This window comes from Pipra filicauda, unplaced genomic scaffold, assembly GCF_003945595.2.
Source record: "Pipra filicauda isolate LSUMZ 115617 unplaced genomic scaffold, ASM394559v2 scaffold147_size4022426_pilon, whole genome shotgun sequence".
NCBI classification, from domain to species: Eukaryota; Metazoa; Chordata; class Aves; order Passeriformes; family Pipridae; genus Pipra; species Pipra filicauda.
In genome coordinates, this window is record NW_024103962.1 from 89,680 (window position 1) to 233,516 (window position 143,837).

Genomic DNA, 143,837 nt, shown 5'->3' on the forward strand with positions numbered 1-143,837 from the left:
CAATCCTCTAACTACTGAGGCCAGAGGCAAATCCCCATAAATTATAAAGGACCTGTGATCTTGGTTTCCTGCAGGTGCCTAAAGCTGTGGTGGCAATCCTGCCTTTGCTTGGATAGCAATGAGAATAGATTAACTAGAGAAGGTTTCAGGAAAAGAAAGCCTCTCTCTACCAGGACAATTAACCAGTTGTTTCTTCTTTCCTGCATGCTGGTTTTAGCTGTAGAATCAGCCCATTGCAGGTTTTGTCTGGAACCAGCAGCAGTGGTTGGGATGTTTGCAGCTCTGCCCCAGCCACAGCCATGGGCTGCTAAAGGAAGCAGAGAGATGGGATGCCTGGGATGGGAGGGGGCTTGAAGGACATGGATGCAACATTAGTCCCCCTGCTCACAGAACAATTTGTCAGATAATTAAAATCATAATTTGGGATATATTCTGTATAGCCCATAAATTCTTATGAATGAAATTGCTTTAGTCAGCACTGCAGCACGTTAGCATTAAATTACCATGGTGCATAATCCAGAAGGTAAAACCTCTAAATCTTTTGAAAGGTTTGTTCTTCTGACTAGTAATTTAACAATCTTGTAAGAAGCTGAGATATAAGAGCTTTCTGGCAGAGAAATAGAGAAGAGGCAATGAAAAAAGTGTCATGTACTCCTCTGAATCAATTGTAGTGTCTAAATTACATTTCTAATGAATTATGAAAGGTGAGATGATTTCTCTCATTTCCCTTTAAGTTAACCTGGGATCAGACACTGTGATTAAATCTGTACAGAGCCCTGCTTCCTTATATGTCTTTTTTTGTGAGATATCCAGGTTTTTTTGGCAGGATAAAAGATATATAGAATCAGGATTTTAATGTACTGCATGTGCGCTGTTGCATTTGTTTTCCATGTCTTGTTTATGGAGATGACTAAATGATTATCAGTATTTGATGAGCATCTTTGTTTCAGTGCTCTATTTCAGTGCTCTATTTGGGTTTCTCACTGTTTTTGCAAATCATAATCTAAAAGCTTGACACAAAGCCCAAAGAAATAAATAAGCATATATCTTTAGCCTTGAATGACTGAAGAACTAGACAACATGCTAACTCAGTACAGGGTCTAGGTCAGGTAGCTGTTAGTTTTGCTTTTCCTATGCTGATATTTTTCCTCAGGGAATTCTGTAAATGTTGCCTAGAAACACCTGTGCCTCAGAAACATCTGAAGAACAGCAAAATAGCCATAGAATCAGGCACGTGAAAAAGCCCATCTGTTCCCACCAAACTGAATCTGAGGAGACAATTCCCATAAATATATTTGTACTAATCAAAATGCTGTTTGACCATTTTTCTCCTCAAAGCTTTTTAACTACGGCTTACATCGCCCACAAATTTACTAGTCAGCCTTAAAAATTTAATAAGTGCAGCGCATTAATATAATATTCTGCTCATTCCTGAATTGGTATAAGTAAAGGTTTTAATTACTAAAATTATGCAGTTACAAAAATAATTTAATGAAATTATTCTTCCCATTTGCATTACGGACTGCCTGTATTCAGGCATTATGAGGTGTGGTAAATTGCACTGAACTGTGGTAGAATAATTCTTGGTGCTGTAACTCTACCTGAAGACTGAACACCTTTATGGTTTCAGTTCCCAGCAAAATCAAACCACGGGGAAGTGTGCTGAGTATATGGTAAGGAGGGTTAAACACAACGTATGGCTTTTGAAATCACTGTCCTTTGAGTTTTACTGATGGACCTATGATCTTGGCATAGGTAAAGTTACTTCACTGTCATAATCTAAAAGTAATTGGTCTCTGCTTTCAGTGAAGTCCTTCATGTAACATCTTTTGCCATTGCTGGTGCAGAACGCGTGCCTTGCAGATGAAGGTTTCTGGATGATGCCTTAATTAATGTGCATCCTCTCTAATCTGAAATGATGTCTGTTTATTTCAAAACTAATTACTTCATTATGCTTTCCACTGCTAAAAAATCTTTGGTGCCTGAATGAGACTGCAGACTCTTTGGGGCAAAGACCACATATAATGAGATAATGTTATGTTTGGTAAATAATGTATTAGGAAGAAGGCTTGTGAATAAAATATATGCTGAAGTTTTGTAACTCAGTTTTGGCTATAAGTGTAATTTTAAAATTTATCCTGCATTTGCAGTGATAGACAATCCTTTTCCTCAGATTTATAAATAAATCATCAGCTGGAATATAACCTGCTACCCAAATAGTTAGTAGGGTATGTTAGAATGTTAGAAAAATAATTTCTGACCTGACTATGATGGACCTAACAGAACTCCTGGATTCAAATCAGTTGCAACAAAATTTCACATATACAATCTCCCTTTTCTTCATGAGCTTTGTTTATGAAAAGAACTGCAATATTCTCTGAGATTATTCCAAAGGCATTTTTTTCCTAGAAGTTACAGGAGTAACTTCCTAATCTAGAACATTCACCCTATACCAAATCTAGTCTGGACCCTTCTGTTACAAGTAAAGCTGAGTGGTCAACCATGGAGTAGTAATCACTGCTTACTAGTATTCAAAATAGGCAAAAAGAAATCAGACTTTTATAAATTTTTAGTGTTTCAGAAGAACTGGTTTCCCACAGATGAAGAAAAAACGGTGAGACTGATAGTGAGAAAAATAGAACAGAAGGAGCAAATGTGATGAAGAACTGTGAACTCTTTCAAGAAGAGCTCATTAAATAGCCAAAAAGCTGTTATCGCAGTGCCAAGAAAGATGACAGTATTGCCTGATAGGCCAGCCAGACTCTGTGAAAAAAAAGAAAGCAGCAATTAGGAATAAGCAGTGATGTACAATCAATAAATAAAGGTAACATATAATAATCAATTATAGATGAGAATTTGTGAAGTGTGGGAATGGAGAGGCAACAAAAAGACATGACAGCGAACTCTTTCAGTTCCTTTCTGGCTGGGCACAAAGCAGTTTGGGCTTTTTATCAGGGACTTTGTAGGGAGCTACCACTTGGCAGGACAGTGGTAGCTCCCTACAAAGTCAGCATGGGGGCTGGTGACCGTCATCATCCAGCATGGAGTAACCCCTTTGAAAAAGGTTATGGGCTACTACGAGCTTCTCAGCATTGAAAGCAAGCCTGAAGTTTGTTGCTCTGAAGAAGAGAAGGAACCATGTCTCCAGAGAGGACTGTCCATTTCTTCCTGCCCTTTCCTCTCAGGACAGAGCGAAGCCTTTTCTACTGTGTCGCAGACTTCTCCCTCCCTTACACAGGAGCTCAGCAGAGCCAAGCTGGTGGCAGTGGCTGGCAAGGGTGGGGACTCAGAAGCCCCCATCTCCTTGCTGCTCATGAAGGAGGAACAAGCTCAGCCAAGGCCATCTCTGCCCAGCAGTGCTTTTCCTTCACTGCTGCAACACTGGTGAGCACAGTGGTGGCTTGAACAGGTCCATATCACATGGACCATCAGCTCAGGCAGCTGGGACTAGGCAGCCTGGTATGTCTCTGTCATATAATAGAGTCATAGAATGGGTTGGGATGAAAGAGACCTTAAAGATCACCTAGATCATCTAGGGGTCAGCCTCTCCTGCTGAGCTTCCCCTGTGCCAGGTGGCCCTGGAGCTGCTCAAACAGCTCCTTATTAACACTCCTAGTGTGCGAAATGCGAAGATCTCGGTCAGCTGAGCTTACCTTAAAGAACCTTGTGAAGTGGTTCAGATGTGCTATTGAAGTATTTTCATGAGAAAAAGTACTCCAGATGCAGGTAAGGGGAAGCCCAAATGAAAAAAACTCAGAAATCATTATCTGGGAGCTGAAGTTGACAAATGCAATTTGGATAGTTGGAGATCTTATTTTCACATGGAAAATAACTGTTTGAACCAACCACCACAAGAAAACTGTATGCCCTTCTGAAAACTTAGGTTTAACCAAACACTAATATGCTTCAGAATATACTGGGGCAACTGAGAGAAGTGTAGAGGTCAGGGACACATTAAAGGTCTGATCAGACGAAGATCTAACTAGCATCAGGTTTTGAAAGCATGTCATCTGAAGCCCTTGCCATTTCACCACCATACGTGGTCCCATCCATGTATATAATACCTGATGCTTTATGCACCAAAAAGGTATTGGCATTGCTATACTAGAAAAATTATGTTTCAGTTTGTGTTCTACACTCTAAATAAAAAAATCACCTGATATAAATAGTATAACCTTAACACCTACTTACAAAGAAGGACAAAGCTTTATATGGCACTATGCTTAATAAAAGGGGATATTTAACATTATGACAATTAACCTGTTGATGAAGACTAGACCTGGCTGGATTCAGTTTTCACTAGCAAGCACGAAGAATTAGATGACTCCCATAGGGATGTAAATACCTGAAAGTCATCTCACGCAGAAAAAAAAAGAACTCCTTCCTTGGTGAAGACAAGCAGGGCTTCAACCCTTGTTCTGGGGAGCTGTTGTCCCTGGAGGGTGCAGTAGACCTTGCACAGAAAAGGCAGGAACACGAAGAAAATGGGAAGGCAGCATCATTTAGGAGACCTTTCAAATCCATGCTGTTGCCACATGCACCATCATTGGCAGTCTGCTGCCCTCTCCTTCTCCAGGCTATAGAGTTTGCTCTCACTACCATGTCTTCTGTTCCCAGATTATCACAGAGTAACTCACCTCAATTCCAGCAATGCCCTTTTTTCTCATCCCCTTTTCCTGCCTTCAATTGCTCTCAAACCACAGCTTTCCCCCTTTGGACCAGAGAGGGGCGGGACAGTCACTGAAGATACATACCTTCAGGGCTGGCATGGGCGTCTCCTGGCCTTCTTACACACCTGCTTTAAGAGCTGCTGATGTTATTTTTTAATTCAGGTTTTTGCTTGTTTGTTTGGGTTTTGTTTTGTTTTGTTTTGAGATTTTTTTTGCTAAAGGAGGAGAGCTAATCGAACCTCATCTAGTTTAGTCTTCAATTCAAGCTAATCCTGTTGTTGCTAGGAATTTCAGGATGGCAACAGAATGCAGGAATGGTGATCATGTTTTAGACAGCTTTAGATTTGTTATTATCTCACCCGGAAAGAGCTGACGGATATTTAACTACAAAAATGCAGCACCAAAAAGGAAGAAAATAATCACCTGCAGGGAGAAACCTGAACAAACCCGAACTGTTGCCTACACTGAGAGCCAGATGAACAGCTGATACAATTGGCACAACTCAGTGGTAATGTGGCTATAGCTGAAGAGAGCTATTTTTGTGTCTATGTGAAAAAGGTGCAGAAAATAAACATGGAAATTAAAGATGAGAGCAGCTCAAATCCAAATCTCTTTTTCTTCAAAGTCTGCTAGTATCGAGTGCTGTCTAGTAGACTTCTCTTTCTGGTCCCTTTTTTCTGGCTGCACTAAATTACACTATATGGGTGCTGTTTCACACTGTGGACTTTTCAAAAAGTTTGGCAGCTTAATACTGTGGTTTTTAGTATGTGCATCAGAACAGATGCCAAAGAAAGTTACAAAAATTCTAGTGTAACTGTGATACAACTATCCTCTTGCAACTTTTCCATGGTTTTGCTACAAAATGAAGTTAACACAAATTGCTGTATGCCTATCAAGAAACATAAAAATGTGAAGATATGGAATATATAAGGTGAATGTAAATTAATTCTTACCAAATTGTGTTATGAAGTTAAGGTTTTGCATAGCATTTAGTTAGGATTCAATATAACAAATCTCAACAACTTAGAAAGTCATTATGCAGTGCTATAAAATGGTGACATTTTAACTTTTTCTGTTATTCTACGTTTAGGATTGTAAAGGTATGGGTATTTGCACTGGAAGCGTTCTCAACCAGCTGCTCTATTTTTGTCATAGCCTTTCAAAGAATATGTTTGAACACATCTGCTTCAGCTCTCTCATTTTCCTCTCTCATGGGGACTCTACCGCGATTCCTTATTCTTCTTTCCTTGTGTCCTGAAGGAATATATAAAGCTGCTCTTCATGTAAGGAAAAGGTAGTGCACAATTTTTGCTTTTCTACATGGGTTAGTTAAATGCTTCTAGGCAAACACACTTTGTCTGCATAAACTCTGCAGAGATGTGAGATGCAAGAGCCTGAATCCAAGGGCCAGGGAAGCTGATTTCCTCTGCACCTGAGTAGAAAGCTCAGCTGTTTGGTTTGGACAAAGGAAGGCACATCTCTTCTGGTTTGAAAGAGATCCTTCTCATCAGAAGCATTATGACAGCTCACACATTTCTGTGAATCCAGTACACAGAGGTACAACCCTATCTAGGCAAGCACAGGACCCCTGCTGCCGAGGCTGAGCCCACATCTGAAACACCCCAAACTCCTTGGAATTTTTGCTAAGAAATTGTGAAGTGCCTTTGAGTTAAACTGCAGCTGAGCAGGGGTCTTCAGGTTGCAATTTTGAATGTAGGTACTTTTTGGGGGAGCTGAGTTCAAGGGCCTTGCTCGTAGCTGTAAGTTCAGGCAGTGGTAGGAAGGAATTTGTGTCTTGCTGTCCCTGTGCGGTTCCCTGTGCCACCCCAAAGGCACAGTGGCAGTCAGATGTGTGTCTCCTCGGTCTGCTCTTGGCTGCCTCGGCAGACTGATGAAAAGGGCCAGAAAGCGGAATTTGGGAACTTTTCCAGTGGGTAAATGGATGGGGCTGAGCACCTTAATTTAAACAGACCAGTGAATAATGAACTTGTGAGCTGGAGGTGAAAGACACTGGGGTCCTCTTATGGAGAACTTCAGGTATCATAATGCAAAGAAAATGAACTGTGCCAAGTGTGCTGTGGACATAGAAAAATTCATCATGAGTTTATACTTAAGGATGATGAATACAATTCAGGCTCAGAATGGTGTTGCAAATCAAACACTACACATTGCATTTTGTATGTGCTAGCCTCTTCTTCACTGGGGAGATGAAATGAAAAGCAGTCATAAACAATTTAAATTGTTTCATGTCCTGGTATTGTTTCATTCTACATTCTTCTGCAGAAAATTACTGTCTACTGGAAAGCAAGGGCCAAATGTAGTCATAAGACTACTGACAAGTTTAATTTGGCTATTATCAGAAAAGTACAAAAATCTCCATGTGTTCAGCTGAAGAATAGGCCTCCCAGTAAGTGTGATTTAGTCAGTTCTCCAATTAGCAAGGTATCATTTTTTTCTGTAATGTCCTCTAAACTATGTTGATGGAAATAAAAATAAAGCATAGTTTTCTGTTAACTAAAACTTTTCAACAGTTATATAGGTCAGTAGGAAACAAAAAAGTAGTTCAAACGTCACCCTCTCGATGCTGCCAGTTTTTCTAATGAAATGTAATTAGCACTAATTGGTAAAACTATACTGATGGCTGGTTATTAATGTTTGTGTATTGGTCCCAGATGTGAGTTTACAGCTGTCAGTACTAATGGCTCAGAGAAGGAAAAAGAATTCTTCTTTCATATTCCTGTCATTTTCTTCAGAGTGCTCCCTGCTCCTTTCAAACAAGAGTGATTATATTCAGGGAAGGGAAAGCTTCTTCTTAAATCCTGACTTTGTGAGAAACTGAATGCCTTCAACTCTCCTTTGAATTTGGTAGGAATTGAAAGGACCCAGCACTACTCAGCATCTGCAGAATCAGGCCTCAACAATTTTAGGGCTGCTTTTCTTGAGCCATCATAATTGTTAGTGGTTCAGAATTCATCAAAATAATTATCCTCCTAATTGCTTACCTGTTCTTGAAAGCACACTTATGAGGAAAGCCTCTCTTCTAAGCAATCACCTAAAAGTATTCTGTTTAGAATAATTGCTTTCCTGCAATCCCTGCAATTACTGAGTGTCCAGCAATCACTCTCTTCAGGATGAGGTAGATGAGCAGGCCTTTTTAGACATGGATGAAGTGAAATGATGAAATCAAGGTTTTCAATACAGATCTACCCAGAGAGGTGTGTGGAGGGGTAGTCTCTTCCAGAATCAAGCAAAGGCAAAGTCACAGTGAAGAGGAGGGTCTCCAGGAGTACCCTGCTAGAGACTCACTTGGAAATAGAGCACAGTTGGAAATAGATTGGAAAACACTCAGGAAGTCATTCATTCCTGAATATTAACAGTAAGACATCACCATTCTTACATAGTTTAGTAATATATGTCTCCCCAGGTCACTCATGGACACCTTATTTTTGTGAAATCTCAGTTCATTAGTATTTCTAAGTTGAAAGAGAAATACAGCATTCTCCAGGTATGAACAAATTGACTGAATGTCTTATCTGTTATATTGGGAATTCAACAAATGAGTTTTTATTTGAAAATGCTTGACAACTTGAGCTTGTTAAGAATACAATAATACAACATATGTTAGGTTATTATCTTCCATAAGGACAAGGTCATTATCAAATCTTAGCCCTCAACAGTTTTGTGCCTTCGAAGGCATTCAGAACTCCCTTTAGCAACTCCCTGCATTTTGTTAGATGATGCTTGAGTTATTTTTATTAATTTTACATGCAGAATTGTGTTTACAAAACGACACCTGTGAGCCTGAGGTAACAGTTCTTCCCTGTGGCCAATGAAACAGGAAGCTGGTCTGTGGTCAGAATATGTACTTACAGTCTGGAATGAGGTTTTGCAGCCGAATCTCAATGCCAGTCATTGCCACTTTATATTTTAAAATAATTAATTGTAGACTTCTGTGTTAAGCTGTTCTTTTCCCCATGGACTGACCACCCCTTTACTCATTCAACTGCCACTAATATTCCCTGGTGTCTTTTTATTTTACAGTCTGACAGTGCCACAAATAAATTCTCTCACTATCCTCAGCTAGAATCCTGGCTGCTTCCTTTTCACCCTTTCTGGAATCTAATTTAAGGATGAAACTTACCTACCCAACAGCCACACAATTCCTTCTGACCTTGTTTTTGGGCAGGTAAAATATGGAGAAGGAATCTCTTAATGCGATAAATAAAAACCGTAAGACTTAATCACACGAAGATGCAGCACCCAATATTTTGAGTTACATTTTGGCCAGCAAATTAAAGATGCCCACGACCACTCATGCACTGAGGCCAACCAGAGTGTTAGGTAGCCCAAGATAATGCTGTGATTACAATTTAACAATACAGAGAGAAGAGAATTGGTGTCCTGGAACTGTTTAATGTACTTAAGTAGATGTAGCTTCAGTGTCTATAGTGTCTGCACACTCACTATAGCAAAGAGATACAGGTTTGAGCTCCTTCAGACCAGGGAAGTTGGTTTCCCAGCTCCTGGATGAGAGCTTTAACTGTTGTGATGCCCAGCAATAGTGGGCAGAACCACATTGCTCTGACCTAGTTTACACAGTTTGCTCTGTGGAAAGCCCAGGCTGGTTGGCATCAAGGAGTGCTCTGAATGTGCAGGTCACACAAAGCCCCACGTGTGTCTCCTGATCCCAGTCAGTCTCAGGCTCTTGAGCTGCTGAGCATGGGGCACTGCTGGGATAATGCAATAGTGAGTGTCCAAAGGTGTCAGTAAGAAGAGATGAACTGAATGAATTTGGGTATATCCCAGGCAAAGAAATAGGTGTTTCAGTTATGGGAGGAGAGCAGAGTCGTATTGCAAATTTGGACTTAAAACCTCCTTTCCAGCTGACTCTTACCACACTGTCCAAGTTTTGGCTGGGATAGATTTGATTTTCTTCTTAGTGGCTGGTAAAGTGCTGTGTTTTAGGTTCAGTATGAGAATAATGTTGATAATACACTGATGTTTTGGTTGTTGCTAAGCACTGCTTATTCTAAATCAAGGACTTTCCATTTTCCCATGCTCTGCCAGCAAGGAGATGCACAAGAAGCCATGAGGGAGCACAGCCAGGACAGCTGTCCTGAAGTGGCCGAAGGGATATTCCATACCATGGAGAGTCATGCTTAATACACACACTTGGGGGAGTTGGCTGGGAGCTGCCGATCACTGCTGGGCATTGGTCAGAGGGTGGTGAGCAACTGTGTTGTGCATCACTTGTTTATCCTGGGGTTTATTTCTCTCTCTCTCTTTCTCTTTCCATTGTTTTCATTTTAATTATTATTATTATTAGTAGTAGTATTCTTATTATATTTTACTTTATTTTGATTACTAAACTGTTCTTATCTCAATTATTAAACTGTTCTGATCTAAACCCATGAGCTTCTTTTTTTTTCCAGTTCTCCTGCCCTTTCTGCTAGGGGATGGTGGAGGACTGAGCAAGCTCATTCATTTCCTAGCTCTTTTTTGAAGTGAATGAATTTGTTCCCTTTGAAACAGTACCTGTTGGCAGTTCTGGAAATAATTTAGTCCAACACCTTCCCAATGAGCAGTGTGAATGAGCAGGTTTGGTTCCTCCTGTCCTCTTTTTGCCCTGGTTTTGTGTCCTTAGGCATCCTCGAGCACCTTCACATGCCACGGCAGCAGCTGTGCAACACAGGTTTACACAGCAAGAGCACTGCTCAGACTGGCGATGGCAGGGACTCTCACGGTGCCTTGGATGCTTTGAAAGACACTTCCTACACCTTCACAGAGAGAGAAAATTATTATATTGTATTAAGGACTTGGGGCCAAAGGCTGTGTAGGGTGGGCGTGGTCTTCTTGTTCCCTAGTCCTGAGCAGAGTCAATGTTGCTGCTCTTGTCACTTGGCTTGGAGTGAAGGGCCACTTTTTGAGTTGGATGCATTTAAAAGAATTTTTCAATCCAGCCTTTTATTCAGTATGGATCTCAGAATAAGATAATCAAATAAATGAGTGCACGTGGGAAGATAAAAATAAGAGAATGAAATGGATGAGCGTGTATGGCAAGATAAAAATAAAATCCTGCAACTACAAATACACACACAATTGTTTAATCGTGATGGTGATTAAAAAACCCCAGGAGAAGATAAGCTGTAAACCCACAGAGAGGCATAATCTAGCTGGGATGCCCACCCTACACTTGCTAGAAGCATCCAGGAGCCGGCTGTGTGCACCAGCTGGAGGGGAGCTGAAGCCCTCTCCCTCCAAAGACAGCAAAGCTGGCCAGAAACGCCTCTCACCACATGGCAGCATCCACAACCTGCCGGGAGGAAGCAGAGATCTCCCCCCACTACCAGCACCACCTCGATGTTCATGTGCCCAAACAACAGGAACCTGTGTCTGGTGGGTGCAGATGAATGCTGGCACTTTCCATCTTCATTCTGGGGGTGGCTGCTAACAAGAGGCATTTTTAGCTGCAGCAGCAGCACAGGGAGATGGAGACAGCTCCTCGAGTATGTGTGGAGCAAAGAAAGGTCACATCATCTCTCTGACTTGTTTCTAGCCTGTCTGTGCCAGCACCAGTGAGGGTTTATCCCCACAGGAGGCAATTCAGGGTTAGTCCCTAAAGGTTTGAGGCACGTCTGTAAAATTATTTAAAATACATAGTGGAGGGGCAACCAAGTATAGGAAGGCACAAAAATCACGACATCTGTGACTGTGAAACACTGGGGCTGAACATCGGGGGACAAATCCTCCTATATTTTACAGTCTGTGCTAGGTAATGGCAGCTCAGAGCTTCAAGTCCAGCCTGCTGATCACTGCTCTGGCCCCACTTCACCTCAGGAGGGTGTGCTAAAATTGATTACAGATGTCAGTTTTGGTGACAGAGCTCTTGTAGCCCTTCAGGCAATCTACCCCTTCCAGAAATGAAGTCCAAGCCAAAGCAAAGCAGTTCCTTTCCCTCTGCCTCTCTGAGGTCAGGGTTGCCTCAGGCTTCATCCTCCTCCACCTCTTGCTGTTCCTCACTCAATTTAGGCTTTCCTGGGCTGCAGAAGCCCTTCCCTGCTCTTGGCTGACAGGGATGCCTGTCAAACTCCTTCAGTCGTGGGGGGCCATCCACCCCAGCCCCTTAAGCCACTGCCACCATCTTGCATCCTACGTACATGTGCTGCTCAGCAAGAGGTGAATTTTTACAGTTCATTAAGATTTTGAAGAAGAGCTGCTGCACAAGGAAACCTTGATTTCCTGGTACTGTTCAGAGTGGTGGTACTCTCACTCACATGGGGTGGCTGACGGGCGCCTGGTGCACTTAGTTGTCCTTCCTCAGGCTCAATGGTGTCAGAAGCAGAGATGCACACATGTGGGGATAGGAGTAAATGGCAGAAACAAGGGTTAAGTAGCACCTATCAACGCTGACAGACACAAGACATTATTTCATTTGTCTCTTCCTCCTTGGAAGACCAGTATGTATCTGGGTGCCCCCATCAACATAGAAGACAGATATTGCATCCAGCTCTTTGCATTTTAATTGATGCAGAGGAGGAATAGCGCTAGCTTGCGGGGGACATTGTCTTTTGCTATTTTGATTTTAAAAATTAAAGCCATCAAACCATTATTATTACAGATAATAGGAATTTCTGCATTATTGCTCTGTCCTGCCACTCGTAATAGTCAATGGCTTATTACCTCTAAAGAACATCTCTATCATATAACTGTGCCTGTGTTGTATTTGCATGGCTTAAGAGAGCTATTACTAACCTGAACTCCCTCTCTGGGCTGGGCGGGGAGGTGAACACTCACCTGGTCAGGAAATTATTCTTGGCTGAAAAGGCTCTATAGTTTCCAAATTTTCCTGTTTAAAAGGAGCAGCTAAGGTATCTCAGAGATAATGCATGCTCTTAGCTGAAAATTGGCCGTGTACTTTTCCTTTCTTAACAGAATACCTGTATTTCACTATGAGATGCCCATTTTCTCCAGGGGAGATAAAGAACTACGCTTCTTACACTGGTCTTTGAACTGATGCATGATTTGAGCTAAAATCCCTCTTGAAGAACGTTAAGTTTTAAGTTGGAGAAGACAGCATCAGGTAGCTGAGACACTTGAAAGGAACTTCAACTTCACCACTGTTGCCTATTGACTTCAAAGCATCAGCTATTTCCACATGCTGTTAGTAGACCCCACATACCCTTGGTCTGCGTTTGCATGGAGCCTCGGTATGTTTCATTACAAATATGTACTCTCTCGTCCCTTGTTTTCTTCCCCTCGCTGTGACCCAGGAGTGTGCCACACACCTTAATCTGCTTCACCAGCACCATCTCTGCAGCCTCTTTGGCTATAGGGCGCCCCCTGCTACCTCTGAGCAAGGGAAGACCTGCAATGCCCAGATGAGGGCAGAGGGGCAATATCCCTAACAGCAACCTGTGAATGTCACCAGGAGCTGTACCACAGCTGTTGAAGCCACGAGACAGTGCCTCTGATTCAGTGATTAGTTGCAGTGAATTTCACAGATTGACTAAATCCAGCTGGGTGCTGCTTCCCAACAGCAAATTGCTTCAGCCGGCAGGCCCAGGCGTCCTGCCTTTCTCCAATGGCAGCTGATGGGTGAGAGTACTCTGGAATACACCTTCCCACTCCCAAAAACTGTTAATGATGTGGCACTGGCACCAACGCTTGTAAACTGTGTCTCATCTCTACAGTTATGCCGACGTGACGAAGCGTAAGGGCATCCTAAAGATGCTCCCTCAGAGCTGCCCACCACGAAACCCCCTTTTGAGGTGCAAACGACCAGAAAGCACCAGGAGCGAAGCCTTAACTTCGCCTTCCTCCGCCCTTGGAAGCGTTCGGGCGCCCCGCGGAGCTGGGCAGCGAGTCCCCCTCCATCCCGGGCTCCCCGCCCGGCAGCCCCGGGGTGCCGCCCGGCGGGACAGCGCTCCGTGCCGGGCGCGGCGGGGCGCCGCAGCCCTGCCCGCGGCTGCCATGCGTGTTTGCCGCGGCGGGGCTGCCCGCGGTCCCGCAGCGCACGGCTCCCCGCGGCGGCGCTCGGCTGCGCGGCCGGCCGGGCGGGCGGGCCGGGCAGGTGCGCGCTGCGGCTCCCGCTGCCCCCCTCGCAGGTAGGGCCGGCCGTGCCCGCGTGTGCCGGTGTGCGCGCCCCTGGGTGTGCGTGTGTCTCTCTGTGTGTGCGTGTGCGCTCCGCCCGGCCCCGGCAGGCTGCCGAGCCGCAGCGGCGCAGGCGGCGGCAGCAGCCGCGGAGGTACCGCCGGCTCTGGCGGGGGGGCCCCCGCAGGTAGCGGCGGCGGCGGCGGGGAACGGGGTGGGGGAGACCCGGTCGAGGGAGCTGCGGGGCCGGAGGGCGGCGGGGCGGACGGGTGCGTGTCCCGGGGCTGGCGGGGGGCGGTGCGGGGGCAGCCGCGCCGCGGGCGGCGGGGGCGACCCGCGGAGCCCCGGGCAGCGGCGAGGCGGAGCGGCTCTCTCGTTGCAGGTGGCGGCGAACCGGATGCCTTTGGCGGGCAGAAGATGTGTCATGGGAAGCAGGCGAGCGGCGGCGGTGCCCTCCCGGCGGCGCGGCGGCGGGCGCTGGCCGCGGCGCTGTGGCTGCAGCTGGCGCTGAACCTCGGCCCGGGGCCGGCGGCGGGCGGTGAGTGAGTGCGGGGCCCCGGCCCCCTCCTCCGCCCGGACCCCGGCCCGAGACACCCCCTCCCCGGCCGCCCCCGCAGCCCCGACCCCGGGGGGAGCGGGGAAAGTTGCCCCCCAGCTCACCCGGAGCGGAGCGCGGCGCCGCTCCCCTCCGCGCCCCCAGCTCCCCTTCGGCACCCAGTGGGGGGACCCCCGGGAGGAGGGAGCCTCACCCCGGCCCCGGCTAGGGCGCACTGGCGCGATGTAAGTACAGCTTGGTTTTGAAACAGTGTAATTTTTTGAATTAGGAAAAAAACCCCACCAAACAACCCCCCCCCCCCCCCAAAAGCCTTGCCCCGCCGCGGTCCGGCCAGACATCTCTTGAATGACTCTTAGTGCGAAATCCCTATGCAGCTAGGGAAAGCAGAAATCTGGGGAGGAAGCAGGCGGCTCGGGTCTGCAAATGCAACGTCCTTCAGCGCTCTCTTGGTGGAGGAGCGACCCAGCCTCATTTGGCCTTTTTAATTTTAATTACCTTTTTACACTATCATTTAAATTATTGAGCCTGTGAGATATTTTCAGCAGGTAATTTTAATTACAAAATTGTTTTAAATTGATTCCATAATTAGACTTGGATTACTGGAAAAGTCTTAAAGTAAACTGCTTTGCTGCAAAATGAACTTAGCTGTGATAATGAGAGCAGCTTCACATTTCTACTCCGGTGTGTTATTATATATTTGTGTTGGGGGAATAAGCCATTTTATGATTGAATCACATCGCTAATGGCAGACGGAGCCCAGTATAAAAATTGCCTGGGGTTCCTCTCATGCCAAAGACTTATGCCAAAATTTTCTAACTTGAATGCCTAAGCCCCAGCAGCTCCAATCCAGATGTGTTTTCAGTCACTGAATATGGACTTACAGAAATACAGCTGAAGAGGACTTCAAAAGGTCATCTTGTCCATCCTCCTCCTGATGTGATTCAGTCCTAGTTTTCTCTCTGGAGATGATAATGCCATTTTCCAATAGAAATCCTGTGACTGCAAATGTGATTCCAGCTAAAGAAGCTTTTAAACTGTTGCAGTCACTATGAATCTCTATTTAGAAATCAATGGCTTTTTAAAATTATTATTTATTTTGTTTTATTACCCTTGGTTTCCTGGCTCGTGTTTCAATGTGGTGATGCCATCCTGCCTGTCCTGTGCCTTTCTCGAGACTGGAGTTGTGTGTGCTCCTGTCCTTCTCTTAACCTCCTTCTTAGGGCTCCATTCATAAAAATGAAACTGTTCCAAAGCCCCCTCCTCCCTGAGGCTCTGTATATCCTGCAGTTTGATTGTCGACATTTATTTAGCCGATTAGTGCAAGTGGTTCTTCAAAATATGGTTTGTATCTTCCTTGAATGGAATAGTTTTCATCACAGCCTGCAATAGATTCTTGCGTGCTGTTGATCATTATTAACACCACTGCCTTTCACCTTGGTAGTGTAACTAATTCTGTATCAAATTTCATTTGTAAGGTATTTTAGGACCTTTCAATAATTTATTTTTCTTTGGTGCGGAGTCTAAAAAAAGGCAATACACTGAATGACTGTGCATGGGTAAAATCACCAGCAAAAAATATTCATTGCTGTTATTATTATTGCTATTATTTTCCAGTGTGGTCATGCTCGGAAACTGGGCACTATATAAATACCGGCAAATATACAGTTCTTTCATGTGGTAGAATATACAGTGTTGGGTTTTTTTCACCCTGAGTCATTTGAGTGGTAAAAATAATGAGCTTTGTAATTAGAACAGTGGACCGTGAATTAGCATCCCTCCTATTTTAGGCTCTGTTGTATCTCTGAGCGAGCTTACTGTGCTTACACATCTTGCTGTGCTTGCTGTGAAAGCTCAGCTTTTGGCTCCACAGCCTGTGACCCAGAGTTTGGGAACTTGTAAGCAGCTGTTGACATCGATCAAAGTTGTGATTTCCTGGGACCTTTGAAAATTTTGTTTCTGTAGGACTCTCATTTTATGGATTTGCGTATCCAGACAGAAGGCACATGGCATTACTGACTGCTTTGGAAAATGTAGTCCCAATCTCTTTCTATCTTCTCATTATCTGTTAAATAAGGATAATCATACTTCTCTCAGAGATTTGAAAAGAGCTTTGATGACATTTAATAAAAATACTATGGAGGTGGAAAGAATTTGTTTCAAAAGCTTTAGAAAAACAGCAGTGACAATATGCTGAAATAGAAACTATTTCACATATTAAAACATGAAAATGAATAGTTTAGGGTTATTTTTTCTATAAAGCAATCCACAGCTTATATTTTGGTTCCCATTTATATCTTCCTCCCTTCCTTACCTGATACCAGGATTTGCCTCCTGTAATAATCCTGTCATGACTTGTGTGACTCCGTCTATTTTATATCTGACTAAGCTCTATTGATTGTCACGTTCTACCATTTCACCCCAAATCAATACTATTTATAAGTCTTTTTTCTTGTCAATAACCCTACAGAGAATAACTCTGTTTATTACACTTTGACTTTCTCAAAAGTGGATCTAGCGAAAAAATTTGCTGTAGAAGTGAACTCAAGTGAACAAACCTTTCGGCTATCAATATACCTCCCTGATGTATTTAACTCTGCTGATACCAAGGATAAAGTGTATCTCTCATCCTTCAGCTTGTGGCTTTCATCTAATCATTTTTGTTTACAGAATCATAGAATCATTTAGGATAGAAAAAACCTTTAAGATCATGGAGTCCAACCATTAACCCAGCACTGTGAAGCCCACCATTAAACCAGGGCCCCAAATGCCACATCTATGTGTCTTTTAAATATCTATGGGGATGGTGACTCAACCACCTCTCTGGACAGCCTGTTCCAGTGCTTGACAACCCTTTTGGTGAAGAAAAGTTTTCTAATACCCATTCTAAACCTGTTCTGGCGCAACTTGAGGCCATTTCCTTTTGTCCTATCACTTGTTACCTGGGAGAGGAGACTGTCCATCACCTCCCTACAACCTCCTTCCAGGTTGTAGAGAAGCATAAGGTCCCCCTTGAGCCTCCTTTCTCCAGGTTAAACAACCTCAGCTCCCTCAGCCGCTCCTCATAAGATCTGTACTCCAGAACCTTCACCAGCTCCGTTGTCCTTCTCTGGTCACACTTTTGTGCCTCCAGGTCCTTCTTGTAGGGAGGGGCAAAAGAAGAAAGTGAGGAAGTAGGAGCAGGGTTGAAAGGCTAGTATGAGGAAAAATGAAATGCGTAGTGGACAAAGCTGATGACAAGTTACTTTGGAGTTTTAAAGCATTGTACAGATTTCACTGTGAAACCTGTAGTATGGACATAGTAGCTGTAACAATATATTTTCACATATATTTCAAATTCCTGGAAATACATTAAAATTGTGTAGAGGACAGGGAAATCTAAAAAGAGAGTGAGAAAAAAGTTCAGTAAGCTTCTGGTTTTGAGGCTTGTCATGTGGTCTTAGAATTTTATCGTTGTATCAAGACATCTCCTGGGTATGTATCTGCTTTGTTGTCCTAGGTCAGTTGGGTGAACTCTGTTCTTCTGCAGTGTCTTCTGGATAGCCCCATGGGGAGTCTCAGGGCTCTGGTCATGCATCTCTGTAGGCTTGGATGGGGCCATGGGCTGTCACCTTCTCTTGCCTCTTGCCCTCAGCTTTCTGGCTATCTTTTGTGTTCTGTTTAATCTATTTGATCTTCTGCACAAATGCAGACTCCAGTTCCTCCAAAGACTGGATGGCTCCAACTTCTCTGGACTTTTCCTAGGTCTGTAGATTGCTGGTCATTCAGACCATGAGCTTGCTCTCATGGAACCACTTCCCTGTGGAATGTGCTACCCAGAAGCCTCACCAGCACTGAACAGACCTGAGGAATGTGTCTTAGAGCCTCTGCTCCTGTTCAGACATCCTGAGTACCTTTACTGTCATTATATGATGCTGCTGGGTTATATTCAGCTTTGAATTCCCTGCAACTCCTAGGCTGTTACCTGACCAGATGTTCCTGTCCCATGATACTGCTTTTTTTTTTTTTTTTTTTTGGCATTGCAGTCAATTTGCTGTGTTTTCTCAGTTGCATGTTCTGCAGGCAACATCCCTGCACTTTGGTGGTTGCTTTGAAGCTGTGAAGTACTGTACATCATGCATGATGGTAAGGAAATCTGGCATGTTGTGAAGCCTTGGAACATACTGAATGTTAGTGATACCACAAGGAATAGTGGTAGAGTTTTTTTTCTAGACCAAAGCTGAATTTTACTGCTCTGTGAGTGTATTGCATTTGATTGAAATCTTGGTTATGCCTTGGTTATAGTATCTAACTACTGACTTTGGATGTACTGGCCACCAAAAACACATCCCTCAGGTTTCTAAGAATGGTGGACTTGTTTCCCTGGGGTGATACAAGTTTTTGTGTGTGCTGATGATGGAGGCCTACCATAGGGCTTAGTTTTTGATAACTTGCAGTTGTTTTTAGCAAGAGAAGCCAGTCGAAGATTCACCCTAACTGCTTTGCATGTGCTTCTGGGATTGTAAAGAAGGTTTTGTGAAAACTCAGAATGTTTTCTGATATCATCTCACTAGGTCTGTAGTTAATGTATTTTACTCACTCCCTCTCAGTGCGTCTGCTTCGCTTGTCAAGCAGAATAGACATTTCAGCCTTGAGTTCCCTGTACATTTGATGAAGTCATCAGTTATTTTGCAGGATTGTTTTTGAGCCTCAGTTTATTGGAGAAGTTTAGTGCTTTGGAGGGAACAGATTTTTCCCACCATGACAGGATATTATTCTCAGTCCCAAATATGCCTCATGCAACCTCCATTCCCCTCTCTGCAAGCTTAAGCTGGCAGTTCAGTACCATTTTGTAGCCATTCTTATTGCAAGCAGCAAGGTCAGCAACATAGTAGGGTGGGAGCTCATCATTTGTCTTAGTGGCACATCCTTCTGCCTACGGCCTTGAGAGGGGTGGGCATATTTGATAGATTAATCTTAAATCAGTTTCTTAGCACCCTGCAAGAAGGCGGTTTATCACTGATGTACTGTGGCATTTGGAGGCTGAGGTTAACTTTGCTTCTCTGTTTGTTCCCTTACTCCCAGGATTGCAATAGAGTATCTTTGATCTCTATATTAGGGATGATTACAACTTTAGAAGAATTAATTAATTATGCTTTGCTTGATTTTCTCCTCTGTAAAGTAGATAAGGGATGTATTTTGTGGGCATGTTATCAAGTAGTTTGAGAACCTCCCGAAGAAAATGTTATAGGAATAAGAAATAGGAATTTTAACAAAATACAAACTGAAGTTTACCAAAGTAGAAGGTTCTTCAGCATTTATGATTTTTGTTGTTGCCATACATGTGGTTTAATAATTAAATATTCTTACCAGAATTAGGAAGATGTTATCTTTTTTTGACTTTCACAGATTATTAGAGATTTTTTTTACATCTTTGAACATGTACTCTGTTTTTTTCCAAAAATTGTCTAACTCTGATTGGGATTCATTTGTTTTTATACCAAAATACACATTATTAAAAGTAGAAAACCTTGCACTTGTGCTGTGCATTTCTGTAAGGTTTTAGGCATGAAAAGGACAATAAAGTGTGGCCTGAATTCTTATTTGCTCTATGTCAGTGCAAGTGTGAATGAAGACTGGGCTACACTTAGTGGTGAACATTGCTTAGTCAGAAAATAAGCTCGAGGGATAAAGTGGTGTAGTGTGTACGATTTGATTCAGTAAGTGGAAAAATTTGCTTTGGTAACATATTAAGGGCACTGAAAGTACAATTATCTTACGAAATTCAGCAATTTAACTGTGAAACCGACATCTCCTCACTTGGTTTTACATCTTTTCAGCTGCTTTCTTGGATATGGCGTTATGAAACCAATTACAGGCTGTACATCTACTAGATTTCACAGTGGTGTGGTTTATAACAGCAGTTTTTGATATCCATGCTTACTTTCTGACTGTCTTATCCCATTGCTTCTGTCAACACTGAGTTTGGCCACCTGCTTTTCAGAGGGGTCTCCCGATGGCTTTTCCTGAACAGCGGGTCTGCTGGTGGGATTTATCCGAATTGGGGTATTTCTTTCTCCACGTACTGTAAATAGTGGGAGTGGTTGTGGGTGCCATCTGTGCACCCTGAGATCCTGTGGGGCGGATGTGTTGGATATGTTTCCACGTTTGTGACCCTTGAATCTTTTAAACTAAGTAGTGTCCATCCTGAGTTGCAATTCTGCTTTTTGTTAAGGGATGGCACCAAGCTTTTGTTATCCACGGAGGTTCCAGAATTTATCAGGAACATTTATGTATTAATTGATGTTGTCAGTATGAACAACTTTAGCAAGTAGTATATGGGGCTTTTCTGCAAGCATCCCTACTTACTTTTGATAAGCGTACCTCATTAAACCCATAATTTGACAAATATTCTTGCTTGTGTTAGCTTAAGAGTAACAATAGGGATAAAAATATTATTTTTTTTTCATATAGGTCTTCTCATCCATAGAATTCAAAGCATTTTATAAAGGAATGTAAGTTTTGTTATATCCCTTTGTAGATGGGGAAATGACTGTAGCAAGATTAAATGTCTTGAAGGCATGTTTCATGTAAGAAACAGATGTTGCCATAGACAGGGAAGAGATCCTTTGGATCTTCATTCAGTACTTTCTTCTGTAAATAGAACTTAGGGAAATTCCTAATCCACATTTTTATGGTATGGCCTTTATAATAGGATTCTTTGTCTGTGACTGTCTTCTAACTGAGATGAGCAGCTGATTTCCTATTCACATAAATTGCTACTTAAGCAAATCACAGAGGGAGTTTTTCCAATGTGGTTTGTTTGCTTGACTCCTTTATGTCTGAGATAGCACATGGCATTTTTCCAGACACCGAAAACATCTTCTGAATAACAACAATGAAAAGAGTTAATGTTATAAGTTAGGGTAGAGCCCTGAAAAATGTTGTTGTGCATGTTTCTCATGGTGGAAAGCGCATATTAACAGGACTGGTATTTCTGCCTTGTTCAATCATCTGGCTCATGATTGTAGTTTACATGAAAGGGCAACTGTAGAGAAGTATTGCATGTGATTTTAAATTAATTCTAATGTACTTGAACAGTTAGAGGGGAAATGAGCATTACAGATCAGGCAGCTCTTTGTAGACTGTGGCATGAGTACCACTGCCTGATACTGCCCATTCCACTTTAGAAATCAGTGGATGTATAATGTGCTCCCATAAAAAGATGAGTTCAGCTTACAAATGTTTGCTCATGAAAACATAAGGTGTAATGTAGAGGAGCATGAAGGACAGAAGGATGAAACAGGTATAGTACCTAGTCCCTTGATGCTTACTGCACATGGCAAAGCAGGACTAAGGGTGCAGCAGAGTTTCTTTCTGTAAAGCCAAATTCTGCAACTAGTAAAAATTTACAAAATATGGGGGGGAAAAAAGTCATGAAACTGAAAAGAGGAAACAGGGCTTGCAATAGACTGAGGAAGAAAATAGGTTATGTTACTAAGGGTTAGATTATGTAGAGGTTGGGTTATCAAGGGTATCATGAGGTACTATCCTAAAAATAAACTCTTGTACACTGCAGAAATAAAAATGGGGCATGGCACACACATGAATCAGAGGAATCATTGTATCACTGGACTCCCATTCCAGAGACCGAGAGAATATGCTAAAAAGAAGAGGTTGTCTTTGAAAATGCAAGACCTTCAGATCTTCTTTTTTGGTACTGCAGAAAGGCAGCAGCACTCGTAGTTGTTTATCTGTCAGGAGACTGGAGAACACCATACAGATTCAAGAGAAAAACTGCCATACGTGCTGGGAGGGAGGAGAAGATGCTCAGAAAAAGAAGCCTGTAAACATAGGGCCTTGTTCTCACTTCTGTCATTAGCACCAGTGAGTGTGTACACTAAAAAACCTATAGAAAAGAAATTTCATTTCCATCTTTCAGGATGTGGAAAAAAGACTTGAGAGCAGAGTCACAGAAATAGGACTGAAAAAGACCTCAGAAGCACCTGCAGTTCATCCTCCTGCCCAGCACACAGGACCCACACACAAACCTCAGGGATGCTGTAATTCGCGGCTTTATGTTGGAAACTCCACAATCTATCCCAGTGCTTCACTCTCCTAACCTTTAAAAAGGTTTTTCTCAAGTCTAATTTGAGTAATCTTTGCTGTAACAGGACTGTGAGGATTTATGTCTCTAGTGTGGGATTCCCAAGTGTTACTTCCTTCACCACGCTGTCAGTGCAAATCCACCAGTGCTGTGTCTTTAACCATCCTGACTGCTGCCATCACTTCACTGGGTCAGGCTGGAAGAATCCAGACTGCTCCAGTCCAGCAAAGTGTCTTTGAAAAGTTAGGTATTAATTAACAGTCTGGAAGCTAAGGTTTAGCTGTAACTGCCCAATGTTCCTATGTTTCTACCAGCACAGGAGGAGCTATTGTGATTCTCGATGGTGGAACTTCCCTTGTTCTAGTTTAGTTAAGGTCACAGCTAAGTTTGTATTTAACAGGCAATGAGATGCCTTACCAGCAGCTATCAAAAAGGTCAGCTTTGCCTGGCTAGTTTAGAAGGGCTTGCAAGGATTTTCCAAAGTCACACTTGGAAAGGATCAGGAATAAATCTCAGAGCCCTCTTATAAAAGATGCTTATTTACACAGTCTGTTCTCCTTGGGGATATTAGACCAACTCTTTGTACTTGATCATGATGTAAACAGTATGGTTATTGCCACAGTAAATTGCACCCAAGTGAATTTGTGTTTTATTTCTGTAGACTGAGTGAAGTTGTATATACTGAATAGCCCTGTGGTAATAGATTAGATCCACATAAAAGCTGGTCAATAGCTTAAGACTTCCATGTGTGTTTGCAAATAAACAATTTTAACTGGAATTTTAGAAGCAGCTACTTAACAGCTGACCCCCCTAGTGCCTGAGTTCCCATTCCCAGTAAAATGGTTGCTAATTGTGGGAATCCAGAAAGATTGTGTCATTCAGAAGTCTGGTGTGGCATGGGAAGAGTGTGAGGGGAGGAGTTGCTTGATTAGGCTAAAATGGAAGTTAAAGAGATTTAGAGCAACATTAAGAGCTGAATTAGCTGGAGGTCTGCAGTGGTGTGGGGAGTGAAGTCAACAGGACTACTTGTTTGGGTAAATCTTTTAGCTGAAAGAACTTCTTTTTTGTATTTGTAATACTCTGTGTAAAACAACCGTGCTATTCCTGTGTTTGTGTAAGAATGGTTTGTATTCTGAAAGCCATGGGTACTTATGAGACAGACTCATTTTTTTGTATCTCTCCACTTTGTTGACAGTTTTAGGGATATTTTGTACACATCGTATTACTCAGAGAAAACACAAATGATCCACTTAGAACTGCAAATAAATAATAAATAATCTGGTCTCCTGTAAATTGGACTTATAAAATAGCTTGATTGCAATTACCAGCTTTGCAGTAATCTTGAAGGAATTAAGATAAAATGGTGTTATCATGAGCAATAGTAAAAATGAGAATACACACACATTTGTCTTGATCTAGTGAAGTGTAGAACATTCTTCTCTCCTCTGAAGGGAGGTCATGGCCCCCAAAAATGTACAGTCATAGCTCTGAGGGAGCACCACACTGCTGTGACCACAATACTAGATTGTGCTCTATCACTCCTTAGGTTCAGAGATAATCAATCTGGGCAGTTCTTCTCACTGCTGTTTTATACAAACACATACTCTCTTCTCTGCACTCCTTTGTTCTTTTCTCCGAGACCTGAGGTTCTTCTGTGGGTCCAGGGAAGAAGTATGGAGGATACAGCCTCTCTTTTCATTAAACGTGTTTCCAGGTTAATACATATTATTTCCTGGTTAATACCCGGAGTCACATGGGTGAGCTGGAGGGTATGACATGGTTGTGACAGCACAGTACCCACATTTTAAAACTCTCCCTCTCTCTCAACTATGTGATTCATGTACCAGAAAGTGGGGTTGTTGTTTCAGACTTTGCCCCCTTCTCTTTTTGACTAGTGACACTCAGAAGTGTTTGCCCAGATGGAAGAATCCACCTCTCCAGTCTAGCAGAGTCATTCCCTGCCGATAGCCTGTGTGTCATCTGTCACTGCTGCCTTTATCCAGTGTGTCTGTCTTAGAGACCAGCACAAGAAAGGTACAGTCTAGGAGTGATTTTGTCAAGACTAGGCTGGTCTGTAGAGGCTATTTTAGTCCAAAGGGAAAATCCCAGTGAAAATATTCACCAGACAAACTTTATGAATGATTGCACAATGTATGTAGATGAAGCCCAACCCTATTTAACCTATGATCTCTTGGAAATTAGATCATGATGGGACACACCACTGAACTGTGACTGTAAAAGGTGACAGTGGAACAAATTGCAGGAAAGGGCATATGGGCTAGCAAGGGCAGCTGGTTATAAAGGAGGGATGAAGGAGGGGTACATCTGTCTTTTATGCAGCAATGCACGAATGCACTTAAGCATGCCCTTGTTAATCTTACGGGTAGGTGGATTTGATAGATAGATATATAGACAGATAGATAGATAGATAGATGCATATATGCTGCATAAGAGTAAGAAACTTAAATAAACCCCAACAACTCAGCAATGAAATGGCAAAAAAAAAATAGTACTCTCATTGGCAGTCATTCCAAGGTTCTTATGCTTGCTCTTAACATTTACAAGGTTGCTTTTTACACTGAAAAATGGATGAGCGTTGCTTCTAATGCTTCTGTTTAGGTGCAAGAATGATATTGGATTCGTGTGAGGGATGGAGAGCAGAATAGTGTTGGGTATATTTAGATTCTATTTCATTTTTATTTCATATACAGTAACATTACAGAGAAGGACTTCATTCCTCATTTCAAAGAGAAATCCATCAGATAAATTACATTCACTGTGGGGAGAGGAATTTTGTCAAAACCAGGATGAAAGATGCCTTTCTGCAGTAGCCTTGATGTGCTAGGAGGTATGTTTCCTCAATGTTACTGATAGATGTATTTTTTAACTCTGGGTTCTGCGTGTGGCAGGGTTTTCTTGGTTCTTCTAAGAGGCTGTCTGAGAAACCTCGTACATAGAGCAGGTAGATCTACGCAGCTCAGAAAGGATGTTGGCCAGGCCAAGGTTACAGGGATCTAATTTGATAAAGCAGACTGAAAAAAAATACTATTTAAAACTTTTTTTTTGAATGCTAGCGTTATTAGAATATTAATAAATACAAGGGGGCACTCATTTAATGTGGCTCAGGATTATGTCAGCTAGAGATTTTGATGCAGTGCATTAGTATCACAGGTAAATGATTCATGACATTTGCCATCCTGACCTGTTGATTTAAAGATGTGATTTAAAAATGCAGACTTTCAGAGAAAATAGTTATAAATCTGATCTGATTTTTTATATATTTTATAAATCTGATCAGATACTTATTTTTTTCCAAGGCAACAATATAACCGCTCCCAGATGCAACTGTGTATCCATCATAGCATTTGCTGTTTATGATCCCTTTATGCCATACTTAATCTCAGTTTAATTCTTTGGTTGCTTTATTGGAGAGTAAAAAGTCCTTTGGTAGTATAGATATACATACATTGTTATAAAAAATACTTTTCATATGCTGGTGTTTTCTGTCCTTGCAGTCAAGTGATTCTGTTATCATAAAATCTCTTCTGAAGTACAAAACCAAGGCAGTACAGGGATCTGCAGCAGTGTTTCAGGAGCCAATGAGACTGGCAGCTTACTGTGAATGTTAACACGATACTGCTGTTTGTTAGCTTGGAAATACCATTTGCTGTTTTTTCCCTGGTCTGAACGTCTTCGGAAATAGGATGATGTAGGGATTTTCCTATTCATCAGCTTTCTGTTTTTCCTGTGAATTTCCTTTCTCACTCTAGGGCAGTCATCCAGGCCATGGGTACTCTGGTCACCAGCAGCACTGCCAAATCTCCTACAAGAGCAAATCTGGATCCTCTGTATTATCTCTTACACTTGACCTTGTGAATGAAGGACATAGGGGTGAGAGGAGTTTGTATGAGAAGAAGGGATTTGGTCTCATGAAACAGTTCTAAAACAATGCCCTACCTCCGTTTACCTGCAGGGATGAAGAAAATCTCCCATTTCTAGAACAGTAGATGATGCTGGTCCTTCTGGTTGGATGTCAAGCCTCTCAGCATCTGAAGACCACTCCTTCTTTGTCCCTTATATCCTTGTCAGTCCATACTTCTCCTCTCACCAGTTTTCAGAAGTACTTACCTGAAAATAAAACAAACAGGTCAACTAGTGCATTTTCTGGGTGATTCTCTGGGAAGCTACAAGGCACTTAGAAAATGTTTAATATATCTCTTTTTGTAATTTGGCTCCTGTTCAGCCTTCTTCAGGTCATCTGGTCTCTCTGTCTAGATCATCTAACTTTTAAAAAATTTCTTCACAAACACTTTATAGCCATTTGCCTTGATCTGAAATACAAAATAAGAGACAGGAAAAAAAAGACGGATGTACTAGATAGGGGAAAGGGGGATTGAGGGATGTACTATTCAGAGGTTTATATAAAGCTTCCCTTTTTGTAGTAGTTGTAATGGTAATTTCAGTCTTGACTCTCTTATTGAACTTGACTGTATTCATTTTGTTTGTTCCTGGGCTATCTTTTGAAATCAAGTTTTGAAACCAAGCGCTGTTTGTTACCCAGTTCCTGAGTGTTCCTTACTATCATTTCATGATCTGCGGTAGGAAGGGAATGATTCTGTACATCTAAGCCTCATGACCTGAATTTGTAAAGCTGAATAGCAACACTGCTACTGGCATGACTCACTATTATTTTTAGCTCTGAAGGAGAGACAGTGGAGCAAAGGTTTGTCTTTCCATACCAGCTGAATCTTTTGTTGAACAATTTGATATTGCTGAGAGGCTTAACGTTCATGTTTCTGTTTTTAACCAGACTTCTGCAAGATCATAGCATCATAGAATCATACAATCATAGAATCATAGAATCAGCTGGGTTGGAAAGGACCTCTGAGATCATCATGTCCAACCCTTGATCCACTACCACCATGGTTACTAGACCATGGCACTAAGTGCCACATTCAGTCTTATCTTAAAAACCTCCAGGGACGGAGAATCCACCCTTCCCTGGGCAGCCCATTCTAATGCCTGATTACCCTCTCTGTAAAGAATTTTTTCCTAATATCCAACCTAAACCTCCCCGGCAGAGCTTAAGACCATACCCTCTTGTCCTACTGCTGGTTGCCTGGGAGAAGAGACCAACCCCCACCTGGCTACAACCTCCTTTCAGGGAGTTGTAGAGAGTGATGAGGTCTTCCCTGAACCTCCTCTTTTCCAGGCTGAACAACCCCAGCTCCCTCAACTTCTCCTCATAGGACTTGTGCTCAAGTCCCTTCACCAGCCTCATTGCTCTTCTCTGGACCTGCTCCAGCACCTCAATATCCTTCCTGTACTGAGGGGCCCAGAACTGACACAGTACTCGAGGTGTGGCCTCACCAGCACTGAGTACAGGGGAAGAATCACTTCCCTGGACCTGTTGGCCATGCTGTTCCTGATCCAGGCCAGGCTGCCATTGGCCTTCTTGGCCACCTGGGCACACTGCTGGCTCATGTTCAGCTTCCTGTCAATCCAAACTCCCAGGTCCCTTTCTGCCATGCATCTGTTTGGTTTCTACTCATAATAGACTTGCTCCTTGAGAGAATGACTCTCTGCTCTTCTGGTACAGTACAGATCCTTGCATAGGACGTAGACTTTGCAACTGTTGCTTGAAACAACCAAAGTGGAAAATGTGACTGATTTAACTGAAACGGCAACACAGAAGTCTATGGATTGGGTTTGTCCTATTCAAAGCTTTTCCTTTCAGAATGTTAATTATTTTATGTTTAAAGAAAAATTTGCAGAAGTGAGACATTTGGTGGTAATGATATAATAAAGGAAAGATCACATTTTCTTGTGGGATAACTGCTCCATATTCAACTTGGAAAAGTACAATGATTTCTGAAAGTTTTTGCTCCTAATCCTATAGAGTGCTGTAAAGCCTACCAGGCTGCATGGCCTCTGCATTTCTGCCAGGGTTACCTGGGAAATAACTGGTCATTACAATCCTCTGTTGCACCCAAGCAGTTCCAGTTTCTAACATTGAATTTTGAAGTAAAGGTGACTGGTGGTACTGTCAGATTTGAAGAAAAAAACATGTTTACACCTTAAAAAAGCAGTTAATTGACTTCGGAGTTTAAGAACTGCTTAAGCACTGAAATAAACTTGAAGTCCATAAACCTACAGTGAAACAAAGGCCCCGAGCTACTGTGAAGTTACAGGGCAGCCCACAGAGGTGCTACAGCCTTTGGGACACTTGCTAAGAGTATGACCAATGCAAAAACCTACATTCTGATTATGTGGGGTTTAGGTCCTAGACCATAGCTCAAAATGGTGATGCAGTGTACTTGATAATGAGATTACTGTTTTTATGTTAAGTTGAAGAAAAAAAAATATATTTTTAATCACAGTGGGAAACTACACATAACGAAACCTTTTAATGGAAAAAAACCCCCAGGATTTACATCTAATTTGAATTATTTCTTAAGAGGGACATATGATGGTGAATGTCAACTGAGTGATGCTAGTATGTACTCTGTAATGAAGCCTTGTTCTGCTATGTATGGAAGACTTATCTGAGCCAAAAAGGGAAGTAAGGGCAGAGAGTAAGGAATACGGGGGAAGAATGTGCCTTGCATTATCAGAGGATTGCAAATTCAGATAAAGTAAGACACAGACGTTTTGTCAAAGAAGTCGGGTATGTAAGTTTAAAGCTTGCTCTAGGCAGTTTAACTTAGCCAGCACTTCCAACAGCTGATAACCTAAAGTGACACTGACCTTGGCAGACTTACAAGGGTAAGCTTTGCACGGGGATGAATTATTTCTTGATCAGTTGCTCAAGTATATGAGACACAGTCCAGCATTCCTTCAGTATTGATTATGGGTGGTTGTTTTATCCCAGAACAAACATACTGATTGCAGATGGTAGAGGTAGAATCAGTCTCTCTGCGTATTTGAGCTCTTCTTTATCCATTTTATGATATCCTGGGGCACAGTGACGCTACTGAGCTTGTGCTATGCTTCTTTCTCTTCTTGCTTTCTTGACTCATTCTTTTTTAAAACTGTAATGCAGGGAATAGGAAATACTGGGTTTATTCAGTAAATACATGTACAATCAGGATTTTTGGCCAAGCTGTCTTTTTTCTGGCCTTGTTCCCTTAATGTCCAGGGGATGCTTCATGACCTTGGCATGGGGACACACAACTACAATCGCACAGGTAGTTTTCAAGTATCATAAGTGGCTGCTTTGAGGTTGTCAATGTTTAGAGACACAGTGGAGGCAATTTAGCTACAACGTCACTATTTTTAATCCATCCTCTGTGTACTGAATCACTGTACCTCTTGCTAAATCTGTCAGGGTCTGTGGGTGGTAAATGCTGCTAGGATGTAAATCCTTTTTCTTGTGAGAAGCTACCCAGACTCAGGAAATAAAGTGCCATGGTGGGAACAGAGCTTGGCTGTACCCTTCCTGTGCTCATTGTAGTGATTTCTATTAGTGAAATTGGGCAGCTCCAGAGTCATAACATGATTCAAGCCCTTTCCTGGAAGGTCATAATTTGTGGCCCAGCAGACAAAGCTTGTTGGTTTCTTGGATTAACTGAATGCTGTCAATGCCAGAAGTCCCACAGATAATCTCATTTTAAACTTAATAAATCAAAATGCCTGTGATTAAAAAAGAAAAACACAACAAAAAACAGCCCTTAAAGTGTTATCTGATACCTATGGGAAAGTGACAGCTGAAGTGTCCCTTCTAGGTCTTCTGTTGAGTGACTTGTTGGGTTCATAGATACTTTTGCACATGCTACTTTGCCCATCTGTTCTCCCTGCTTCCTCAGATCCCCTGAGCAGGCAGAGAAGCAAAACTCAGATGACTTCTCTTCTCTCTGCTCTTCAGAGAAAAGAAATAGTGTCAACTACAGTGCACTGTTTGGATGCAAAAAAACCTTGAGATGCAAGGTAAAAAAACCCAGATAGTATCCCTGACATGCGTAAGGCTGGTTACAGAAAGGTTTCCAGTCACCTTGGCACCTTGGTTTTAGCAGTGGTCATTGAGTTACAGACCTCTTGGCTAATGTTTTTGGAAAACTGTGTTTTTTGTTTGCTTGTTCCCCTGTTAGACATTTAAATAAAGGATGTAATACTGTGGTAAGAAATGGCTTAATTTATATAATTTTCTCTAACAGCATGGCCTTTAAGTCAATAACATGTTGTAAGACTCAAACTCTTTGTGAGCTAAATCTCTGTTGACAGCACATGATTGATTCAATTTTACAGATGGGACAGATTTCCGTGTTGTGTCTCAACCTGTCTTTTGATTACTTGCACACAGGCCTAGCCACTGACAAACCAAAAATGTTAATATGGATGAATGCTCACACATATGCCATACACATATGTGAACACCCACTCCTTTATGCATTGCTTCAGGAAAAAATATACTTGTACACAGTAATCCTGCTCTTTATACACGAGTAATATGGAATGCAAAGTTATGCAGCCAGAAATAGGAGCAGGGGTTTGAAACGTCAACTTGTAAAAGAATCGAAAATGCATATTGAGTGGTTGTATATTCAAGACAGCTGAGTACGACAGGGATTTGTACTTGGTCATCGATCCTTCTTCCTTTAGGTTAGCTCTGAATCTGAAGCTGGTTTCACCTGAAAACCTTCTCTTACCGTACTCTTATGGGATACCTGTCTGTGTCATAGCCCTAGGCCACTTGACACTAATTCATAATAATTGCTGTCACTGTTGAAGGAAAAGCCGGTACTGAATCAGCAAAGAGAGTGAATTGTTCTCCTGTCCCTGGAAATTTTACATTTAGCAGCCAGTTTTCACACAAGGCTGCTGCTGTGGCCTCCTCTGTGGATTTTCTGAATGCCTGGTTCAGTGAAGACCACAGGAGTTCTGCTCTGGATTGCATCAGGAATAAAATGTCACAATTAGGTTGAGGAATTCATTTTTCAAATTTGAATGGAACAGTTTCTTACCATGGAATCATAGAATATCCTGAGTTTTAAGGGATCCACAAGATCATGGAAGTCCAGCTCCTGGCCCTGCACAGAACCACCCCATGGATGATCCATTTAAGATCATACTTCTAGAGATACTTTATAGACATTGAAGGCATTTAAAAATATAAAATTTAACTCAATTTTCAATTATCTTTAATCTTAATGACAATTTAGAAGTTGATTTCTGTTCAGTAGACTTCAGTTGTAGAAGGATAATGCCTGCAAAACAAACATGTTCTGCCCTACCTGATCCTGTAACTTGTAAAACTGAGCAGGGGAGACCCTGGGTCTCTCTGAAGGCTAGATTATGTCTCCGGTTTATTTGGACAACTGATGGCTTGCATTTCGTTTAGGTTCTAGAGTTTGTCCTCTAAGCATTTATTTTCCCATTTAATGAAAAATCTTTGCCCGGGGCTGAGCCCTGATACATGAGGTGGCATTTCAAGATCAAATGTTAATAATATAAAAAAACCCCACTGGACACCACTGATTTAATTGAAGGACTTCATTTTCAGACATGATTTACCCCAAATTTCTAGTAAAAGTCCATGAAAGTTGCAGTTTTGCATTATCTTTTGAATCAGTATCCTGACCTAAGACACCTTAATCATATGGCACCATTAGTGAGGAATAAATTCTGGCCACTGTACTGAAATCTCTTTAAAATGTGACCATCTGCCCAGTGTTCTGCAAAGGCAGGAAATATTAATTCCAGAGTATTCTGACAGCTCTGGATTTATAACACAGCTGAATCTCACCCAATATGTTAACAAAATTGAAGCTGATGTATATTGAGAACTGCACAACTCAATAGGGCTTTGCTTTCTGAACTGTTTTACCCTTGTATAAGTGTATTAGACAAAAGGAGTATATTTTGAAATTAGACATTCAGTACAAATTTGCATGAAAATGGTACTGTTGGTACAGGATTTATTATGAACTGTTATATAAATAATCTGCTTTTAAACAGACTCTAAATACTTATTTATGCAATATAGCAGTTCAAAAGTTAGTATGTATTTTAAGACTGACTGTGTTCAGCATCTTTGCTTTGTACAGCAGAACATTTTTCACTTAACAACATATTTAAAAAAACAAAGCAAATACCAAGAGACATACTGTGCACACACACTAGATTTAAATATAAAGTTTCAAGTCACATAATGAGTCAGCTACAACCAGGAAACTATTAAATCTGACAGTTTTTTAGTAAATGTTCTCCTATTCCTAGACTTTACAAGGTTATTTGTCAATAGATAATGCTGTATATGCTACAAGTTGAATGAACTAAGCTGAAACGTTTTCTAAATGGATACATTTTAAGCATTAGAACTACACATCAGAGCTACAGTCTGATCCCCTTAGCCAAGCCCTTGAGAGGACTCATCTTCAGCTGCACTGTTCAGCTCTGCTTACTTTGTCTGCAGAACTGCTCACAGACTTGGGTGCTTGCTAAACAAGGGCAGTGCCTATATTGTCTTGCTCTTTTAACAGCAGTGGCTCTTAATTTTGTCCTTCTGTTTTTGAGTCCAGCGCCTGACTCAGAACTGAGAACCTCTGCCACACTCTGGGTGAGGTCACGTATCCCTTGCTACCACAGATGACTGTGTCATATCAGTGGATTCACCTCTTGTTAGACCATTATTGAATCTTGCTCCAAACATCAAGTTTAACAGTAAAATTGCAGGTTTTTAATAGGTAGTGGGACAATCTTGACGTTGCTCCAGGCTTGGGTTTGTGAGATTTTTATGCAATATACTTCTGTAATGGAGCAGAATATTGTATTCTACCTACTCATTCTCAGGTTCTTCATGTAAATATATACTCAAGTGTTTGCTGGAGGCAGTGATTTCTTAAATCAAACAAGTCGTATTTATTTAAGCACGGATCTTCTATCCACTCTGCTGGTGCAGGTGACAGTTCCTAAGACTGATTGTTCAGGATGAACACCTCTCCCTTATTCAAAACCTACGTGAGTATGTCTTCTGTATGTGCAGGAAAGCACTTCTGCCATTCTGAAATGGTCACCTCTCTTGCTCACAGATATTGTCCCTGCTCTGGCAGGGACATGTGAGTTCTTCAGGGACTGTTTGTGCCTACAGGTACCCTTAGGATCAGTAGCCATAGGGTTGGATTTGTCTTGTTCTGAAGTTTGTATGACCACATCGAAAAGCTGCTGTTGGAAGTAAAGGGGTGCCTGTTCCATAGTCTACCTCAAATGGGCTGACCCACTGCATTTTGCACTTGTCATGCAGGAGCAGCTGAGATGTCCCTGTGCAATTCAGTTCACTGGGACACAGTGGTGAGAATCCCTCCCATATCCTGCCTGCAGGAAGAGTGTGTTTCAAGGGTGGAAAGCTGTGGCTTTATATTTGAAATCTGGAGGAATAAATAGCTGAAGTAATTGTTACCAAATTGTGTTTATATTCTGTTTTGAAATTAATATATGGGTTTTTTCAGTGATGTGTTAGCTGTGCCAAGTGGAAAGATTCCTTAGGCAAAAGATCTGACTGTTTAGAAATTGTAATGGTACAGAATAGATATAACATCTAGAAGATTATAGTTTCATCCTTTGGGCATGTCCCTGTGTAGGCTGAAGAAATTAGTGAAGCTGGTTTCCCACCTCAGTTTTCCTAATGCCTTGTATATGTTTTATATAACATTTTAGTTTTATAAGGAATCATTCACATGTGGTTTCTGGTTGTTCTGTTTCTGAATCTGGAAAGTTCTACCTTGTATAACAGGTCTGGAGTTGGTGAGATTAAAGATTTAAATTGTGAAATATGTTAAATAAAGCACATTTTTCTTTACAATCATCCTTAAAACTGAAGACTCAATATATTCTTTGTTTTGAGTGCTTCTTGAAGATTAACCCTTTCTAAATCACCATCTTCTAAATCTCCTGGAAGGAGGATGTGATCACTTGTAGCTTACTGTCTCTCCTTATACTAGGTACAGTCCTTTGAGATGCAATGAGGCCATTGGTAATCAATCCTGCATTCATTTTCCAACAAAAGAATTGATCTGACTGATATTCAGTAGAATTTTGCATTGAGAGAGAACTGCAAAAATAATGCGAACCGTGCACTTTGACTTTCACATTTTTAACCTCAGTTTGCTCTTGTGCATCTCTCTAATATGTAAAGATGTCCAATGCTACAACTTTCTGTGAAAAGAAAGGTCAGGAAAGCAATCACTGACCATATGTATTCCCCCTTTCCTCTGCAGTGCATTAATCAAGAGCGCAACACAGCTGAATTTTTTACCGATGCTTTTCCCATTTTATCTTATTGAGAAAATTCCTATAGAAAACACTAGATTGTGACATGAGCCTTTTGTTTCATTATGGTAATAGTAAGTTTTGAGAACACAATCATATTCCATTCATGATATCTCAGCAGAAGAGGTGGAATTCTGACACCCTTTGTTGTAGGTGCAGGTCTTGTCTTTGGCATCTTGGTCCTGGGAACACTGAGGGACTGCAGCTGCTGGGGCCGTAAAGGGGTAGTTGTGGGAGAGGGTGGAACCTTCACACTTCTTGATTTGGAAGATCAATTTGATTTTGGCTCCTGAAACAAACCTGTCATACTGGATCATTGGGAATGTGTTGCTCTTTCCCTGAGTTATAAACTCTGTAGCTTCCTTGTCTGTCTCTATGTTTAGTGTGAAAGAGTAGTTGAGCCAGAAGATGAGAAAGGTGTAGCGTGCTTTGGCTGTGACTTCAAGTCATGGAAGAAGCCTTTAACAGTGGAAGATTGGTTGTGTTTCATAGGAGGCATAAAAAACTCGTGGTGTTCGCTGGTATTTATCTTTTCTCATTGTACAAGACAGAACTGAATCTTATCAAACTACACCAGGCAGATGTTTTCAAAGCAGAAGACTAGCTGTCTGTTCTGGTCCTATGTGGATGTCTGAGAGGAATGTTTTAAGTCAGGGTAGCTGGAAGCTGAGCACTCCACTTTAGGTCTCATGTTTGACTCATCAACACTTCACAGTCAGCTGTAACAAATTCCACTGTCTGGTCTAGTCTAAAGTATTTTTTTTTTTTCCTTTCTATTTGTGAATCTACATCCAAGTCTGGTGTTATGTTATGCAGGCATGCATTTTAAAGGGGAGTTCATTTTCAGATACTTATAAATCCTATTAGTCAATCTGGGGCTGACCAGATGGAAAGCAGCTCTGTGGTGAGGGAGCTTGGGTTCTGATGGATGACAAGCTTGACCATGAGCCAGCAGTGAGCCCTTGCAGCCAACAGCATCCTGGACTGCATTAGGAAGAGAGAGACATTGGGGCACATTTCATGTGAGGAGAGGCTGAGATTACTGAGACTGTTCAGCCTGGGGGAGAGAAGGCTCAGGGAAGGTCTTATTGATGTATAAAAATAACCTGAATGGAGAGGAAAGAAGACAGAACCAGACTTTCAGGGGTACCCAGTGGCAGCACAAGAGGTAATGGGCACAGACTGAAACACAGGAGGTTTCCTCTGAACATCAAGAAACAGTTTTTCACTGTGAGGGTGACCAAGCATTGGTTGCCCAAAGAGGTGGTGGAGTCTCCATGTGTGGAGATATTCAAAACCTGATTGGACATGGTCCTGGGCAGCCTGCTCTAGCTGTTCCTGTTTGAGCTGAGGCATTGGACTAGATCAGAAGGTCCCTTCCAATGTCAACAGTCCTGTTATTCTGTGATAGACCACAAATATACACATCAGAAGAAGCCTCCCAGTCAGAGTTGCCTATCAGCCCTGTCAAGGACACGGGAAGTGTGTGACACACAATCTATTATACAGACATTGTGTAGTGATGGAATGACTGAATGTGATAGCACAGGTCATGTCCAAAGTATGTGGACTTACGTTAGTTAGGTGCAAGGCTGAGGTGTATACATAACATAAAGAAGCAGATGGAGATCTGAGTCCTGCTGTTTGAAAATTTAAGTGTATCCAACAAGATTTGTCCACACATGTGTCCACACATGTGGACAATTTTTGCTCATGTTCAAGAGTCTAAGTGATTCCAGCCTGGAAATATGGCCTAAGAAATATTTAATTTCGGCCACATGCAATCTACCCTTCCTCCCCTTTCTTTCCTATCCCTTCTAGCCTTAGTCCAGCATGGATGTAGTACTTGGTTAAGGGAAACAATTTAACAACCCTTTCAATACAGAGTTAAAGATCTAAAGTGCAATGTAAGTAAAGGGAATGACAGCAAATAAAAAAAACAACTATAAAGACATTAGACATGGTAGCACTTCTGTGGTTTGCTATTACTGTTACCATCGTTGTTATTGCTATTATGACTGACGTGGTTGTTTTTAATGTAGTCTGGCTACCATACTCAGCCGAAATTAGGAAGTCTGTTGCATTGGTGTCTTGATGAACACACAACATGACCGTCTGCTGCCTTGGCGCAAGTAGGACCGAACTGCTAAGGCACAGCTCGTATTCTTCAGTGTCCTTGTCTTGCTGCTTTCGTGATGGGAACAGATGGCATAGCAGGAGTGTTCCCAGCTTGGTTAAAACAAGATGCAGAAGGTCAAATGAACTGGCTTTTATTTGAATATGCTGGCTATTACAGATAGGTGTTGTTTAACAATCAGTTCTAGATGTAATCCTCCATTACACAGATAGGGTCAAAGGTCTCTCAAAGATGGCAAGCATATGCCACACATAAGCGAACTGAAGTTTTTAAGAAGATGCAAAGTGATTGATTTCATAGACATACGTGCATTTTGAGACATTTCTTCCCATATCTGGTTCTGAACGTGTGGATACGTTTTCGTCGTGTAACAATAAAATGACTACTCTGTTGGCAGCATCTCATGGTTGCTTACATAAAACCCATGATGGCCTTGAAACCTTGAATCTGGACAGAGGGATAAAGAAAGCTATATTTTCAGCTCCTGATTCAGTGACCTTAGTTCAACAGTGACAAAAGATTCCTGCCATTTAAATAGATATTAAATGGCCTCACAAATGTAAAATGGATTTTCCTATTGCTCAGATGTCTGCATCACACATGGTCTCCTCATGACCTTTCACACTCTCATCAGAGGTGCCCGTTTTGGATGAGATTGTGGAAGCTGAACTGTACTTGTTTGTTGAATTTAGCTATTTGGGACCAGGCAGTGCTGCTGGGATGATGGGAGAAATTTGCAACACCCTCTACTACGTGTACTGTTATTTCACTTCATGGCGCTTTACCTCCATTCCAGAAGGAAAATCCTTTTAATGCTTTTTAGACTATATTCAGTGATGTTTTCTCACTGTATTTTGGCCTTCTGTGTATGCTGCTAGAGGTAGGCTAATTCATGTTGGCACGTGATTGCTTGCTGTACTTGTTCCTGAAACTGGGGTGGGGGGGGGAGAAGAGGGGGAATGCTAGGAACAGATCTGCAAAATGGTTTTATCTCATTTTCTTTTTGATTGCTTTTGCATTAGATTGAGCTATATTCTTTTCTTTGTTCTGACATGCATTTTTTGGTCTCTTAATTTTCCGCATAAAATGTAAATGGTTACTCGCTGATTCACATGTGTATGAAAAGGTGAAAGAGGTCAGCGAAGAGAGTAATGATGAGAGGGAGAGGAAAAGTGCTTTTGAAAATATGTTTCTAGTTTGATTAGGTTTTGCCTCCGGTTCTAAACATGAAACCTTTGCAACCTTTTAACTCTTGTAACTGGCTTAAGTCATATTCCCAGAGAATTCCATCTTCTGGCCAGCACACCATTAAACAGGCATTTTCTAGTTCATAACTGTAGTTCATTTCTGTAGTAGAGACAATACAGCAGACTTTGTGAGGAAGGCCTTGTGTGACTTCAAGATGGTCTGGTTTTTATAATTATCTTAATTGGTGTAGTAAAATATATTTCTTTTCTCTACAAATGTTTCCTTGGTGTATCCTGAAGGCAATCGCAGCTACAACAGTATTACTGCTGCTCTGAAAGTCACAGCTGAATATGTCAGTGGGAGTCAAAGTAAAAGGTGCAATAGAAATGTTATGAATTATTATTAAGATACATGAGAAAGCTCTGCAGGGAGGAACTGGAACATCTTGGGAAATGGTCTGCAGTCAGCCAGCTGGGAAAGCTGAAGACAGAATGCTAATAGAAATGTTGTTTTTAAAAATCACCATGACATCAACATTTATATCAAGTGCCTTGTGCTAGAGCTGGTTATATAACTGTGATTATATTAGGTGTGATGAGCAGCTGTGTAGTCAAGAGGGGTTGTGCTGTGTTGGGGAAGGTGGAGTTGGCAGTGATCCCTGTAGCTAAAGCTGCTTCGGTAGGAATACTTGTTTTTATAACTTTTTACAGAAACATTTAACTGAAGTTTTCCATTCTTGTTTTATCTCTGGCTTCATAGCTTTGGATTTCAGGAAATGTTAGAACAAGATTTTAAAATACCTAATTGTGCCCAGTGTGTTACTTCATGGGTTGCCTGTACAGAGTTATTTCACATATGTTAAAGAAAGATAGGTTCAACTGATCAATGTTACTGGTGTGGGTTCCAGTAGCATATTTGCTTAAGTTATGGGGGAAAAAAAATCCAGAACTGAATCCCCTAGCATGCAAGAGAAGCATCTTGAGAGAGTATGTTGAGTACCATACATCATCTAGCAGTCAGTCTGGTATTTGCTTGGCAATATTTTCCTTCATTAGTAGGAAGAGAAAGGGAAGCATCCCAGTTCCAGACTAAGTAAACTAAAACATAAGTTCTTGCAATTGTGAAGTAAAGCCCCTCTGGCAAAATTTCTTGGTTAGAAGGATGATAGTTAAGAATAACAACATATAAAGTCTTTATATGGCAAGTATCTTCTCAGAAATGACATAAGCAATTCAGAAGTAGTTCAGGGACTAGAACAAGTGATGAATATTTCACTAAATGTACTGTTGGAGATACTAGTTACAAACATACTGTATCCTTTTTTCATCCTCTAAGCAATATATGCTTTAAGGCAGATTTCTTCTGAAGAGCCATGGCAGGAATGGGATATAAAGTGCAGATGCTACTCTGTAGAAGTGTATTTTTAATATTTCATATTTTTAATGACATTTTGAAGGTCAGCTGTCTAGGGAACATGATAGGGTTATGCAAGATGTTGAGAGGTCTGAGAAAGCTCTGCTGTCATTTCTGGAGAACTCAGGTTTCATGCCTCTTCTTGGCAAGGCAGCCGTGACACATATAAAACCTGTGTTCACACAGACATCACACATAGGAAAGAAGCTGTGTGTTTTCTTTTTCAAACTCCATTAAAAAGTTTATGTCTAGATAGTGAAAATTTCATACTACTACCCTCGTGTATTTATATATTAATATCTGGTTGCAAAAGGCATGCTCTTGAGTAGCCTGAATTGCTTCTAGCTACTCACTGGAGCTGAAGAGTTGCTGCATTTTTAGATTAAACAACAGTTAATCAAAATTGTTCTCACCCCAGTCAGATTTTTGTCCTTCCTCTGCATGCTTTCCATATTGAAAGGAGGCAGTTATGCCATAAATTACATCTTTTCACAAAACCTTATACTGAAATAGAATTTGGTCTTAAGGCAAAGTCACTGCTTCTTGGAATTCAATTTCTCAACCATAATTATTTTCATTAATTTCTCTGTCACTGTCAATAGCTTTTTCTTCTCTAGAAAGACATTAGAGGCTCCCTCTGGTGGCTGCGTTAACTTCATTTGGCTTTTTTTAAAAAAAAAAAAGCTGGAAAAAAGCGTATCCGTAAGATTGAAAGCCCAAACCAAAAGAAACAATAATAATAATAACAACAATAAATGCAGCTGTTGTACAGGAGCAGGAATGTAGATTCATAGTGAAAAGGGAAAAGGGAATTTCTTGCAGGCATAGCTGAAGGATTTGCAGCACCATGTAAGCCTTAATTTAATGCATTCATACACCATTGCTATTGAACAGTATGCTCAGAGAGGCACAGGACATGATTTTTGCTGAGTGAAAATTCGGCCCATTATCTCACTTAGCATGGGAAACTACTTTGACTTTTGACTTTTTTTAAAAAATAGAATTGTAACGCACAGAGGTTTTTTGAAATAGTGATGCAGTCTGTTGCACTCAAAAATGCATCACTAAATTCCCATTAGTTACTTATTTTGTGTTTATTCTTCTCCCAGGCTTTCCAAGCATATATAAAATAATTCAGCAGTTCAGTTCTGCTGTTTGTTAGGAATCCATCTGGCAAATTGTCTGGATGCAAGAAGTTAAAGCTAATGCATTTTATCTCACGGACGAAGTGCATACACAGTCTGATGCTACAGCTCAGCTGCCACACGCTCCCTAGGTAAGCTTGGTGGTACAAACACCAGCTCAAACAAGGCTCTGTCAGCCTAAGAGGCAGGACTGATATCTCCCCCAGTTGCCAAAGCAAGTGGTTTTAAGTAGTGCCATTCCCATTTGTACACAGGGAGCTTGCGCTGCCCAGTTCATTCATTTCCTGTAGCTCATGAACATAAATATTCGCGAGACTTCAGGTTGAAAGCTGCGCTCCTCGCTCTTCATGTTCTGCCTCACCCCCTTTCACTCTCTGGTCCTGAAAGCTGCCCACAAACATAGCAGTCTGTTCCGGGTTACACAAAGACTCTGGTATCTGCTTTTTTTCTTTTCTCCAGATATGCCTACTAATTTAGACTGTGGGGAGGGACTTAAGATAAGGGTGGTTCTCCTAGGAGAAGAATGTGTCTACCAGTGTGCAAAGACTGGAAGGCTGCTAACTCAGAGATCGTGCACACCTGCCCTACGAGGGTTGGGTATCGTTTCTTTATCCTTGCACAAATGACTCATCTGTGATAACTCCACTCGGGGAAACATCAGGTCAGTTCACACACATGGCCTGAAGATATTCATCTCTGCTGATGGCCATAATGGATCCACCTGTGCTTAGAAGGTGTCAAAGACTCTTGAAATGTCCCCCGATCCAGTAATAACCATCTAGTGAAGAACTCCCCATCCCAGGGGAGGTATCAGAGGTGTTCCCACCTACCCTGAGCCCACTAAAAGACCACACTCAGACTTCACTCAGTAGGTTGAGGGTCTCCTTCCTTCACTCCATGGGACTTCTATTACCACCTCAGTGGATCAGGACTACAACCACCATCACAGTTGCAGCGACCAGGTCTCACTGCTGGATGAGAGTCAGTGCTGGAGTGAGGCTGCAGTGCTGGCACAGGCAGTTGGAGCAGGGCTGGGACTGGAAGGACCCACAAGACACCCGCAGGATCCAGTGATGAGACCTGGTCGCTGCAACTCCTTGTGCTGATCGGGCACAAGATGATGCATTTCATGAGAGCAGTAGGTCTAAATGCCTGAAGGACAGGCCTGCTTTGCGAGTGGGAGAGATCTGTAGGTCAAGCCATGTAGCAATATCTCAATGTAGGAACTCATAACTACCTCTGGAGGTCACTCCCACCTGGTGCATGATGATTGATATGTCTTTGAGCAGCATGTGGGCTACGAAGTGGCTTGAGTCAGAAATCAGGAGCAGAGATCCTGCTTTTCATGCCAGGAACAAGTATTTCTTAACAATAAGCAAGATCAGATCAATGGCAGTCTCCCTGTTTTTAGGTACGGTGACATATTCACAGAAAATTAATCACAAGTGAAGAAAGGGATTTTTTCCAGGAATAAAAAAAATTAAGTAGAATAGTAACATTTTCAGGCCAAGGTTATGGTGAACTATGTCAGAGACCACCAAGTGTGGCAAGATGCTTACTTGTCTGTGGATTTTAACAGCCTAAACTCAAAGACCTCATGGAGAACAGCCCTCAAAGTGGAGAGCAGCTGGCCCTGGCAAAGGATAATTTAAATAAGTGGGGTTTTGAGATGGGGTTTAAAAGACAGCTGGACATGAATGGGGAAAAATGGGGGAAGAGGGAGATGTCATAAAAAGATAAATTCAAGCTTGAGAAAAAACTAAGCAACCAAAAGTACATCCTGGGGAGAATGTAGAAGAAAATTAGGGCACAGAAAGAATGGAGAATGGAACATATGGTGAAGAAGAACAGGCTGAGGGGCTTCTACTTCACAAAGAAAGGAAAGGAGAGCAGTGAAGAGAACTGGGGCTGTGCTCTCACCAACCAGAGCACAGCCCCAGAGGGTCTCAGCAGAGCTAGAGGTGGTCATGGGGTCCATCAATAGCCCAAGAAACAGCCAGAGAATGAGCCCAGCCAGAGCAGGAGGAGACAGGGCTAAAACATGGGTCCAGGGTCCATCCAGAAGATGGGCCTTGAGACAGGCACACCTACAGCATAGCCCAGACAATGTCTAGGAGCCCAGGACTGAGCTACCTGGAGCTCTGGGGCCATGGGCAGAGAGTGTGTGGAGGTTTGCAGGTGGGACCAGTCAGTGCCATTAGGGCCTGTCAATGCCCTCGGGGTCCTGGCAGAGATAAAATGAGAGCAGAGACATTACTAGGAATAACACAGAGACATGGGATTCAAGGCAGTTCTAGAAAGGCAGTTTTGGCACCAGACACTAGATGTCAAATCATGTTGGGTGACTCCCATCAGTCAGAATGAGAAAGGAAATTATTTTAAGAGAGGTTTTTGAAAAGTGGCACCCAAGAAAGCCACAAAAGAAAGCTGGGTGAGGATAGAGGAGGTATGGAAACAAAGGGTCATTGTTATTCTCAGGAGGACAGTAAGATCAGTAATGGTGAAGAGCAAAGGGGTGACAAAGTGTGGTGGTCAGGGAACTGATGCAGGGATTATTCTTTTTCCTCCAGCATTATCAACATTATCAACAACCAAGCTTGGAGTTTTATTCTGAAACTGTTTTTGAGTTATTTGGGGCCAAAAGTACCCTTGCATTTCGTGTGTAACAAACAAAGACAATTAGTCTTGCCTAATCCAGCAAGGCCTGAGTTGGGTGGTAAGGCACTGGCACAAGTTGCCCAAGAAGTCGTGGATGCCCCATCCACAGAAGTGTTCAAGGCCAGGTTGGATGGGGCTTTGAGCAACCTAGGCTAGTGGAAGGTGTCCCTGCTGATGGCAGGGGGATTGGAACTAGGTTATCTTTAAAATTCCTTCCAACCCAAAGCATTTTATGATTCTGTAATTTCTGACATTCTTAAAGCAGTTCATCTCTGGTCTCAAACAAGGTTCAAGATGGTCAGATTATGAAAAAAAAAAAATCTTTCTAAGGTGGTCAGAAACAGAAAGTGGGAGTATATTTAGACGTGTTCAGCTCAGTTTTAGTCATTATGTAGTATGACACATTGGACTAGGTACTGGCTGCCTGGGGTTTGGCTTTCTACTCACCACTATTCCATTAGCCCGTGCTGTTTATGACCTCTGTTTGTTTCAGTGCCCCTCATGTAAACTGGTAATATGTACGCCTGTCTTCATTATAAGGTATTCTGTAGTCTGGTTATAGGAGTTAAAAAATCATTTCTAATCATAAGATTAGGACTGGCATGCTGTAGTCACAAAAGCTACTGGAAGGCTGTGTGTAATTAATAAGCTGCTTAACTAACTCAGTTATTTGAGATACATTTATAGAAAGAGGCTGTAAATGTAAAGTGTAGGTATAATAATTAGGAAGAACAAAATTGTTTGAATAATCCAACTGCTTTTGCAAGTCAGGAAGCTTGATGTGTTGTTTGTATCAGGGAGACTGCAATTCACTGAATGCTGGAAGGCGGGCTCAAAAATCTGCATAAAAAGAAATGGCCAAATATTTTGTAAAAAGAAAGTAAGATTTGAACAGAGAGACCCAGAATTATATCAGGCAACCTATTATGTGCGTGGCTGGAATCTGGTGTAAGGAGGGAACCAGACTCCTACATTTATTTAAGTCTGCTTACTATATAATTCAGGATAGTGAGGTAAACTAAGGATGAAGCATTAGCTTCAGCATAGGATGTCTTATTCTGATCACTGGAGCCTAAAGTTATTAAAAGAACAAACACAATTACGACATCCTAGGGGACTGGCACACACATAAATCTGGATATGCTGCCTGTTTCTTGCAAACCATATGTATGGATCTGTGTGCCGACTGCTTTTTATTTTAACTAGGTTTGCTGCAGCTGTTGCTCTGAAAAGAACCATCTAACACTCTGGGGAAAAAAAACTGCAGAAATCCTCAAATGAATATCTATTAAGGAAAATAAGTTTTAAATAAATTGCTTGTTTATGTGGTTAAAGCTCTTGTCCCTTGAATAAGAACAAAGAACTATCACTTTGCTAGCTCTAGACCTTTCCTAGTTCCCAGTTAATCAACTTACAGTACCATAAAAATTTAATAACAGCTTATTCTTCCCGTAGTTCTTCAAAATGATGAGAACCTATTTTTGTGATAGGTAGGGATGTGAATGCTTTCTGAAGAACAAAAGCCCATAATCTTTAAATTTAACTAATATATGTGATTTTTGGATTGGCTTTTATGAAAATATTTTGAGCTCATGATGGTAGCTCAGCAATACCTATTATCTGTGCACATGAATGCCATATCTCTCAATCTTTCAACTGACTAATAGTGATGTGTATATGTTATATAAAGTGTATCAGACTTAATCTGACAGCCTCAACTTCAGTGTTGTCAGTGCTGAGTACGTTATGGAGTGTATAGTTTTTAGAGGTGTCATCAGAAAAAAAACCACCCAGGTTCTTCTGATCCAAAAGGATAGGCCATTAACCCTTGGGAAGGCTCTCACAGTGTGTTACCAGCCTCCAAAGTTGTTCTGCCAGGCATCCCCCTGGCATTGATGCACTACTCTTGTTGCAGGCACTGCCTATCCTCTTAGCTCTGTTGCGTGTGACTGAGGGTTTTCCCCTCCCTTCTCACTTGTCCCTCTCCAGTTCCACGTTTTAGCCTCCTGGGAACCATATTGGGCTTCTTTTTGTGTTCCCATCTCCTCCTCTCTTACATCCTGGTGGTATCACCATCCAAACAGCTATCAATCAGCTTCTAGGCTAACATATTTTTGTATATTGCTACATCCCATCTCTGTACCTTTGCCAAGTCACTCCTGCTGTTCCTGCTCCAGTTTCTTTGGTTTCTCTTCTGTCCTCAGCTTCCTCCTCTTCTGTATAAGGTCACTGCCATATAACTGAAAGAGATTGACTTTCAGTAGTTCCCTAAAACACTATCTGTAATACCCACAGATTAAAGGGGAAAGAAAAAGAGAAAACCCCAGGATGTGGGCAGTCAGGGACTTGGTTCTCTTACTTCAATAATTCACGAGATTTTAGAGTTGTTTTAAGGTAGTGAGGTTAAAAACCTTGGAGGTATGACATAAAATAAAGCATTGCTCTATTAAGAGAAAGATTGTGTCAGGCTAATCTGCTAATCTCCTGAGACACAGATGGTTTCCCAGGGATGGGAAATGCAGCAGATATCGTCTCTCTTGACTTTTGCAAACTGCCACCAGGGAAAGTGTTTGTGAAGATTTGGATTCATAGAAGAATTGAAGAATTGATAGGAAATTGGCTAGAGGGGAAACAGCTTGTGTTGAGAGGGGAAATACGGGGCCAGAGGGGACTTCACACACCAATAATTTTTTGATGATGCCGCAAAAATTGAGAATATGCCAGTGGGATTTGTCACTGACATTTTTCTGGAATTTTTTTTTAGGGGGTTAAACATGATGGCTGTGTAGTGGCACAGTGTTTTAATTATAAATGTTTCCATCTTGGTCACTGCCTCTTCTGGGACTTTGCTCTGAGTTGCTTGCTCTGATGCTGTGAGCAGCCTGCCATTGCCTTGTGGCCACTGGGCGGTGCTTGGGTAGGACCGTACGATGAAAACGGGCACACAAAGATTAAGTTGAACACAATTGTGAATCAAAAAGAAAGGGAAAAAATATGCTTCTGCATCATCTTAAACTACCACTGATTTTTCCAGTCTTTTTAGCATAGACATAATAACTCACAGGAAAGAGCACTCTAAATGAGTAACTTAAGTTAAAAGTGTTTTGGTATGGTGACAATACTTCATTATTAGTGCCCAACTGGATTTCTGTTGCCTTTCTATACAATTTAGCAAGACAACTATGTTTCATTTTTCTTCAGACAATGCATTCTCACGAAGGGAATCACCAGACTAAAGCCTGTGCTTAATGCTAACAGTAATAGCAAAACATAGAAACATACAGTCACTTTTCAATACAGAAGGAAATCAGAAGCTCGCCTTGGGTCCAGATTAGGACCAAAATCAATAAGGGTGTTGGGTTTTTTCCAGTAGATATTATCTGCTTGCTCTCTAAAAACTTTACTTGAGTAGAAATGCTTTGCAGTGTGATGTGAAGCAATTGTGAAAGGTGCAATACCAGTCCTCATGTGGAAAATACCTGGTGAACCAGCAAAGCCACCTTGTCTTCCTTTACATCTTCTAGACCTGTAGGTAGATAATGTCACAACTTTTCAAGGCTAAGCAAAACAAGTACCAGCAAGCAAAACATACACAGACGAAAAGGTGAATAAAAAATGGATGACTGCAATGAGGTCCCAAGAGGAAAGGTCATAGTTTCATGGGTGGGTGCATATAGAGAAAAGTCAGTGTAGGGTATAAGAGCTACCAGAGTACCAGAGTACCCAGAAGCACCATAGGATTTGTGATAAAGAATCAGTGCAAAAGCTGGAAACAGTGTCTGCTCTCATGCTTTAGGTATGTACCAGCTTTTTAAATCCCACGTCTCTCAGTCTTCTCTAGTGTGCAATTCATATAAAAGTTTAATATTACAATATTCACACATTAATCCTGATTGTCCCTATATACAGTTCTGCCTGGTCTTGGGAAAGTATAAAATCAATTTATATAGCACAGCTGAAAAGCAAAAAATTGTTGGATTACCATACTGTGGTATACAATAAAAATACAGTGTTATCTAGGGAAGTCTGTAGTTGATTAGAACATAAATACCAAACCCCCAGCTCATACCCCTGAGTATTTGATTCCTGCATCTTATAGAAATAAGGATCTCTGCTGAACAATGTGACATTTCATCACTTCGGATTTGCTATGATGAATAATATTATATGCTATTGGCTAGAAGAAATATTACTATAGTAACTAGCTCATGATTCTTTTTGTTTTTTGTTTTTTGCTATATTTCCTAAGGGTTGCCTGTCTAGACTAAAATTGTTCAAACTAACTCACGGTAATTAATTTTTTCCAGAGCGCTAAAAATACGGGACAGATAAACAAAAATACTTAGATACTGCTTTTTAAAAACACAGCAGGCCCATAACATTCTTGAAATTATGGGAATATTGGTTTATTTTATTTGGCACTTTTTTATTAGTAGCTTTCTATGTTGTTATTAATCCGGTTTAGTGACCTAAGGCTGTATTCCCACATCGAAAATATTGCAACTCGAATGAAATCCTTAGACATATAATATATAAAATGTTACATCTGAAGATGAAAACATAAATGGAGTTGGTTGGTTTAAATTCAAGTACTGAGTTCACTTACTCATTTAAATCAGTAAAAAGAAAATCTTGGCATAAGAGATATCTTAATATTTTATATTTTGGATTTGTACATATTTAATTCCTTATGATGATTCTTATAGGTCACCAGTCAACAATCACATGTTGTCACATATCATCTTTATTACAGTGCCTTATCAGGAAAATGAATGGGAGGATGTGTTAGGTATGTGCCCATTTATTGAAGCATATATAGAGCTTAGCATGCCTTTACTGCATCCTTGCTTTTGTTGTGGTAAAAGATGTAGTTTGATTATTTTTTAAAATTGACTTTTAAAATTGTTTCAAAAATTAGTCATCTATGTAAAAGCATGTTTGTCAGGAATTAGAATCCATAGATATTTGGGGTTCGGATGAGAAGTGTGGAACTACCATTTCCAAGAAGAAACATTTTAAAGTAGTTTAAATTACTTTATTTATAATAAATATGCATAAAGATAAGCTTATCTAAGCCCATTTTATATTTTAAATTCACTTAGAAACATGAAATATTATTGGAGATTGAAGAATTCAATGCTTCTTTTTCACAAAGTAGAAAAAAAACCCTCTAGTTTTGTACATTTTAAATTTCTTAGAGCTTGCAGCTTGAATAAAACTAGTCATTAAACTGAACTAGCTGAATAAATTAAGATAAAGAAAATATTCACCTTATATTTGCAGAAAGCTGGCCAAACTCCGTCTTGGGGTTTTTAATTATTTCTGCCTTACACTGGATTTGAACTGACCTCAGTTTAGGCCTCAGAGGTCAAGTTTTATCATTTTCAGTGGCTTTGTTAGAAAACTAAATATCCCATTTAAAATTTTAGGAACTGGGAGGAGGTTGGGGGAGTTATTGTATGTTAAATTGGCTTTTATTTACTCTTAATCATATCCCAGGATATCCATGGTAACTTTCTGTAGCAAGAACACAGAAGAACTCTGTCAGCAGAACCACCGGCAAATTTACTTTCTGCCTTTTGTTTTTCATTTGAGTGATGGGAGGTTCAGAGGATCACAGAGCAGCATATGACATTTCATAAGGGTTCATAAATTATGCAGTCAGACTTGTTGGATTACAAAAGGCTGGAAGTAACAAGTGCTTCTTGCATTATAAATGAAATGGCTTATTTACTATGATGACATAGCTATATTAATTGTGAGAAGTTATGATTAAAGGGATAGGCCTGCACTGTTTAAGATGTTAATTAGAAGAAACTCATTTTCGAGAAGAAACAAATGCATCTTTTTAGTTTGCTTTGGGTTTACTGAAGTGCTTTGATGGTTGTATTCTGAACCATCTTCCTTTTCCAGCCAATTTTAAGTGGTTTTTCATCATGCATTAGCCTAATGACAAGGCAATAAAAGAATCCTGTGTCAAGGTTTACGTTCAAAATCAAAAATGGTGATCACCTTCGCTGGTAGAAAATTCAGCTTGTTTCCCGCTGTATGACACTGGTCAGGCACCAGCTGGGCTATGCTGTCATCCGTGAGTGTTGAACAGTAATTGGAGTAACTAATTGGAGGCATGACCCCTGAAATAAAGATGCTGTTATTACATTTGCAATTATCTATGCAGGGCCTTCGAACCTGCCCTGCTGACACTGCAGCTTGTCCCCAGTTCTCCCTGGTGATATTCCCATGCAGAAGCAGTTCTGGCATGGTTCCTAGACCTGTTTTGTCCTCCATGGGTGTTTTGTCCTGCTTATGGCTCCTTACACTCCTTCCCCTGTGCCCACTCTGGAGGGAGCAGCAATCCTGAGGCTTTCTAGGGAGATGTCAGTTTGTTTTAGCACAAAAATGCCCAGGGACTTGTTGCACCTGAGTAGAAATTTTAAGGTTGAACTGACCGTCACTTTTAGGAGCAGCTCTGAGTGACTGCCCCTTTCCAAGTGCTCACTGAGAAGAGGAGAAAGGGAGGTGGTGAGCATGGTGGTGGGCAAGATTTGGGAGCATAGAGGTCTTGATAGGAAGGTGCAATGGCAGATGGTGAGTTGGCTTGGGGTGGGTTGGAGTGAAGGAGTATGGAGAATACAGGTGGGAAGCCGGGGTTGTGGGAGAAGAGAGGATGAAAGATAAGAAAAAAGAGGAATTGCAAATGAGGCAACCTTTCAGCCTTTTGAATGATCAGTTGCCTCTCTTGGAGCCTGTTGCCCTTCGTGCAGGGCTTGCATGTTCATTTTTCATTGCAGATGGGTGGGTTTGGTGCTTGGGAACCGCATTACAACTGATTTTCTTTTTTTCTGCTATGACACTCGGGTTATATGAAAGAGAATGAAGCTTAATGGTGTTCTTCATTTTATATATCAGCAGCTCTAGATCAGTGTCCTAAGCACAGTACCCACCCCCAGAAGTCTCTTTTGCTTTTTTACTCTTTTGTTCTGTTTCTTCTACAAAATAATTTGAACTTCTCTGTTTCTTCCAGTGGCTTGTTAGGCTCTCCTGGACAAGGCTCAGCCAAGTGAGGAGGGAGTGCTATCTTCAAGGATAGCAAAGGGGGTTGTGATTCACATCTTAAACAGGGCAGGGTTTTACAAAGCTACTGAAGTCTCAGGGAAGTTTAAGAATTAGTGACCCTTAAGGGATTAAAGAGAGTTTAGATTTTAGCAGGCATTTCACTAATGAAATCATAGGTTTATAAATTCATTTCACTTCCAAGGCTAGATGCTAATCGAAGCACATCCTCCCTTTTCTTGTTGCTGGAGTACATGGATAGTTCAATTAACGTCATCAACAGTGAGGAAGCGTAAACAGCCAGAGGCACAAACCACTGTGCCTGTGTGGCTTTCACAGAAATGGGGCAGAAACTCATAAGGGATGAAAATGACTTTTTCTTTGTACAAGACAAGCAAACCCTTGGCATGTTTGCACTTGTGGCCCTTCTGTTTTAGTCCCAGAATGGCTTTTTACTGAGAGCTGGCCCAAGATAACCTGCTCCTGCAGTGTTTACAGACTCCTTATAAAATGTGCATGCAGGCAGTCTGGTCCTGCCACAGGCTGCAAAGCCTTTCCCTTCCCCTACCCTGGACCGAGATAGCAAGGACTTGCTGATTTAGTGAACCCAAGAGCAGGTGTTGCTGTACAAGAAGCTCGTTCTCCTTCCTACTGAAGACAAATACTGAAAATACTCTATATCTTTAATATTATTACACATTATGTGTCACTTCTCATTCACTGTGTGTATGTAACAAACATGAGAGTGATGCCTCTGTTCAAGAATGAGTGCAGCCAGTTCTGAGCTCACACCCATTATCAGTATGTCAGTGAAATGTTATATAGCAGCCTTAGAGGCAAAGAAGTCCATCAAATCTAGATTAGAAATGACCTCACCATCACCCTGAATTTATGAGGAACTGTAAGACATGAAGGTGAGGGAAGAGGGAAACAAGGAAAACCAAAAGTGAAACTGAGAAAAAGAAGCACAGAAATACAGATTTATGGAATGAACTGAGGGATTCTTCCTCCTGCCTATTTAGGCATGTCTGAAGTTCAGTTGTGGCTATCATGATTTCTTGCCATCAGAAATATGTAATTTTCCCCTGACTTCCAACTTTTCAAGCCTTTCATTGGGGATGAGATGAATCGTTATATGTTTAAGAATGTACAATGCTGAATTCTAGAAATAGTCTGATCAAATTATTTACAAAGGTTCATTTTACACCCCCAGGAGGGCATTGATTATTTTTCAATCTTCTGATTATTTTGACATCATTTATCTAACTGACAATACCAAGAAATTTAGGTAAATTTATAATCTGCTTGTGTTTCATCTAGGTTAAGAGCATTGTTATTTTCTGATGACCTCTGGTTGGTCCAACAGCAAAAATATGGTAAATACTACAACCCAAATATATTCTGTATCAACTGCATGCTTTACTGGTGATGATAACCTGATGTACTCGATAACCTTACCAGAAGGTATTATTCTTCATTATATTTTACACAATGTCCATTAAAAGTCCCAAAACTTGGACTAAATATTAAATGATTTTGATTACTGAAATAGTCAGTTCCAGCAGTAATTGTGTAGTCTTTACTTTAGGGATTTAAAGCCCTACAACAGCATACCATAAAGTTGTTGATATTGATGTAGTGTTGATTATGGTGGTTGCTGACCATAGTAAATTTTTACTATATAGGTAACATGAAAATTTACTGCTTTATTTGACAAGTGTGTTGTATAGTTTTTACTAGTAGGTGGTGATGATTCCCTGTTCCCGCTCTGCAGCCATGAGAAAAAGTCCAGTAGTCTTCTTTTCCCCAAAGATTCATAGGGGGTTTTATAAAGAAACAGAATCCATTGTAGTTCCAAGTTATTTTTTATCTTATTTGATATACTTTTTCCTGAAGGGCAACACTTTTCTATTATAGCCAAAAGATTGGTTTTTGCTTTTATGTAACTTTTATGGTTTCTTCCAAAGCCTTATCTTGTGGCTCTGGCTGAAAAATTTTTTGGCTGTTTTCATCAGGTTCTAAAGGGATCAAAGCATAGAATGTCTATAGAATCTCATCTGTAATGTAGGATTACTCTTGTCATTAGAAAAATACTGTATCACAACTTTGAGTAGCTGCTCTTAAATGCATAGCTCTGAAAAAGGAGAGAAACCAAAGATCATGAGAAAAAAAAAAATACAATCTACCAAACCCCGTATCTCATTGAAGACATATATTTACTAATTTTTGATAGGGTGGAGTTGAACTATATGAGATTATATAGAAAGGATTATTATGTAAAGGGTTCAAGTCACTAAAAAGAACTGAAATTCTCAGAGATGTTTGAACAATATTGTTCTTGAGTATTGTACCAGAAATTTCATACTTAAATTGGACAAGACTGTTGAACTTAGCTGTCAGCTAAGTAGCCGTTGCAACATTCAGCACACCTCTTGTGCAAGAGAGGAGCAATCCTGGTGAAAATCAGTTCCTGGCTTCTCTAGATGGTAGTAGTTGCTCCTTCAGAACCCCTGGAGTGCTCTCGGTGCACGGGGAGATCCTCCGCACGGTGGCCGGTCTCACTGCACCTCCCACACATGTCCTTGCCTCCTTCTCAGCCAAAACACAGGATGAGGTGGCACAGCACTGAGTTCACTACTTTATGCCTGGATCATATGCACCTTCATAGAGAAGCTTCCCATACAAGTGTCTCCCACTGACTAAGATTTGGGCCAAATCTACTGTTGGTATCTGTGGAGAAAAGATGGGGTTAGAGTTTTGTTTGCTTTGCTTTCATGATCTTACCATGAGAAGTTAGTGTATTGCATGTGTAATCTGCCTAACTGGCTATTCCCTGAGGCTTTTTCTTTCTTGCTTGCTTCAGGAACAAGCCAAGGAAGCAGTGATCCTGTGCCGATTCCTTGTGTCATCTCTTATTCAGTAGCTGAATAACAACTGGCTACTGACTTCGTAGAAACTAGTGGGTACATAATTCAATTTCCCCCATTCGTGTTCCAGTTTCTACTTGGGAATTCCCCTTGGGGTTAGATTTGTCTGCTCACAAACTGCACTCAAGAACCTAAGAGACCAACTTAATGCAAAAGGATCCCTAGGAGGAATGAAAATCTTTGCTTGTGAAAGGTCATCAGAAAAGTGGCAATAGGGTCGTAAAATTAGTCTGCACCAGGGAAGAAAACATTCTTGCTTTCTATGTTGGGTTTTGTGCTGACAGTTACAAAATCTCTAACTTTGCATGTTTGACTTAATGAAAACTGAGAAACAAGCTTGGCTCATTTTTTTTACCAGGCAAATTGTGTGTGACCTCAGCTCATTTCTTTTTTCTGTTGTTGTGGAGGCAAAGTAGTAGGCAGTTGTGTACTTTTCCCTGATGCAGCTAGTAAGAAAGAACACGTATTTCAAGGTGCGTTATAATATTCCGTGCCTGACTGCAAATTCTGAGATTACTGAAGTAACAAAATTGATCTAAATGTCATGTTATCCCTTGGTTTAATGGAAAATAATTAAGATCATCGCTGACATTATTAAAGGATGTGGGTTTGCTGTCTGAAGCATAAGAAGCTTCTTTTTAATCTCCAGTAAAAATGGACAGCCCTTCTCTGTTAATATTTCCTGCAGTGTGTAATCCCATGAATGTAATGACTGTACTTCTCCTTGCTCATCATGTTAGCAAATGGTAGATAGTCTCAGGCAATTTGCACTTGAGGACTTGAGCTGTGAATTTCAGAGTTGTGTTTGACTTGGTTACTGCACTGACCCTTCAGTTCTCATGATAAACTTTACTGGATGGAGGAGTAAAGCCGCATAAGAGCAGATGCTCTGCTGCTCTTGTGCTGCTTCAGCCGAGAATGAATGCTAGTAAAATCTGTTTAAGTGAAGAGCCATGGGCACTGGAGCACTGCAGAGGGGCAGAGACTGGCTGTAGGTGATGGCTCTCTCCAGCATACATGGCACGTAGGCATTCCTGACCATCAGGTCACCTCCTGGAAATTGTAGTGTGGTTGGGGAGTTCAGCATAGGACCTGGGCACACATAAAATCAGCGATGTATGGAGTCAGAAAGATGCAATCTGCTCTGGTAACCCAACAGTGTTCCCTGCCTCTGCGACCAGGAGCAGGTACTTGGACATACAACGCAGTGGATTGGTGTGGACCTCTTGTATTCTCCACTGGCAGCTGTCAGCCAGGGCATTGAATGGAGACATTCACTGTTCAAATGCAAGAGCCCTTTATCACCTTCAGTGCTCTCCATTTGGCTGCTACAGTGTCAGAAGGAGCCCTTCGGTGGAGGGAATGATTTAGCCTCGGGAAACAGAGATTTATTTTGAAAAGTCCTTTACTGTAATATCTTCCTTCTCTCTGACTGTACCATGGAGGCACTCATCCTTATCATGCAGGAAGTAGCTGAGGCTCTCTGATACTATTCTTTTAAAATCAAAACATTAAAGCTACAGTGCAATGATTTTCACATTTTCCAGGCATCCCTCCTACTGGCATTAATTGCCCCCCTGCTGTTCCTGTTCCAAAGCTATTTGCTTTTTCAGTATGCAGCGCTTGTTCGGTGCCGCACTAAACCTTTGTTGCTTTGCAGTAAAAAAAGCTTCCATTTATGCAAATGGCATTGAAATGAGTTTGATAAAGTGATAAACAGTCACATTTAATGATTGCAACTGTTGGGGTTTAGTTCGTTATTTTACAGTTAATTTTGGGAAAGTAAAGGGCTTTACAAAATCCCTTCTGGTGTCAATGCAGTGATACAGCAGTTCCATAACTGTGTTTTAAAAGTGTAGTAGGGCCACCAAGCTGAGGTGATGGGGGTCCAGATAAACCCTGTGGTAGATCTCCCTTCAATCTTGAAATCTCCTTGTACTTACCAGTTCATTTCGTATTTGAGTTACTGTATCTTTGGATGGCAGTTAGGTTTCATTTCCCTTTCTTTATTTCCTCTTCCTCTCTGCTTCTGACACATTATTATTCTTTCCACTGACTGTACCAGACCTCCAAAATCCCATAGTCCCCAAAAGTAATTACAGATACATTACTGAGCAATCCCACTGGGAGGTTGGGTCAAGTGCTTTATTTTTATCCAGGTCAGCTACCGAGGCGTGTGGTTGACTTTGCTTCCTCAGTAGCTGCATGAAAAGACAGGAGTATTTCTGTCACCTGAGCATTTCATCTGTAGCTGGAGGTCAGTCCTCTCCTGGATCTGGAGTACCCGGTACCCAAGCAGGGTTGCTAGTGGTCAGTAATGGAAGATACAAGGTCCCCATGACAGATGGATAAAACTAGGAAAAGCGCAGCTATGGCTGCACGAGGAGTAAATGAACACAATTTGATTGTGTGTTTATCTCACATAGGGTTTGATGACCTACAAGCTTGTGCTGATCCTGGAGCTCCTGAACATGGATACAAGACACCCAGTGCAGGTGTTTTCTTTGAAAGTGTGGTGGTCCGGTTTCATTGCCAAGAAGGATACAGGCTTAACGGTACTTCCAAAAAACTTTGTGTGAGACACTTTAATGGCTCCCTGAGCTGGAAACCAAGTGATAAACCTGTGTGCCTACAAGAAGGTAAGTCAGTTTTCTTCAAGCAGATCTCACATGTCCATGTACCATGTCTCTGTATCTCGGGACAAAACAGAAAAGGCTGGAGTCCATTTCACTGTGTCTTGTTGGATACATACTTTAGTTTCCCATCCATAATCCTCATTTGTTAGTTAAATTTGTAAGACAAGAGACTGTGTGTGTGCATGCACACGTGTTGAAAGGGATATAAATGTGAAAAAAAAAAAAGATAATACAGGTCTCCTTTTAACTACTTACAAATTAATGCAGAGGAAAAAAAACAACCTCCACTGTAAGTAAACTGTTTATAACTATTTATTAAAGCTGCCCACTTAACATTTCTTTCTGCAGTGTTTTACTAGAAAAATAAAATCCGGTTCCAATGCTACTGCTCCTGCTAATCAGGAATTTTAAACAATTGTGTTTTATAATGTGTGCATGAGTCAAGTAGAAAAATCAAATATGCATGGACAGCAGAAGTTTAAAGTCAGGGTAGAAGTTTACTCTGAGATAATTCAGACAATTATGGCATAAACCAATTGATTTTTATTGTATTCTATATTTGAAATTGCATTTGGTTTTAAATAATCAGGGCATTAAATTACTTTCTTCTTCTAAGACTTTGATAGAAGCAGGATTAATTTGAATTTCATAAGTGTAAATTTTGGCCAAGGTACAGGCAAGCAGCACAAATTATTTATTTCACCAAGTATATTGAAGATATAGTTTGTCCTTGTTGTTGATTTATTTTTGGTCAACAGAGCTATTAAAATAGACAGACACGAAAAGTGTTAGTTAAATCAAGTGTGTACATTTTAGTGTTGTGACTTCTCCACCAAAGTCATTAAGCATTGCCTCATTGTCTTCAAGGTTGAGCAAGATAAATTCTATTTCACCATTTAAAATCAGATAAATTTATGGACTTCATTCAAAAGTATTCAAAGACTTAAGTGGCTCATAAACACACTTACTGCATAGGATCATGCATCACTCAGCGTGTATAAAAACTGCAAGTACTTATTTATGGCAGTGGGTGAGTGAGTATGAGAAGCCTGTACCAGGACAGGGGTGTGCAAAGGGATGTGCCCCAGCAGGATCAAGCAAGGCCTGGGAGGAGAGGTGCACGTGAAGGGAACAACCCAGAACAATGGCCTGTGTGCAAGTGGTGCATGAGATATTGCAGAGAGTAGCCAGAGGCAGCTAGTAACTAGTCCATGGGCTTTCAGGTAGCTGCCTGTTGGCAGGAGAGGTCTTGGTAAAATATGGTCATGTGTGAGGCCACAGGCTACAGGCCTGTGAGGGGCACAGTTGTGAGCTGTGCCGTGGTTCGCACTGAGAAGGCAGCTGATATCTGGAACATAAAGGCAAAGGGTGGCCAATAACACCTCATCATGTGGCCTCATGGGTCAGCTACAAAGAAACAGCCTGATGCCTTTAAAATAACATATGTATGAAAATCATACCCTCTCGTGTACAGACATTTTTCATAAATGACCTTGTCTTTCATCTCATGGTTATTTAAGAAAAAATACATGTAGAGTGGCAGCAGCGTCTGTCTAAACTGGCTATTCAAACTACCAGAAAAAGCTTTAATGCTTGGAAAATCTGTTTTCTTAACCACTTCAGGTAGCTTCTAGGAATTTTGATGTGCATCTTTGAAATGTTACCTGTATCATCCACTGCAGTTGTTAAAATAAAAATTAATGTGTTTTATTAAATATTCAATATTCAGTGGAAATCTGTGGAGCAAGTTTCTGATCACAATGCCATCAAAAGCAAAACTGTCACCAATGTCAGTGAGTTCAACACTTGAGCCAGGTGCTTTCAAAAAAGAAAGAAATTGGAAGATGAGAATGTGATGGATGATGTGACAACAGTTGCTTAAGCGGCAACAATTACTTTCCAGCACAGAACACTTAAAAAGAATTGCTACCCAATGCTCTGATCAAGCAAAGCACTTAAGCTTGAGCATAACTGTAATTATGTGATTAGTCTTGTTAAAATTCTGTGCTCAAAATTAGGCCTACGCAAAAATGCTTTCTATTATTTGGACCAAAGAGTAGGACCGTGATTTAGGATTTAGTGAAGCAAGTGCTTAAGTACTTTCCTGATTAACATTGTAATAATACTCAGGTATTATTAAAACAATCCTAGGCTTTGGCAGTAGAAAAAAAGAAATTAGATTACAGAATTAGTTCTTCTATCCAATGCACAGTAGAACCGTTGATTCAGAAGAAATATTAACAAAGGCTCAGTGGCAGTCCATGAGACCCAAGCATTTCTTTAGAGTGATCCTTTTGCATACTGGGAGCAGAATCGTAAGAGAGGGGCATGATAGAGAGGTGGACAGTGTAGGAACATGGCACATCTGGAGAACAGTTAAGAAAGAATAATAACAGAGTTTGTAATTCTCAGCTGTCTAATGACATACATAGAAGTCTACATTGCAGAAATTCTGTAATGATATATGGAAAGAAATCTGAAATTTCTGGCAACTCCTGGAGAAGGAAGAAGCTAATGTTGTACCATTCATCATTACCTATCACAAGGCGAAATAAACTTTATGCTGCGTTTACCCATTGACAGCGGGGGCTGACTGCTCTGTGTGCTGTGCTGTGCTCTACATGCCTCTCGTCCTGGGATATATAAGTGTCAGATATTGCCAGCTGAGCTTGCACGCTAAAAACACTCAATACTTTGGAGTTCATTTATTCTCAGGAGTTTAGATTCAACTAAGGATGATTTTATGTCTGTGTGTTACGTATGTTTAATTGTCGTTATGTGTTTACCAGAACAATCTCTAATCACAAATGGATGCTATTTGCCAAAGGAAGTAAAGCAACCTGTTCCTGAGAATGTAATTGATTTTAGAACTAATACGTTTGCCTGGAGCTCTTCACCCAATCAATTTGATTTTATAGGTCTGTCATTTCTCGTTAAGATGCAGCAGATTTTAAGTGTCAGTACGAGAATGAAGTTGCACGAATAGATGCCCAATAAATGCCCTGTCAAAAATCTGTGTGCTTTGAGTTACGTTCTCTTGTTGATCTACAGCATGTTGTGATTGTAACTTCCATCAATTCTAATATGGTTATGCACATAAATACCAAACCTCTAAGGTGGGAATTTTGTATTTACTGTTTAAGAGCAGTATGTCATGTTGTTCACACTTTAATCTCATCTTCTCCCACTGTGATAATGTGGCTGCTGAGACTGTTGCCCTACTTGGAACAAATGTTAGCTCTTTCCTATGAGATTGAATCTAAATTTATAGTCTACATGGAGATGACAACCAAGCAAAGAGCTGTGCCCTTCTCTCCCTGTGCTTCTTCAGGCAGATGCCTTTGAGATGTCCTCAGTGCCTCCTTCTCCCACTGACAGGGGAGATAAACCTGCGGTGAAAGTAGTGGACTAGTACGTAGTTTGGCTACACCTTTCCTGTAGGACATTCATCCCTCATTTTTCTTTGCCTTTGTCTCTGGATCTGTGAGATGACTGAAATATTTTTATTTCCCCATCTCGTATCTGTCTTGCCAGCTGTTTGCTGGTTCTTAAACCTGGTTATGAGCACTCTATGTTTGTAACCAGGCTGCAGAACAATGGCCAGAGGTCTTAGGTAAAGTCTCTCTGCACTATTGTAATACAAGCAAAGACAGTAAAGGGAAAATGTTATTTAATATGCACTAAACTACTGTGTTTACCATCCACAGAACTATCCTAATAAAACAGTACTATGGATTTAACACTAGTAAAAAAGCAAGAGACAATATTGATCTTAAATGTTTACTTTTAAGAGCAAAGGGTCCAGATGAGCTGTCCGTGCATTAAACCCATTCTTCATGATGTTGCTTTTTATCTCTCCTCCCTGTTTCTCTCTGTTCCAGCCTGTCAGTGATGTCACTACATGCAGTCAAGGCTGATTTAGAGACCACTCCACAGTGAGATACATAGGAGCAGTGGACCTCTGTGTTTGAATTGATGTACAGACTAGTAAACAAAACAGTGCCAGAGCACGGACCAGGACACTGTTTTTCAATTGTGCACACTCTTACAGTGTTAGAAAAGTCCCTGATGTGGTTTTGGCCAACTTCCAGTAGTACTCCCCAAGCAAATCCTTCAAGCACCTTCTGGATTAGTATGGAGCAGGGACAATTTTTGGATGGTAAGGGCTCATGTGCAATAGACACAAGCCATCCCAAACCAGCTGGTACCTGTGGATGATGTGGCTATCTCCATGGTGTCTAGGTCATCCCTTCCTTCTGAGTAGCTGTTGTGGCCCAAGTGCTCCTGGGAGGCGGTAGGGTGGTCCTCCATCCCCATGGGCAGTTCTGAGAGATGATGCATGGTTTGCACATGAACGAACACACTATAACTATAGTGATTAACAAATTTTACTCTTCAGACCAATATTCCTGTGATGGGGGACACACTTAGTTTGCTACAGGTTAGAGCTCCTATCGTACAAAAGCTGCATCTTCCTGAAAGTTAGGTCAAGATGAGCCCTTGCACCTGGCAGGGTGTTGAGCCTGCTGGCTGTACCCCAGCTCTTTCTGCCCCTGCAAGATAAGAAATGTGTTCTTTTGGCTGACCCATTTTAGTACGCACATGGTAGATATAAGCAGATCATGTAAAACTGCCAGAAAAGAGTGTAAGTCATAGCCTTTGCTGTTCAATGCTGGCTAAAGACCATGTATTTCCTTAAATGGTTTAGCAGCTTCCATGGATTTGCTGAAAAGTACTTAGAATAAAGTAGTTTATTTTCTAGGACAGGACATTTTAAAATTCAGTCGCTTACTTTCAGCTTTTCCAAGCAGAATTGGTGCCAGCTAATCCAGTTGTTTGTGGAGAGGTAGCTACTGCAATTTATGCCTGACTAAGTGCTAAACAATATGAATTCAGCCAGTGGGAAAAGATTTGCTTGCAAGGCATCAGGAATAAGAGCTGTAATACTGTGGTCCAATGGTCTGGCATTTAGCTGGGGCTTGTAATAAGCCTGTTATCAAAGTCAGACAGGATTTTGCAGGCAAAGGACAGTGCAGTGAGCAACTTATCGCTGTTCTTTGCCAACATCTAGACGATTGAAACGATTCGATCTGTACCTGTTACTTGGAATAATGGGGATGAAGTCACTACAATAGATCATAGTTATGGAATCAGTTTCCCCCACTTTGAAAGTGAAATCTTGTATTTTACTGCACCATGTGTATACATACCGCCTTCATTTGTATAGCAACAGAAAGCTGTTATGTCAAGAGAGTGAGCTGTTCATTGATGTTATCTTCTGGCATCTATCTCCGACCTCCTCCTGTATGGCTGCCAAGCAGGTTCTCCATCTATCTCATCTCATCCTCAGGGTGCCCAGGACAGCCTCTTCATGGCAGTATTTAAGGCTTAGTGTAAGGCATTTCTTATGGGGCATCCTCTGCTGTCTCATCTGCTGATTAACTTGCTAGAGAGAGTGAGAGAAAAGTGTTTGGCCTTTGAAAGTGATGTCTGCACCCTTGTCAGTGTATTTTATAGCCTCCTGTTAGGGTACACATCCTCCCAGACTTGGGCCTTTATAAATGAATAAATTCTAGGAAAACTTCTTGCTGCAGTTTCTCAGCTTGCCTGGCAGGCTGCCAGCCCTTCCCATTACCAGCAGCAGGAGGCACCTGCAGCAGCTGCCAAGAAGCTGAAAGTAAAAAGAGAAATGGAAGAATTTTTAACTAATAATATGTCCGGGCCCAATACCGAAAGTTAACTAAGTACAATGTGTTTTAGAAAACATCCCTGTGATGGGAAGGCACAAAGGAAAGTATGTTTTAACTGGGAAAGCAATACTCTCCCACTTCATGTTAGTAAAATTTAGTGATGAAGTCTCCGAGTAATAGATCACCTTAGTTTGCCTAACTAAATATATACATTATGAAATACATTTGCTCTTCGTAGTTTGTGTGTGCTATGCTAAATAACAGTTTATCTTGTTTCTACTTGTGCTTCTACAGAAACAAACAAGCTGTCACTATAGCTTTACTTTGTGCATACTCACAATTAATTGCTAAATAAAAATTTAGATTTGCCTATTCCTCTTTAGCATGAATTACCCATGAAAGTGGCAGAAAGTTTCTCTTTTATGCAAATCTCAAGGGACTTCTGAAACTCTTTTTTCCCCTAATAAATATTGCATTCCTAAATTAAGATAATTGTCTCTCATGGTAGAAGCATTGGGGGAAAACAGCTTAACACAGGCTTACAATATATTTACTGTCTTCCTTTTATTTTAAATACTTCTCGAGTTTTGATGCCTGGAAACTTTTATCACTATCTCTGTCATGGATTGACTGATGGCAGACAAACAGAAATTCTCTCACAATATTTAGTCTTTTCGTCTCTTCTGTTTAATCTCACTTTGCATTTTTAATGAGGATGAACTTTGAGTCACCTGGTCTATCCCCTCATACCCTCTTGGCTTGTTTCTTAATTATTCAGTATTAGCAGAGGGATTTCTCCCCTGCCTCACCCTTCCACTTTCCAAATCTTTCAGTGTTCTGGGTTTTATTCTGTATTTGGTGTCTTTAGCACTGGTATATACAGAGAGGTATATGACTGTCTGATACATGTATCACAGACAGGAAATAGAGCCTGTGCCTGTATATCACTACAGGTTTGTAGTCCCTTGTTGAGAGTCTTCTACAAGCACTTGAGATCCTGCTCAAAAAATTGTGTCCTCTGAAGGCATATGAATGCAAGCACATAAACCTATCTGATTTAAAACATAATCCATGAGATTAATGTGAGGACATTCTCCTAACGAACTCTGTGGAATGGAGCTGGATAAACCCTTGTAAATGTACCTGATTTTCATCTGTGTCTCTGCTAAAACAGCAGTCTTTCTGTGTTCCTTGTGCCATATCTGTATTTTATATTTTCTTTCATCCTGTCCTCAGTGCTGTCAAAGAGTCTGCCTTCACATGGGACCTTGGGATAGTCAGACACTGTGTTGTAATTTGCACTCATGATGAATGGAGGGCCAAAACTAACAACAGTCTTCCTAAAAGCACCTAATTTTGTTTGTTTAAAAAAGGCTGGGGAAATGATCCATTATTATAGCACCTCGGCTTCTACTGCAGTGCTGTAGACTTTGTAAATTGTGGTTGACTAGGGAAAGGGCATTTTTACTGAAATGCATGTGTTTTCGAAACAGTTTAAGCAGAGCAATTAAATTAAATGCTAATTTTTGTTTAAGAGCTTGATTACTGAATAGTTAGCCATGTTTTTTTAATTAAGTTACTATTTCTTTTTTTCATGAAGTCACAGATTGCCTTGTTCCTCATGTTGAAGATGCAGAGATTCATAACAAGACATACAGGACTGGCGATAAGTTAATAATCAGCTGTCATGAAGGATTCCAGATCCGTTACCCTGACTTAGACAACATGGTTTCCATATGTCAAGACGATGGAACATGGGATAACCTACCTTTATGTCAAGGTTTAGTACTCCAGCACGTCCTGTTTTATAGCTCATGCATCTTGTGATAGTTTGCCAATATTTTTTTCCTACGGTTGTAAGAATGTCAGTGATCTGATAAGCTCCAAGGTGCAGTATTTGAATAATGCTGCTGCTAAGATTTTTTTTGATTTCTCTTCCCTGTTGCTCACTGCAGGAAAGAAGATGCCGCTTTCTGAACATACCCATACTTAAAATACTACTTTAAATATTGCTTTTTGTTTGTGGGTCTAAAATCTGACACAGATATATTGCATTAAAAAGAAAAAAATCTAGGGTAATCAGTCAGAAGTTCAGCAAAAGATCTGATGGGCAACTGACATTTTTTCACTAATTAATTTGTGAAAAGATTTAAGCTTCTAACTGCAATTTATCTTTCTTTGCCTTGTGCAGAGGGCAGGGGTGGAGAAGAGAGGCTGGAACCTGTTCTTCTGTCAGAGTTTTCAGCAGAGTTGTTGATTAGGTTCACAGTCCATTAAACCTGTAGGTATTGACTGAAAATTCAGGGTATGCACAGGAATGATTTTGGCCAGAAAAGCCATTAGCTATAGGACTAGTAGTATCAGCAGCATGGGATCCCAGCCCAGCTTAGACTGTGAGAAATGACTGGGGGTAAGCCAGCTTTAGTGAATGGAAATTCAATAACCTTAGACTCCTTTTACCTTCGCATTTCTAATACACACGTTTTAGCACCACTGACTTGGTTTTAACCAGTTCACATCTTGATAACAAACTTGGCCCACTGAACAGCATCGAGAGATTTTAACTGTCTCTGCTGAGCAGAAAAGTGGGTTAATCCTAACTCTCCTCAAACCCATATGTCAGCTCCTAAAGCTAACAGTCCTCTGTAGGCACTTAATTACACTGTCCCATCAATTTGCAGAGTGAGAGCAGGCAGTCAGGGGAACTGGGACACTTCTCAGGAGTGACAGCACATCAGACTGTCCCCCAAGGTCCTGTCTTAGACTATGGCAGAAATTTAGGCATATTACCAGAATAGCTCAGTGTTTCAGATGCACACATTGAATAGTGCTAACATCAAAGGAGAATTTTCATGAAACTGTAGAAAAGTGGACACTGGTTTTGGGGTATCTTGTCAGCAGTGGAATCATGTGTGGCAGTATGAAGTGTACAGCCCATGTTTGAGAGTGGGTGCACCTCGCATCTAATTAAAGTAGATTAAGACTCTTAGGGTTAGATGAGATGAATACTCAAAAGATTAATTTGCAGGTACTGTATTTGCCAAAGGTCCATGTGGAAACTCTGGGACAGACAGTATTAATTACGTAAGCAGAAGATCCCCAAGTACCCCTTGGCTTGTTACTTTCTTCTTGTATTTATACTGTGAAACCCGATCAACTGCTCCTACTCAATATGTGATATTAACTGCTTTTCAGAATAAAAGCAGTGCTAATAAAAGTTGAGAAATCAATTGCACAAGACCCAAGTGCTGTGATTACCAGACAGGCAGAGAATAGGCAGTTCAAGTATCTGAAATATTTTGCCAAATTCTTGCTGCAAAATTGTCCCCAGAATTTTTTTTTTGCTACGTCAAACACTAATAAGATCAAAACCACTTGTCTACTTGCACTAGGTTGCCTGTCAATTACATTTCTATGGCCCTTTGATTACAACAGGCAGGGGAGTCTTATGACACTAAGATGCCTTTTTTTTTCTGCCTGAGCAGTGATAAAGGATTATAGACCGTATAAGAATCCAACCTCTATTTTTGCAATGAGATAATAAAATTAATTACTGACCTGGAATGATGTGAATTACTTGGCAAAAAAGAAGCCAAAATCAAGTTTTCAAGCAACTTGAGTTGTTTGGAGACCTAGGAATTTTCACAAATGCTTGGCTGTCATACAAATTCAAGTAAATCTCTGCCCTGCATTACAAGGAACATAATGAGCATTAAAATTCTGAGCCAGCAGGACAAAATTTTCCCTGATACAGTTCAGAGGAGAGTAAGCTTGGTCTTGCTCAGGCAGTCTGTGCTCTTTCTGTCCCAGTGGAGGCTCCTTATGTCATCCTGCTCAGTGGACTGCTCAGATTGCAGGAATTAGTGTGTTATGTGTGGGGCATACCTGATCAGGGGATAAGCAGCAGCCCATAGATAGGACACTTGAAGCTTTATTTGAGTAGTGACATAACCAGCCAGTAAAAAAGCAATCAAAACCTTTGCTCTGGTAGTACAGCATGCTGCAAAAAGCTTTCAAGCTTTTTGCATTGTTTTCTTTTGGTTTCTTCTCTCTCCCTCAAAAGACCACTGAAAGGAAATGACTGCTTGAAATGCTGTTAAGACTTTCTCAGTTCTCAGACTGATTTTATTTCCCCCCTCAGGCTTAAAATTAAGGGTGTCCTATGAACATCCTTCACAAATTCCTAGTAGTGGCAAGAGACCTATTTATGGATTGCCGTAATGCAGCTTCCATTAGTCACATAACTTTAAAATACTATTTTTCATTCCCAGATTACTAGTCATCTTTTCTCCACATTATTGCAAATTAAAAAATCAACAGTATTAAGTATTACTCAGAGGGTCATTTCTAAGGCCACTAGAAAGACGTGCCATCTATTAAATTCACTGCTCTCTCTTGCCCCAAATATGGCTGGTGATCATTTAACCATCACTGCTCAGTACCATCCATGATACAAATCCCTCAGAAGTAATTCCAGAAGTAGAACTGGAATGTAGTCTCCGATTCTGACTACATTTACCATTTCTGGTGATAACAGGTACCTTAATTTTTTGATAACCTTATCTGAGACCTTGTTCAGTGTTTATCATGGGACTGCTCCTAGGAAGTCATATTCCTTTAGACTTTCTCAAACTGGAATTTCAAAATCATTAATTCTGCTTGCAGATCTTTTACAGTCATGTGCACTTTGTCACAGGAGCAGTTTTAATATTTAAGACGGTTTACATGTCTGTCACTCTTAAGAGGAGGAATAAAACCCATGGTTTATATAAATGACAATCTTTATTTATTAAAGATCCTACCTCAGAAAGAAATTGTCATCTGCAAAACTGGTGAATGTTTGTTAAACAAAATACTGTCAGTTTTGGTAAACCTTTCCTGGATTTCCCTGGAAGTGAATCCCACGCTGGCAGAGTGTGTGGGCTAAACAATAAAAGGGTTTGAAACAGGATAATGAGGCATATGTATCTGAGGGAGATCATGCAGACATGCCATTCAGAGTGGAGAAGATGAAAAATATCACACTCCTTGATTTAGAAATTGTAACTGAGATGTGTGAAGATGACTGAGATAAGCACTTCATAATAAAAGAAACCTCCCTCTTCTTAATTTGCAGGTTGCCTGAGGCCATTGGTTCTTCCTCATAGTTACATTAACATATCTGAGTTCGAGGCCTCCTTCCCTGTAGGAACAGTGGTGTATTACCAGTGCTTTCCTGGATATAAACTAGAAGGGACAGAGATCCTTGAGTGCATGTATAACCTTATCTGGTCAGATAGCCCACCTAGGTGCCTTGATGTGGAAGGTAAATGTCTTCTTGTTTGTTTATGTTTCAATTTTGCAAAACCTGCATGCTCTATATGATTTTAACTCAGGGCTCTAACCACAGTTCCACGATATGTGATGTTCCCACTGGCTGTGCAGAGCCTATCTGGTTTTCGTTGCGCGCAGCCTCCCTGTGGTTCACGGCACCATCAGCTCTCGGTGTTCCCTAAGAAATGCTTGTTCTCTCAGAGTCCGAAGTGCAAGAGGGAAAGCTCCTCATGATGATTGCTTTGCCCTTAAAATGTAAATTCTTTGCTGCCTTTCTAATCAAAGTACTGAAGAAGTTAGGGAATTCACATTCCTGTGCAGATGGTCAGAGTTCCTGTACATATGGATATATTTCCATGATAAACTGAAAAATACTCCATAGATACTCTTAGTTTGGGCTGTGCCAACTGCAAACATTATTCAGTGCTACACGATGCTGCACACTTCAACATTTGTTGTCTCTCATAGTAGTTAACCTTAAAGAAGGATTGGCAACTAAAATGACTGAGCTAATTTATTGATTAGGAACATAAAAACCATTCAGTGTGAAACAGAGGTAAATTGTACCAAGCCAAATGGAATAATCTGTGACTAAACCTGCACTGCTGGAATGGAGGATATTGTAGTGCATTTATATTTGCATCCCATACATTTAGAACAGAGATACCGAATCGATTGCTCTATACATTGTCAAAACTGCGTGAACTACCCTCCTCCATCTTCATACCACGTCTTGAATGAAACATCCTAGGGAGTCATCAGAATCCAAATACATCCTTTGCATTTCATTCCTGTTAAAGAACTACGTTTTTGTTCTATTTCAAGCCTGTAGGAGGCTATCTATATGTAGAATTTAGCTAAAAGCAATTATAGGATTTCATATGTGATGCTTATGTCACTGAACTAAATGCTAAGCATTCTGGAAGTGCAAAAATTTGCCAAAAGCTTCAACAAAGTGATACACTGCACAAAAATAATTAAATGATCCTTATTTTTAACTTACAATTCAAGTTCCAAAATACAAAAATGCCTTTGCAATTTTGGAATGACAAAACAAGATGGGTTTTTCTATTTATTTAACACACCATAAAAGATTAATCCGCAATCAGCTCTATGTAAGATTTTTTTTGGAAGGCTTGTCTGCTGTTGTGTATAGCGTGGAAAATACATTAAAAAATCAGAAGGGCCCTGTTAGGCTTAATCCAAACAATAAAACTGATTTGATAAAAATTTCAGTTCTTCAGTTAGGAAGGTAAGAGTATTAAAATACAGAAACTCAAGTGTTATGAAGCAGAAAAAGTTCTGTCTTACCCTCACTTAATACAGGTAAGCATTCCACCTCCTACCAAAATACCAAAGAAAACTCATGTCCTCACTGTTTATTGCTTGTATTATGAAGTCATGAGAGAATCTTTTTCTTGATAATTAAAAACATGAGACAAGAACTGCTGCCCTAACAAGTTTACATTTTAAATAACATGTCAAAAGTCATCATCCCCACTCAACTGTGATGATCTGTGATTGAGGGATCGGTGTGTGCCAGACACTGGGCCAAGGCCATCTAGGATGCCTCCTGAGTTTTGCTTTTGGTTCAGCCTCCCTTTTAATCACTTTCTTATGGCTGTCTTTAAATGTCAAAACTTTCCACGGTGATTCCTTGTTGGCATCCCATCAGTGCGTGTGTTGAGTGAACCACAGGAGACCAAAGTCTAGAGCATAATACTTGCAAGAGCTGGTTCTGCTCAGCTTTGGTGCAGAATAGAAAGCAGCATCACTGAAAGGTCACCCCTGACAACTCCCTTTGTGAACTCTTCTGTAGGGCTGCTTCAGAAGGTATGTAGCGAATTTCAAAATTAAATCCAGATAGGGTAAATCAACTTGAGATGTTTTTTCAAGGGATTTATGAAAGGAGTGCTAGTCTCCAGGAATCTTGTTACAGTCCACTACTCTTAATTAGTGGACCAGACTCCTTCCCTGCATATTTTTTATTCTGCACCTTGCATTCCGATATCAAGCTCATTTTTCAGCATTCCTTTTATGTGTGCAGTGTAATCTCGCCAAGCAGTATTTTTCACAGAGGAAATCTGCAAATAACAAATTAATTCCATTTATTTCTTTCCATGTTCAATTAAAAATGTATTGTAATGACATTTCCTGCTCAGTATTTTAATATGGTAATGATTAAAAGCAAATGACTGTTAGGAAGCTATTGCTAACCATTTTAGAACTTTTATTCTCCTATAAGCAATGCTGCTTACAGCTTTCTCATTCAGACATATGTTCTTGAAGTGTCTACAGAAGGGATTTCTTAAATTTGTGTGTAGTAACAAAAAATACTATATGTCAATCTTGTGAATTTTTCCCTCTTTGTTAGCCCACATAAATTCTGAATGAAGGGTTTGTAGCTCCATTTGAATGAACCAGGGACCACCCAGCTCCTATCATACAGCAGGCTCTCTAATGCTTTCCAGTCTTATCCTCGATATTGCCAAGCACGGATCTTTCACCAGCTCCGTGGTGAGAGAAGAAGGGAAGAAGATTTTTTTTCCGATCAATAAAATCAGTGTTGCTTCAGTCACAGCAGTGCACAGACACTGTGTCACCCGGTACTGAAGTGCAGCCAACAGTGCAGAGCTGTGCACTGGCTGCTCAGAAACAGCTGTTTGCATCCAACCAGGGCGGTGGTTATGGCTCAGGCAAATAAGGATGCCTTTGGCTCACATTGCCAAGTATTTGCTGGTACCTTTAAATGCTTGTACCTTTGCCAAATTTAAAACATTTGGATTGGTTTTCGAGTGTCTGCCTCAAGCAGAGTCGTTTGGGAGACTTCAGTTGAAACGGTTCAGCTGTAGCAGAGAATGATGGTAAAGGAAACGGTGCTGTTTTACCAGAGCAAGAAAATTTTGCAGTCATTTAGAGAACAAGATGAAGCATCTTAACACTGAATTTTCTTCTTCTTTAACCTCCTTAATTTCCTCTCTTTCTAGTGGAATTCCATAATTATGCATAAACTTTTTAAACTTTCTTTTGTACTGAAACTCAGTAGATGCTTCCAAGAATTATAAAAATCAAAGGAAAATAGTTTTGGGTTTTTCTTTATTTATATGATTTTTAAATTACCAATTTGGGGCTAATCATCCATCTGGAGAAATTGATGTAAGTTAATTATTGCCTTCTGTAAAATCTGATATGCAAAACATGGGTGCAAAATTAATGGAATTGAAGAATACCACATGGGGTATAAACATGAATTGTAAAATAAATCAAATGGCTTACAAAAACATTGGAGGAGAGCAAACACTTGAAAACATACTTGCATGGAACTTGGTCAAATGAAAAAAGGAAGTGTTTTTAATATGATACTTTAAAGTGCATAAAGATATTACTTGGGATTTGGAGAAATTAAAAAACCAACAACAACAAAAAAAACCCAAAACAAACAAACAAAAAAAAACCACAAACCAAAAAAACACAAACAACCCTTGGCCGTGAGTACTTTGGGAACATGATCTGCATATGATTACACACTTTGCCATCTGGACTCTGTATTTTAATTTTTCATGCCCTTTGGAAGACTTCCAAGAAGATGTAAAGAATATTTCTTATAAAAAACTGGGTGGGAAACAGGCAAAGAGAAGAAAGGTTGGAAGAATTTTATTATAATGCTAGAAAATAAAGAAGTTGTATGGATAGTGTCATTGGGAATTCCTTGCTTTGTATTTAAGAGTAAAAGGGAAAACAGGTTGATTCAATTTGCAAACAATGGACATGATCCTGTTATGTGGAATGTCTTGTTTCAGCATCATCCCAGCTGAGCAGATAAGCCAGTCCTGCAGGAAATCAAATATATTGCAATATCAAAACTTCTTTCTACGTGCTGGGACCAACAGATTCTCTAGCTGAGGTTAAACTTGAAAGAATGTAAAATAGAAAATATTTCAAATTTTTGTAGGTAGATTCAAAATTAAAATGAAACAAACCTGAGTAATAGACATCAAAGGGGAGAAACAATGAATAGAAGAGAGGAAAAATAGAGAAGAAAACTGAAGGCATTGCAGAAGTCTAGAATATAAAATTTCTGGAAAATAAAATGCCCTCATTGTGAGGGGAGATGAAAAGATACAATGCTAAGCAACCACAAATTACAGAAAGGATTCTGAAAATTATAGAAACTATGGAAGAAAGATAGGAGAAGGAAGGTATTTAGAAGATTTCACAACAAAGCCAGAAAAAGGTCAAGGGAATCCAAAACCCCTCTACCTGGAGCACCAGGAAATTTCTGGAGAATAAAAGGGGGTTAGTCATGTGAAAATGAAAAAAAAACAAAGTATGCTACAAATAAAATAAATGTTCTGGAAAAACAGGTAAGAATACAGAACAATTAAAAATTTTACTTCTCATAAACTTGTGGACAGACATTCATAGAGAGGGGCTGATAATTCTGACTTAGAACCTAGAAAGTAAAGAGCATGAAAGAAGAGGGTGATATTGCCAATGAAATGCTGTAGCCCCTTAATTGTTCAAAACAAAGTAGCTGAAACTTTGTAACCAATTATACACAGGACAGTTTGAAGGAAAGCTTCAAAAATCTTCATTCTAACAGTGTTAATGCCATAAAGAGTGATCGACACTGAGCTGTATGTTTGATAAACTAGACCCCTAAATTCTTTTAAATTCTTGATGGAACATAAAGCTACACACTGAGGGAAAAAGATAGAAGTCATCCTGTAATCAGTTATGTTCAGGAGACAGAATAAAGTAAGCAGTCCTAAGCTTGTGATATTGTACATTGGTACAAATGAATTTCTCTCTGTGTTTCTTTGTTGACATTGAGAAGGCTTTAGATAAAGTCTGACATGACAGACTGATGTGTATCCTGATAATGTTGATGCAGCAGATCTCCAGCAGATAAAAGTCCTGTAAAGGGAGCAGAGGGCAGCAATACAAGTAAGTTATGAAACACTATGGTATTAAGAAATTAAGTGAGGTAGATACCAGGATTCTGTTTTATGTTTACACCTACTTAGCTTGAAAGGCAGGAGGAAGAATAAGTTAAATATTGCTCAATGCCAAAGAGGTCATCCATGTTAACTGAGTTAATGTTAACATGGGACGTATTGATAGCCTTGTTTTTAATAGCTCTGACTACAGTGGTGTTTCAGAATGTATTCACTGCCTACAGCAATACTTGTTGCAGCTCAGGAACTACAACCAGCAGTAAATGCTCAAACAGCAGCAGACAACAATATTTCTAAGCACCTTTACCAGGGCAGCACATTTATGTCAGTGACACCTTTAGCCTGATGCCCAAAGGATAAAACAGACTGATAGTGTTGCACCCTGGGGGTGCTTAAGTTATAGAAAGCAAGTGTGATAAAGTTTAAGAAGATAGTTTTTTTTAGAAAAAAGTCATTCAGTAATTCTTCATGTTTCTGCACTGTAGACAGTTAATTCATTTGTCACCCAGGAGTGCAGACATTCTATGTATCCAACCACCCCTGTATGAGTATGGAAGTTGAACACTTTAACTTGGAATATCTGGATTTTTGTGCTGTTGGAAAAGGCTGCACTTCATCTGTACACTTTTACTCACAGTTAAAGAGGTGTGGAAAAGAATTGAATTCAGAAGGAACATAGAGACAAGAAATAATAGACAGAGAAATCATGTTCTTCTGTGGACTTACTGCTTAGTAAATATCCAATCTCTTAACTCCAGCAGGTGTATTGCAAAGTGAAACACAAAGAAAACCAGACCACAATTTGAGACAGAATGGATACACAACAAAGTGGGCTTTTTGCAGCTCTTGTAATGAGGGATAGGGGGTTTAGAGAACAGTCTCCAAGCTGAAGACATTGTTTGAAGATAAATAGCATTATATTTCTAAGTGACTGCTCCTTTTTTGCATTGCAGAAATCTTCTTTGATCTTGGCAGGGATTGAAATAGATGCCTTCTTCACTGTTCATAGTTTTTCAAGAAAGCAACAGAACAACATCTTGTAATCTATTTCTTTTATGTCTTCTGTTTGTGCTTGATGCCCAGGACTGTCATAGTAAATCATTGTTTTACACCTGCTCTATCACCTCTTACCTTTCAGAAACTCCTTAGCATTTCCAGAATCAGCCAGACATCCCAACTTCTTTATGGAACCATAATTTCTGCCCTGAAGTTCCACATTAGCTGCCAGATGTGTGTAGTGTTTTCTCCATGGTGCTTTAAATATGCGGCAGATTATGTGGGGGAAAGCATACAAAATTTCTCCCCGAGGGCTGTTTTATAATATTGATCTTTAACTGTACCTGGTAAGACTCCTTGGAAAGGAAAAGAACACTACATTGTCTACCTTGAAATCAGGCATATCTGTGCTTTATGGACACGGTCATTAAATTTGGCAATCACGGAACATCTTCCACAAATGGAGGGAACTGTAGCTGTGGACTCTGTGCATTAGAAAGTCTGCTCGCTGTGTAGGTTTGTTCTTTCCAGAGATAAAACCCAATATTTAAAGTGTGGCAGTTTCACCAATCAGTGTAGGCAAGCACTTGAGAACTAAACATAAATCAAAGAAACTGATACTTTTCCGTGTCTTCCTAATCTTGTAAGCTGGTTTATGAACTTACAGTGCTAAAACCACTGCTGGGAATGGGACCTTGTGGTTTTCCTTTTTCCAGGTGGTACAGCTTGATTTCATCAGCTTTCAGCTAAGCCCTGGAATACAAGCTTGCCAATTGCAGCATTCCTTCTCTCCATCAAGCTTGAGGGATTCTTGCTTTATAAACAAAGAAAAAAAAGCTATTCAAAGAAGAGGGATTATAGTAACATAAAAGCACTGATATGTCCAGCTCACAGTGAGCACTTGCTTCTTTGGATATCCCTGACAGATGACTTTATCTTTCTGGTTTTCTTAGCCAGCTTCCTGACAGCTTGCTCGCTCGCTCTCCTCCATCTCCATTCTACTTCTAAGCACTTTGACCTTTTCCAGACCTGAGGTTATCCTGTGGTGTCTGTCAAACACTCAAGCCTTGACTTATTTTGAAGTTCTCTAATTTCTTCCTGCAAAATGTCTGTGTTGTCCCCAGCATCTGCTTCTCAAAATCCTTAAAAGACCATTACTGATCATTAAGTCAACCACTCATGAGAAAACAAAGAAACAAAACTAGAAGCAAGTGATGAAGAAAGCTAAAACAATCTGCTATAAATGAGACCACAGTGCTCCAAGCACTCATAGGTTAATGATGAGTATAAATATTTCTGGAATTAAAATTATGGGCCTATTGCTAAAAGAAGTCCTAGCTCTCTAACTGCAAACTTGTCATCAATTTTTTGTAGTTTAAATGAAACTGGCACTGTTAACTTCTAATTTATAAGAAAAAGATCACTTGGGGTGTGTTTCATCCCATATCTCTTGTGAAATCCATTTGAAACTAAATACTTTCCCATTGATATCAATGTTTCACAGGTTACAGTGCTGGGAATGGCAGATTTATTGAGGATGAGTGTGAATTTGGCGTGATGCTCCAGTAGGAGCTCAGCTGACTGGAACGGCAAAATGTGCTCTGTAATTTGCAACTCCAGTAACAAGGAAGTTCTGTGTACAATAAGTGATTGCAAATCACCTTCTGTTTCCATTTAGGAATCAGCTAATGTTAAATTATTATTAAAATACGTTTGAAACTACTTTTATACTGTTTCATTTAGGCTCATACAGCTGGTTTCAATGATAGCAATTCTCAGCAAGATGGTGTTTGTCAAAGCTAGACCAGAGAAGCAGTTTTTCATTAAAAACTTAATTATTCAATTCATTTCATACTTTGTAGAAGGTGAGAAGTTCTCACTGTGTGCACATTGAAAGGCCGACCTCACTACTGTAGGTGGTACAGAATTACCCAGGAATGACTGTCGAGGGGAACATCAAGCAGCCTGGAAACCTGGGGTATGTTCCTGGCTGCCGGAACATCGACTTGCTGAATGGTCAAGAAGAAATTGCTTACGTGTCAGGTGTCTTTTCAGAAGAAAATGTGTAAGTGGCATTGTGAAGGTTAAGTAATTGAGAAAGATTGAGATTGAAATGAATTTGGATAATATTGGCTAAGAATAAAATATTCTTAATAATTTTTGCTGTAGGCTTTCAAGAAATAATTTTGCTGACAACTTCGGAGTTCAAAGTAAGCATCTTCTATCTTCATTGCTTTAAGTCATGACTACTGCCAGGCTTAGTAGGAGTTACTTTATATATGAGTGCTCACTTAGTTGTTTCCACTAAACTTTCTGTTCTGTCATTACTCTTGGTGCTGTTGTTTTGCTATGGGAATGAATAATCAGAAAAGTTCCTCAAAGCATGTCTCCACTTTCAAAACACAAGTTCAGTGGCCTCCAACTTTGTTCCAGTACAGCTGTAAGATGCATGAAGTCTCCCTTCACAGTGCTGGCAGCATTTGTTATAGGAATGTATCGTTAGGATATTGTTAAGATGATGTTCATGATAAATGAAAAGATTACTCTAGTAATGCTTCCTGTTCTGCTTACTTTCCCAAAGAGTGCCATTAAAAATAAAGTCTCATTTAGCAGCTGTTCTAGAATGAGATGTTTTGACAGGGCTTATTTTAAAGCAGCTGGATTTGCTACTTCCTTTTACAAAACTCTAAATTTCTTCTTCAAACTTTCACTTGGATATGAGCAGTTGAGCCCAATAGTTTTTCTTCCATCCTACTTATAATACTGGGCAATTTAATGGGAATTTTTTTCAATTTTAGAATTAAAATATTTTTCATTTTGTACATTTGTATAAATTGAAGTCTAAGTATAGAATAGAAAAAATCTTTTTTTTTTTTTTTTAATATTCAAAGTGCAGAAGTAATTTTCTTTGCTTCCTCTTCTTCCTCTTGGCCATCCACTCCCCATTCCCCCATGCAGTTCCCTATTTGATATTGCTCTAAAAATACTAATTTTTCTCTACCAATTTTTGTATTGAGATCTTTTTGCCTAATAAATCAGTAAATTCTCTAAACAGCGCAGTGCCTTTGGGTTTAAAAATCCGCAACTAACAGCTACTCTTTTTTTGAACACCACTGATATAATTCCTTTTTTGTTTGTTGTTTTTTACAAACTCATATAAGAAACATTTTCTTTTGTGAAAGAGGCTGACACTTGTCTTCCACCAACTGAACATAACAGAAAGGTGTTATATTCCCCTCCTTACAGACTGCCTTATAATGTGTTGTTATCTGTATGTGAGAGGACAAAGAGCTTGAAACTGGGGCTCTGTACTGTGCTGTGCAGGTATGATTCATGTGCTGATAATACCTGTGGAAATGGCCAGGTCTGTCAGGTGAACTGGACAGGAATTCTTGAGGTATATGAGAGAGTGGCTTCTCGGTTGATTATTTATTTTATTCTGAAGGTCTGAAGGGCGATGACACTGAAGTAACCAGAGAACCAAGTTTTATTAGTACAGTATTCATAAAAAAACAGGAAAAGAAAGAAACATAATCTTCATCTTCTATGTTCCTGTAAAAAGAAAAAAAAGAGAATTTTCAGATCCTACATATGCAAACATGTGTTTGTAAGAAGGCAGGATATGGAAAAGGATCCTTCTGTACACCCCAGAAGCCAGCCAGTAAAGCTTCAGGTGGGCACTAGGCCACCCTAGATGGGAAGGGTCAGACCTGCTGGGATATATACAGCTGTGGTCTCATGGAGTAAATGACAACTTGAATTAAACATTAGTTGGAATGCAGTAGCCAGATGACAGTGGCCAGATTTCTGGTGATAATTAGTGTCCAGATATGTACCAGAACGACAAATGAGGGTCAGGAGAAGCTCTTGTTCTCTTCCAGTTTGTGAGCAAACCAGACAGTGTGTCCCACTCTCAGATTACTATCTGAGCAAGATATACCAGCGTTTTCCCCACACACTGACAGGAACTGGCAGGGTTTTATCTGTGTCTTTCTCATCAGGAAGTTTCATCTTAATCTATTCTCGCTCTTTGCATAATTAGCAGACATTCACGATGTGTTTGGAAGAAGTGTTATTTTTTATTAGGTGCAAGTATCTCTAGTCCTGTCCATCTCTGTGTCAAACAGAACTAGCTGGCCTTGCACTAGGGTTTTCTGCTAACCCAGATAACCAAGCAACTAATGTTCTACATGAAAGGTGAACTAGTAGCTTGAGGAAAAAAAACATAGTACACAAAAAAATCAAAGGTGAAAAATAAGCTTTTTGCTTATTCCTACTCCTTTTGTTTATGAGTAAGTGACCAGTATTTCAAGACATTTTTGCTTTTATTTTTTGGCTCATATACAAAAGCTGGGCAAAACCTGAATAATTTACCACTCGTCTACTTTGACCAAAGATTAAACCCACTCACTCGCCAATGAACTGATTGACTAGAAAAAACGGTTTTGAGCACTATGAATGTCTGTAACTCCACTGTGGTCTCTCCCCCAGGGGCTTTTAAAAGTCATGTGATGTCTTTATTCTGTGCCATCGATGTGCTAATGCCAAAAAATCTTCCCTCCCTCCTACGGTTTCAGTGTCAACATTTCAGAATTACTGCAGCATCCTTTGTGCAGAGTTTAAAAAGCTTCTTGACCACAGTGGGGAGGAAAAATTACTGGGTGAGCCCCATTTATTTCTCCAGTGCCTGGGCAGTAAGCACCCACAGCCTGTGCCACCCTCACTGTACCCTCGGTCCAAGGGATGCGGCTCTTGCCCTGCGGAGACTGTGATGGAGGGGACATGCCATGGGGCAGACCAGCCTCTGCCTTTGCTCCAAGCCAGTATGCCACACTGTTTGTAAAGCAAGGCTCAACTTCCCAGGTTTTAAGCTCTTCCTGATGGTTCTAATCCATCATTAAAATCAGAGCAGAAAGCCCACAGAGGATCTCAGAGGAGAGCCCTCAGCTCTAGCAGGTCCTAAGAGCAGGCAGGGAAGTCCACCAAATCAAATCAGGAATTCTTCCCTTCAACTTACTCGAGAACAGGACTTTTGAGCATCTAGCAAGGGATCTGTTTGCCATATAAACACAATTGCTCTTTCTTTTTGATGAACGATTCAACTTTTCAGCTGAGAATGCTGAGCTTGTTGTAAAAGTTCTTGTAAATCCCCTTACAGTCTGTGGCCAATTACTCTACAACGACAGCCTGGAGGCCTGGGATCACCTGCTGCAGAACCACCAGCAGACACAGTCTGAATTATATCCATCCCTCTGACAACATCCAGAGTTAAGGACACAGACATGTCATCTTTTAATGTTGCTCATCAGAAGATACTACTGGATTATCGGTGCTGGATGTTGTAATTAGTGCATTAAAGTCTCAAAAGCCTTATACAGTGAAGACGCTGAAAGCTATCGGTAGTAAAGATTTAATGTTGTATTTAAGAACAGTACATAGGGCTTTTTTTTTTAAGCTGTGAGAGCTTCCTGACATAGAATTCTCTTGTTTCTGTGATTATCTATTGTGCATACTGCTGTTGGCTTTGACAGTGAAAATGTACTTGTCAGACACACTTTTATTTTAATCAGTTTGTGGCTGTTTTCATTCAGTGAGTTTGATGCATTTGCCTGAAGTCCACGACCTGTAATTACCAAATATAGTTAGTGGTCATCACTGGGAATGCTAGAATTTTACCTTCCCTAGAAAACTTCAGTGGTATTAGGTTTGCCACCTGGGTCTTCCTCCATATTTGATCTGGCACATTCCTTTAGTCTGTTAACCAGTATCATACACTAGCATTCAGCATAAATAAGAGATCTGACCCTGTAAGGTGACTAGCTCTGCATAAAAAATCCTCTGTCATTGAGAGCCAAGAGTGTTCAGTGGCCCTCCAGAATTACATAATCTTTCTTTTCTGTGATCAAAACTAAGGCAGCTTGGTGGCTGTTCTTCCACTGTTCAGATGTTAAGGATCTTGGGTCTGGATGGCCACGGGAATGGAGTGAGCTGAGAAAAGGACTGAGTGCACAACTAACTGCCCAGAGCTCAAAGCAAGTTTGTTTTGGGTTATTTCTGATGTATCTCGTTTGACTTGATTTGGAAAAAGAGGCTTTGAGCCTGAGCGTTACAGATTGTACATGGGGGCCAGTTTGCCCGTGGACATTTTGAGGGATCCTGAAACTGGATGAACATAAAGTTCACAGGAGGTGGTGAGGGATACCCTGAGTGAGTTAGAATCCTGACTCTTGACAGTCCAATTGACATAAGAATGAAGCACTGTTTCATTTGAGCTCAGAGCCCTCATTTTCAAACCTGTTCCATTCCATTGTATCTGCTGGTTGCAAGTGTTTAATGCAGGAGCTGTTGGCAGGTATGACTGCTTAAAGCTCGACTCTAATTCATGACTAATGCTCAGCAGTACCATAAAAAAAGTCTGCTGGAGTTCCCAGGCAGCACCAATATACAAGCATTTCCCTTGAAATATGGATGTGTCAGTGGAAGAGGTGCCACTCCTTTTTACTACTGGGGAAGTATCCTACACAAAGAGTGATGCTCTTGTTTTCGAGTGTTATAAAATACATCTCCATTTGCAAACAGACTGACAGCTCCATATCTGGGTTGTCTCCCCAGTGTATTACTTTTAATCTGCTTGGAAATGTGTCATTCCTGAGCTGATCCATGCTGCTGGGATCACCAACTTTGAGGGATTTTTGATTCAGAAGGCTGTTTTGGATCTCAGTGATATTAAGAGGTTAGGGATGATGTAGCAGGTACATTGCTGTAGGGGAAAATTAGTTTCTCTGAGTGTTGCACTTTGTGATAAGGTGTGCTCTACTTGCTCATTGCTAGAAAGGTACTGGGCACCTACACATCTCTTGAACATGGCTGTTGCTTGGCAAAAATCAGTAGCAAAGAAACTTAAATTGCTGTCTTCTTTTGTTCTCATGCTCTAAGCACAGGTAATAAAAATATACCAGGTTTCCTTATGACAGGCCAGAATCATGGCTTTTACTGATCACTTTCTTTTTTAATAAATGAATGATCAAGACAAAAGGTGCTTTCCTACTGTTTCAATCTCACACCTTTGTCCTAGTCATAAGAAAATTGTTTTCAGTCTTGAGTTGACTTCCCAGTAAAGCATTCCTCTTTCTTGTGGGCCCAGAGACTTTGGAAAGTATGCAGAGCGTTGAGGATGTGAATTTTTATGTGAATTACTTGCTCTGATTTCAAGTTATTATTAAGCCTTGCCAGTGAAAATGCAAACAAAACCATGTCTCCAGGGGATGGGGAATAGACATTGCTGCACATTGTAATCAGCCTCTCTTGAAGATTCATTTAATATCTTGTGTATTTTTTTATGAAATGCATTATTCATGTAACAAGATTCACAGAGAGAAGCAGCTGAATTGTAATTTCTGGGAAGATTCTTCTTCCAAGAGATGTCATTTTCATTATTTAAATCAATGCAGTAGGTCTTGCCTGCATGAGGGAGGCATGAAGTGAAGGGAACAGCCTGTAGATGGGGCACTGAGCCAGTCAGCTACTGCCTCTGAAGGGAAATAAAACAAGCCATCCAGTAATTTAATCCCCTTTTGGGTCAGTACATAGCCATTTGAAACATCAATACACTTTGTAAGGTTTTTTTGCTCTGTGTTAGAAGCACTTAAGAAAACAGTAATCAACCAACACTTACACCTTGGAAAAGTTTCCTCTCTTATAAAAATACTGCTTGCAAGCTGCTCTCCCCACTGCTGTTTTCTAGAGAGTGCTCCTTCAGTTCTCCATTGAGTCCATTGGCCTGAGCATGTGAGATTACATTGCTTTTCGTTTTGGGGCCTACAATAAAAGTCCCACATATTTATATTGCAATTCTCTCTTATTGACCTAACCTTAAGTAAACCACTGTACTTAATTAACACAGGCTCAACCTCTGTTTTATTTAAGACTTCACTCCACCAGTGGTCCCACTGAGATCAGTGGGGCTTTTCAGAAATAACAAAACACAAATACCACCAGTAAAGTTTGAGCCCATCTTAATAACATTACAGTGATACAGACTGTATATGCTTAAGCAACACTAGGTGCTTGAGCATCTCTTGTAACGCTGCTGATGGCAAACTTATTTTTAAAAGTCGATATTTAGGAATTTAATTAGTGCATATAACCATTTAATTATGTTAATGAAACAAAAAATAGGATGTTACAGCTGAATTTGAGATGCGTTATAAGGAAAGTGATTCTCCTTATTTTGACTGTCTCCCTCCAACTCCCTCTTTTGTCTTCCTCTCACCCTCCTTTTCCCACAGAGGACTGGAAGTTTAGGCCTTTAAACAAGCAGGTGACATCAAAGCTTGCTGGTGTCAGTGAGAGCCAAAAGTCACCCCCTGGCATGTGTTGCTATGCAGAAGGCATGTGCATCCATCTGCTAGAGCAGATGGGCACCTGGGCTCCCTGGGCAGTTGTCTGGTACCACTGAGACAAACCTAAAACTGCAGGAAGCCTAAAGGGAGCCTGAGGTGTGCCCGGTGCGTTTTGACACACTGAAGCTACCCAGCAGTGGGTTACTGGTTTTAATTATTCAAATTAAAGACATTTAATTGATGTCTTTCTCCTTTTCTCTTTGTTTGTTTGCCTAAGTTTGTCCACTACCTCCAATGGTGAGTCATGGAGACTACATCTGCCACCCGCGGCCTTGCGAGCGTTACAACCATGGGACGGTGGTGGAGTTTTACTGTGATCCTGGTTACACCCTCACCAATGACTACAAGTACATCACCTGCCAGTACGGAGAGTGGTTCCCCTCCTACCAAGTATACTGTGTCAAAACAGGTAGGGGATTTATAGTCTTGTAATCCTAGCTTCTTGTAGTCCCTCCTTTTGGAGCAAATTTGTAGGTCTGTAATGCCTGGCGAACTTCTATTTCATGGTTAAGTGATGAACATTGATTTTAAGATGCTGTTAAATATAATACATTTTCAAGATACTGAATGATCCTAAACCATTTTGATTATTACCTCTTCAAGTGTATTTTTAAGCGTCTGGATATTTTTATATGTATGTAATCTAAAGTCATTATTGCATGTATAAAAAAAACAGTCAAGGGGAAAAAGCAAGATACAGCCCCGTGACAGCTTAATGTTAAGGTTGCTTTTGGTATATGGCATTGGGCTTATGTGTGCTTTTACAACATGCATAGAAAATATGTCTTGTCCTAACTGGCACTTCTGAGTATTGTTGAAGTATTCATACAAAATAACAATAGTAATAATCAAGCACAACTCTTGTACTGTCTTTTTGTTACAGAACAAACCTGGCCAAATACACAGGAGACCCTCCTGACTACATGGAAAATAGTGGCGTTTACTGCTACCAGCGTTTTATTAGTACTACTACTGGTTATTTTAGCCAGGATGTTCCAGACCAAATTTAAGACACATTTCCTTCCACGGTTTGTACTGTTTTCTTTTTTATTTTGAAGATTGATGGCCTTGATTCAGTTTTCACATTCAGCACTCTTTGCTGAAGAGATGGAGCAGCTCACAAGCCTTGCAGATACTTTCTTCTGCTCTGAGCAGAAGTCTCTGAATCACTGGTGTGGAAGGGCACCCCCCAAAACCTACAGTAGTCCTTTCTGCAACTAAGATAAAAGGGAAAGTTTGCCAGATTCACTTTGGGAGTAATTACAGCTCTGCTACTGAGAATTGCTGCTTCTGCATGTAAAAATAGCTGCCAATATTTTTAAATACTCATTTTCAGGTGCGGGGGAATTAATTTTTTAACTACTGTAGACTTAGTAATGTAAGTTTTAAGAAAGAATTTATCTTCTCTCTATGGACAAATTTATATTAAAAGTTTGCTTTACCTTCATTAGTATTGTTTTCATCATGATTCATAAATATCTCCCATATCTTCCTTTATTTCCATAAAATACCATGCAGCTATGAGCATTAGTTATTGATTCACATAGTACTCCTCATGAGATACATCTGGAAAAACAAAGGCAGACATGCTGAGGTTTAGGCAAAGCTAGAATTGTATCGGGGCTTAGATGTGTTTCTTATTTTCAGTCTGTTCAGTTCACTATGGACCTTGACTTCTCTCCTACACTTGATTTTTCTCATGTCTTTATTCTACCACAAGCAGAAATGAGAGCTGAAAAAGCTGTGTGTCAGTAAATATGTCCCCATGCCAATGCAGCAGAAAGGACTTTGTGTTCTTAATGTTAAATAGATGCAGATTGTATAAGCAATGTGTAAATTTATATACATATATACATATAGGTGTCAATATATACAGTGTATGGGGAGTAGTATACAAATACCTATGCATACACCTATATCACCAGGAAGATCTTTGGGATAATGGGCTGCACTATGGATAGGTCTATAGACTGTACTTATCTAACTTATTGAAATGCTTTAAGTCCTCTCTTTTTCAGATATTTTCATGTCTTAAAGGTACCTGGGACCAATTCCCTCCTGCCAGGACTATACTGTGATTTAATTGGCTACTAAACAGATACTTCAGAGTTTAACAGACCTTCCCAATTAATAGAAATGTGTTTTACTTAAAAAAGAATACAGCTTAATACTGGTTAAGGAAAGGAAGCCTCCATCCTTTGAAAGTAAGACTTGAGGGAGGCCACAAATCTGGCCACCAAAGCCCTGTCATCCAGCATTAGTCATCTCAGTGCCTGTTTACATGGGCTGTAAACACTTTTGTGCTCTAGCACACATCTTTCCAGGGGGTTCAGGCACTTTTGGCTGGTGAACTACATCTGTGATCTTATATCCATGATACCTACTGTGCACAGCACAACAAATGGTGCTCCTTATCTCTTCCAAACACCTGTTTTCCTCCCTTCTTGAAGTTCTCCTTCACATTAGTAGTTTCATTTTTCCGATTGTAAAAGATTTCACCTGTCAATCCGAAGAGAGTTTTGCAAAACCATGAAGCAAACGTTTATGCGAATGTTTACGGCCCTGTAGCTTCACTTTGCATGACTAGAAAGTGCTGGGTTTGCTGAAGTTCAGCATTTGCTCCGAGGTGCTTCTGACATGCTCCTTCTCTCTGTGATAACTCGTCTGTGTTTGACGTAGAGGCAACCAAGAGGGCTCCATGGGTGACCCTGACTTCGTGGTGGTGGATGGCGTTCCTGTCATGCTGCCCTCCTACGATGAAGCTGTAAGCAGCGGCTTGAATGCTCTGGCACCCGGATACTCAGCCACTACAGACCAGGGGCACATTTTGCAGGCAGAAGATCAGAATCCTCCCGCTTACCCTGGCCCCAGGATTACAGACATGCTGCCTAGCGAATTTGAGACCTGTGACAGTAGGTCGGGTTCCTCTGAACTGCTCCAAAGTTTGTATCCATCCTTGACGTGCCAAGCGGCAGCGCTTCCCGCTCCAGACCGAACTGACGTATCCCGTAGCACTGATGAGGAGGCTGCATCCACGAGTCCGCGGATCGATATTACAGATGGTGAGTCTTGCATAGGTGCAATAGGTGAGTCCATAAACAGGAGACATCATTTGTTTGCACTGGTGGAGCAGGAGTACACCTACCTGACTTGCTCATTCTTTCTCTATGTTTTTGTTCGCGTCTTAATTTGGACATTTTTTTTTAAATCATACAACTTCACGGTCGTAGGGCTTTGTGTCTGTGGTATGTCCTTGCTAGCTCTGGTGCATGTGATTTGAATCCCAGGCCAGAAGGTTCCTGTCCAGACCCCAGTCTCATCAACAGGGATGTCAGGAAGCACCTGTGTGCAACAGCAAAGCCAACCATCGTCTTGCCTATGCTGATCTGTTCATCTGCTCCTCAACTCCTACACTCACAAATCCCTCACATGCCATGGCTTTCACAGCAAAGAACAGGTTTTTCTCCTTGAAATAGAAAATAAATCATGTTTTCATACTGGGTCAAAATTAGCAGCCTTTATTATCAAATTCATCATGTCTGTGCACTGAGCAGAGGGTTCCTTCCGTCTGAGGCACATGCACATTAAGCCATGGATGTGGAACTCACAGCAGAAGGGGAATGTACCCACAGGACCATGTGTGAGGAGGGAGCTTGCCATGTGTTACTGCCTCCATTTAAATCGAACATGGGCATGCTCCGATACCATTTCACTGAGTTCTGATGGTGTGCTGCTCAGAATGTTAAGGAAACTAGATAGCTTTCCTTGGAGACATTTAGAAGGAGAGGCTCATATCTTTCTCTCCACAGTCACTGAGCTGAAGCCCAGGGTCCTATATTCAGTGTGGAGGAAGGTCTGGGTGGAGGAGGTGCTTCATAAGGGTTAGGATAATTTTGGTGGTATCACAAGGGGAAGAGGACAGTTAGGAGAGGAAGAAATTATGGTAATGTCAGTAAAAGTAGTCCCTGCCTACTCTGAATGCTGTTTCAGTGATTAATGTAGTAGCAAGGATGTTTGCATTTAGGTTTTTGTGGGCCTAACTTGTTTGAGAAAATCTGGGTAGTTTTAGTAATAATTTTCATATGGGTGTCAGAGCATGAGCGGTCTAGAATTCGCAATACCACATGTCTTGTTCAGATATTTGCAACGTCCGTTTCTGTTTTCGTAGAATTGCTAACAATAATACTCTGCAAAAGAATAAAGGGAAAATACAGTCATTGCTATTTCTTTGTTTCCCCTAGAGATTCCTTTGATGGAAGAAGACCCTTAGCCTGCACTGAGTTGTGTCTTCGTCACATTGCACTGTTGGGTGACATGAAATCATGAGGATTTAGAGACAGAAAAGACTATCTGTGGATTTGGGGAGGGTGTTTTCCTACTTATCAATCTTCCACGTGATGGTGTCACCAGATTGGGTGTATGTCTTAATCCACAGCAGGGATAACAGCATCAGCATTTGGAACAGCAGCAGTTTTATGAATGAATCCTGGGGATTTGATGAGAGCAGATGTAGAAAAAGAACTGTGGCTTTTTAGAAATGAAATGTATATCTGCATCGCAGAAAGTCATATGGTTCTGTAAGAAATGCTATTGGATTTTGATACTAACTGCCTCACAAAAGCATGTCAAAATATGTAAATTTGCTTATAAAGACTGCTTTAAATGATGAATGGACCTCTAGTTTATGAAGAATCCTTGCAAGTTTAAAAAAATACCGGTACTGAAACACACACACACAAAAAAAGAGGAAAGATCCTCTTTGGGTTTCCTATGATAACCAGGAAGCTTTTGATTTAGCTGTTGGTGGTTTTGGTTCAGACCATGTCTGCAGAAAATATAACAGAAATGATGGGATTCATATATACTTTGATGTATGATAGCAATTATATATTAAAATATATATATATTTAAAAACTCTTAAAGAGAAAGAAAAGGAAAGACTCCCAGGTCACACAATGATCTGGAGATTTTTTTTTAAAGGTAAGGCAGAATTTATATCATAGACAATATTCAAGGTAAAAGATCAATATTTGTATTTATGCAAGACTTCTGTAACTACATTGCATTTGATAAATCCTGCTATAAAATGAGAGATCTAGAACACGTTAAAAATATGAACCATGTGCTTAAGAAATGTTGAACCACCCTGCTTCAACCTTTCTTAAGCTCTTAAATGTGTATATATATATATATATATACACACACTCTGGAGTAATCTACAGTCATAGCCCAGAGCACTGCCTTGTCCCTGTACGTTGTGGTAGTATTCTGAGCCATTATTGTAGAATACTTAAAAAAACATGATAATAAAGTTCAGTTTTGGTTCTTTTGACTTACTGGACTGTTGTGACGTTGGCCTTTTTTTTGCTTTTTTTCCCTTCCTCACTTCTTTTACCAGCTCCTACCCGAAGGCTGAGAAGGCAGCAAAACGCCTGCTCTGGTGCATTTTCAGCTTTATATCCCTCATCCAGCTGCAAATGGAGAGAGTGGTTTTGGTTAAGCAGAGCACACGAAATGGGTGCAGCAAGGGCACAGCTTCTGTAGGTGCTACACGGCTTTTCTCTCCTCTGCATGCTGTGCCAAGCATTGTGCTAAAGCCTGTATGGTTCACCCTTTTGGTGCTACAGGCTATTCGTTCTTTTTCAGGAAAATTCCTGGCTGTTTCATACACTTACTGAAATCCAAGCAGATTTCCTCGTCTTATTTTTGGTATTGAGCGAATGAAACATATGTTGAACTGGCGGTGTTTGAAGGAATAACTCGCTGTATGTTAATGACAGAGATTGCCATCATGTGGGCTAATCCAAACCAAAGGGAAAAATAAGACTGAGTTCTGATTTTATGTACAAAGTAAATTAATAATATCTCTATTGCCCTAAATAGAGGATCACTACAAGTTGCTCCGTTATTTTTTTATGATTGTTTAATGATTTCTTTGTATTGTGGTAACATCTAGTGGCCTCTCTCATGAGTCAGGCTAGTAGAATTATAGATGTGCTGCAACCATTCAAGAAAGTGTTTAGTAGCAGCCTGTCAGCAATTGCATATTTCCGCAAGAAGCAGAAGGAGACAAAAAAACTGTATGGTGCAGAAGCAATTATTAGAATAATGCCAATTATTCTATGGTAAGATGGATGAGAACATAGTAATTGGTATTGCAGAGTATAAGACATACTCTGCATTATCCTCTATTCCTGCTTACACAAGACTTGCAGTTTTTTCTGCTGAATTGTCTCAATTGCAACTGCATCTTCAGATTGATCCCAGAGACACATCTATCAGGTCTTAGTACTATTTTAGCTACCCCTTCCTGTTTAGTCCCCATGCTTTCCAGAGGTGTTTGCATGACCAACTGATGTTCAGGATTGTCACTCCAGCAAATAAGACGGGAGTGCTGTGATACCAACCTTGAATTGAAGCACGTCTCAAGCCTACAGTCAGTTAAGTGATTTCTGTTTCATAATGTCATTGAAAAGTATTGAATTTGCTTTAGATGCCTTATAAAATATTATGAAACCTGTCTTTGCAAGTCTTTTAACAGCTTGTGAAATTTCATTCCTTATTAAATTTTTGGACTTCCATTTATTAATTTCTCTTATGAAGGCTTCTGATTAATGTTTGGAGCTCTGTGGTTTTACGGATTTACACTGCTGTATGTATTGCACTGCAGTCATTTTGTTAAAGGAGCCAGACATGGTAACTTAAGAAATGTAAATTTATGACTTATTAGACCATTTGTATTTTAAAAAGTGCAGAACTGCAAATACTCTAGAAAACATGGATGTATTAATATTGTCTGATAGCCCTTTGATAGCACTGTACTAAATACAGATTTTAAAGGTAATAGAGTTTTTACCATTTTTTGCTTCTGATGTATAAGACTTCCAGAAAGGGTGTTTTGGGGGAATTACTTGTGTGGTTGAGTTTGGGAGTTTTACATGCTTGAGTATTTGGGGAAAACAGAGGACTGATTCTGATGTTATTTTTTTTTCACATAGGGCTTGAATTCTCATGGGAGGACTGCCCACACCTGAATCTGCACCCGTGCCCCCACCCACAAGCTGATGTCCTGGGCTAAGGGCTGCCCCCAGGTGCCCTCCCAGCCTTTGCAGCAACCTGACCACCCTGCCAGCCTGGAAAACTCTGCAACTCCCTGGCCTAAACCTCAGGTCAACCTCGAGCTCTCCCTGAACCCTCAGCAGCCAAACCTTCAGGAGGGAGGATCCTTTTAGGGCCTTGAGAGACTACAGAGCTGGTAAGATCATGATGGTATGTTTGCCATGTAAATGAAACTAGATGGGAGGATGAGCACATCTTATGCAGATTAAGCTGTTTTCCCTTGAGCTATCTGGATGTGAATTAAAGCAGGCCCAGGAAAACCCTTGTTGGTGAGGGGAGAAGCAGCATGTTAGTGAGGATGGACAACCTGTGTGCCTTCGGCAGTGAGGGGAAAGGGTACGTGCTGACAACTTCAGGAAAATAAAACAAGAACTGGCTTCACCCTGCCAATATTTCTAAAAATGAAAAAGAGTGGAGGAGAAGTGTGTCAGCCTTCAACACTGACTTATGAACGAGGGCTTGACCTGCGGAGTGCTGGATGAAGGGTGGAGGTCCAAGGTCTCTCAGGAGCTCTGCAGGGAGTGAATCATAACCTGAGCATGAGTCAACAGGACCTGGCTGTTGTGAAAATGTTAAATGTCAATATGAGAATGTTTACACAGAACTGTAACTTATCAAATGCATGAAGCAATCCTTCAGCTGCACTCAGCACTAGCAGGGCCTCAGCTAGAGCAGTGTGTCAAATGTTGAGCAATTTTTTTTCCTCTTCAAGGAAAATGTAGAGTAGCTGGAGGGCAGCCAAGAAGAGAGAACTGGAAGAGCCTGGCCTGTCCTCACAGATCATGTGTTCAGTGTGAACAACAGAAGGGAACACAGAAATTTGGTATTCTGTAATAAGCATATTCTGCGAAGAAGAAGGAATTTATCCATATAAGTAGGACAAGAATAATAGGCTTAACAGAAGCTTGAGAGAATTAGGTTAGATATTAGGAAAAACATTCTAGTCACAGGGATGGTTACAAGGAGGGAGAGTTGGTCTGAGGAATCTGTAAAAAAACCTCTGAGAGATTTTTTTAAGACTTTTCTAAATAAATACAGGCCAAGAAAACACTGGGGTGAAATGTACTGTGTGAGTTCTGGGGTCCCTTCCCATTCTGTTTCTGCATGATTCCCAGCTTGTGAGAACTAAACTTGACTGATGTACAGTTTTGCCCACAGACTAATTCCAAACTGATGGTACTGAGCAAACTGGTCAGTGCTCATCAGAATCACAGCCAGAAATACCCTCTATTCCATCAACAGAGGCTTTTGTGTAATGTGAGCTGAACTCCAGTAAAATCCTGTGAATTAAACCCTGTTGCGTTAGTGACATTGATTTCAGAATTCTGTTCTGTGACAAATCCAAACTTGGGATTTTCTGGTCTTCATGTCTATCTTAGGCAGCCCTTCTAATACTCGCTGCACATTAGGTGAAGTAAATCCTCTCTTGGTAATTATCTGAAGACACCTATTGAGTTCAATGAGAAGCAGCAGCTCAGGCAGTGGAGCGCAGAGACCATTGTCATGTTTGTGCAAAACTTGCTTCACGTGCCCCAGAAGCTGTTTGTTCCTCCCTGTGCTGCGCTGCAGATGGTAGCACAGCTTAGCACATCAGCTGTCAGAGAAGGAGTAGGACAGATGAGAGAAGCACATCTCAAGCTCCTGTTCTGGATCTCCCATGGATGCCGAGGGAGGACTCAGGGGCAGAAGGAATTAGAAAGCAAGCAAACATCTGCCCCAAACCCAGGGAGATGTGCCATTGTCAAGGGCACGTCCAGTCCCCTTGACACGGTTCCCAAAGGAATTGCAGCATACTGGAGAGGAGGCAGGGAATATGGTGGAGGGAAGACAGGCCCTGCTTTGCCTGTCACTCTCTGATGCCAGGGTGTGCAGCCAGAATAGACAGACAAATCCTTCTCTCCCCAAATAATGTATATAATTTACTTAATGCATTATATATTTCTCTCCTCACTACCATTATATAGTAGCCTACAGTCCATTCTTTCAGCCCGACATTTTCCAGGACAGGAAGAAAGGTTATTTAACAATAACAGAAAGGGCATTAGCCTGAGATTGAATTATTTCCTGTTCAGGCGTCAGAGCAAACTTCTAATAATTCTCATAGACCCCATACAGATGGGATTCTTGAGGCACCTTTCCTCAGCAAGGCAAAGGGACTATCCTGCAGGCCAGAGGAAGCTGCTACGTGGGGGCATTTTATAACCTAGGGAGACTGGATTCACCTGATAAAATATATTAAAGAAAAACTTGGAGAAGGAGAAAAGACATTTAAATTTGAATAAAGTCCAGGGGACATGGATAAGTTCCCCGTGTTCCACAGTAAGGACAGAGGGAGCTGTTTGTTTAATACAATTGGTTCTAAAGAAAGTCAAGAGGCAGAGAGGTAAGACAAGCTTCTTGGTTTGGTGGTCCAGCATCTCTTTTCCCTCACCTCTGCATTTCTGTCATCAGACTGGTTCTGCTTGCAATAAAGGCCTTGGTTTTGGTTTGGATCCACTTTTTCCATTTTATTTGTTTGCCTTTTTTTCCTCCTCTGTTTATCCTTCTACTCTCTTTCTTGGGTTTTTTTTTTTGGTAACTAATACTGTTGTTCCAGTTTCATCCTGTCACCTCAGTCATGCTGGGAAGCCAAACAAGTTGCTTAATTGCAGTGCAGTACCCAGCAGGACACGTCCTCTCCCTCCTAAGAGGTTGCACTTATTTGCCTTGCTCATTTGTGTTCTCAGCAAGAGAGGACAAGAAGGGACACAGAGCTCCTCACTCTGCTGATAAATGGTCCATGAAAATGGTTAGAGCGGAGCACTAAGGGGAGCCCACATTGCTACATATGTGATGTGTCTATATGCCTCAGTCCCAAGACTCTCAGCTTGCCATCATTCATTGGCCCAGTATTCACAGGTGCACACAAATGCTCCTGTAAAAACCTTGTAGCCAAGGTTTTTAAGAACTGGCTTATATTTTAGGGGGTTTCAATATAAGACTTTTTAAAGACCCCCTCCTTTCTGAAACTGGTGAGCTCACAGCTTCAGAAAATTGGCACTGACACGGTCCAGTTAGGAAGCACAGGGTGCCCAGCAGGTCACTTCACCTGTCTGCTTCCTGATGTACCAGTATGAATTTCTTGTTCCCCGGATAACTGCTTGAACTAAGGAGTTGCCAGTTGCTGAGCTGTCAGGTTCATGTATTTTCTTTTTTTTAACCTAATGAGGCTAGATTTATTTTTAACGTTCCTTATTACCATCCGCTTCTGACTTCCATCCATCTACTGCTGAGTACATGCTGCTCTTGCCAAAGCAAGTGTCTTTGAGCAGCTCTCTCAGCCCCTGGAACTCTACCGCCCTGCGGGAGATCGCATTTGCCACCGTTGTCCCTTCTATTAATTCCATGGCAGCACATGCTGTTTGCCTGCCTTGTTCAGAGCTCTCGTGTTAATAACTGTGCAACCAGTTGTTATTTCTTTCATAACCATTACCATAGCTGCCTGTTGTTAATAATTCAGGGTTAATTACTTACTAAAAAGTTTAGCAGAACAATTTAGCTTCGCTTAGCCTGTTCATTGATGAAGACTATAAATGTCTGCAGTCTATCACTGATAGAGCCACTACTGGAGTTCAGTATAATTGGCTTTTACTGAAGTGCTGCAGCAAAAATGAGGGTTAGTCCAATGGGCAGTGTTGGCTGCTTGCTTGTACACCTCCTGTTGGGTTTTCCACTGGATTTTGGGCAACTGCTTAGGAAGAGAACTGCCACAGTAACTTACCAGGTTTGCTTATATATACGTTCACCTTGCACCATTGTGCAGTGTAGACCAAGCTACAGGAGTGCTGAAGCCTGGCATTAAAAAAGGCATCATGGCAACTGTAAAGAGTCCGGCATTTCAGTTAGGCTTAGGGTGCTGGCCTGATCTGTCACAAATACATCTTGGTGGAGATAAACATACCTACAAGACTTGGGTGATGGTGTTCTCTCTGGTTTATGAAAAAAGGGGAAAATTTCCAAGAAGCAGCATCATTAAAGGTAATGATGCCTCTTCACTCAGTTTTCTCTGGTCTGGCAGAGTTTCCTGTTCCCTGAAATTTTGAATCTAGGAGCTGTTACAGACAAAAGGCTCTGGATATATGCACTGTTCTCAGTTTACAGTGAAATGGATGGGAACTGGGACCCCTTTCAGTAATGAGCTCTTTCTGACCATGCAGTCTGGAGTCCCCATCTCCTGATTCTAAGAAGCAGAAGAAAGGCCATGTGCTCCCATCCAAGGAAGGGAGGGGTTTAGCATTACACTCCTTTAGAGCAAAACTGGACTCTGGACTCCGGAAACTCCACCCAGACTCCAGTTTGTGTAGTGAATCGAGGCTGAGTGGGTGCATTGTAGTACTCTGCATTCATTTAAGCCTTCACAACATAGGGCTCTGCTTTTGTCTGCTCTAGGCACTGACAGGAAGTGAAACTGAGACAGTTCCCTTAGATATTTTTTAAATCCAGCATGGTGCTGTCTTCATCTTTAGATGCCTAAGTATTCTAAAAATGCCTACATATCTTCATGTTAAATTATGAGCAAGAAAGTGATGAATTGTTCCCTGACCTTCAGTTTCTTCATTGAAACTGTGTCACCAAACCATATTTCATGTCACTAGGAGACAGTAAACGTAAATCAAATATCTGGCTGTTCTAGAATACCTAAGGGAGGAAATTACTTCCATCCATGAAGGCAGACAGATTTTCTTGAGAGAATTTTCTACCTTCCAAATTCAGTTTTAAAATGTGATTTCATCCTCACAGATCTGCCTGTTGGTTTCCAGCACAAGAGGCATTGCCTCAGTTTGTTTGCAGTCCTGAGAAAAGCAACAACCTGCCACTCTCTCTTATTGTCTAAATGCTTTTTTCTTCACTAAATAATTTAAAAACTATAAATAATTTATAAGAAAAACACCCAAGATAAATTTAGATCTTAGATTTCTTCATAAAGAAAGTTAGTGGGTATCCTTTCTCAATAATTTAATTGATAATTTAATTAGCTTAAAAGAAGACTGAACCTGATGCACTTTACTTCTATGGTCCAAGACTGAACATGGAGTAAGTAGAAAGTGGCCTTTTTCCCCAAATAATCAGCAGGAAATGACAGTGGGCCTTGGGTCTCTGCGAGTACCCATGTTTGCTGCTCCTGCTTGCGTAAGTTGGACTGCTGGGCACTGCAGTCCCCCCTGAACCTGGCATATTTACAGTCCATGGCAGAATGGGACCCTCCTTGTGGCTGTGCTTTGTAATATTTTTCCCTTGGTTTGTCCTCTTAAGTTTTTGCATCAGCAGCAATCAACACTATCAAGTCGTATCAGGATGTCCTTCAGGCCCAGCTGTATGAGGTAGTGAGTATTTTCAACTCACATCAGCTCCAAAGCGAGTGGCATTGAAAACTAGGCAAATTTTAAAAATAAATAAATAAAAAATCAAGCTTAGGAGTAGCCTCATTGTTGTGTTGTTCCCATGTATTCGTTTTTCTCTTCAGATTAGTCATGCATTTGATGAATGAGAAGTTCACAACAGGGCAGCGAAATCTCATGTTCATAATTAGGACCCTGGAAGGAAAAACCAGCACGTAAACCAGAAAAATATTATCCCGTGATTACACTGAAATCTCAAAGCTTAATGTGAGATGTATTCATAAGTGCTTTTCCTGGAAAGCAACAGCCTCTGCCATGCAATTACATATTTAAGCTCTGTGGAAAAGATTTGTTTACTGAATGAGAGAGGCATAAACCCCAGGCTGCTGGTCAGAGAGAGTCCTGAGTAATCACCGGGCTTACACAGATACAACAGTTCAAAGACCTTTGACATTTGATGAGTATTTTTCTCTTTTACAGAGTGAAGAGATTTTGGACCTTAAAAGAAAAATTACCTGAGGCTTTAATTAGCAGAGCCACAGAGAAAGAAATGAAGAATGACTGTGGAGAGCAGTAAGTATATGCCAAAAGCTTACAGGGCAATGGATGCCAAGCAGGCTGTGATAGATTTTAAATTCCAAATGTAGATGGACTCACATGTCTCTATATGATTCGAAGAAGACAGAAAATGCAAAAAACCTGAAAAGCATAAATTTGTGATAACTGGGAAATGCTTCATTTGAGCCTCAACTGCTTTACTTGGCGTGATCATAGAGAATTGATTCTGCTCTCTTAAAAACAACAGCTGTTCACTGCTGAAGGCTATTCCTGGATTTGCACCATATACATTAGGGCAAAAGAGACACAAGTTTATGCTACTGTAGCCCATCTATACTGGGCCTTGACCCCCACAGCTGTGTCAGTGCTGGAGCATTGGCCAGGACAGCCAGTAGCAAAGGTGACCAGACACAAAATTCTCTCAAATGTACAAAGTAAATAATAACAGCAATGTGTGGGGTTACAGAAAATGGCAAGCATGCCATTTCAGGCAAATATGATTTGTGAGGTGATGGTTGCTTCACAGGCAGGAGGCACAGAAGCCTACCCTCTGCAGCATCTCTCTTCCTTAGGCAGCACGTTCCATGGGAGGAACAGGTGTAGATAAGAGCAATGTTTTAGGGCTTGTACTGATAGCAAAAAATGAGCAGAAACTGCTGCCAACTGAAAACAGGCAGAAAAAGTACAGAAAGAGGCCATACAAAAGTGAAACACATTTCACGTCTGAAAGGTTGGACTCTCAGGTGGGGATGGAGCCAGAAGCAATGTGACATCCTGCTCCAAGCACTTTCTCCAGTTACTCCTGGCTGGCAGGTGCTGTCAGCATAAAAGCAGGAGTGCAAAGCAGCACTCAGTGGAGTTTGGCTAAATTGGGCACTGGGTGAGGTAGTGAGCTGCAGCACAACTGCTGAATTTTTCTATCCTGGCAGGTGAGACTGCAGTTGATGTGATTTCATATTGTGGGGCAGGAGGCTGAGTTGAAGGTCACCTCTCCAGAGGTGGCAGGATGCTGCTGGGAAGCACAGTCTCCAGCACAGCTCTCTGGGGGACAGGTTCCACTATCTGCACCACTCTGAGGCCTCTCCTGCCCTGGACATGGGGGCTAGAGGCAGCAGCAGCAGAGGGGCTGCCACCCAGCTTGGGAATTCATGTTGTCGCCCAGCAGCCCTTCCTCTTGAATCTGGGTAAAAGATTACTTCCTCCTGGTACTTGGTAAAAATGTGATCTAGTATCAAGACTTGCCTGCAGGCATCTTTCCATGTGAAAAAAAAATGTTAAGGACTTTTTCTCAAGCATGTTACCTGCTTTGCTAATAAATTACGCTGGAGATCCTTAAAAGAATAATGTTGCTGGTAGTGCAAGAAGTGATGTGCTGGTTTTATGCTCTCCTCATCCTTTGTGTTTTTGAGTGGCACAACATGGCATGTCACAATTCATCTGTCATTTTTACATTTGGAGAAGTGGTCAGGATGGAGCAATCCAGCCATCCCAGCTGAATACGCAGTTGTTAACTGACAGATATCTTGAGTGCAACAGGAGTCATAAGGCTGTCATGGAGGTGTCGGCTTTTAAATCCCAGCTGCATGCAGAACCTTGGCATATCATCAGTATGTACAGTTTTCAATTTCATGGGACATTTCTTTTGGTGTTACCAATGGATTTTGTTTTGCCTTCATCTTCCCTTTTTGTTAACACTGCAGAAACTTATTTCTTGAGGCTCTTTCCTGTCTTACACGATACCGTGTGCGCTGTGTGATTCCCAGGGTGTTTCCATGGGCAGAGACCTGAGGCTGCACTACTGCTTTCATGTATACTCACGTACAAATGGCAGACAACTCAATAACATGAAAGGTGTCACAGGTTATTTTACTGCAGTCTCAGCTCTGACAGGTATTTAGGTTAGTATGAAACCGGGTTTCGGCTCCAGTCAGCCTTTCTTTGCAGAATATGGGAACAGCTGGCTGGCTGGTGGACGCTGCCTGAACAAAGGTCTCCTTCTGCTCTGAGTGGCCTCAGGGGGAAGCTGCTGCTGCATCTGGCTGGCCTGGCAGCAGGGCCCAAAATAGGGATTTGTCCTGTACAGCTGTGGAGGTCAGACAATCTGGGGTTGTATTTTATACAATTCAACTGTGGGAGTATATTTTTCTCCTACAATCTACTCAGACCTGGGAGAGGAGCAGAATGGGCTGAATCAATTCCTCTGACACTATCCTTTTGCATATTTTTACCTTATTTTTGAGAATCTAAAGCAGGGTAAGCACAGCTCTGAGGTTTTTTGCAAAGATCTGACTGTGTTAATTTCAACAGATGAAACTTTGGTTTCAACGTCTGTTAAAATGAAAATATAATTTTCAAGCTAAAATGTAACGTTGAATTATTCTTATGTTGAGACTAGTAGAGCACATTAATCAATTGATCAAACTTTGCTCAGTTAGCCTTTACTGATCTTGCTTTTCTCTTCTTTGCTCAAATTAACACAGTCATATTTGTAACTGAACTCAGTGGTAGCCAAGGCTATAAAGGCAGATAAATGCAAAAACCTGCCTCTCCAAAGTCTTTAGTCTCACTAAGAATGAAGCTCACAGAAGCACACTGAGATCAAAATCAGTGCTCCCTAAACCAGGAAGAAATTCATTTGCAGAGGCTCATTTTGGATTCTTCTATATGCATAAAGAGAGAATAATTAACTTTGTATGTGTAGAGTTTTATCTTTTCTTATTCTCTCCATTCTGTAGACAAACTGTTAAGTTCACTGCTTCAATAAAAGCTTTCTAAAACACCTTAATAATTCCCCAAATACTGGCTTTTTTTCCTTTTTCTTCTTTTTTTTTTTTTTTTTTAAGCTCGAGGTTTATTAAGAAGATCACAGATTTTGCTATGTTTGTTGTGAAATCCGGGGGGGGGGAAACTAAACAATTCCTGGTATTTATTATGATAATTTTAACTGAGACTCATAAGTTAAAGGAACTTAATGGCATTACCCATGCAAGATATGAAAACCTCGTCTCCAGAAATAATGACCTTATTACAGCGTTGATCTTGTGTGGGTGGAAGCCTGCTTTGGAATAAGCCTGGGGGAAATGATCGTGTATTTCACCTGCCTATTGTACATTATAGGTGAGCTCAGAGGTACAATAAGATACACATTTGGCAAGTGTTTTACATGTAAGAAATTGGTAATTTAATGCATTAATCACCAGAGTGCAATTACAGACCTTAATTTAGAAGGTATTAGTCATTCGCCATAGATAACCTTCTGTGGCTATTAGAATTTCATAGTCTGAGTTCATTACAACTGGCAAATGTCATTTGCAGAACCAGCACACACAAGGGGCTGTTCTTTGGCTTCAAGCACATTTTTTCAGTATTAAATACACTCCATTAAATACAAGAGAGAGCACCTGTTTGGGTCTTATTTCAATAAAGATTATATCCTAGTTGCATTTCAAGGGGGCTTATAAAGGTTGCACATTATTAATGTATTTTATTAGCACGTTTAAAATGGAGTGGGATACACTGGAAATATTACCTGCACATCAGTAGAAGACATCATAGCTATTGATAAGCCATGGCAAGAAACAGCCTATTAACCTGTCTCTATCAAAACGTGAGACAAATGACTATTTGTACAAAATCTGTTAGAGCATTTACTGACCTTTCATAAATGAACCTTCATATATGGTATTTTCTTGAAATTAGTAATATGCTTAAAATTAGGTCTCTCAGTACTTGATTTCAAGAAGCTGCATAAATCTAGGAGACAGTAAAATTCTGTAAGTGATTGTTCCTAATTTTTGGTGTTTTCATGTGTATAATGGAGAGGACATCTTTTCTTTTCCCCCTCTTTCCTAATTCCTTATGGTGCCTGCTAGGTGTCTAGCTTGCTGTGTGTATGTGACTTGCATAAGACAATAGAGGAGCAAGAAACATGTCTCTGCTCAACACAGACACCTTGGCAGGAAGACAGCTTTTGTTTTAGTTTCCATCGTTTCTTGCAAGTGACAGAACAACATGAGATGGTTGTGTAGGTGTGCCTTTTGTCATCAAAATATAACATGCATAACATGCTCATCTGCATCATTTGGAATTACATTACTTTCTCTGTGCAGAAAAGCATTGAAAGATGTCAGCACGCTGCTACAGAAAATACAGCTGCAATAACAAACAGCTTAGCTGTTTCTTTTCTGAGTTACACAACCACAGTAGCTGAATACATTGACATTCTTTATAGAGTCCTGTGATTTATGCATTTGAAACCTGGAGGTTTTTAATAACTGAATCAAAAAGATTTAATCCAGTGTGCAGTTGTAATAATAGTGAGCAGTGTTCTATGATAAATCAGTCAATGCACCAAACCAAAAAAAGTTCCAGGTTGGATTTTCAACCATAACTTAGCAAAAGCTTTTGCAAAAAATACTTCTGTAAATTCATGAACACTTGTTAGCAGCAGTTGACTGTACAAAAAGCAGCAGTGAATACCTTGCTTCCATGCTGAAACATGCATTATGTATTAAACAAAAAGATGCTCAAGGACTATAGCCATGAAAGGACAGCAGTCCTGCTTACCTGCTGCTTCAGCCACTTCTAAAGCTTTTATTCACAAACTGAAACAGGCTTAGCTGACACCTAAACTGTCCCTGCATTCCAGGCCTTGCTTCAGTATAAAATATCTCATCCTTTTGAGTGTATGGGCAAACAATGAGAGGCCTAAGTTGGCAAGATCCACAAAATCAGGACCTTGACAAGATCCTGGGTGCTTCCCACCTGCAACAACAAGCTACAACAACAGGATTATAAGTGAAGTATCCACCTTAGACACATATTGTGATGTGTGAACTGAGGGCACACATGGTTAAAACCTGATGCTGGTTTTTACTGTCACCACATAAAAAGAGGTGCTATGGTGGTAGACTCAGTAGAAAAGAGATTTACTCACTTACAGCTAAGACTAATCTTGAAAATACTCAGAACTTAAAGTATCCACTTCCATCTATTCAACTCTAAGTAAGAGAGAAGCAGGACCAAACAGAAAATAAGTTGTTATTTATTTGAGCATAAGTATCACAACCTCACAGTGTAAATTTGCATGAAACAATGGGCGCTCGCAGATACTCTCTAATATCCCACGTGACCTGATAGAATTCTATAGGACTTTTCCTAAAGAATTTGTTTGCTCTCTCCAGTTCCCTGTGTTTTGTTTAAACATGCTATTCCAAATTACTTGTCTTCAAACACACAGGTCCTGTTTTCAGTGGCCTTAGAAATACTGCTTCAGTGCCAGAGTGTGTTATAATTTCTCACCTGATTTAACATAAGCAAAACATATCCCAGAGAGGTGCATTAAGACCATTAAAATACATGCATATGCAGTCACTTGTAAGTACTTAATACAAGAGTGACATAAGTATTAGTAATTAAAGGTATGTAACCCAGATTAGTATGAAGACAGGCACTTTGGTGTCATCTCAGGCCCAGTCGATTCCATACAAAGCAGAACAGCTCAAGCAGGAAAGAGTGATAATTTCCTCTGTAGATATCCTCATGGTCAGGGGTGACAACAGGGGTCATCAGAGACAGAAGCAGAATTCACGTCCTATTAAAAAGAGAAAGGCTCCATAAGGAGCAACCTGGGTAGGAGAAGGGTCTATAACTCGGTGTGAGTTACAAGCAAGAGCTGCCTCAGGCACTTAATTCCAAAAGAGGCTGAGACTTGTGCAACGCCAACAGAGTGGAGTCTCATTTTATTTAAAAGGTGAATCTTAAGACATGGCCCTGAGTTCTGCATTTCCAACTGGTCCAGATTAGGTCATGCTTTGGTTAACATGATGTATATTGGAGATCCAGTGCTTTAGGCTCCTGTGTCTCCCATGCAATGTTACTAAATCCCCAGCTCGCTGCTGCAGATAAGGCCAGGCAGCCGTGTGCTGCTCTCTGCTCTCTCTGAGTTAGCTCAGAGATTGTCAATTTTTCAAACAGCATCAATTTCCAGAAATTTTATTTCAGTGCAACCTGAAAATTTAAATTACTATAATTTTTTAAAATAAAAATTACTCTGTCCTCTCTTTTACCTCCCCTTTTCATTCCTGGATTCCTCTTTAAGAATTACAGTAACAGGCAAATAAATTACTTCAGTTACGGATCTGTCATTCAACCTTAACTTCTTTAGGAAACGTAAGTGTTCCACTTAGTATAAGGTAATGTAGGAAATGGAATATAATGACCATTAGAAATAGGATAAGAATGTGAGTAGAGGATCACCTGCTTACAGTTATCTTGGGTCAGATAAGTGCACATCAGAGACTCAGCTGTATTGGATGTAAGAGGCAGAGATAAACTGGCTCTTTCCACCTGCAAAAGACCAAAAGAAACAGCTCAATCACCAGGCAGCCAGCAAACACAAATTTTCACATTGCTTAGACTGAGGTGAGTCGGTATGATCATCTCCTACAGATTAAAATGTAGCAAAGCCCATAAAAACTTACTCCTGTGTCCTGGTTGCATCCCTCAGTCTGGTTTCCCCTTGCCTGACCCATTCCCATAGAATCAGAACCATAGAATGATTTGGGTTGGAAGGGGCCTTAAAGATCATCTAGTTCCACCCCTGCCATAGGCAGGGACACCTTCCACTAGAGCAGGTTGTTCAAAGCCCCATCCAACCTGGCCTTGAACACTTCCAGGGAAAGGGCAGCCACAGCTTCTATGGGAAACCTGTGCCAGTGCTTCACCACCCTCATAATGAAGAATTTGTCCCCAGTATCCAATTTAAACATACCCTCTTTCAATTGAAAGCCATTCCCCCTTGTCCTATCACAAGCCCTTGTAAAAAGCCCCTCTCCAACTTTCTTGTAGCCCCCTTTAAGTAACTGGAACATGCTATAAGGTCTCTGTGAAGCCTTCTCCAAGCTGAGCAACCCCAATTCTCTCAGCCTGTCTTCACAGGAGAGGTGCTCCAGCCCTCTGAGCATCTTCATGACCCTCCTCTGGACGTGCTCCAACACTCACGTCCTTATGTTGGGGCCCCAGAATTCGGTATCCAGCAGCCGGTCTTGGAGAGCTGGGGAGGATTTCCACTCTGCTGGGGAAATTCCCTCCCAGCGTTTCTTCCTTGGTGACTCTATCTTTTTTAATATTTTTTTTTTCCCATTCCATATGCACATCACCACCACTCTCCTCCATGCCCTACCCCTGCGGCACCCCAGCTCTCTGTGGCGCTGCCCCTTTATTTATTTACGGTCGCCGTGCACAAGAAGGCGGCTCAGCTGCAGCGCCGTTCCCGGCCGCTGTGAACATTGCCCTCCCGGGAGCACCTTCCCGGCCCGGCCAGCCGGGACCGCTCCTCAGCCATTCCCTGCAGGTCGAGCACGCTTTCCCGCTCCAGCCGGACGGTGTGTACGCGGGGAACAACGCGTGGGGGGGACAGGCGCGGGGGGCGCTCCCGGGGGCGCGGCTGTTCCCAGCCTTTTCCCCGGTGCCGCCCGATTTCCCGAGTGGAGCTGCTCCGCTCCGCTCCGCCCCGGGCGCCGGCGGGAGGTGAGCCGGGACACCGGGATACGGGTGGGAGCCGGGGGTCTGAGCAGCAGCCTTACACGGCTCCTTCACAGCCCACGCCAGCCCAAGGGTCGGTCGTCACCCTCGCTTTCCCCGCTTGTCTTTCCCTTTTCAGTCGCCAGGAAATAAGGGTATCCACCCGTAGGAGAATGTTTTGGCACCAGGGTTGCACTTCTGCATTTTTCAAAGCAGTATGTAACTTAGCATTCATTCAACTTTCCGGCCCTCCCCGAGGCAGACAAGGATTATTACCCTCATTTTATGGGGAAAAAAATAGGTATGTGGGGTATAAAGTCCCTAAGAGGCACAAAGGCATCAGAGGTGAGACTTGATGAGACATGCCTGCACCTGGCCTTGCAGGATGTCAGCAGTTCCCACCTTGCACTTCAGTACTTCAAGTACTCAAGCATGAAACGTTTTGCTTTTGCAGACACCCAGCAGTGCCCAAGTCTGGCAGGGCTGACCAGCCAACATCTGATACAGCTACGTGGTACAGGTGTTGTGATGTAGGCATGCTTCTAGCTCAGAGCCAGCCCAAAGCACAGTAGTGTTTTAAAATGGGGTGGTGAACTGCACATGTTTGATTCCATGGCTTATGGCTGGGAGCATTCACCCAAGCTGTGGGAGAGTTCAGCCCTTTCCATCCTTTGCCTCAGGGTGAATGGGACATATGTCTTCATCCTAATTGGGAACAGGCTAATTTTGGCCTCCTCCAGGTTCCTTGTGAAGCTGTGTCATTGTGCAAGAAGCTGATTGAGATGGTAAGAGGCAGCAACTGGAGGGGAGGACAAGAAGGGTTCCAAGGTGTTCTCTAAGGATTGGTTTCTGGGTTGAACATGTGCATAGTCAGAACACGGAAGCTGCCCAGAGCAGATCTCCCTTCCCTCCCTTGACCCCATACAAAGCATCCCCTAACCCTTCAGTAGGCTGAAGTGTGTCTTTGATTTAGCAACTCTTGAACATTATTCACTCAGTTGGAAGAGCTGTAACAGAAGAGGAGAGTGCCTCCAGTCCAGAATAACCAATGCTTCCACAGTGAATGGGGGGGTGTGAGATAAAATGGTTTGGTGTTGCATTGTGCAGAGAACAGAACTGAGAGTAGCTGTTTTACTTGATAGATTAATGTGCTAAATGAAGACATAGCTAGCTTTCCCTCTGGAAAAAGCTGGGTAGGGACAGAATTTAAAATATAAGCTGCTTGGGGATTTCTGTTTTGGCAGTCCCTAGGTGTCAGACCTGGAATATATATGCAGGTGAGCCCTAGCATGCTACTACCGTGCTGTGAGTCAACGGAACAACCCACTCACCAACAGCTTCCCTCAGGAATGGTTTCAGAAAGGCTACCAGCTACTTTTCTGTCTTCTTCACAGGTCTTCATTGCATCGTAGGTTCTACAGTACAGGATTATGTCAGCCATACTAGTGAGTGAAATTTTTACATTCTTCTCCTCCACCAACTAATCTCCAATTTATTCAGATCTAAAGCCTATTTCAAAGAAATTCAGAAACTATCCTTTCAACATCTCCATTACAGGAAAGAGCAGAGCAGGTTTCTAATTTCACTTCAATGTTTGGCAGATTTTCTCTCTCTTTGTATTATATTTATGGTCTTTTCATCACTGGACATTTGCAGCTTGTTATCTTTTGATTGCTTTATTAAAATGTATGTGTAAAAAAACCTTGCAAAAGCAACCATCTCTTTGTTCCATTTGGCTCCACATATTCAGGCACCTGTCTCCATATTTTTTTAATAGTTCTTTATTAAATAACATTTGCAGATTGGGTCCCAGGAGTGCAGGAGGGGTGACCATGCCATTCCCCCTCTGGCTAGCCAGTTAGTCACCTTTGCTGACTTCAGGCTACCAACCCATTACCAGTTTTATGCATGACCACTATTTCACAGGCATGACAGTGCTGATGAGCTTTATGAAAAGGTTACTTTTGCAGGTAAGGCTGTACAGAGCTCTGCTTGTGACCCAGGAGTTACCGTCTGAATGCTGCTTCTCCACTTCCTGCTGCTTCCTCAAGAATTTCTGCCTCATCTGTGAAAGCTGGCCTCCTCTAAGTTACAAATTTGACTGTCTTTCTTGAGACTCCTCTCCTATTATCAATTTGATCTCTTCCAGGTGAGAGCTTAAATCCTCTCTGCTTCTAATTATCCTGCAAGCACAAAAAAAAGGACATTGTGCTCCTAAGCTAAATCCACTGTGTGAAAAACACAGTCCAAAATGATAGCTAAGAGGGAAGGGGAACTAATAAGAAGGAAACATTTCTTCCCTGGAGTGACTTCTAGTCTAGACCAGCAGTTCTCACGTGACATTTTTCAAAGAAAAAAGGAAAACATGGACTCAGGATGTATCTGAGTGGTGACTGTGACTGCTAGGTTGTTTGTGCAGCTTTGAATGAGCGTCTCTACTGGGAAACAACAGTAGCAACAACTTAAAAAAAAAAAACCCAGCCCCCTGAATCTTCACTGCCCTTGCTGAAGCCCTATTTCCTTAGGAAATAAGAAGTTTGTAGGAAACATTCTTGGTCCTCTTCTGAAGCCCTCTGCCTTCATCATCCCCCCCGAGACACAGAGGTGGGGGAAGCTGGGCTGCCTGGGGCTGGCAGATGGACCAGTGCCCAGCACTGGGGTGCTTCACTGGAACAACCAGCCCAGCTGGTTGCTCAGGCAGGGAAAGGAGCAGCCTGGCTCTAATCAGCAGGGAGACACTTAAAAATGTGCTAGGGGCTAAAAATGACTGAACTGGGGCCAGGACCTGGGGTCTGGGGCTACAGCACCCTCCCTCTGCCTATCCAATTTACTCCTGTCCTCTGGAGAAATAGCCTAGAGCGTGTTTTTTTCAAGTTTATTTTCTTATCCTTCTGGGGACTGTTTTCTTTTAAAGAACTCTTACCCTATAATTAAGGAATCACATCTGTCTTTGTGTGTTTGCATCTCATCATATAATCTGATGGGATATCAAAACAAATAAATACAAACAGGAACTACATCATTACACCCAAACCAGTGGCTGAATTTTATGGTCCTTCTGCTCTGTCAGGTCATTAAATGCCTTATTGCCTTATGTTTTTTTCCATCAGTGACAGGAACTGCCTCAGTAGTCACTTGCCTTATAAGATGCTTCCTGATTTTAAGTTGGAAAATGCTATATTACAGTTAAGAATCCTAGCAACTTAAGGGAGATGCCAAGGGGGTGGGGGCATATTCATTAATCATATGATGAATGAAATAGTTTCTTTTTTAGGTTGTAATTGGCTAGAGGGGCCCCATGATGAAAAGTATGTTTACACTGCTCAACTTTTTATGAGCACAAATGCATATATTATGGTGGCTTAGAGCCTGGGCAAAAGCTCGGATCTTTACTTTTCTTTCAGTAAGTAGATTTGATCTAATCAGATAACAGCAGCAATACAAATTTTCACAATAGCAGTTGGCCTTTATCTGACCGGTCTAAGAACAAAGGTTTACTGTTTGCAGTATATCTTTCAAGATCTTTTTTATGGCCTAGATAAATATTACAAACTCCTTGTCAGTAAGGCTTTCTGTTAGATTAAAAGAAAAAGGATGCTCTTTGAAGGTCTTTGGGGTTTTTTTCTAGAAATTTTACCAAGTGCCAAATACAAATAGTTCTTCACAGCCAGTGTTTATCACAAGGCTCTGGGAAAGATGCCCATAGTTTTTGCCATGACTGAAAAAAATATGAGTGATATTAGGGCATTAGACAAGGATATTTTGTTCTGCACTTGATAGAAGAAGTAGGAATGATTCTCATTTCCTCACAGAATTTTGACATGTGAATATATAGAGAAAGCTGCACAAGGGAGACTCTATTCATTTGGATGGCAGGAAGGGACCCAAGATCTGAAGAATGAGATTGAGACACATTTTTCTATTCAGGTGAATTTCAGTGGATTTTAGGCAGCCAAGTCCCCGAAAGGCCCTTCCTTCAGTCATAAACCCACAAGGCACCCCCACATCTGCAGTGGCTCCCAGTGCAAGTAAACCATGGCACAGGAGCACCCCGGGGTGAGAAGCCTTGCACAGCAATTGCAGGTGTTGGGGAGGTCAATACAAAGAACATGACCCCTGGCAGACTCCCTCGGAGGAGCCTGCGTGGAGCACCTCTAGCAGAGCTGCAGCTTTGAGTCTAGTGCAGGGCATGTGAGCCATGAACATTTTCTTTCAACCTTCGGCCAAGGAAAAGAGAGGAAGTGGAAGTGGAAGACCCGAGTGCTTAGCCTGCCTCAGTCTGAGAAGCTTCAGTCTGGTTCTCACTCAAGGAAACTGCTCTAACCAGAAGGCTGTAAGCACGTAAGTGTGTCAGGTAACAGTACCTGACATCTGTCCTGCAGAAATGTGGCTGTGCACACAAGGATGCAAGAGCTGTGAGGATTTTCAACAATGCCAAGTGTAGGGTACTGCACCTGGGGAGGAATAACCCCAAGTACCAGTACAGGTTGGGTGCTGACCTACTACAGAGCAGCTCTGCTGAGAAAGACCTGGGAATATTGGTGGATGACAAGTTGACCATGAGCTGGCAGTGAACTCTTCCTGCCAGGAGGATCAGTGGTATCCTGGGATGCATTGGGAAGAGTATGGCCAGCAGGTTGTGGGAGGTGACTCTGCCCCTCTACTTGGCCCTAATGAGGCCACATTTGGAGTGCTGTGTCCAGTTCAGGGCTCCTCAGTACAAGAAAGACAAGAAGCTACTGGACAGGGTCCAGCAGAGGACCACAAAGATGATGAGGGATCTGGAGCATCTCTTATGAGGAGAGACTGTGGGAGCTGGGCCTGTTCAGTTTTCCTTCAGAGAAGAGAAGACTGAAAGGGGAACTCATTAATGCATACAAATATCTCACAGGTGGGTGCCAAGAGGATGGTGCCAGACTCTTTCCAGTGGTGCCCAGTGACAGAACAAGGAGCAATGGCCATAAACTGAAACTTCAGCATGAGAAAGAACTTCTTTGCATTGAGTGTGGCAGAGCACTGGAACAGACTGCTCAGAGAGGTCATGGAATCTGGAGACATTCAAAACCAACCTGGATGCATTCTTGTGTAACCTGCTCTAGGTGACCCTGCCTTGGCAGGGGGGTTGGGCTAGATCAGTTGAACAAGATGATCTCCAGAGGTCCCTTCCAACCCTAACAATTCTGTGATTCTGTGATTTTTTTGCTGAGCAGGGGTTGGAAGATAAACTTCTTGAATTATTTTGGAATAGAATATTGCTTGCTTAATTATGGTTGCTTAATCCAAAGCACTAGTTTAGCTAAAATCCATAACCAGACTTCAGCTTTAGAGCCCAGTGTTGAGTACAGAATTAGCAATGGATGTTACTGTCCTCTAATTCCTTTTGTCAGTACATGCCCCTGGCATGTATTGCATCCAATCAGTATTCCTCTTGTTTTGCCCAACTGGAGTATTATAGTCAACTCCTCAGTTTTCTTTCAGCATTTACTTCCACTTTGAGCTACCACTTCCCACAGTCACAGCCTCTAGCCTCAATGGCTTTGAGCCATTCTCAGGAAAATTGAAAGCCATAGGTAAGCAGCCCAACTGTTCTAGATACTTTGGAGGAAGTCTCAGTCCTGTAACATATAAACAACAGAGACCGGTTTCCATTGTTTGCATTGCTTCTTAGTATCTTTTTTTTATTTCTGGTTTTGATTTGCTGTTTTGGTTGGTTTGTTGTTGTTGTTCAAGTCTGCTTCAGTCTGATTGGGTGTTTCCACAGAAGGGTCAGTGCAACGCAAACAAGATCAGAGCTGCACTAGCCAGGGATAGGGCAGATAATCATGCATGGGCTGTGTCAGGTTTGTGCATGCTTTCTAATCTTCATTCTGAGGCTTTGCTTGGGGTTACTTTTCTGACTGGGCAGCTAGCACAACAAAATTCCCCTGAAAGATAACTGAAGCCTTACCAGACTTACCTTACTGAAGCCTTACCTTTAAATCCAGACTAAGACACACTGTGGAAAGCAGGCAGATGCAGTAGATCATACCAGTGTAGGAGTTTATATCCTGGTGCACTTGGTCTATGTCTAAGCCAAAGGATAGTGAAAAGGGAAAGACACTGAGGAAAAGAAGATGGAGTAAAGTAAACTGGGCTTGAAAGGGGAAGGAGAAGAAAAGAAAGAAAGGATTTCTTTGGCTTTGTTGCAGTTCTTGTTCTAGAACTTCTGACCTGCATCAAGAGTCTTTTAAAATCTGAAAGTCCTTCTAGCTGAGATTATCTAAACTAAGCAAAAATGCCCTCACTTACTCAAAGGTTCTGTACTGGGTTTGTGTAGGTTTTGGTAGAAGTGGGGACTACAGGGGTGGCTCTGTGAGAAGCTGCCAGAAGCTTCTCCAGTGTCCTGCAAAGCCAATGCCAGCTGGCTGTGAAATGGACTCACTGCTGACCAAGGCCAAGGCCATCAGCGACGGTGGCAGAGCCTCTGGGATAACATTTAAGAAGGGGGAGGAGATAACTGTGCAATGACAACTACATCTGGAGAGAGGAGTAAGACTGTGTGAGAGAAAGAACTCTGCAGACACCAAAGTCAGCGAAGAAGGAGGGGGAGGGGGGTGCTCCAGCTGCTGGAGCAGATTCCCCTGCAGCCTGTGGTGAAGACCATGGTGAGGCAGCTGTGCCCCTGGAGCCCATGGAGAGCCACAGTGGAGCAGATATCCACCTACAGCTCCTTGAGGACCCATTCTGGGCAGAGGAGGAGGTAGAGAGTTTGGGAGTAAAGTTAAGCCCAGGAAGAAGGGAGGGGTGGGGGAAGGTGTTTTACGATTTGGTAGTTATTTCTCATTAGCCTACTCTGATTTGACTGGTAATAAATTAAAATAATTTCCCCAAGTCAAGTCTGTTTTGCCCATGACAGTAATCAGAGTGATCTCTCCTTGCCCTTACCTAGGCCCACGAGTCTTTCATTGTATTTTCTCTCCCCTGTCCAGCTGAGGAGGGGAGTGATAGAACAGCTTTGGTGAGCACCTGGCATCCAGCCAGGGTTAACCCACCACAGGTTCCAAATTCCTCCTGGTCTTTGTTTCCCTTTCCCAGTAGCTTTTTCATGCCTATGTGTTTTGTACCTGCAGCTGATTTCTTTATTGATACTGTTTCTGAGTGCTGCACTTGGCCAGTTTCTGGCAGAAAGATCTGGGGGTAATTAAATAAGAAGAATGGTTTAGATTAAATGAATGGAAAACAGTCTCTGTTCAGTTAGCTGGGCTCTGGACATATACATAAAGAAGTTGGCTTAAATACACTTTTCGAAACAGTCACAAGAAAAGTTGTAAACTGATGATGAAAGCAGTGTGCATATCAAATGAAATCTGTAATTTTATACACACACATCTCACTTTAGAAAAAAATAATAAGGGACAATTAAGACAGTGTTTGCCACTTTAGTGTCTAATGTTTTGGGGTACAGAGGGAGAAAAGAGGACTGTCTTCCATGCATTGGTTTTACAGGCAAGAAATATACCCTGAAGTTGTTGAATCCTATCTTTCCCTTATCTCTGGGGAGCTTTTGTGCTGCCAGTGACAACTAAGTGGTGTTTCACAGAAAGGCATCAGGGTAACAGCGGCACTCACACAGGCTCCAAGAGAGCTCTTGCATCTTGCTGTCCAAACAGAAAGACCCTTAGCTATGAAGTTAAAGGGAAGAAAAGCCTTCCAACTTGGCAGTAGGATTAATGTTTATCCCTTAATCCTTAATCCTAAAGCAGGCTTGTGGCAATTAAAGATGAGATTCTCACACACTCATCAAAAGATGCTGCTACGTTTATTGTGTGTATACTCCACTCTTCTGTGATTCAGTGACCTACAGAAAATGACCTGGACATTTTCATGAAAATTAGCATTAGTAAAAAAGGTACTCTTTTTTTTCTCCTTTTTGGTGCAGATATGAAGATTTTACCAGCTTTACATCTGTCTTTACCTTTTTATCCACTGACCACATCCTAAACACCAAAATGGCTGGTATCCTTGGTCACAGGACTTCATCTTTTTGGAATTATTTCAAGTAGTCTGTGCATGTGGTGGGCACACAATTCCTCTGGCTGACTGAGCTGTCATCTACGAAGGATCTCCTTAGAAGGATATCATGGTCACTGCAATAGGTTATTAAAAATATTTTTAAACTCTTTCAATCTTATTGGTGATTATTTTACACTGGTCTTCCCTAGAGTCCACCCAGATAGCTAGCACTTCTGCTGCTTTTTCCCCCAAAACCTATGGCTGACAACTGAGAACACTTAGGCCTGCTGCTCATTTTCATAAGCACACATAGTTCATACCTGTTCCCTCCCACTGGTGTGTGCTGGTTCTCGTTTAAACTAGGGTTATGTGACAGAAGCACAGGAGGCTGCTGCTGCACAAAACCACTTCTGAGACTGAAATTTTCCTTTCAGGTCACTCTTTTTAAAAGCAAGCCTCAGGCCTCAGCAAGGACAGAAGCAGGGTATGTAACCCATTCTTTATTTATGTGGAATCCAGTGTATTTTTGTTGGGGGTGTGGAAAGGGGAATGGCAAGTGCTTTCTAACTCTCCATGGGAGAGTTGTTACTCTGGCATGAATAACAAAAAGAGACAGCCTCTTTTCAGCTTTACTTCAAGCCTTGCTTACTGACAGTCTCTCTGGGTGTCCTAAGGCATACACAGCTGTGCTGAGATAAACAGGCACAGCTACAACATCCACTCTCAGGTACTGCCAGTTCCCATCCTTTTTTACTGTGCTAGTGAAAGTTTCTAGGTGATTTAAACCAGGTTAACAAAAGTTTTACAAAAAAGTAAGTACAATATTGAAAGTTCCAGATGACTCAAAGCATCTGCATCTGCCTTCCCTGATCCAGATGCACAGGAGGCTGAGACCAGAGCTAGAGTATGTGCATTCTGTATGCACTCACTTATGCCTTTAGATCTAGGTAGAATATCCACCCTGTATTGTAAAAGTTCTTTCCATTGCTCAGAAACGTGGCCTGCTTAGGACTTCCCATCCCAAAAGCATTTGCTGCATTTTTCATCCCACTCCTATTGGGCCCTGATTCTCTAAACTTCATTGCTCCAGTTTTCAATAATGAAAATTTTCAATAATTGACAGGACAAGAGGATAGAGTCTCAAGCTCCATGAGGGAAGATTAAGGTTGGACATCAGGAAAAACGTTTTCAAAGGGTGTTAAACAGGCAGCCCAGGTAGGTAGTGGAGTCACCATCCCTGGAGGTGTTCAAGAAATGACTGGATGTTGCACTTAGTGCTATGGTTTAATTGGCATGGTGGTGTTTGGTCATAGGTAGGACTTGGTGACCTTGGTGGTCTTTTCCAACCTTAAAGATTCTGAGATTCTATGAATGAAGCATTTAGACATCCCTTCATCTCCATGTCCATGCACAGACATGTAATTGAATGGGAGGATCCTCGTTTTGTGGGAAGAATATTCTTCCCAAAGCATTTTAAAGGCTAACGTACAGTGGTGAAGGGTTACATAAAATGCTACATGATGGGATTCTGTTAAAATACAAATCTTTGTTGTCGTCATGAGAGCAGTAAGAGGCATTACTTACTGCCAGCATCACCCTCCTGCTCATGGAGGGACAAGATTTGGGAGAGAAGGTAGTAACTTGTGTGGAAAAAATTGAGGCAGCAAAGAGTTTACAAGTGAAATCTTCCTTGTCAGTAAACCAGAGCAGAGGTGGAGTGTAACAACTGTTAAAAAATAGTTAGGTATTTGTTTAACTTACAAGAATGTGGAAAAGCAAGTAAGTATAAAGGGAAAGGTGGCTAAAATCTTTCACCATTTTCTTATATTCTAATAAAGAAAATAAAATAACATTTTAAAATTTAAAAACAACATTTCCTAAGTGTTCCATTCTAAGCATTTTGATCTTTTTCTAGCTGTCTATTGTACGTGTCCATCAAATATTGACTTCCAAAGTATTTTCTGTCTGCCACTGCTTTTGATAATGCAGTGATTTTGCCAAACTTTAAAAACTAGCCATAGCATCTGTGCAAATACAAGGAATGAAAACGTAAAAGCCTGAAAGATAAATGTAATTTAAAACTATTTGTGCTAAACATCTTATATTACAATGTCAGCAAGAACCAATGTCATAGTTGTCAAATACTAAAAGGGAAACTTGGTGCTTTGTTTTCACGGTTCTAGGAAAGAAAAATGTAAAAATGTAAACAAGATCTTGAATCATCTGTTATATGTTTGGGTCTTTCTTAATAACCTACAACATTCTGTAGTAACAACAACAAACATTACATAGTTTACTGTTTATAATGTCCCCTTTAAAAGTGTATGCTAGGTCAAAAAAGAGGGTAGTAAATACAATTATATTCTAGTACTTGGAATTATTCCCCATAGAAGAAGTTAAAATCTCTTAAGTGTTTTTTTAAAGTACAGTACAAAACCAACCACCTTAGGGCTAATAATTTGCTCTGTTCTTTACTATGCTCAATAAAACAGAATTTTGATACTCACTACCTACAATTTGTTTTTCTTTGCAGCATATTTGCTTTTCTTTACAGCACATCCTAAATTCCTTTGTGAGACAAAATGCTAATGAAATTTGAATGCCAGGACTTCAGAATTCAACATTCGTATCCTATATTCATAATCTCTTTTACCTCAAGAATCAGATCTTGTCCTAAGCACACAAGAATGTCCTAAAAATTTAAAGATTAGTATTTTAAGTTGCAAGGTATTTGTGTTTCCCATTTGGTGTTTGAGCCTCTAGGGTGAAAATTTGCAGACTCACTCTAGTAGTCACAGCTCTTACAAGTTAGAGTTTTAATATAATCAAATGACTTTGAGATGTTTGGTAGAGTGAGATTGGACTGTGCTGTAATATCCTTGTATTGCCTATGTAGCAGATAGTCTCTAAAAATTGGCTTTCTCTTTCCTTTGGTATTTGCAATGGGAATGTCATAGTGGTTTCTACTGACATTTCCCAGAAATCCCTTTGTATGACAGCAAAAAGCATAAGATGATTTTAGTTTAATAATACAATATTCTGCATAGAGTCTTGTACTTGTGCTTTAAAGAAGCAGTGTGCTCAAATCAGAACAATAATTGTTCAAAGCCCCACTTTTTTCCTCTCTGAAGTAGATTTACTTTGCAGACGTTAGATGGCTACTGGGGGCTTGGCTCCCCAAGAGTTTACACTTACCAATTTTTAAGCAGATTGTGCTGGAGGACACAAAAATTCTTCCATTGGGTTATCATTTCATTTCAATAAACGCTTGTCTAAAAGCAGAAGCAGATGGTTGCAATCTTAGAAGGGATTTTTTTAAAAACTACAGTACACAAGCAATCACTTTAGGGCTAATAATTTGCTCTGTTCTTTACCATGCTCAGTAAAAAAGACCTTCCTTGCTTTGAAGAGGTTTTTGTCTTGGATAAAAAGGGAGACAGGCAGACAGATGGCATAATGCAAGGAAAATACAGAGTGGGAATATATTAATAAATGGATTCATCAGCAAGCTGTCTAAATTACGTTATCCACCTTTTTGTATAACTTAGGAACTTACAGTTCAGGAAATACAGTTTTTCATGAAACATGAAATCTCACAGGACAGTTTCAGGCTACTGTGTCTTTTCTGTTCCTTCAGCGTAAACCTTGTTCCTGCCTATACTTTCAAAACTATCTCACAACCATTTCAAGAAAAATTTCATATTGTCAGCGTAGTCTGAGGCTCCAGGAGCCCCAAAAGAGGTCCTCCTCTTTAAAATTCGAGGCTGTTAGGTAGTTCTGTATGACAGCAATCTAAATTCCAAGTAGGTAATAGCCCTCACAAGGAGAGTGCTCAGGGAAAGAGCAGCGTTGGCCTGGTCTGTTAAGATGACTGGATGATTGCACTTTACTTGGGTATTCCAAACTGTTTAAAACCTGTTTGAATAACTGATAAAGGAATTAAGCTAATACACCAGCATTACCTGTTCCATGGTGCAAATTAAATAGCTAGGCCGAGATTTCAGCACCTGCCTAGTGGGGTTATGGTGCCACCCTTAAGGTACATAAAGAAGAGTTACTTTTTAGGTCATAGGAGTTGCTCACATCTCTTTGGGACCCATGTTCTGACCAGACAGCCTATCAGATAGTACCTGTTAGACTTCAGAGAAAGGATAGATTCCCAAACCACTAGTAACTTTTAGTGTGACATTAGTCCTCTCTTCCACAACTGTTAAAAAGGGGCTCTACAACTCACTGCATAGATAGCCAACTGCAGAATTAATGCTCTCTATTTTCACTTTGTTTCACCTAGGTTCATGATGTTATGTCATCAGCTAGTGCTTGTCTTTGGACTCTCACTAGCTAGTGGGGTGTGTGCATCTAGAAGCTGCTACTCAGAAGCCCAAGTCTCCATATATTTTTTCTGCAACCTCACAGATATTCCACTTGTGCCGAAGGATACGGTGAAGCTTTTCCTAACTTCCAACTATATCATCCGAGTGACTGAAACTTCGTTTCCACTGCTGGAGCACTTGTTGTTGTTGGAATTCGGAACGCAGTTGGTCTATCCTGTTACCATAGGGAAAGGAGCTTTCAAGAACCTGCCAAACCTTCGTATATTAGATTTGGGATACAATAGGATTCTTCAACCAGATCTTGATGCTTTTGTGGGTTTGCCAAGTCTGACTGTACTCCGTCTGTTTGGGAACTACCTTGGAAATTCCATCCTTGAGGAACGTTACTTTCAAGATTTGAGATCATTAGAAGAATTGGATCTTTCAGGGAACAAAATCACCAGACTTCAGCCTCATCCATTATTTTATAATCTAACAGCCCTGAAAACTGTGAACCTGAAATCCAACTACATATCCGACCTGTGTCAGAGCAATCTTACCAGCTTCCGAGGAAAACATTTTTTATTGTTCAGCCTCAGTTCTAATTTTTTGTACAAGGCAGAAAGTGTAGACTGGGCCAAATGCCCAAATCCTTTAAAAAATATTACATTTAACTCACTAGACCTTAGCAAAAATGGCTGGAGCACGGAGAGAGTCCAATATTTCTGTACAGCCATTAAAGGGACTCAAATCAGGTCTTTAATATTTAGCACTCATATAATGGGTTCAGGATTTGGCTTTCAAAACTTAAAAAATCCAGATAATTATACTTTTGCAGGACTAGAAAGAAGTGATCTTAGTTCCCTTGATATTTCAGGGGGTTACATTTTCTCTCTCAACCCTTTAGTCTTTCAAAGCCTTGGTAATCTGGAAGTGCTGAACCTTTTCAAAAACAAGATAAATCAAATTGAAAGACAAGCATTTTTTGGCTTGGGCAACCTAAAAATCCTCAATCTCTCAAGTAATCTTTTAGGTGAGTTGTATGATCATACTTTTGAGGGTCTACGCAGTGTAGCATATATTGATTTACAGCAGAATCATATTGGGATGATTGGTGAAAAATCATTCCATCACTTAGTAAGTCTGAAAATAATTGATCTCCGAGACAATGCCATTAAAAAGCTCCCTTCCTTTCCACGTCTGACATATGCCTCTTTAGGTGACAATAAGCTAATGACTGTAGCCTACACAAGAATAGATACAGCATACCTAGATTTAGAAAGAAATTGGTTGGCAAATGTAGGTGACCTGTACATTCTTTTCCAAGTTCCAGATCTGCAATATATCTTCTTAAAACAGAATCGGTTCTCTTACTGTGTGAAAAGTGATAATGCTATACAAAATAGTCAGTTAACCTATATGGATCTGGGTGAAAATATGTTACAGCTTGTGTGGGAGAGAGACTTATGTTTGGATGTGTTTGGGGCACTGTCCAAACTCGAGGTTCTCCATCTGAATAACAACTACCTCAGTGCTCTTCCACAGGACATTTTTAGAGGTCTAACATCTCTAAAAACCCTTAATCTGGCTTCCAATCTGCTGTCTCATCTTTCTCCTGGGCTTTTTCCGGAGAGCCTAATGCACCTCAACTTATCTGGAAACCAGCTGCTTTCCCCTGAGCCTGAAGTCTTTATGACTTTGAATATTCTGGATATAACACATAATAAGTATGTCTGTGATTGCTCTTTAAAGAGCCTACTAGTGTGGCTAAATGACACCAATGTAACCCTAGCTGGCTCCGAATCTGACAGGTACTGTGCCTACCCACCTGAATTTGCAGGGGTACCACTGTCGTATCTGGAATATGATGGTTGTGATGAAGATGAACTCCAGCAGGCACTCAGGTTCTCACTATTCATCTTCTTCTCTGTCACCTTTCTCATGTTTCTGGTGTCAGCCGTCATTTTTACTCGCTGTCGGGGGATTTGTTTTATCTGGTATAAAACTATCACCAAAAAAATAATAGCCAGCCATCCACAAGTAACAAATAAATGTGAATACAGATATGATGCGTATCTGTGCTACAGCAAAAATGACTTTGAATGGGTCCAGAATGCTTTGCTAAAGCACCTGGATTCACAGTATTTGGATAAAAACAGATTTACCTTGTGTTTTGAGGAAAGAGACTTCTTGCCTGGGGAAGAACATATCAATAACATTCGTGATGCCATTTGGAACAGCAGGAAAACAATTTGTATTGTGACCAGGCAGTTTCTCAAAGATGGGTGGTGTGTGGAAGCCTTCAATTTTGCCCAGAGCAGGTACTTCTCTGATCTGAAAGATGTCCTCATAATGGTAGTGGTTGGGTCACTTTCTCAATATCAACTGATGAAACACAAACCAATTCGAAACTTCTTACAAAGGAGTCGGTATTTGCGGTGGCCTGAAGATTATCAAGATGTAGACTGGTTTTTAAATAACCTTTCGTCCCAAATTCTGAAGGAGAAAAAGGTACAAAGGAAAGCCAATGGTATTGAGCTGCAGACTGTAGCAACGGTCTCACACTGACAGTGTGTGAGTTCCTGGCGAATATCCCATTTCCAGCTGAGCCATGGCAGGAGTAAACAGAAGTTTGGTTCATCTTTCCTTGAAAAGACAGGCAGAATGATAACTGATTCAGTATAAATCCTACAAAACATAGAGACAGCTTGAAAGCACCGAGCAAATAGACGAAAGTACTATTATTTTATGGACTATGACACAAATTTTCAGAAGAATTAAATGAATCATAGATACTCCACATTTTGGATGTTCATCTTTAGACAATTCAGTCCTGATTTTCAGAGTACTACCTACTTCACGGGTCTGTTTCAGTTAGAGAAGGATGCTCATGGTTGTTTTTTTAAAAAGAGCCCATGGAGTGACCAAATATGCTTGCAGGCACTGCCTGAACATCAGTTCATGGACTATTTCTGTGCTTTCTGAACCTGTAACTTCTCATGCTCCATTTCAAAGTCGAATCATTGTTTCGCACCTTTATGCTTTAAATTGTTGTAACACAGATTTCATTTGTTTGTTTCCTACTCAATTATCCTCAGCTTCTCAACTGGAACATACAAACTTTGGACTTCATTCGTGCCCTTTCCCTTCACAACTTCTGTTGTCGTAAAGCTACAGTCACTGGTCTACTTCATTTGCTGCTGTTTCAGCCTAGTGCTTTTTCAGTTGAGCTGCCTTCTGCCCTGCAGAGAGGAGCAGGCATTCCCTTTGGATCTGAAGCAAGCCCAGGCTTGAAAAGCAAACAAGAGACTACCTCAGTAGCCGTGCAGGCTGTACACCTGTGACAGGGCCAATGGCCCAGTGACTGACAGACAGCATTGGCATGCTGGGATTGGGAAGTACACTTGCACTTTGTAATTGTACTGTGTAATTTGGGTTGTTCTCAGCACATCCTGTGTCCTGATCAATTCTAAGGTGTTTTTCTGCTTCTACTGAAATGTTTTTCTGGAGTCATAAATGCCTGGTAGTCTCTTACTTCTCTAATTATTTTACCACTGTTTGCTCAGGTATGTGTCTTCAAGGAGTTGTTCAGGGTCATTTTAATAGAAGTCTGACTCGGTGTTCACTGATACAGAACCTGCACTTATTATTTTGATTGTGACGTACTCCTTGAGTGTACTGTTCATCTCTGTACATTTATTCAACAAAAGCTTACCAAAATACTTTCAGCAGGGCCTCAGTGGGGCTTTTTGCTGTAGTGAGGAAGCAGGAATGGGAGGTTTTATAAGTTGTCTGTCTTGACCTTAGCTGCAAACAAATAATACCATCCTAACTGTTTTGATAGAGATGAAATGTGAATGCACTCATTTGAATATAGATGTGCCTGTGGCTGATCTAATTTACTCTCAGCTCACAAGTATACAGGATTTCTATAGAGAAAATTACTATAATTACTACAGTATTTCTTCCCTCTTAATCAGTGTAGTCACTCAGGAAGAGAAAAATGGGTAAACCTTGGAATATTTTTCAGGGGGCATGGGACAGGGGATTGCAGATCAAAGAAGGGATGGACTGTGCTGGTGAATCCCTGGGTGTCGCTGTTGGCTCAGGTAACAGCCCGGGTTTCCAGAACCCCTCCTGCCTCCCCGCTACTGCAGCTGCTGGCAGTGGGGGAAAATGGTCCTGCAGAGCGAGGGCTAGGAAGTCACCAGCAGCCCTGGCTTCCCAGAGCCCCCCTGGGCGGTCAGAAAAGCCACCACAGGCATTTCGGGAATGAGTCTGTACAATGAAGATCATCTGCAGCTCCGGGTTGTTTGTGGATCTGTACGTGGTGTAAGAGTTGGGGATTTTAAAAGCACCCTTAGAAATTATATTTGAATGATTGTCACAAAACATTTTTTGGTCAAGTGTTGATTAAGAGCCCTCCCCAGCTACGACCTTACTGTATACTTACAAGACACTCCTATCACTTCAGGTAGTTAAAACTTACTTCTGCTAACCTCTGTATGCAGGAATGACAAGTACATACAATAGATGTCTTTAATTATGGCTCTTTCATTTGAGATCCTTTTGTCTACCTCATGCCACTGGTGGGAGGTGGGTACATAAAGGTTGCATTTACTTCAGTCTTTGGAAAGATCTGTCATTTTATAGAAAGGTTTTAATAAAACCTTTGCATGAAATTTCATTGTCCGCCTCTGTGCTTGCATACCATTTTGGAAAAAAAGAGATCCACACCTGTGTCAGAAGCATCTGGGAAAACTTCTTTCTACCACAGAGGCAGCTTAGAAATGTAGAAGAAGCCCAGCCCTCATCTGCACCTTTCAAACTCTGTTGCAAGGGGTCTACAAAAAGCAGTAAAAGGCTTTTTGGAGAACATGCTGTTGAACCATTCCTGATTGTGGAGTGGTCTACAGGCATATGAATAACTGCAGAGTCAAATTTTAAAGAGATCCAAAACATCTTTTTTACTCGCTGTGAAACCATTCCAAGCCTGAGAAGCTCAGAACAAATGCAGCTGGTGCAGTCTGTCCTATATGATGAAAAATCACCTTCAAATAGATCCCAGAACCCTGAACATCACCTCTGTAGAGTCACCTATCTTAAATGACAAAGCCTGGGGAATTGTCGAGAAAGAGCTTGTGCAGACTTTATACTCCTCTGCTCAGCAGGAACCACAAAAGCATCCTGTACAAAAATGGAGAATGACTATGTTTGATGAATTAAGGCCATAAATTGAGCCTTAAATTGAGCCTCAACCTCATAACTATTGATCGGATTTCCTTCAGGCTCGCTGGGAACATTACTGCTCTATTAGAATTTTATGGCTCCTTAGTTAAAGATACTCTCATCAGTTTTACTCACCTTCCTCAGTGAAAAACATTAACTTGTTGGAGGGTGTCCAGAATAGGGTGTGAAGTGTGGCACTGGCTCTAAAGCAAGCTATTAAGATGGAAGGTGGTGAATTTATTTGCAGTAGCAGCACAGGGAATATTCAGAGGACAGTGACTCAGTGCCCCGTGGTATCAGCTCAGATATTCAATGGTAAAAGCCTCCCGCCACCATTGCAATATATATTATATGCATTAACAGGTCAAGCGGGCAATATTGTTCAACAGCAACAGGTATCCAGCCTATCAGAGTCCAAGGATTGCAAGGACTCCTCCTCAAAATCAAGGCACTCGGGACCAGAACCCAGATTCTACAAACATATCCCTGTGGAGAGTAACAGAAGCCAACAATTATATGCCTACATATTATTTCACATTTTACATTATTATTATTTCACATTATTATTATTTCATATACAGTGAAACCAGGCTTCCCCTCCACTCTGACACGCATACTAGTCTCAGTAAACTGTAATTATATTTGCTAATCCCAATCCCTAATCCCTCCTCAGAGAGACTGTTCCACATGCAGGTAGATACATCACCTTGTTAATTAACAAGGTGATGAATCTAACTACTAACAGTTAGTATTGCTCCCACCCCAACAGAGGCACTACCTGTGTGGAGAACACTAGGTAGTGAGACTGCAGAGAGTTCAGTTTCGAGTGGGACACTCCTACGTTGCTCAGAATCACTCTGCCTTTAATTTTCTTGTGTCACATCATTAACTCAGCTCCTCTGCTGACTTCTGGGTCTTTTTCAGCAGGACAGCTCTCCATCTCACTGCCAGAGACCATCTGCATTTCAGACCATGGGATCCCACCTTCTCAAGTTCATGTGGTAGTGATTACTTTACAATGGCTTTAACATGTTCTCTTCTTGCTGGAGCTGCAAATAGCAGCAGTCCAGTTAAATCACACAGCAAGGCTCATACCTGGCAAAATACTTACAGATGAAGAGCAACACACCACTGAGTGGTAGGAGTGAGCGGTGAAGATGCTGCAAATGGAGCAGAAGCTTCACATGCGAATCTCTGGCAAAGCAGCTAAGTTAGGAAGGGTACACGTGCTTAAGCATCTTGCCATAGAAAGGGGACTTGGGTTCCATGAGAAGTGGAAACATGAAGCAAGGAAAGACAGACAAGGAACAACACACATCTTTAGGGTCTGACTCTACAAACATGAGCCAGCATAATGCCCTGACGTAGCAAGTGGATTCACCTGAAAATAGGACTAGTGCAAGCAAATATTTGTAGAGTTTCTTTGCACTTATACAGTACTACCAACAGCAAGCAGGCAGTTCTGTAAAATAAGGCTTCCAAAATCAGAAGACTGGTGTAAAAAAAACCCCAGAGATTAGGAAACAACTATACATGTCTGGTGTTTGACCATGTAAGACATTTTTCACTTTCTTCAGGATCATAAGAAGGTAGATATTCATGCAGTCCATGAATAGGAAAGACTTTTTGAAATAGTACAAATATTTCAGGACTTCTGCATAGCTGTGAGGAACATCTGAATTAGTCAGGCCTTGAATAAAGAACTTTAGGAAGATGATGAAGAAAAGACAGGCTGGCCTCTCCAGCTTTCCATCCCTCTCTGGGCAGTGGTCTTACATCACATATATCCTCTTCCATTCGTGCAAGATGTTTTAGTTGTTGCTATTAAGTAGGATCAGCAAAACTACAGCCTTGACTGCAATGAAATAATGGGAAGGAGAAGTGGCAACATGAACACTTCCCATACAGAAAAATTGACATCAGCAGACCTCACAAGGCCTCTTCTGGTGGTTATTTCATTAGGCTGTTTGTCAGATTCTGAGAAGGTATCACACCTTTGGAATGCCAAACAGCTCTTTCTGCCTTTGGGTGTGAGCACTTTTTCATACTCAGCTTTTAGTTACCTGCTTTCTGATTTGTCTCTCACAAAGATGAGCTGAGCATCCTGGTCTTCATTCTCACTGTGCTGCTCCTGGCAGCCATCAAAGATTCCATACACCAGGAACGGCGCCGCAGGTGCTGCTCCATCATTATTTCCTTTAGCTAAACAAAAGCTGCAAAGTAAAGTTTAGAAGCCAAGATTTACCCAGAAGGCCACTGTGAGCACTGACTTGAGCAGGTACCAGGAATTTTAAATTCAGCCTTATTAGTCAGCCTTGCATCACATCAGTGGGGCAGGCCAGCTCCTATGTGATTGCTTCTTGCTGTTAGTGCAGATTGACAGGAGGCTTCTCTTCCCTTTCTAACCTTAACTTTGCTTTTTGTACTGTGCATATACAGTGTAGTGGGTGCCAAAAATAAGTCTACATTTCCTTTCCCAATATGCAAAAGTCAGTATGTAGGTATGGCATGAATTATTTCATAGTGCAAAGACTATCTATTCATAGCAGACTCTGTTTGTTTCAGACATGCAGTTTTCCTTCCTTTTAGATAGCCTATTGTTTGTCTTTTTTCATTTGTATTAAAAATAAAATCTTTGAGAACTGCAAGCAAGAGAGAAAAAATATATTTCTTCTGAAACTAACAATTCTCCAAACAGGAAGGTTACCTTTTTCCTGTTTAGACATTATGTTCAAAGAAAGGAAGTCGGGATTTTCAATGATAATAATAATTACATGGCATGTAAACATCAGTATCAAAGAAAGCTTCACTTTTTATTTAGTGTGTCCCAAATGCTATGCTGCTGTTCAGAGTATTTTTACCAGTTCACCAGCCTCTTGCGAAACTGGATTTATGAGCAATCATTGCACTGGGTTGCTCAGCTGTGTGCAAGATTTCACAGTGAAAGAACAGCATTATCAGGCTGCCTCAAGCTGGCATGGAGGGCAGCGATGGAGAGGAGTGTAGCAAACAGAGAATCCTCATACAAAACAATGAGTTCGATATGGCAGGTTTTGGGGGGGGTAGGTGGGTTTGAGTCAGGATTGTACACACCAGGCGGTGTGATCTTTTCATGTCGCCACCCAAAACTAAGCACTTCAAGTCACGAAGTCTTTTGATGCTGTTCCTAAAAATTGCATTGGCAACGCAATTTCAGCGCTGTGATTAGCTACATCATCAAAACAGATATTTGGTACATGTGTGTCTTGTAACAGTGAACCTAGGAGTGCTTTAGGTGTATTTTATTATCCTCTCATTAAAGATGGAGGAATTGAGGCAGAAAGAATCAAGATACATACCTTTGGTCACGGTGAGTACTAGGAGGAGAGCTCAGGTTTGACAAAGGATAAGCTATTAGGTCTCTTTACTCCATTTTGTAGGAGTTTTACAACATGCATTTTTATTACCTTGGAAACTAAAGTTTTCTATTTATCTGCAGAACTAATTAACAGTGTAAGGCCTCCCCTTAATGTGCCACTAGTTTGCCCATGTGTGGCAGAACAAGTTTCACAGGGAGGAGAAGGTAGCTGAAGAGTCATTGAGGGTTGCCAACTTGAGCGTCAGTGATTTTGGGATGGTCTGAGCCTATCAAGTATAGGAGCAAGAATTCACTGGGCATTTCAGTAGGAGTCGCTGACAACTTTTCAGGTACCCACATGGTCTGGTATTTCTGATGAGGGCTTGCAAATTAGGAACAACAGGAAAAATAGTAGAAGACATATGGCCCCATGAGGACATAGTCCTCAAGACGATGGACCTGTGGGAATGGCAGCAATGGAGCAGAGAGAACAGGGAGAAGGCAAAGAAATTTTAATTACATGAACTCTCTTTCGAGAACTCTGAGTTCATAAAATTTCACTAATGATCAGGAAAAAGCTTTGGAATGAGCCATTTGGATATGTTGCTTCAAAACAATGAAGCCTAAGAATTGAATGTGAATAAGGAAAAAAAGAAAGGTGAGACAATTACCTTTGATTTAGAGTAGAGAGTACGAGAAATGAATAAACATATTGCAACTATAGCCTCATTTTTCCAAAGATTTGATGTTCTGGAATTTACTCCCTTTAACCCATCGGAAAGGAAAACCCAAGTCCCATGCACTCAGCCTTCCCTTTGGGATGGTGAGAAATGCCGGGGGAGTCACTCACTTTGTATAAGAGTGTTAGCACCTGCAGCTCTCCTCACATAAGCATTCAACACTCTTGAAAAGCAGGCCTTGAATTTCTCACTCTTATCCTAAGGAGAATTGCCTTCAAGCTGCAAAGTGAACACATTCCAACTGCCTGCTGCAAGCATCTTGCAATTTTCAGTGTCAGCTTCTTTAATTTCAAACTGTAATTGCTTTGCAACTTCTTTTTGTAACCTTCCTAGTTCCACACTGTCAAACATCCCTGGACCATCTTTTGTTGCAAATGGATTTGCACCCACCCAGGGAAGAACCATTTTGTGCTGTGAGGGAGGGCTGAGAGTGGCTGACACTTAGGACGCTGACACTTAGGAATATCTGTGTGTTTAAATACAAGTTAGGAGAGATCTACAAGCCATTTAGCTAGGTATGTCCACCATACTCACTACCTAGACTTAAGAGAAAACCCAGGGATTAATCAAAGCCTTTCCTCTGAAGTGTGGGCTGCATTTTTCGTGCCAGAGGCAAGTCTTTTTAAGAAGATGCCAACTCAGTCTTTGGCTGTAGCATCCAGTGCTGCCCCTGACAGACCTCATGGCATGAGGGAAAATACAAGCTGGTGTAGAACAAAGAGAAATCCAGAATACACATTACCTTTACAAAAATCCCTTGATACTCTTCAGGGACACATCCAGAAAGAGGAAAAATGTAGGCTGTCTGTTAATACAAAGCTGGTGGTATTTCACTCAGTTCTGTCTTTACAGTTCTTTATCAGGAGCAATCTGGAATGTGAGTTGATGGAGAACAGACTCGAACTGGGACTGACACAGCTTGGTTAGTTTAAATAATGAAGGAATTCCTTCCTTTTGTTCCTAAACTAGAGAGAGGCTTTAGAAAAGCCCAGGCAGTTTTCTGCCCTATTTTCCATTTTTGTTCAATTCTCCTGGCCCAGGTTCTGTATGAAGATGGAAACAAATCACTTAATGAAAGAAAAGACGGGCTAGAAAAATCTGTAGTTTGATTTGAAAGATCTGAAAAACCCAGAGAAGCAAAACAGCTGCAGGAAAGTCATATCTGAAGCTAACACAAGTTTTCAGTGTGAAGAAAGAGGAGCTGCACTACTACAGAGGGCACTGTCCCTGCCAGCTCAGTGTCTATTCATACTGTAGGTGCAGTGACTAAATGAAAGACAAAGAATGGTATGAGAGGTCAATAACCTGAAACTTTTAAAGAAGCCTCACTTCTTAATCTTTTTCATGGGAGGACAGCAAAAGCCCTGTATCCTAAGGCTGCTGTAATTGTGAGGATATTAAAATTGAGAGACAATTAAACGATGTGCTGATGAAGCAATGAAAACATAGAAGATAGATAAGAGCTTAGCTTTTTTCAACTTACTTAACTCCTCATAAGAGAGAAATCTATAGGCTTGTCCTAGGGCCACAGAAGTCACACTGGCACTTGTCTTCACATCCAGAAGAACTTACACTAAGAACAGACGTTATTTCAGGTTTTTTTCTAAAACTGGAAAATCTTTCCTATTTAGCATGACTTCTGAAAAGAAAATAACGTAGTTCACTAGAAAGTGGGAACCCACTCCCCCTGGGTGTTCTTCCTTTCGAGTATTTGCTCATACTTCTGTGGGCATTTTTGCTAACAGTGTCCTTTTCATCAGTGTTCTTCTCTGAAGAGACTCATTCATAATACTCTCATTTGGGTACACAACACATTTACCCCCTTGACACTTCAGAAATCCGCAGTTCCATTCATACCCCAGCACACACATCAGAAGGCTGTTTAAAAAGCCCCAGGAAGTTTGCTCAGACGTGCTATTTTAGGAGACCTGGACTGAGTCTTGGAATTTTACAATATTTAGAGGATTTGGCACCGTGACTGTTTCCACACGAGGACACGTGTGCTGTCAGAGCGCGTACCGTACACCTCGTGAGAGAGGAATCAGCTACCTGGAAGCTAAGCAATAAAGAGGAAAGCCTATAAAATGCTTGAGAGTAGCTGCAGTAAATAGTCTGGGGAAGACTGACCCAGTCAGCCAATAGCCTGATCCTGAAGAGAGAGACAGGTCAGGCTGCAGGGGGCCAACCACAATGCACACGCTGGGGACGCATTTGCTGTTCCCTACTTGTACCGTGCCCTGTGAGGAGGGAGGGGCAGTGCATACAGAAGATGTTAGCCTGTCTGAGGATGGGTTATAGCATCATTTGGTGTTAGCTGAAGGGACAGAACTAAACCATCTTATGTTACAGCATTATAAAGCACACAGCTACAAAGCCTGACCTTCCTCTGCACAACTCCACTTGGCCAGCATATGTGTTATGGTCCTAAAATAGTCAGAAGATAAAATAGTTGCCCAGTCTTAGCAAGCCTGAGGAATAAGAATGATGTAGTTTTCTACAGAGCTCCAACATACTTGCTGGCAGTTGCCAAAGGCACCAGAGAGGCCCCTTTTTAGTCCATCCTGCTCACCCTGTGGTGAGGAGGTGGCAGTGGACACTCTACTAGCTTTACCCTTCTCATTCAACAGGCAACCTGGGACACCTGCTCAGACACCACTGACTGACTTCAGGGAGCAGCACCAGGGACACTGTTATTAGTAAACAATCATTTCTGCCATTCAAGTTACTCTCCATGGCTCCTTGAAGGGTCCAAGGTTTAGGAAGGATCCATGACTCATCTCAGGCTTGCATATTCTCAGTATTTGCAAGCCCTTAGGAAAGAGGCCTGGCACTATAACTTAGGGACCTGTGAGGAATATCTGCAGAAAAAATATTATACAAAGTAGGTAGCTGCAAATAACCATTATGACTGGGCTGTTCTGCCTTCTCGGTTTTCAGAGAAAGGTGGTATTTCTCATATGTCTGTTCTCCCATGGGAGCAGGCCATTTGTTCAGGAACTGGCTCAGACTTTGAATTCATGAGACACAGCAATGGGCGATGAAATCCACTGAACAGACCTACATCTTGCAGAAGAATAACAGCAGCTCTCCTCAGCAAAGCATCCATAGATTTGCCACTTCTCAGATGACCTCAGAATCCAGACTTTTTAACCTTAATAACTTACTGCTCTCTGACCTCAGTTTTACCCCTTCAAAGGAAAAAGCTTAGCAGGAGACACTCTGGAGGGATACAGCTTGTGCTTCACATATAGAAGAAGTAAGTAGCTTTTCTTTCAGTGACCCTCTGGTAGCCCTTGCACCCAGGTTGGAGATCTCTCCATATCCTGTTGACTGTATTTCATTGGCATGACAAAGCAGCGACAAAGCAGCACATCCTGCCCGAACCTATGAACCTTGGGCCAGACTCTCATCTTTAGTTCCAGGATACATGCATTAACAATGCCTGATGAGCTACCACAATGTGTTGGTGCCTTCATCACTGAAATGTGGCATTGCAAAATATCAGTCTGTTCTCCTGGGATGTGTATCTGAAGCCGGAATCTTCACTAAAAGCTGCTACACCATCAAAACACCATCCACAGCAAAACCAGCACAGATTTTAAACAGAAGCTGTTGGGTTTATTCTGACTTCCTGCAAAGACTAGAGGTGTATTGAGCCTCAGTTTTCAAAGTGGCATCTGGGATCAATGCAAACCTTTGTCACAAGTGGCTCAAGGTGCAAGACTCAGCCTTACCTCCCACCGAGAGCCAGCAGCTGCATACATTTTTGACAGACTGATAGCTGTTTACACAGCAGTAAATATCTTCATACTCCATCTATTTATACTTTCATGTCACTTCAGAATTTTTTATTTTAAATTTTATTTTAAATCAAAGATACCAAGAAGGCTATATAATTCTGTATGTTACTTCATATTTGATAGAGAAAACATGATCTAGGAGGGTAAGAGTCTGAGAAGTGAGATGTGATTGCTTTAGCAGGAAGGTTAATTAAATAAAATTCCTCAAGATCTAATCCCTCCTGCCTAGCTCCCACTTGGCTTTTGTGACTGCTCTGCGTGTTTCGATTTAGCCACTGAGAAGTCATTGAAGGGGATAAAGGTTGCAGCCCACCTGCCTGATATCCACTGACTTTGAGGAGGATGGGAAAAACATCTTGGAATTATTTTTTCTTCAGTGCTAATACACTTACTAGAAATAAACCTAATCAATAAGTTGGTGACTGATTAATGGGTGTTTTGGCTTTGATGAGCCATCTGAGATGAGAACCTGAGCAATATCTAGATGGTTGTAAGCTGGATGAACTGGGGAGGAGAACTCTTGCACAATTATGTTGTGGTAAAAACAGAACCAGAGACCACACGGCAGAAGAAAACAAAAGGGCTTGAAAATCAGAGAAAACTAGGGGAAAATAAAAAAAGCAGAGAAAAACAAATGGGCTTTTTACATTTTAAGCAATCTATGATATGATCTATTTTCATCAATAGAAAGATACCCAGGGAATTCCATAGATGTTTTGGTTTTTTTAAAAAAATGCATTTTTACTACATCTTGAGTAGATAAATTCTGCAGCAAGAAATATAATCTTTGTTTTCCAGAATCTTAGCCCTTATTGAGAAATTTTAAAAAACAGTATTAGATCTTAAAGGGGTGAAGCAGATGATCTCAGAGCTGGACCAGCTTCTGACTTACAGCATCCAAAATTATCAAGATTATTCTTCTGCAGATGTGGCTTTAAGCATTTGTAAAATTTACAGCTGTCTATGAATTCCACATCTAAAACCGAAAAATTACAGAAAGGGACCAGCGTGGTGAATCATCACTTTCAAATCTCCCTTGCAAAAGAGGTGTCTCTATCCCTTCCCAAAATGTGAGTCACAGTTCTCTGATATGGGCCAGAATCTGCCCTCTAGTTCTCAGAAAATGGTGTTTATAGCATACCAGGATCTAATGATTAAGGAATTGCAAGGCCTCTTGGAGAAACAAAAAGGGCTGCTACACCCTGGTTGCAAGCAAATAGCATGACCCCTGGAGAGAAGACCTCCTTGTGGTTGAATGTAGGGATGAGTAAACAAAGATGAAAGGATTGCTCTTGATAAGGCACAATCTCTGTGTTTTCCTTGTGACAACCACAAGCTTCCACAGTTGTACAAGGAATTCATATGGCAACAGAAGTTTATCGATACGTATTTTAAGTAATTTCCAGGTTTTGATGCATTCAGAAACTTCTTCAAAAGGTGTCTTAGCAATCAAGAACTTCTGTTTCACAAATCAGAGTATCAAGCACACAGGAAAATCAACTACCTGGGAACTGCTCTCAGTAGGAGCCATGAGAAACGTCTGCCCTGGTACATTACCTACTCCATTAGCCTTCTGAAATTTGATTTGACATTGCAAAAAGGAGTGTGCAGGTACCCTTGTCAGCTCCAGAGGCAGGAGACAGGAATGGCACTTTAATGACCCACTTAAAAGTAATGAAACAGCCATTTATCCTAATTGGAGGAACACTAATTATATCAGAAAGTGGTAGCACTCTTAGATGGCAGAGTGCAAATGCTATCTAATCAAAGTTAATGAATAGGTAAAGTATCCCGACAGAGCATCTGTGCATCACTCACCCATTCCTGCAAACAGAAAGATTAGCCTGTAGGGAGCTGATCTGCAAAGGGAGGTTTAAAAATGGAAGGTTAATTACAGTGGTTGAATACATGTTCTTTATCTAAAAACGAGTTCACACCATGAGCCTCAAGGGACCTTTTCCCTTTGAAAGAAATGAAAGTGGCTCGAACATGGGGGAACATCCACTGTGGAAGGCCTGTGGTGATTACCATGAACATGTGAGGGACTTCCAGTCTTCATTCATGGGATAGAAAGAGGAGGTTCAAGACAGCCTTTGAGTAAAGACACCACTGCTGCTAAACCACAGGGGTAAATCTTATGCTGAAATGTCTTTGCTTTGTTTCTAATTGGCTCCCAGCAAGCAGAAGAGAGAGGCCTCTGGCACTGCTGCTGGGAGGGAAAGGTCAATTCCAGCATCTCCACAGCCAGTTTGGAGCACAGCAGAAGTAAAGTGTAGGGCCCTGGGCTAGCACAAAGCACCTCACAAATCCTTCAGCCTCAGTCCTTAAGGACAACAATGGGGCCGCTTAAGCCAGGCTCTGAATGAAACCTCATTTGCTCTGCATTGGCCAGGAGAAGGGTGGTTGGGATACAAGAGCTGGGAATGGACATGAAACAAGGAACAGTGAAAAGGTCCTGGAGAGTGCATTGGAGCTTAGCACTCCTGGAAGAGGAGATGATTATTACAAGGGGAACGTAGGGGTCTTGCCTTCAGCAATCACCTAGATACACCGATGCATTTGTAGGAAAGTGAGCTGGGCTTTCTATGAGCCGTTCACTGACAGGATCCCAACAGCTACGAGAGGAAAAAAAAAAAGAAAAAAAGCTTTGACACCTTTTAAAAAAACCTCTAATGAGGAATAGCAGTGAATTGACAAAGTTGAAACCTCTGCCAATGAAAGAAAGTCATCAAAATTTGCTCCTGTGAGCAAGGTACAATGTTAAAGTCAGAAAACATTTACCCTCAAGCCACATTAGTCAGAGCCTTAAAATATTAGCAGAATTGGCTGCAATGGAAGCCATGTGAACAGCATGGGTTTTGTATACTGAAGATGCCAAGTAAACACACAAGTCTTGACCAAACAAGTACTGCACTGACAGCTCATATGAAAAAAAAAAAAAAAGAAGCCATGAGGGATGTAATAAAACTCCAAGGAAAATGTGCTTCCAGCCAAAAAAACAAAACAAACCTCAACAACTCAGGATAAAAAGACATTCACAGCCTCTGAATGCTTACTGAGATTAGACATAAAAGCCTCTTCAACTTATCTTGAGTTGTGCTTTCCTCTTAATGTCAAAGGGTACCCTGCTGCATAGGAAGATGTTTATACCCTCTCATGGGAAGCCAGAGGCTTCAGATAAGGGAGTGTCTTTGGAAGAAGAGAGCTTTAAAGGCTCGGGAAGATAGCCTTTATTATCAGCCAACCCTCTATTAGGCTGGTGAGATTCCTGTTTGATTTGGCTGCAGTCTCTAGCCTCCAGTTCCTGCCCAAGCTTTTAAAATAGAACAAGATCTCCCTGCAGCTGAAAAAGGGTGAAGGGTGGAAGATGTAAATAGCAATTAAAGCAAAAATCTTGCTTTTAAAGAACACTCCCCTAACAGATACTCTTGCTCTTCCCCAGTGGCCAACACTGGCAGGCTGACAAAGCCAAACAGGCTACACAAACCAGCTCAAGTTAAATGTAACTTGCTCAGCTATTTCAAACTGCAGATGACAACACAATCCTGACATCACCCTTTTTCGCTCTCATGATTAGATGCAATTCAATAAAGGACAGATTTCTGGACTGGGGTTCATGAGTGCTGGGGGCTGTCCTGGCTTCCTCACCAGCCTGCTAGGTAATTACCTTGGGACATCTCTGCTGCTTTACCTGTCTGAAGTATTTTTGAAATTTTTGAGACCTATAGATAAGAAGTTCTGGATTAAGTATTACTATATATCCTTACTATTGGTGGTTTGTGTTCCATATAGTTTGGTAAGACTACATAGACAAATAAAATGGCTAAGCAAACCAAACTTGGTTTGGGGAATAAGAACCCCCCATATTCCTTCCTTCTCATCACAGAGCAGCCCTGTCAGGCTCATGCTTCTCAGGAACTGAGTGGGCTCAGCTCCCATTTTCTGTTCATGTTTTGTGACCTTCCCTCACCCGTGTCTCAGTTTTTCACTGTGCTGTTATAAATCATGACTTTCTTGTCTCTCAGCACTTCAATCAATACATAAAATGTCAGATCAGATAACTGGTACTCTCTCAATGCACACTAATGTAATTTCATAATGTGATTTCACTTTTCAGAGAAAGAATCAGAAAAGCTATTATTGGAACAGGAAGAACCAGGTAATCAATCAAGGACACTTTAAAGGCAAAATTTTTTGAGTTTTGAGTATATTTGGCTTTGGATTACACACAGGTGGCTTCTGTGACTTCCACTCCATTTGCACATGCTACAAACCAAAACTATTCCAAAACCTAAACACTTACACAACTGATCTTGGACAAAGTATCACCAGATACTAAAGTGCCACTGCCTTAGGAGATCAGTGAGGTCATGGAAGTATTTCAGCATCTGTGATTTCCTTTTATATAGCATTAGTGTCATATGGAAGTTGTCATGCTGCAGCCCACTGTTTTCTGTCTCATTTCCAACCAATATGTGACATATGGGATGAATCTGAGCTGACAACTCCAAGCATGATAACACTATACAGAGATCTTGAAGAGTTGCAAAGTGCAAGGTGTGAAATGGAATCAGCTACAGAATTTTGGAGAATAATTAAAGAATTCATATAGGAAAAAAACCCCAATCCAAAACTCATGCTGTTGTTTTGAATCTGTGCTCCAACAGAACACAAATCCAAGGTGCAGACAAGACCCAATCTCAGTCCTTCTAGCTCTGGAACCAGAGCTCTGCAGTGACAAGATGAAGTTCTGCTCATGTCTCTGCACATTTCCTCTCCATTTGCTCATGGCCAAGTCATCCCATCTGTGTTAGGAGACGATGAGATTTTTCAGTTGGGATTCTAGGGAGGCTGGCTTCAGTAACTAGAAAGTCCCTTTCAGGAGTAGATTAGGTATGCCTGGGTGAACTGTTGACAATTTTTGCCATATAACAGCAGTCTGTTATATGTCAGCTTAGGAGTACTTTGTAAACTTTCCTCAGTTCTTTGAATGATCAGCATTATCCTCCCTCCATTGCTCAGACTTGAGAGCACAGAGAAACGGAAAAGTACAAGTCATTGGAAAAGTCAGTCTGGGCCACAATCACAATCCTTATGTTTCTTGCCTTAACTTGGACCATCCAAAATCTTTTGAAAGAATTATCAAATAGTTCCATTTTCGCTCAGCTGCGTCATTGAACTCAGTTTTTGCCCAAGGACTGTGTGGAGACACTGAACACCTCAGTGAGAAATACAAGCAACTTTCTGTGATAGCAGTTTCACTGTACGGTCTTGATGACCTGTCTCTTTGCAACTTGTAAAAGCTTTTGCTTCATAAGGAGGGAGGTCTGGTTGAGATTAAAAAAAAGGCATTGCATTGCACGGTTATTCTTATAATGCCTCTAATCTCCAAGTGCCTTTGCCAAGGAAAATATCATAAACAGGTTTTGTGTGAAACATGGAAATAAGCAAAGAAGCAGAACTAAGTATTACTGGGATAGACAAATTTGAGATGAGAAGGAAATTGCAAACAGAAATTAAGGTATGCAGCAAGGGAAATGTGGACATCTTGATGAGAATCAAAACTGCCCCAAAAAATTCACTGAAACCAGAGTGATTGCAGATATTTTTAAGTGCTGATAAGCTGAGTAGGTGACAGCACTTGAAAGAAGTTGCAACTTTCCTAGGAAAAAAGAAGGAAAGAAAGTAAAGGATTCTGGAGATCTAGGTATTTCCACATAGAGTGATCAGCAATATGGGAGAAAGAAGTGCATTTTTCTTCAAATTCTCTGGTGATAAAATTAAGAGGAGTCCGGCTTTCACTGGAGGTAGATTTCCTCTATAGCCTCTGTTTGCAGGGACTCCTGTTGCCAAGAATCAGGCTCACATGGCAGAGCTGAGAAGTCTGGGTTTTATTTGCTCCGTGAAAAAGTGTGGAAGGTGACTTCACCTTGAGGTGACAGAGATAAACCAGACACCTTGGACACTGTTACACAGAGACAACTTAATGTCAATGTGTGCCTTAAAGCAGAAAAGGTTATGTCAGCAATTTGACACAGGCATACCTGACATTCTTCTCAAATTGGAGTGAAAAGACCAGCCTGTGATTTATAAAGGGTAGAAAAAGCTGCACAAAGGCCAGGGGCAGGAAGGGATCAAAGTCTTAAACAGAACAAGCTTTCCTTATCAGGTTGAGGCTTTTTTTTGTTTGTTTCAGAAAATATTTAAAATACTAATTTCTAGCAAAAATAATATTTTCAGAATCATCTTCTCAAAAAAATGAACCCTGGATTAAAGAAGCTTCAGTTTTCATGTCTTTTTTTCCTCTTCTTTCACTTCTTCAGTGGCAAAATAGAAAGACTTTGAGAAAAAAGAGAAAATGTTGAGCAGCCACGAAGAAAGTTGGACATCTTCTGTATAAATGCTGGTGAAATATTTTGAATTAATAAAGTGTTTGTGCTGTATGTAAAGGCCTTCAAAACTAGAACATTTTAAAAATCATTTTTCTATTATCAGTACTTCACAAGCCCTGTAATAACACTCTGAGACTTACAAAGCATTTCTGACATTTCCAGACTGTCCAGATTGCACCTGAATAAAATCACAGTAGTAAGAGTTGAAACAAACAATAATCCTGGAGGTCTGAGTCCCCATATTAAGGTATCACTCAGCATCAGCTCAAAAACAGAGCACAATATGATTGTTTATTTCTTATTGTCTCTCCAGCTTTTCTTTTTAGAGACGACATTTTCAGGAGTACAGGGCTCACTGTTTCTTATTCCTGCCTGGTGCCCTACACTGAATGGCAAGCAGAACAAAACTAGCACTTGCTACTGCCAATCAATGGCCAGACATGACTAAAGACAGTAATTTCCAGGGCTGATAAACAGGGTTTATTTCATTAAATGGCTAAATATCTTGTATTTAGAGTTTTCTAGTTCAGCCATGCTCTGAGGTTTTCACTGAAAACTCAGGCCTCCCAAATATTGTAGTTTCTGATGACTCCATGCTCACTCCAGGCCCGGGACTCTGTTAATTCTCTCCAGGCTGCCGGAAAGACAAGGTACAACAGCAGTCAGTCAAAAAGACACAGTTATTTTCATCTCTCATGCAGCTGATACCTGAGAAGAACATCTCAGTGGGGCCCTAAGGGCAACAATAACTTTGATTTATTCCAGAAACTGCTTTCTCAGACAAGTTGCTCTCTTGGCAAAATTTAGAACAAATTCTTTAACTATAAATGCTTGGGAAGGGTTTTGACTTCCCATCTCACTTCAATAAATATTGTTTGCGTTGTATTGTGTGTGACCCCCTCAGCCCCCCAGCAACATCACTTAACATTATTTCCTGATGGCATGTCAATCTGTTGCCTTCATTGTTCATAATGTCAATAATTATTATACAAACACAATATTGAAGAGTTATTTCAAATCCTCATTGACTTAAGTACCAACAGGAAGAGGAAACTGGGGCAGGAAAAACCTGCAATTACTGTTATGCATTCCCAGTAACATCAGTCACACAGCATCAGTACACTGTCTTCCTTGTTCTTCTCTCTTCTCCTCGGATATCCTCTGGCAGAGCCAGCTCAGAGAACAAAAGCTGGATTGGACATTTCTAAGAATAAGAACAGTATCTAACATTACACTAGCTAATGAAAAATTTCCAAAGACATCAACTGTCATGCTTCAAAGGGATAAACTAATTGTCAGCTGTGGTCACGGAAAAATAGCTTCCCCACCCTCACCTATACAACACTTCAATGTAATTACAGTGGGAACACAATGAGCATTTAAACCTTTCTTGAAACAGCCACAATTGGAAGCAGTGGTAAGAAAAAAACTTGACCAGACAACTTACTCACCTCCTTTTCACCTATAGCAGTACAAAAAAACAGACAGCGTAGCCATCCAGACCAAAGTAATAAAGGAATTTTGGCTTTCCACCTGAAATGCTGGCAGATGAACCACATGTGGCTGTTTGCTGAAATTCATGCCAACACACTGATGAGTGTCTGTGAAGTTACTACAGTTGCTTTGCAGCATATTGTCTGCATATCCACCAAGGGCCCATATTACAGTTCTGCACTCACTGTTTAATTCTAATTGGTTTAATCACTGGTCCTGCAAGGTCATGCTGCCTTCATTAAGTCTGGCAGTTCTTTCTAACTCAACACATTAAAGTCCCCTACCCAACAGGACAGTAATAGACACTCTCAGAGGCACATGTACAACTCAACTCCACTACTCGGTCTCTAAATTTGTCCCTTTTATTCCTTCAGTCAATATTAAATACATTTCTGAGTAGCCAATTCTATCTCTGCTGCATTTACCAGGTAGATAGAAGGATTTATCTGGCTGCCAGTGCCATAGATTTAACCCATTATCTGAGAATTAAGCTTGTCTTTTGATTTCATACATCATTTTTAATAAGAATAATCATGCAATCACAGTGGAGATGTAATTTATGAGATGGCGCCTTCTCCTGGAGCTCTGCAAGTTCTGAATCACAATATGTATGTTAATTGTATATTATATATATTATGGCTCTAATTCTTTCATTTATTCCTCTCTGGTAATACCCTTTCCTTCCAGAGTTGACCTTATATTTATCTGTGAATCCTGGAACATCCACAAAGGGCTGCAGAAGCAATACAGAACTAAAAATGCTGGACAACCAAACTATCTGCCTTATCTTTTCACTGTTGTCCTATCTGTAATATTGCAGATATTAAGCAGATACAATGTAGTGCCTGACAATCTTCCCTCTTGAAGGGAACATTCATTGGGGTACCTATTTTGGTAGAGAAGGATAGGTGGGAGAAGATTTAGAGGTACAAGAACGAAGTTCTCAGTTTATGGCTCCAAGTATAAAAAGGCTTTCTAAGGAAGCTCCAAAATGCATCCTCAGGGAGTTCTGATTCTACATTCATCTAATGTGTATTGAGAGGTTTTTCCTTATCAGTAATCAAAAGAATGGGCACATCTGGGCTGTGTGGCTGGTGTGGTTCAACAAGAGAGAAGGCCCAGAGAAGGCAGGCAGGTCATCACATGCTGTCCCAAACGAAATCTGTGCACCACCTTCCAACCCAGGTTTAGGTGGAACAAACCACAGCAGCAGAATCCGGAGGTGATGAATGAATTGGCATAATGTGGTCAGACACCATGTAAGGGAAGAAAGGCCAGACTTTCTTAGAAAGCTGGAAGTGAAGGATTACATTTTTAGAAACCAATGTAAACTTGAGTTTCCTCAAGTAAAGCATGCCGATGTGTCTCAAAGCTTCAGCTGGCCTAAACACTGTGAGTAAGCACTGAAAGAACAAGATTTTTAAATTTTTTAAAAACATTCTCAACTTTTATGACCAGATCTAACCTTTAAAGAAATCTAGGGTTTTGCCTGCTTATTTATTTTTTATTTTTATACACACACTTACATATGGGTATATGATGATACAACTTAACCAGAAAACCTGTTTCCCGTTTAATTTCTTCTTACAGGAAAGGATGACTGTAAATTCCAGGGTCAGAGAAGTTTTGTTCAAAATCTAAATCAAAGGATGCCTCTAATGTGTAAGTACAGAGGTATGTAAGACAACTGCTGATCTCTAAGAACAAGAGTAGATCACCTGTATTTCCTCACCTCTGAAAGATTCTGAACTGGATATCCAGTATTTTAGTTTACAAAGAGCACATAAGGTTTACAACATTTTTCTTAATATGAATATTGCACACAAAGCAGTATTACCAGGTGTCCTGGGTGAGTGCTGCCTCATACCATAGACTAAACCCCATGCCTTTTCCTGTTAGAAACTACATGCACAAAAAAATGGGAACAACAGATTAGTCAAAGGAATTTAGTTTTTCCAAGCCAGCACACAGCCAAGGGCTGACTGTTAGGAGGAAGATGAATTGGATTTGAAGCATCATCATGAGGAAGACAAGAGACAAGGGCTGGGCTCAGAGCACTGGTCCCAGGGACCACTGTAACCACTGATTTAACCCTATTGTGACACAGGTAACCAGTTACCCAGAGAAGGTGGTGCTCTGGCCCTAAAAGGCAACTACTAAAGTCCATTGTATAGGATGACTTTCAACAGAAGTCAACATTGGGTTATGGTTTAATTTCCCACTGCATGCCACACCACAGCACAGAGATATTTGTGGGAGCTGAGTACTGAAGGCCAGAGCCTGTGTTGTCCCAGCTGGATTCCTTTGGTGACTAAGGGGAGCAGGGCACATATCGCAGGTAACCTTTTCCTTTGCTTGGTCAAATATAAAGATTCATGGAAGCAAAGTAGCCCCTTTGCCAAGCCTGCTGCCTCAAAGAGGAAAGAAATATTTCACCCGCTCCTGTGCTTTTCCAACTTTCCCATGTTATTCCAGCTTCAGGTTTCAATCTGCTTGTACGTGAGTTAACAAGACAAAAAGAGACTATACTGCCTTGGTAGCCAAGAAGACATTGCAACCTTTGAAAACCTTCAGAGGGTGATGTTCCAAGTTAGATACAATTTGATGCTACTAAATTAGGATCTCTGCACATTCACTGGGAAAAGACACATATGCTTCCAGAAGGTTGTACTTGGATTGAATGTGTGAAGAAGACAACAGGGGTACATCTCAGATTACTATTATATGGTAGCTTCCTCTCCCACATTTAATTTGGAGGTTTTCTGCAGCGAGGAGAGAGGGATTTCAGGCAGGACACCACAGTCCAGGATGCATGTGCTTCTTATGTCAGCAGTCAGCTCTAGATGCTGCATCCATACCAACAGGCTGGAGCTCCAAGATCTCACTTTACTGAACTAATTCACTATGTGGCAAACCTCGGTAGCTAGGAGACTAATTTTCAGTTCAGATCATCGGCTACAGATCAGCCACTGTTCTACAGAGAAAAGACGGAAGAGATTGAATCTTTTGACACAATTCCACCCTGTCTTCCCCATCTCCCCTCCCGCTGTAGAAGAGGTTACAAACAAGAGTTGTATCTAGTTCAATACACTGAAATGTGACTTCAGATCCTCTGAAGTAAAAACAAACCAATCTGAGAGCTGTGATAGCTTTGAGGAAATCTATATTCAGTCAGGCACACCTAAATGTAAAAACACGAAGAGGCTGTGGCTTCCTCACTGTCTGGGTTTCCTAAGGAAGGGTGGATCCATTTCCAGATAACATGGACTTGGGTGGAGGGAAGGGGGAAGACTCTAGCAGCAACAACATCTGGCATGAATCTTTGCTTTCCTGATCCTAAAATATAATGCAAAACCAGAGCAAGTGTAGAAACTGAAGACTCCAGCAGGGTTTCACATCAATCGGCCTTTTCAGGCTAAAATGTATCAAAAAACAGGAGCAAGACAGCAAATGATAGACATCAGGACAATTTCTAAGCTCTTGCATAGGCAGAAGAAAAAACAGTTCTAAATCCGCAGCCCGTACATTTACAGTCCACCTCAGGAGCTCAGGCCGACCCTGTTCCCAGACCCCAGGTGCCAGAGGAGGTGATAATACAAACAGTAGCTACCTTTGGGTAATAAATAATACTTAAATAAATTAATCCCATCAGCTCTCCTCCACTTAACATGGGGCTCCAACAAGGCTGTACACAAGCAGCAGGGATTCTTCCTCAGCAGGGTCTCTTTGCAGGCAGCAGCAACTGCAAGGATTTGAGAAACGTGAGCACCAGGAGGGAGCTGCTCTCGATTGCCCAAAGGAGGGGGAAGAACTTGCAGAGTAGCACAATGACAATGAACAAAAGGCAAATTTAGACCTGGCATCAGACAGATAAATTGCTGAGAGTTCTTATGACTGGAGGCTAATCCTCAGGCATTGCACGGCCCAGTACCCCCCTGCTGCACAGGCCACCACATCTGCTTTGCTGCTTGAGATCAATCCCTCCCTCTGGTCAGAGGACCGGGAGAGATATAATAGTGGTTCTTATTTAAGCTCTGTGTCTGGAAACACACACTTAAAAAGCATGCACAAAATGGCATAACCAGCCCCTCTGAACTGGTTGGCCCCTTGCAGTGTGATAACCAGCTCTTATCCCTTAAGATGCATGGTCAGACACTGCAAGGAAGCTGGAGCTGAGCTGGAAAAGGGAACTTGAAGACAAAGCAAGGGTGGAGTTCATCTTGTAAGGTGGATTGTGAAAAGTGCTACAGACCTCCTAGCAATCAAGTATATTTGGCTTCTGTTTCACTATTATAGGTAAAGTGTTTTGGTTTTTTTCTCCCCATATTTGAATCAAGCAGTTTTAAAGCTAGGTGTAGGTACTTTGAATCATTTATGCATTTCAAATTAATTATTTTAAAGGCATCATGAAATACAATCACAAAGTACTAAAAATGATAAATTAAATGAGAGCTTATATGTCCCTACTGTGCTTGGCCATTTATAAAAATACTGAAATAATGATAACATTAAACATCAGTTTATAATAATAGTAGTTTAAGACTGGAGCATATTATTCTAGGTTTTATATATTTAAAAGAAGTATGAATTTAAACGTAAGTGCATGGTGTTTCTTTTGAGAACACCAAAACAGAAGCAGATCAGGCCGCATTTTACACTTAACCAGGGTGAAGTGAAAAATTAATCAGCTTGAATGCCAGTAACTTCTTAGCTACAAAAATCCAAGTATGTATTTGGAACAACCAAAGACTTCAAGCACATACACACAGTTTCAGCTACATGTACACACCATTACAAATACTTAATTCACCTTCAGAATTTTGAAACATCTATGCTGGGCAAAGTTATCAGCTTCTGTATTCAGGAGACAAATAGAAGTACAGATTTCAACCTCCCTTCTCCGTTGCCTACCACAAACCAGCATCTGTAATAAGCCAAACAGGCATACTCACATTCTGCTTTTAGAGATGGTCTCAGTTCTGATTTCCTCCTGCTCATTCAGGAGGCAGTTCAGTCCCCATCCAAAGTCATGAGTGGTGACAGCCAAATCCTCTGCACTGATGTACCTGCAAACCTGTATAACAAATGCCAAGTGGAGTATATCAAAGTCATAGCACTAAAAGCTACCTGGATGTACTAAGTTCCTAGTCATCCTGAACAAGTACCTACAAGACCTGCTATGCCACTTAGACACACACAGGTCTATGGGACTGGATGGAATCCCTCCCAGGGTACTGAAGGAGCTGGTGGAAATGCTCACCGAGCCACTTTCTAGCATTTACCAGCAATCTTGGCTAACTGGGAAGGTCCCAGTTGTCTGGAAGTTGGCAAATGTGACTAAACCCATCTACAAAAAGGGCTGAAGGTCTTCGGAGAACTACGGGCCTGTCAGTCTGACCTCATTGCCAGGGAAGATCTTGAGGCAGATCAACTTGGTTGTCATCATATGGCACACACAGGACAACCAGGGGATCAAGCCCAGACAACATGGGTTGGTGAAAGGCAGGTCCTGCTTGGCCAACATGACCTCCTTCTATGATGAGGTGACCCACTCAGTGGATGAGGGAAAAGCTGTGGATGTATCTACCAGGACTTAAGTAAAGCCTTTGACATAATTTCTCACAGCATTCCCCTGGAGAAACTGGCTTGGATGGATGTACTCTTCACTGGGTAAAAACTGGCTGGATGGTGGGGCCCAGGGAGTGGTGGTGAGTGAAGTTAAATCCAGCTGGTGACCAGTCACTAGTGGGGTTTCCCATGGCTCTGTAGTGGGGGTCAGTCCTGTTTAATGTCTTTATCAGCAGTCTGGATGAGGGGAGTGAGTGCACCCTCCAGTTTGCAGATGACACCAAGTTGGGTAGGAGTGTTAATCTGCTGGAGGGCAGGAAGGCTCTACAGAGGGATCTGGACAGGGTGGATCAACAGACCGAGGCCAACTGCATGAGGTTCAACAAGGCCAAGTGCTGGGTTCTGCACTTGGGTCAAAAAACCCCAAGCAGCACTATAGGCTCAAGGCACAGTGGCTGGAAAGCGATCCAGAGGAAAAGGACCTGGGGGTACTGGTCAGCACTTGCTGAACATGAGCCAGCAGTGTGCCCAGGTGGCCAAGAAGGCCAATGGCATCCTGGCGTATATCAGCAATAGCATGGCCATCAGGACCAGGGCAGTGATTGTCCCCCTGTACTCGGCACTGGTGAGGCCACACCTCGAGTGCTGCATGCAGCTCTCTGGGGCCCTCACTACAGGAAGGGTATTGAGGTGCTGGAGCAGGTTCAGAAGAGGACAACAGAGCTGGTGAAGGGTCTGGAGCACAAGTCTTATGAGGAGCAGCTGAGGGAGCTGGGGTTGTTTAGCCGGGAGAAAAGGAGGCTCAGGGGGACCTTATCACTCTCTACAACTCCCTGAGGTTTTAGGCAGGTGGGAGTCAGTCTCTTCTCCCAGGTTACAAGGGACTGGACAAGAGGAAATGGCCTTACGTTGCACCAGGGGAGATTTAGATCAGCTATTAGGACATTTTTTCTTCACAGAAAAGGTTGTCAAGCACTGGAACAGGCTGCCCAGGGAAGTGGTCAGTCACCATCCCTGGAGGTATTTTAAAGATGTGTCACTTTAAGGACATGGTTTAGTGGTGGGTTTGGCAGTGCTGGATTGATGGTTGGCCTCAATCATTTTAACAGTCTTTTCCAACCAAAATGATTTTGTGATTTATTGCAGGTTCCTGGAAAGCAGCCTTTTCAAATACTGGTATTTTCAAGTGCACAGAAGTTTACAATTCCCTAATTAAACATCAATCATCTTACACATGCTATTGTCTGCAACTCTGTTTCACGCTTATTACTCTGAGATTGTAAAAGTTATTGTATTCTCAAATATTGTGGTTTACACATATTTTCAAGACATTTACTCCTTCTATGTAGTGTACAAGAGTATTTCAAAGCAAATAAGGATTCTCTCTCTCTCCTGCTGTCTTAACTAAGCTAATTGAATGTTATATAACTAAGTTATCCAGTGTACCTACTGAGCCCATCTCAAATTCTTGCATACAGGCTTGAGTGCCTTGCAGTTAAAATGTATTAGTTCAAGTCCCATAATGCTTCTCAGCTGCAAATGATGAGAAAGCCAGATTAACACTTCAGTGATAGTTTCTTTATGACACCTTATTTTGGTAAGCCATCTTTCCCCAGTCTTGCTATTTCACATATTCAAACTTCTTTTGAAAGTGATACCATCTAGAGATATTGGAGGACAGTTTGTTCAATTCTCATTCAACAACAGCATGGGACATATTAAGCAAGGTGGTTTAAAAAGTCCTTATAGAATTGAGAAAGCAGCAGATCTTACCTCCTGGCAAGCCACTCTAATCCAAGCACTTTTCAATTTTATGTTGTTTTGCTTAATATTTCCTGAATTACTTCTTTTAAGTTACTTTGTGTGAAGGTAATGCTACACAAAAGAAGGTGAAAGTAAGTTATTATTTGTCATTTATGTTACAAAATTCATAATACCCATCTTTCTGAAAATTATACCCTTTCAGTGCTATGCCAAATAAAACACCCTCATATTATGTAACTACCTACTGCTAATAGTATTCAAACTTCAGTTTGTGTCAGTTTAACAGTTCTCCTTTTTTCTGCCCTATTTTGTAGTGTAACACTGCTGTGAAATCTTAAAAAGCTGACATATTATACTCCCCAAATGTAAATAAAGCTTCTCTAATAAGAAAGGATCAAAGAGGTTATGCTACACAACAACAGAAGCTGTATTTCAAGAACTCGAGACAAATGGGAATCAACAAAAGGAGAGGAAGGCCTGCTACATGCAGTTTTATGACACAATGAGCTACATTTGGCACTTAAAAGATTCAGTACCACGTCAGGAAAAAAATCAAGCTGTTAGGACATCTAAGAAAAGCCCGAAAATGTAGGATCATATGAGACAGAACCCTAACTAGGAACACAGAATAGAAGAAAAGGTGAATAATGGACTTGGACAGCTTTGCTCCTTGTGACAGCCATGAATTCAAGTTCCATTAGATTGAAAAGAACATTTTTTTTAGGAAGAAGATTCGATGTGCAGGCCACTTGGAAAATATTTGGGACAATACTATCATATATTATAAAACAGATATTTTAAATATAAATTTTAAAAACATAGATTGAAAAATATATATTGAATCAGACTATTTTTGTAACAAAAAGTGAAAGAGAGCATCTGGCCTTGTACTGCAGGATGGCTCCAGCAGAACTCTCCACTCCAAGCGGTGCTAAACCTGCTTTCTGTGCTGTCAGTCTTTTTAGGACTGAGTTCACATGCCTTCAGTGGCCTATTTCTGTTCATTTTTACCTGGACTGTAAGAACATCCACGGGTTCTGCTTTTGCACATAAACATCTCTCCTCAAAAGCAGATTTTGGGCCAAACGCTAAGGAATTTTTACGAGAGCCAATAACTCAGCAGTTGTGATACCCCTCTTTCTTACACTAACACAGCTCAAGTAACTCCAATTAACTTACTTGTGATTTACACCACTAAAGTGAGAGATGAATTATTGCCCCAGCACGCAACACACTGAAGGGGTTTTTTATTACCAAAGGGAAGGGGAGAAGAGGTGGCTGATGCGGTTGCTGTCCCTCTGCTCCTCCCACGCTGCAGGTACCTGGTGGCTCCTCTGACAGCTCCTGAACGCTGCTGTTACAGCAAGGTGATTTCAGGTGACCTGCTCCCAGCATTGGGCGAGGGCAGACAACCAGAGGTGCCACCTCATCCGTCATACCCAGCCAAGCT

General features: G+C 41.1%; 2 protein-coding genes across 7 annotated transcripts; both read left to right on the plus strand.

The window, feature by feature from the left end:
- Positions 1–54,298: 54,298 nt before the first annotated feature.
- Positions 54,299–86,511, plus strand: SUSD4 (sushi domain containing 4). Its single transcript, XM_027721285.2, has 8 exons — positions 54,299–54,371; positions 55,611–55,823; positions 63,111–63,290; positions 66,627–66,815; positions 81,397–81,588; positions 82,063–82,207; positions 83,859–84,241; positions 85,421–86,511. Exons 1-8 carry the CDS (start codon positions 54,299–54,301, stop codon positions 85,447–85,449), a joined length of 1,404 nt encoding a protein of 467 aa, XP_027577086.1. The 3' UTR covers positions 85,450–86,511.
- A 100-nt stretch (positions 86,512–86,611) lies between these two features.
- On the plus strand, positions 86,612–118,750 carry TLR5 (toll like receptor 5). Of its 6 annotated transcripts, none has more exons than XM_039378782.1 (5): positions 86,612–88,434; positions 94,157–94,249; positions 110,185–110,234; positions 110,874–110,965; positions 114,042–118,750. In XM_039378782.1, the coding sequence occupies exon 5, from the start codon at positions 114,046–114,048 to the stop codon at positions 116,629–116,631; it is 2,586 nt and encodes an 861-aa protein (XP_039234716.1). In that variant the 5' UTR covers positions 86,612–88,434; positions 94,157–94,249; positions 110,185–110,234; positions 110,874–110,965; positions 114,042–114,045; the 3' UTR covers positions 116,632–118,750. The 6 variants fall into 6 exon arrangements, with proteins under 6 accessions (XP_039234716.1, XP_027577081.1, XP_027577080.1 ...); XM_027721280.2 differs by having other exon boundaries at positions 86,612–86,723; positions 88,178–88,434; positions 110,874–118,750; XM_027721279.2 differs by having other exon boundaries at positions 86,612–86,719; positions 88,178–88,434; positions 110,874–118,750.
- The last annotated feature ends 25,087 nt before the right edge of the window (positions 118,751–143,837 follow it).

Bases quoted from the DNA above. Each gene is read 5' to 3' on its own strand.
- TLR5 (XM_039378782.1), top strand. From the start codon at position 114,046: ATGATGTTATGTCATCAGCTAGTGCTTGTCTTTGGACTCTCACTAGCT.
- SUSD4 (XM_027721285.2), top strand. From the start codon at position 54,299: ATGTATGGAGTCAGAAAGATGCAATCTGCTCTGGTAACCCAACAGTGT. The intron at 55,824-63,110 runs GTAAGTCAGTTT...TTTTTCATGAAG, and splicing joins ACCTGTGTGCCTACAAGAAG to TCACAGATTGCCTTGTTCCT. The intron at 66,816-81,396 runs GTAAATGTCTTC...TGTTTGCCTAAG, and splicing joins TAGGTGCCTTGATGTGGAAG to TTTGTCCACTACCTCCAATG.